The sequence below is a fragment of the Paroedura picta genome, chromosome 13 (genome assembly GCF_049243985.1).
Source record: "Paroedura picta isolate Pp20150507F chromosome 13, Ppicta_v3.0, whole genome shotgun sequence".
In the NCBI taxonomy this organism is placed as follows: domain Eukaryota; kingdom Metazoa; phylum Chordata; class Lepidosauria; order Squamata; family Gekkonidae; genus Paroedura; species Paroedura picta.
This window is the reverse complement of record NC_135381.1, coordinates 31,038,609-31,182,787: the sequence shown is the minus strand read 5'-3', so window position 1 is coordinate 31,182,787 and position 144,179 is coordinate 31,038,609. Positions and strand designations below refer to the sequence as shown.

The 144,179-nt window shown below is 42.1% G+C and overlaps 1 long non-coding RNA gene across 1 annotated transcript; it reads left to right on the top strand.

Annotated features, from left to right (window-relative positions):
• The first annotated feature begins 94,144 nt into the window (after positions 1-94,144).
• On the top strand, positions 94,145-138,462 carry LOC143823123 (uncharacterized). The gene is made up of 3 exons (XR_013226385.1): positions 94,145-94,247; positions 136,327-136,396; positions 137,482-138,462. It is a non-coding gene; the product is annotated as an uncharacterized LOC143823123 (long non-coding RNA).
• The last annotated feature ends 5,717 nt before the right edge of the window (positions 138,463-144,179 follow it).

The window sequence follows — 144,179 nt, the reverse complement described above, 5'->3', positions numbered from 1 at the left end:
TCTTCAACGAGAGCCAGAACTTTTTCTGTCCTGGCCCCCACCTGGTGGAATGAGCTCCCTGAAGAGATCAGGGCCCCGTCCAAACTCCCAGAGTTCCGCAGGGCCTGCAAAAGGGAGCTCCTCCACCAGGCATTTGCCTGAGACCGCCAACAGGTCCCCCTTCAGACATCCCTCTATGGCCTGAACCAGTCCGTCCTCTCGGGGGCCTTGGCTGGGTTCTGTTCCTGAAATTGCATTATTGGGTTGTTGTTGTTGTATTTGTTTATGTTATGTACTAATTCGTTCCATGTATCCCCCAAGTTGTATGTAAACCGCCCTGAGCCATATGGAAGGGCGGTATAGAAATCAAATAAATACATAAATAAATACATAAATAAAATAGTAAATGTACATAATCTTAGTAACAACAATATACAATGACCAGAAATTTCAATACAACATAAATTCTTATATACTTTGCAGTCATAACATACCTTGTTATATAGAAGGCTTATCACATTCGTAATTAATTTCATGATATCACTTAGGCAATAGCTCAAAATGCAATGGGGCCCATTCCTTTGAGTCCCGAATTACAAACTTACATTGAAAGTAATTAAAACTCACCCATTCACTTTTAGGTGAAACACAGGTGTGTCCACTCAGCCTCATTAAAGAGTCATATACAAGGTTGGCATATTTTATTCATTCATAAAAAAACATCTTAAATCCAGGTAGGAATTCAAACCCTTCAGTGAGATGGTATCAAAGTGAAAAATAAAATAACTTTCCTGCTGTAATGAAAGGACTTGGCTTCTGCCATCTGTAAAGAGACTCGGAGTGATTGTTACAGTTCCAAGAAAAGTAAAATCATCTACTTGGGGTGTCCGGGTCGCAGTTCTGAATGCGGGACCTATGTTCCATAATTCTAGTTTTTAAGGATATTGTAGACAAGCTAATGTATGCTAATCCACACCCACATTTTATCATATAAATGATATTTTTTGAACTACAAGTAATGAAGCGTCTAATGCGGGCTGAAAAAAGGTTAGAATGAGCGTAATCATTGATTTCCAATAAAAATTTACAAATAGTGCAATTTCCGCATCTATGATTTTCTGAAGGTAAGATTTCCTGAAGGTTTTCTTGTTTTAACTGTGGGGTCAGAAATTCCCTGATGTTCTGTTCTCAGCACCAAGCCAATAAAGGTTTTGTATGGCAGCCAGGAATATGAGCCACCAAGTGCCAATGTCTATATATAATATTTTGCATTCCATGGGAAGAAGCAGAAAACTCAAACGAACATGTCAAATGATCAGTAATGCTCCAATCCTTATAAGTCAATAATGAATCCTGTCAGAATTATCAGCGCATTCTTTAAAAGTCGAAATGGACCACCTAGTAAGTATTGACCATGTTCTGGAACCCTCGGTAACATACTTGGGGTCCAGGGCAGACATGTCCAGTTTCTTCACCTATAGTATACTCAATTTATGTATAGGCATAGTCAGACTGGTGGATCAATACTCTAATTTTCTCCTGATTGAAGGAAAAGTATAATTTCTATGAGTTTTTGTTGTGTTTTTGTTGTGTTGCAGACCCCAAACTTGTCCCTCAGGCCATTCTTGAGAATCCCCTTGGGAGTAGGACGGAGGTATAACTTACATTGCAGTGACATTTCTATGTCACTTCCAATGTGACTCAGAAGTGATATCAAGATGATGTTCTAATATTTGTGCAAATATCTGTTTTAAATTTGGCTTCTGCCATAGAATCTTTAACCAAATGCCAGAATGTAGCTTAACATCACTGACATAATGGGGTTTAGTTACAGACCCCCATGGCTTGAAAGTAATGTGCCATCTAATACAGTCACTGGCTGAAATTTTTATGTAATAGTCGGACTCAGTGTTATCTTATATGAGGGCATCTTTGGGCTCCAGTATAGACATGCACACATACTTTTTTGACTTTACACTTTGCTACAGCCTTTTCCTCCAACATCCAACACAAAGGAATGTTGGCCTGGAAGAGGGGGCCTGGATGGGTAATGTCTAATTGCCCACAGGAAACCCAACAGTGCCTAGGAAATCTCCCCTGATTCCCAGCCAGGAACACAGGTCTCCTAGCCATCAGGATGCCACCCAGGGAAGTGTCCACCTGGGAAAACCAAGGTTTAGCACACACCTCATCCGGTCCTCCCCAGACCACTGACAATACGAGCCCCTGCCTTCCCTGCCAGGTTGGCACCCACTCATGACTTGCCACCTCTTTAGATAGGCCCCTAACCTGGAGAGTCCTGTATGCAGACCTCACTACTCCAAACCAGACTCCATTCCACACAAATCAGTGGCTGTGACAGAATATAATACAAAAACCCGTAACATACTTCAACAACAAATAAGTTCCACTCAACTTAACCATAAAAAGGGAGAGTGGGCAGGTAGCTTTTCTCTGGTGGCATCCAGGAAAGAGGCTGGGCGGGCACACATGGCACCTTTTATGGCCTATGCCTCACTGCCTCCCAAATGATGTACCATGTATTCAAGTTGTGACACTGCTAAGTGCCTTCTGGCACAGACAGCCAGGCTCATCTTTGCTGTGCCTAGCTCCCCTGCCACATCAACTAGCAGCATCAGTGAATTGGCCCTGCGATTACATAAATGGTAGCTATACACATGCTTCTATCAGCCTCTAGTAGAAGGCAATTTCATGTGCTCTGATTTTTATGACAGAGATGAGATAGTGGATATGTATACTTCAGTCCTTAATAACTGATCAATTATTGTTGTTGTATTGCCTTTTCTAGTAAGTATCATTGTTTTCCGCAATTAACATCCAAGGCAGTGTTGTATGAATAGCAAACAAATGTGTTTTTTTTTCTTTTACATTGCCTCTCTTGTTGGTTTTCATCTTGCTTCATTGGCAGTTCATTCTGGTTAGGTTGATGATAGCTACGATCAGCTAGAAAACCCAAAGGAATGTGAGTGTAGCTTTTGATTGTAACAGGCAAATCCTTGTGGGAACTGTAGCTTTGTGGATGGCTTCATGTGCTTTCATTTGGCTGTACAGCCGTGGAACTCACTAAGCAAAGCAATGAAGATGGTCATGTAATGTGAGCTTTAAGTAAATGTTTATTCATGAAGCATCCATTTCTGTGCCAGTCCTCTCTGGCTGACTGATTGCTCAGCATGAAATGTAACAAACACCACATGGTATTCTAGCAGGTATGGAACACCCAGGAGTGCAGCATCTGCTCTGTGCAGTCGGAAAGAAAGGTAAAATGATAAAACTTTGCAGGAAAAATGTGCATTTTAAAACAGGAAGGGGAAAATAAGATCAACCTTTGATTATTTAACTATCCTATTCTTTGCATAGTTTTTGTTTATGTGTTTATTCTGATTATAAACTTGGTTCATCATTAGGATGGGTTATATATATATATATATATATATATATAATCAATCATATAAGGAGATTATGTCCAAATCAAACCTTTCAGTCAGTGTCCCTCCCACAGTCAAATTCCAGCCTGCTTGGGCGGTTAAAAACAAAGAACCCAAAGTAGGGAAAGTTCTTTTGTGTAGAGCAGGAAATGATGTTGTTCACAGATGCCAGCCTCTGGGGTTGGGGAGCCACTTTGGAGGGTCTGCATATGCAGAGGCAATGGTCCTACCTTGAAGCAACCTATAAACGTTCTGGAAATCAGGGCAATCCATTTGGCTGTACTTCATTTCAGAGATCATCCAATGTACAGGTATATGCTTGTCCGGATGGACAACATATCAGCCAAAGCATATCTGAACAAAGGGGGGGGGGCTCTAGGTCCTCTCTACTTCACTAAGAGGCAGTGTTGATTCTGTCCTAGGTGGAGTTCAAATTCAAGTTTATTTAAATTCAAATTCACCCTGGGTGGAGTTGAACCTCCTAACCTCCTATCTGTAAGGGTGGAACACATCAAAGGGGTTATATCATCATCATCATCATCATCATCATCATCATCATCATCATCATCATCATCATCATCATCATCATCATCATTATTATTATTATTATTATTATTATTATTATTATTATTATTATTATTATTAGATTTATTTCCTGCCTCTCCTGACAGACTCGAGGCGGGTCACAACAACTAATCCCATTAAAATTCCCATTAAAACATCAATCTACTAACATGACGGCTAAAAATCCCATCCCTCCCCCAATTATTAAAGAGGTAAAAAGGAAAGGATAGGGGAGTAGCGTATACTCCGACTCCTGGGGGGGGAGTGATGTCCCTCATTCACTGCCCCAGCCTCAACCATAGACCTGGTGGAGGAGCTCTGTTTTACAGGCCCTGCGGAATGTGACAGCCCGGCTCAGTCACCAGCTGGTGTCAGAAGCAGAATGGATAGTGAGCTACAAGTTGTTCAATCTGATATGTAGCCAATTCGGCCATTCCTTGGTAGATCTGTTTGTGACTTCTGAAAATACTCGACTGTCCATGTTCTTTTCCAGGTTCCACCATCCAAGGGTGGAACAGATTGATGTGCTGTCAGTTCAGTGGCTGAACGGCCTTCTATATGCATTTCCTCCTTTTCCCATAATTCCCAAAGAGTTGAGGGAAATTTGCCAGCAAAAAAGTATGTCATTTGATGGCCTGTCATTTGGCCCTGAAGGCCGTGGTTCACATCATACCTAAGAGTACTAGTGAGAAAAGATCTCTCCTTGCAGGCAGAAGCAGATCTGTTAAGTCATGATCCGATCTGGAACCCCGATCCAGACTGTGGTTACATTTGATTGCTTGGTGACTGAACAGGCATTGTTATAGAAGGAGGGATTGAGTGAACAGGCACACCAAGATGATGTTGGCATCAAGAAGGGCTCCATGATATGCATTTACAATTCATCATGGAAGGTCTTTGCTTCATGGTGTAGGCATAAACAAGTCAATCCCCTGAGACCAGTGATCAAATGTATTCTGTTTTTACAAGAAGGTTCAAATGTTTTTACAAGAAGGTTTAGATAAAGATTTGAAACCTCCAACATTGCACAGGCAAATGACAGCACTAGCCATGGTAATCCCCTGATTAGGTGAGGTGTCCTTAACCAGACATCATCATATAATTCGGTTTTTGAAAGAGGCTACTATTGTTTCTCCCCCTGAAGTTCGCAGGTTTCCTACTTGGAGTCTTAGTGCTGTTTTGTCTGCATCATTGAAAAGCCCCTTTGAGCCAGTCAAGATATTTCATTGTCCTTCCTGAGGATGAAAGTAATTTTCTTTGTGGCAGTTACTTCTGCATGAGGAATTTCTGAATTAGCGGCTTTATCGGTATGAAAAGATCTTTGTGTGTTTCACAAGGATAAAATGGTCCTTCATACAGTGGCCACTTTTTATCCTAAAGTGAGTTCACAGTCTCACAGTTGTCAGGAAATTAACCTTCCCTAATTTTGCCTGGCACCTAAGCATCCCAAGGAGGTGGCATAAATTAGACATGCGGAGATCGTTAAAGGCCTTTCTTATCAGGACAGAGCCATTCAGAAAAATTGATTACTTATTTGTTTGTTTCCCCTCCTAATAAGGATATAAGAATATCTTCAGTGGCAATAGGAAAGTGTTTGAGGACTTGTATAGCAGAAGCTTACAAGGCAGTTGGTAGGTCTGTGCTGGAGGGCATCATTTCACATTCTGTGCGTGGTGCAGCTACAAATACAGATATATACAAGTCTGTGTCAGTAGAACAAATGTGTAAGGCAGCCACCTGGTTGTCTATCTCAACCTTTATTAAGCATTATAAGCTGAATGATTATAGTTCAGCAGATGCTGCCTTTGGAAGATCCTTTTTATTGCATGTAGTGGATGCAGATGACTCTGTCCCACCTGGGACTGTTTGACTGCTTTTGTATGTCTCATCAGGGATGGAGTCCTGGAGCCAGGTTAGAATGACTTGAAAGGTCCTTCTCCTTGGGCTCTAGGACTCCATCCAGCCCACCCTGGGCATTGTCTGTTCTTCTTATATTCACCTTAATTTTAAGGTTCCAGTGTTTGAGTTGAATGTAATTGTGGTGAAAGGGAAAAATGCGTTTGGTTGTAGTCTTAGTGCAGGTTCCTTTTTCTGCCTTCTGATTCTCTTTCTTCCTTAAAAAAAAAGATACCTCTTAGGTCATTTTAGACATTTACTCCTGAGCTATGGAAGTTTCAAAACTGAGAAATATGGGTGGTTCTAGCAAGGAGACAGGAAAAGGAAGACGTTTTTTGTCCTGCCTCCCTCGCAATAATATCAGCAGCAGTGAGAACCACCCACCAGGGATGGAGCCCTAGAGCCCAAGGAGAAGGACCTTTCATGGTGAGTACCAATGGTCGTTTCTACTACTCCATGCTTCTTCACTTGAAAACTCATATTAATTCAGGGGAGGAGTAGTTCCTCCTATGGAAAAGCTCTAATCATCTATACGACAGGTTGCCTTGTTCCCACCTTCCTTCTGGAGCTAAAAATTTAAGTGACCTACTGCAGTGATCAAACCCATTTCTTTGGCTACCAAACTGCACAGCTGTTTCATCATTACAGCCAAGGACTCCTGGGAAGCTTACAAAATATTAATTGAGCAGACCCCTGAGTGAGAGAAAGAAAGAGTGTTGGCCCATTGTATAAAGACACATTATTTTTAGATTCACTCTTTCCAGTATGCAGAACTCTCTACGCTATTTAGATTTTGTTGTGAGAGTAATGAACATACATAAGTGCAATTCCAATTAGAAAATTCCTTAACTAAAGTTAAGACTATGTAATGTTAATGCATAATTCGTTGTTTCTAACATACAAACCATTGGAAATTATTGCAAATTTCTCATCCCTGCTATCTTGACTCCAAAAGCCCCATTTTAGTTTCATGTTGCCTTTTGCAAATCAATCCAATGGGTTGAATCCCAAGAAACTGCTTTTGGAAGGAGTAGGTAGAGTGGATCTTCCCCTGTTGTCAGATTATGAGGACGGGGAATGTTATTGCATCTTATTTTTTCTTCTCATCAACACCTATCAAAATGTATCATAAGAGGAATTTTGAGACAAGTAGGAGGCTGCAGGGGGAAGGGGAAAGATCTGCATCATTCTCCTTCTATAAGCTTTTTGATAAAATCAAATCCATGGATCTTTCTTTGTGGTGCATTTTCCTAATAACGTGAATGTTTCTCAATGTTGTTTGTGTTATATGTAGATGATATTTTAAATATCACAAGTAGCTGAAAAATGCTGAGAAGTTGGGGCCCTGACTTACCCCCCCCCCAGGTCCTGTTTGCAAGCTTGTGTGGGTGGGGAGAGCGATTGGTGCAATGGTGGCCAGGGTTGGCTAGGTCTAGGAAAGGGTGCTGGCCACATGGGCAGCTGGGAGGCCCCAAAAGCATGAAAAGCAGGTCCATCCCTTCCCAGGTCAGCCTATAAGTGACCTGAATCTTTGGGTGATGGAGAGGGAAAAGGAAGAGGGGCCATCATGGGGAAAGTATGTTGTGCTGCCTGGCCAGCTCACCTGGCTGTATAAAACTTTTTAAAAGAATGAAATGGGAGAAATTCACAAAGTCATTGAAATGACCAAGGTAATCCAACCCACAGAAACTTCAGTGTGATATAGACAATGTAAAATTTAAAGTTAAATATCTGTGGATTTGGAAGAGGGATATGGTGTACAAAAGTTAAACAGAAAACTATTAAAAACATTGGATAAGACTGCATATGATGAAAAGGTTATCAAGTACTTCAGGATGAATTTCTAAGAACTAATAATTAAAAAAATCATTTTGGAAATGTGGGACATGGGAAGGGGTGGAAGGAAAAACATTCCAAACACCTGGCAATAAAAGACCACAGGAGTGAAGACAGGAAAAAGAAGCTATAGAGCCTAGGAGATATAAAAGACAAAGAGAAGCAAGACATGCATGAACAGCAATAGACTGAAATTCTGTGGACGAAACTCGGAGCTTTGAAGGCATGAAAGCCAGGAAAAGGGGGACAGAGAAAGAATTGTGACTGAAATGGGAAGCATCACTGCTAAACTGATCTCAAGAAAAGAGTCTGAAAATTGAAAAGGGGTGGTGTGAAGGGGACTACAGTCATCAGAACTCAAAGAAATTTTCAAAGCCAGAGAGGAAAAAAAGGTAATTTACAACCTTATGGGATGGATCCTACTCCTGTCCTACTGCTCTGTGGATCAAAATTTGGAGCCTTCCTCCATCTTAAGGAGCTTTCAACTTAACTGGCTCTTCCACTGGAGGAAGCCTGAGAGCATCTTTGGAGGGAGATGCCTGTCCTTAGTATAAAATATCGTTTATCTGGAAAAAAAATTATTTTGAGTCAACATGATAGAAATATGGGTATCAGAAAGAAATATGGGTGGTGGATGATATCAAATTCTGAGAACAAATATAAAACAAACAGCATGGAACAAGACTTAGAAATTTAGCATCTAATGCATTACATCTTAGAACAGATTTAATAGGATGGTGCACATGAGAACTGAACTAAAATGGATTTTAAAAAAATGAATTCACAGAAGGAAAGACAGCAAGATAGCACCATATGCTCACAGATTTCAGAAAACAAAACCAGCATGGAAATGGAATGACAGAAGGTTCATAAAAAGTCTAGAGAAATGAGAACTAAATAAAGAAAACTTCATTTTGCAAAAGGTGGAGTAGGCAACTAGGGGGTCCACAATTTTAGACAATTCTCACCAATAGGGAGAAACTGGATGATGAGGTGAAAGCAATGAGCATACTTGGTAGTAGAGTCCATGTGATTTTGAAATTTGCAGTCTTGGGGAAGAACAAAACAGTACATAGTCAGACATATAGACCTCAGGAAAGCAAATTTTAACATACTGAAAGTTATGCTGGGTAAAATCCAATAGTCAGAAAAAAATTAAGGAGATGAGAGTTCAAGAGGGATGGAAGTTTCTTAAAAGTGCAATACTGAAGTTACAAGATTGGTCCAATCTTCTTGAAAATTGGAGAGGAATCAGGGAAGCCCTTCCCTGGGCTTCCCTGAGCTCCCCCCTCCAGCCCCTGGAAAAGTTGGGAAAGTGGGGATTTCCAATGCAAGTCAAGGGTGCCAATGACTTGCATTGGCGATTCGGCGATTCGGGTGTTTCGGCCGAACCCGAATAGATCCGAATTGATCAATTACAAAATTAAAACGGTCTGAATAGGGTTCATCCAAACCCAAAACGGTCTGAATCGGGCCCACCTTGCACAACTCTAGAGGACACATCTTCACTTCCAGAGTCTCTCTGCCATTGCTTGAACCTCTAAGAACTCCTTTTTGCCCCTTTTGCCACACAGCCTTTTAGCAAATGAGCTGGCTGCTGCAGAAAAAAATGACATCTGTTTTGCTGCTGCTTCACATCACCCTTCTATGTTTGACTGCAAATGCTGCATTTGAGACATCTCCAGTCCCAGTATTCCTTCTTAATTCTTCATTCCCTAGATAGGCCAACACAAAATCTATTTCTGGACATTTTATCCATTCTATTACTGCTCCTTGGGTCTGAAAACAATTTGGCAAAGACATCAGAATTGGACATATGGTAATTTTATCACTGTATTTATGTCCCATAGTTGTCAATTATCGAGTAATCTCTATCATTTCATTCAAATGATCTCTCAAGTGCCCATTCTCAGACAGCTTCATAGAGAAAAGTCTCTTAATCATAAAATATTGTTTCCCACAAGAATGTTCTCCATAGCATTTTTCTACTTTCACTCAGATTTCTTTAGCACTGGCACAGTTCACAAAGTTCTCAACTTCTGATTTGGGCAATTTAACAGCAGCTAGATTGTTTTTGCATCCTTTGTTTAAAAATGCCTTCAAGCTGGCTGACTAATCTGGGGCATCCTCAGTTAACACAGCCTCCATTTGAACTGCTTGGAAGATTTATATTTTACATGTATATGCAATTTTACTATATATCTATATCTATCTATATATATATATATATATTCTCTTTTTCTTTAGTGTATTATTGAATTAAATGCAACAAGTTTTCCAATAAAAAAAAAGAACTGTCCAGAAGGCAGCAAAGGTAATAGGCTTCTATTGCAAGTAATCAGCGATGTCTAATTTCTCCAGTGGATTTAGATGCTTTTCTGAGTCCCCCAAAAGGACTTTTATTACCTGGATTTGCTGTAGAGTCTGGACATGGAGACACAGCCACCAATAGTGTCTGTACATTAAATGTAATGTTTTTACAAAACTAAAATGACCTACAGGTTTCAAACAAAGACACAGCTTCAGTACGTCCGCTCAAGCAGCGGCAGGGACATAGGCCCATTATGCACGGAGTGGAAGGTCCGCATTTGGGGTGGAATGGCGGCAGCTAAAATCACCAATTAGACCGTTTATGCATTGGGAACTTCATTGCCCCAGCTCCTGTGCAGGAACACAAATCGGGGGCGGATGAGGCACACCAGGCCAAATGTTCCCCCATGTGGATGCAGGAAGAGGTGGGGCAACCTGCCATGAGTAAAACTCCAGCCTGCAGTCTGGCATGAAATCTCCAGTGCATAAACAGTCTTATGCACACTGCAGGCAGCAACCAGGCACAGAGTCAATGTATGCTGCTGAAAAAGCTGCATTAGCGAGATGCAGAAGAAAGTGGAGCTTCCCGGGTCCAGGGCGTAACCAGAAGCAGCTTTGGAGTAGCCGCGTGCATAATCGGATACTCTGGGTTTTGCCGCCGTTGCGTTCCGTCCCTTGTGTAAGCAGTTTGCTTCGCTTCTTCCTCCTCCGTGTTCTCCATGCCACCGTTTCAGCGGCCGTGCATAGGCCAAGATCCTTCTTACAGAACAACCCCGCCTTCTCCTGTAATTCCAGGCCTAGTGTAATGAATTCACTTGCCTCTGGCAAGCCTTTGTGCAGCCCCCCCCCCCCCAGCCTGGAATGCAGCTGTGACACCTTGTCAAGGCAGCCAGATCCAAGTGTGAGGTGAAGAAGACTGAATCCTCCAACAGATCCACTTTTCCTTCATGTTGGAGTAGGCAGGAGAGGGTGACAGAAAGAAAATTCAACTTACCAGGGAGGTGCTTTAATGTGAACAAGAAGCGTGAGAAAAATTCTGCCCACCGGATCTGTTTGGCAGTTAATTTTCTCAGCTTTTCTCAGCTGTTGCAGTACTTGTAGATTTTTGTGCTCAGCCCACACCTCAAAAGGGACCAAGGACCCTTCCAAACAATATTGTAAGGTGACCAGAATGTCCCACTTTTGGAGGGACATCTGGGGGCACCTGGCAAATATTACCCCAAGGCTACATCACTATAATTGACCTAGAGGGTGAAGGGCGTGTTGGGTTGGCATGCCGCAAGATGGGCTTGGACATGAACAGTCTCTTTAACTCATTAAAAGCGTGCTGGCACTCCCATGTACATTTCAGCAGAGCCCCAGATCCTTTCCCACTGGGCCCTCCCCCTTGGTTTTTAATAAGTCTGTGAGAGGGAGTATTATTTGGGCATAATTAAATTAAAAATGGGCTTCCACCACCGCCATAGATAAGGGCTGAAGTGCTATGCTGCCATAATGGCAGCACCTCCCTGATAATGTGATGCAAGAAGATATGCTTCCAGTTTGGCAGGCTTTTCCAGTTTTCATTACTCATGTTAACTAAGAAGCACAAGGGAATTGGCTCTCATATTTAAGTGGAGGATTCCCAGTCACATGTGTTTTCTGTTTAGGATGGTGATATGAGTCTACTCCCAGTGACTTTTGCACCCAAGATCTTACATAGATCAAATTGTTTTGGGGGTTCTGCTGAATGTATATAGAATTGTAGCATGGGTGTTGAGATAGGACACTTGGTTTCACTTGCATGGGTTTATCTGCAATCTTCTCCTTGTCTCATTGTCCCCATCTTTTCAGGATAGTTATAAGGCAGGAATGCTAAGCAGAAGCCTTATCAGGCAGTTTGGGAACTCCTAATTCAGCCTCTCTCAACTTTTTTACTACTGAAAACCCCCTGAAACATCCTTAATGCTTCAATAAACCCCAGAAATGGCACGATTGTGCAGGATATGGTTGGGAAGCATTGCTGTGACCTCACCCCTCTTCTTCCCATCCCCTCCAGGCCCACCACTGGTCATTAAGAGGGGAATGGGTAGATCAACATGACCATATATGGGCCTGTTGTTGTTGTTGTTATGTGCGAAGTCGTGTCCGACCCATCGCGACCCCATGGACAATGATCCTCCAGGCCTTCCTGTCCTCTACCATTCCCTGGAGTCCTTTTAAGTTTGCACCTACTGCTTCAGTGACTCCATCCATCCACCTCATTCTCTGTCGTCCCCTTCTTCTTTTGCCCTCGATCACTCCCAGCATTAGGCTCTTCTCCAGGGAGTCCTTCCTTCTCATGAGGTGGCCAAAGTATTTGAGTTTCATCTTCAGGATCTGGCCTTCTAAAGAGCAGTCAGGGCTGATCTCCTCTAGGACTGACCGGTTTGTTCGCCTTGCAGTCCAAGGGACTCGCAAGAGTCTTCTCCAGCACCAGAGTTCAAAAGCCTCAATTCTTTGACGCTCGGCCTTCCTTATGGTCCAACTTTCGCAGCCATACATTGCAACTGGGAATACCATAGCCTTGACTAAACGCACTTTTGTTGGTAGGGTGATGTCTCTGCTTTTTAGGATGCTGTCTAGATTTGCCATAGCTTTCCTCCCTAGGAGCAAGCGTCTTTTAATTTCTTTGCTGCAGTCCCCATCTGCAGTGATCTTGGAGCCGAGGAAAATAAAATCTGTCACTATCTCCATTTCTTCCCCATCTATTTGCCAGGAATTGAGAGGGCCGGCTGCCATGATCTTTGTTTTCTTGATGTTGAGTTTCAAGCCAACTTTTGCACTCTCCTCCTTCACCCGCATCAACAGGCTCTTTAGTTCCTCTTCACTTTCTGCCATTAGAGTGGTATCATCTGCATATCTGAGGTTGTTGATATTTCTCCCTGCAATCTTGATCCCAATTTGTGACTCCTCTAATCCCGCCTTTCTCATGATGTGCTCCGCATACAAGTTAAATAGGCAAGGCGACAGTATACAGCCTTGCCGAACTCCTTTCTCAATTTTGAACCAATCCGTGATTCCATGTTCAGTTCTCACTGTTGCTTCTTGACCTGCATATAAATTTCTCAAGAGACAAATAAGATGCTCTGGTATTCCCATCTCTTTAAGAACTTGCCACAATTTGTTGTGCTCCACACAATCAAAGGCTTTAGCATAGTCAATGAAGCAGAAGTAGATGTTCTTCTGGAACTCCCTAGCTTTTTCCATGATCCAGCGTATGTTGGCAATTTGATCTCTAGTTCCTCTACCTCTTCGAAATCCTGCCTGTACTTCTGGAAGTTCTCGGTCCACATATTGCTGGAGCCTAGCTTGTAGGATTTTGAGCATAACTTTGCTAGCATGAGAAATGAGTGCAATGGTGCGGTAGTTTGAACATTCTTTGGCATTGCCCTTCTTTGGGATTGGAATGTAAACTGACCTTTTCCAATCCTGTGGCCATTGCTGAGTTTTCCAAATTTGCTGGCATATTGAGTGTAGCACTTTTACTGCATCATCCTTTAAGATTTTGAATAGTTCAACTGGAATGCTGTCACCACCACTAGCTTTATTGTTGCTCAGACTTCCTAAGGCCCATTTGACTTCACATTCCAGGATGTCTGGCTCCAGGTCAGTAACTACCCCACTGTGGTCATCAGGGATGTTAAGCTCGCTCTTGTATAGTTCTTCTGTATAATTTTGCCACCTTTGCTTAATCTCTTCTGCTTCTGTGAGGTCCCTACCATTTTGGTCCCTTATCATACCCATCTTTGCATGAAACGTTCTCTTCATATCTCCAATTTTCTTGAAAAGATCTCTGGTCCTCCCCATTCTATTGTTTTCTTCTATTTGTTTGCACTGTTCATTTAAGAAGGCATTCTTATCTCTTCTAGCTTTTCTCTGGAATTCTGCATTCAATTGGGTGTATCTTTCTCTTTCTCCCTTGCCTTTCACTTCCCTTCTCTCCTTAGCTATTTGTAAAGCTTCCTCAGACAGCCATTTTGATTTCTTGCATTTCTTTTTCTTTGGGAAGGTTTTAGTTGCTACCTCTTGTACAATGTCGCGAACCTCCGTCCATAGTTCTTCAGGCACTCTGTCTATCAGATCTAATTCCTTAAATCTATTTGTCACCTCTACTGTATATTCGTCGGGGATATGATTTAGTTCGTACCTGAGTGGCCTAGTGCTATTCCCTACTTTCTTCAATTTAAGCCTAAATTTTGCAACAAGAAGCTCATGATCTGAACCACAATCAGCTCCTGGTCTTGTTTTTATTGCCTGTATAGAACTTTTCCATCTTTGGCTGCAGAGTACATAGTCAATCTGATTTCTGTGTTGACCGTCTGGTGATGTCCATGTGTAGAGTCGTCTCTTGGGTTGTTGGAAAAGAGTGTTTGCTATGACCATTGTATTCTCTTGACAAAATTCTACCAGCCTGTGCCCTGCTTCATTTTGTACTCCAAGGCCAAACTTGCCTGTTATCCCAGTTATCGTTTGGCTTCCTACTTTAGCATTCCAATCCCCCATGATGATAAGCACATCATTTTTTGGCGTTGCTTCTATAAGGTGTTGTAGGGCTTCATAGAACTGATCAACTTCATCCTCTTCAGCAGCAGTGGTTGGGGCATAGACCTGGATCACTGTGATGTTGAATGGTTTGCCTTGGATTCGAACTGAGATCATTCTGTCATTTTGGGGATTGTATCCCAAGACTGCTTTTCCTACTCTCTTATTGATTATGAAGGCTACTCCATTTCTTCTGCAAGATTCTTGTCCACAGTAGTATACCTGATGGTCATCTGAATTAAATTCACCCATTCCTGTCCATTTTAGTTCACTGATTCCTAAAATGTCGATGTTCAGTCTTCTCATTTCTTGTTTAACCACGTCCAGCTTGCCTTGATTCATGGATCTGACGTTCCAGGTTCCTATGGAATAAAAATCTTTACAGCATCGGACTGTCTTTTCGCCACCAGTTACTTCCACAACTGAGCGTCCTTTCGGCTTTGGCCCAGCCGCTTCATTCATTCTGGCGCTACTCGTACTAGCCGTCTGCTCATCCCCAGTAGCATATTGGACACCTTCCGACCTGAGGGGCTCATCTTCCGGCGTCATATCGTTATGCCTATTGGAACTGTCCATAGAGTTTTCATGGCAAAGATACTGGAGTGGTTTGCCATTGCCTTCTCCAGTGGATCACCTTTTGTCAGAGCTCTCAGCTATGACCTGTCCGTCTTGGGTGGCCCTGCACGGCATAGCTCATAGCTTCACTGAGCTACGCAAGCCCCCTTGCCACAACAAGGCAGCGATCCTTGAAGGGGGATATATGGGCCTATACCCTGGTAAAAGTTTAACAAAATTATAAAATATATACAACATTAATTAATTCCCACCCATTCAGGAAACCTTCCAAGGCTATCAGGAAACCGCAGGGTTTCATGAAATCCTGATTGAGAAAGCCTGCTCGAATGCCATTCTTACAGTACATACCTCTCTCATCACAATTGCCATGCCATTTTCAAAGCTGGGAATTCAATGCCCTTCATTAGAGCTACTTGCCCCATAGTCATGATCTATCACTGATGTAACCCCCCCCCCACCCGCCCAGATGCAGGGCCATCAGTTTTGCACATGATGGATGTATGGTTTTAGATGAGCAGTGATGCTTACCCTGTTAAAGAAGATTTCGCAGTGGGGCTATGCACCAATAAATTCTAAGATAATTAAGCTGATCACATAGCCATATTAAAATGGCTTTTCAAAGGCAGCTATATTTTTGGTTATGACATTTCAATCATGTCTACAACAAATTGTTTTGTCCCTGGCAAATTCATTTTGGGAAAGATTAAGTGTGTTTTGTCAAGAGGATGGCATTAGGTGGCTGGTATTCATGCTGCAGGAATTGTTGCTTTTTAAAAAAAGGCTTTAGGGCATGTGTTCATTCATTCACACCCTGTCACTTGCCCCATAGATGCTGTGGTGAATGAGATACTGACATGGCTGCTTCAGGATGACTGATGCCTGATGCCTGATTCTTAGCTCTTTACTCTTTGTCGATGAAGGGGTACAACCGTAGCCTCACCCTTCATTCCACTGAAAAAACATACCAATTCATTAAAGAGTAAAGCTTTTGAAAAGCTAATGTTTCATCATCATTTTTTACAATGGCAACATCTTGGAGAGCCTATCTGATATTGGAAGGATGGACGGCTTCCCTGATTTTGTTGCGTTTTATAGGAAGGCATTATTTTATTTCATGTCATCAAGTCTCCATCTCCAGTTTTCCTAACAGTTTTCTGACTGAACCTATGGGCTTTGCAATTGGGATTCAGACTTGGACGCAGTATTTTCCCCAAACATTTAGTAAGAAACCAGCCCACTTCCACTTCCATTTGTTCTTGCCTGTCTGAGCAATTACTGTTATAAATACTAAATATATTCCAGATAAGCTTTCCTCTTATCTAGGAATGAATCACAGCTCATATTCACCAGGGATACCTACAAATTCTCTCTCAAAAAATATTATCCTTAGAATATGTCATTCCAATCTAAGTGGTTGGCATATTGGATTGAAACCCATATTCAGTTCCTTTTTACCCAGCTTTTTATACACTGGATAAACATTTGGATAGACATTATCCTTGTGGAAATACAGATCGCAAACATGGAATAAACTATGTGTCTCTAAATGCACATCGTGAGCACATTCAAGAGCAACAATTAAAGAAATCGTCAAACTTTACAACGGTCATTCAAACCAAGTTATATAAAGTCAGTACATAAAGGACCAAAAGAATATGGTCATTTAATGTAACACAATTTAAAACAAATCGTAAAATAGAACTTAAAAACTGTGTTAGTTTGGAGCACTGGATTTTTATGGCAGCGGCACAGAACTTGGCCAGCTGGGTTGTGACTTGGGGGAACTCATCACTTAGCAGCTTCTTTGCTCCATCCGCATCCTGGTGTTCTAAAGACTTTTTAAGGATTGGATTGATCAATTTCCTACAAATGTCTGTGTAAGCAGGACAATGGAACAATATATGCTCTCTTGGGTCAATTTGGCCACTCCCACATTGTCTCAGTGTGAGGGGAATGTTCTAGTAATGACCATCTATTAGAGCTGAAATCTGCAGTGGATTCTTGGAAGAATACAGAATACAGCAGGATGTGGAATTGTATGCAATAGCATCTCAGAAGCGATGCAGAATCACTGCCTGATGAGGGACCTCCTCCAAGGAAGACTACACAGAGGAAGATAATGGCAAACCACCTCTGCTTCTCACTTGTCTTGAAAGCCCCTTGCTGAGGTTGCCATAAGTTGGTTGCAACTTGATGGCATATAAGTACTTATGCAAAATTCAGCACTTAATACTAAGACTTTTTAGAGCTACCATCAGCCTGTAGGCTGCCATCACGCCACACAGTGTCACATCAAATAGATAGAACAAGCAAACAAGAGATGCAAAAGGTTTCCAGTTCAGTCATTAGCATCTCCAGGTAAAGAATCAGGTAGCAGAGGACATGAAAGACACTCCTTGGAGACCTTCTGACAGTCAAAGTAAGCAGAGATGTTCTTGATAAATGAATGGTCTGACTCAATATCAGAAAACAAAAAGGAGATGTTGTAGTGGAAAAGAAATTTCTTTTACTCAGTTATACTATCCCAGGCACCTTAATTTGTTCAAACAGCATGACTTGTCCAGTTCCAAGGGCTCCCAGGGCTTTGTCTCCCTAATGCCCCCTCTCATCAGCCCTTGTTAACACAACTGTTAAAGGCAGGAATAATCTGATATTTGCCCCACCCAGGCATGAGCAAAAAGCTCAGGAAAAAGACAATTCCTCTGATCACTTCCTAGCTTTTTATGCCAGGAGAAAACACAAAACAGCTGGTAAACAATTGAGCAGCAACTGATGTGCTCTAATTATCAAACAATTTGCATAATATGCACATTAGGTTTCCTGGGAGTGGGGAACAGGAGTTCAGCAATTGCATGGGTCAAATTTACTTACTAGACTGAGAACAAGGTGGAGGGTGCTCCCATTTCTTGCCTTTCCCTATGTCAGTTGTTAGTGCTTTGTCCTACTTCACCTCCTCTCATTTTCTAACTTCTCCTGCCCCTCCAAAATGATAGGGGGTTGGTCTGAGATAGACATTTCATTAGATGTATCTAACAATTGTAGGACTGAATAGTGTTGCAGTCTCCTTCAGTTAATGCCATCTCAGGCACCTCAGGAACCTGGGCTTTCAAGAATTGCCAAATTTCTTTATGTAAAATCCAGTGCGGCGACAGGGTCAAGCTTAACACTTTTCGCCTTCAGCTCGAGATGGTCCATTAGTGCCCTTTAACATCTCCCAAGTAAATTGTTAATGCATTCAGGATGTGCCAAGCCAATGATAAAGACAAGCAATTCAAATTAAGTTAGAAGCATTATACCTCTCCGCAGAGGCTCTACATGAGAGCTCAGCAATTTCCTTGGGAGGACAGTCATAAAACCACTGCAATCATATAAGCAACGGCAGAAAAAAAAAGGTGAGAAGTTTATTTCCATTACTACAATGGCGGTCACTAATTTTGATAGCATCCTGATTCATATTTCATCGGCATGAAAATGTATAGAGAACGGCATGAATGATTACAGAAAGAATGAAAAGAAGACTACATTTCCCCCTGCAAAATGAGTTGGCTCTACAGATTTCAAAGGGACAGCCTGGGTAGTGTTGTGTGCAATGGAAGGGGGAGACACTACATGCCTGGACTGTGTCTAGGAAATCGGCTGCTCATGTGAAGTGTATGCATTCTTGTATATGGCTCTATTTGCATATTAGACCACTGTTCAGAGGCCACTTGTAGAACTCCCAAACTGGTGAACCAACTCTTTTTTTCTGCTACCTGTTTTTGCCTCTGATGATAGGGATCGGTAGAACTGTTTCAGTTTGATTGTGTTCAGGGTTACTGCACGTGTCCAGATGATAAAATCATCCCTAAACCACAAAAGATGATAAAATAAAAGCAGGTTACTCTATAAAGCAGGGATGCCCAACCAGGGGCTCATGGACCCCTGGGGGGAGGGCGCAAGAACTCTGAAGGAGGCCCGTGGGAGTTCTGAAGTGGCATGGTATATGGGAGGGTTCCAGGCTGTTTTCTTAACTCCTCCTCTTCTTTCTGGCTTACATGAGGCAGAGCCCCCATAGTAGTAGTAAAGGTTAGGGGAAGGGGAAAAAAGGAGGTCTACGGATGTGGATAGTAATGTCACTTCCTGAGGCATGACAGGAAGTGTGGCCAGCTGACATCACTTTCAGGGGTCCTCAAAGACAGATTTTTTTTTCAAGAGCTCCTCCAATGTCAAGAGGCTGAAAAAGGCTGCTATAAAGTGTCACAAGACTCCTCTTCATTTTTGTTGTGACAGACTTGCAGTATAATCCTAGGCTAAATTATACCAGTCTAAACAAATCAAAATCTAAACCCATTTCTTTAGACTTGAGTAACTGTACAAGTGGCATTGTAATATAGTTAACTCAATGTACTTTAATGAAATCAGTGAATTTAGGTGCATGTAACTTTTGTTTGAAATCAAATCCATGTTTTATGTTTGAAGTCTATATACTTTTCCAGTATTATTACTATTTATTTACTTAATGGCAGAGTTATACACAGGAAGCATATCCTTATCCATTGTTCCTCTTAATATTTGTGAAACAGCCTGGGGGGGGGGGGTGGAACGCGTCTGGGGTGTCCAAGTTGGAATAGGGCCAATCAAGGTGCCCTTACAGCTCCCGGCCTCCGTTCCTGAATGCTAGCCACTTTGCTCTCACACGCGCCTCACTGCCAGAGCCAGCAGCAGGTTAGGGGAGAGGTCACTGGGGTGGTGGTGGAGGGGGCGAGTCCTCCAGGCCCTTAACAAGCTCCCTCCCAGCCTGCTAATTACCTCCTTTCAAGCCTCCTAATGACCTTGATCCAGACCTGCTCTGTCCTGTCCCACTCTGCTAATGAGCTCTGTCCTGGGCCTGCCAATGAGCTGGCCAGCCCCTGCCCGCACCGCTTGATCTGGCTATGAGCTGCTCCAGAGTTCGAGTGGCCCAAAGACTCCTTAACTAGCAAGGGTAGGGGGGCAGGTGGGAGTTTGCAAAGCCCATTCTTAGGAACAGGCTTTGAAGCTAGTATAATAATAAAAATACATATCCAAGTACAATGGTTATCCAGAAATATTGGGCAATCTTGCTAAATACTAATATCTAAGTTTTCAACCCACTCAGTCACAGCTGGGGAGAACACAAAGAGCTCCATCACATCTCCAACACAACACGTTTCTGTGACAGGTAACAAATAGTTTGCTGGGCTGCATCACAATCACATTTGGGGCCTGGTGTTTTTGCCAGGTTTGCATAATTGCCTAAGCTTGTTCATAGTCTATTAGCTGTCTTACATACTTTTCATACTGATGCCCATACTGTTCAGATTAACAGTAGGTGATTGAGGTTGGCAAGATAATGGTTCATAAGGCTGGTAAAAAGGTAAAGGTAAAGGTATCCCCTGTGCAAGCACCGAGTCATGTCTGACCCTTGGGGTGACGCCCTCTAGCGTTTTCATGGCAGACTCAATACGGGGTGGTTTGCCAGTGCCTTCCCCAGTCATGACCGTTTACCCCCCAGCAAGCTGGGTACTCATTTTACCGACCTCGGAAGGATGGAAGGCTGAGTCGACCTTGAGCCGGCTGCTGGGATCGAACTCCCAGCCTTATGGGCAAAGCTTTCAGACGGCTGCCTTACCACTCTGCGCCACAAGAGGCTCTCAAGGCTGGTAAAGAGGTCCTTTTAAAATTTCTTTTCTTTGGATCTTCTTTCCTTTGGACTGGAACAAATTACATCGGAAGGAAATCAAAAAGTGGACATTCAAAGAAAGCTGAGACGACGAGATTACTTTAACATTTATTCTTTGGATACATTGCAGCCTCGAGGCTTGAATACAGCATTAGAATTTTCTTTTTTTCTGTGAGCGGCCCCTTTAAGATTAGGATTCGTTAGAACACCTGTGATAAACTAGAGATACTTGAGTGAAGTAATTGGGACCTCGTCTTCATGGACCAGGACCTCCATACCATTTGGAGCCATTGGCCAATCTATATGATCACTTGTATTGAGGTAAAGTATAAATTAAGTGCATGTAAGAGATATGTTATGAGCCTCTTGTGGCGCGGAGTGGTAAGGCAGCAGGCATGCAGTCTGAAAGCTCTGCCCATGAGGCTGGGAGTTCAATCCCAGCAGCCAGCTCAAGGTTGACTCAGCTTTCCATCCTTCCGAGGTTGGTAAAATGAGTACCCAGCTTGCTGGGGGGTAAACGGTAATGACTGGGGAAGGCACCGGCAAACCACCCCGTATTGAGTCTGCCATGAAAACGCTAGAGGGCATCACCCCAAGGGTCAGACATGACCCGGTGCTTGCACAGGGGATACCTTTACCTTTTAAAGAGATATGTTGAATGTTTATAAGGCAACAGTTTTGTTTGATTGAACGTGCTATTAGGTGAAAAGTATATGTAAGTGTTGAGAAAAGTTTCCTGGAGTTTTCCATGTGTAGGAGTCTCTGGAGATGGGGCATCTATAGATATGCAACCCCACAATCTCAGGCTTGCAAATAGTACTCCAGTGTCTTAATTAAGGTTCCCCAGTTGATATTCTAATATGATGTAACAAGTTTTTTTTTGATATCTGGGAATAACTCTTCTAGAAGGTGTGGATTTTTTAATACTAAGTAATATGAATACAAAGGAGACTGGGCAAAACCTAAGGAGTAAACTGATCAGAACATCCTGCATTTGCCATTTCTGGTTCAATTCCTGATAAATTTCAAGCAAGATTTTCATTGTCACTGCGTGCTGGCTGCAAAGTCCATTCAGAACTAGGCAGGGATCAATAGAAGTTAGGGGGAAATACTGCTTGACTCTACAAAAGATATTGAAAAAGCAAACAGTCATACATTGTTTTAAGATGGTATCTCACTTCACAGAAGGCTGCATTGCATCTTATTTTAAACCTTCAACTAGTTTTAATTATGTGATAAACACACACGTCAAAGACATATACAATGATGATTCAGAAACAAACATTTACAATTTTAATTTTAATGTGAGCCCAGGGAATTTACCTTTGCTAAGCAAAGACAGCTAGAACAGAAAAGTAAAAATGATTTACAACGTATTTATGGATTTCTTTTTAGTTTGTAACATTGAATGTAAATTCAGTTAACTTTTAGGTACCTGATTGGAAAAACAGTAAATATTTATGCTTTTCAATAGTGTCACGGCTTTGATTGTTTGTCTTACATGCAAGTTATCCCTTCAAGTAATTGCTGCAGATACAAAACTCTGTTGAACAGTTTTTCATATATATAAAATATATATAAAGTATTGAAGCTGTCATTTTAAGTTAGTACGTTAACCTAAGGGCCAAACCTTATATAATTGATATGATATGTAAATGAAGGACCATTTATCCTTGCATGAGGCCATGTGGCAACTTTATTTATTTATTTATTTATTTATTTATTTATTTATTTATTTATTTATTTATTTATTTATTTATTTATAAATGTATTGACTACCTCTCCCAGCCATGCTGGCTTGAGGCAGTTTACGATAAATCCCATAAAAACAGAATAAAACTTACATTAATAGCAGCATAATCCTACCTATTCCCTCCCCCGCCAACCACCAGCCTCAAGAGAAGCCATCTGCCTAGATGTACAGGCAACCTTGGGACAATAGAGGAGGGACCCAGATCTTTGTAACCTGGCCTCAACCAAATATCTGGTGAAAAAGCTCCATTGTGCAGAACTGCGATAGCTCTGACAGGGCCATTAGCTCTTCTGGGAGCTCATTCCACCAGGTCAGGGCCAGGACTGAAAAAGATCTGGCCCTGTTTGAGGACAGGTGCACTTCCTGGGGGCCGGGAATCACCAACAGATTCAAACCTGCAGAGCGAAGTGCCCTGTGAGGGGCATAAGGAGACAAGCGGTTCCTCAGATATGAAGGGCCCAGGCCACAAATGGCCCTAAAGGTAAGTACCAAAAAATTTAACCTGATCTAGTACACAACTGCCAACCAATACATCTGCCTCAGCACAGGCTGGATATGGGCCCTCCACGGTAATCTCATGAGGACCCTAGAATCCGCATTTTGTACCTTCTAGTGGTTCCAACCTCTGCAAGAGTAAAAACAATTACTGTTTTAATATTCTAGGGGTATTTTTGTTTGCTTTTTCTTTTGCTGTCAAGACATAGCTAGTTTAAGGCAAACCCACAGGAGTTTTAGGCAGGCAAAGTTTACAGGTAGTTTGCTATTGGCTGCTTCTGTGTAGCAACTCTACTTTTTTTTGGTGATCTCCCATCCAAATACTGAACAGGATTGTCCCTGCTTCCATGATCTGATGACATAATATTAGCCTGGGCTTTCTAGGTCAGGGCAAGGGTTGCCCAACTCCAGTGGCACTTGGAGATTTGCCATTACAATTAATCTCCAGATAATCAAGACCAGTTACCCTGGAGAAAATGTGTGCTTTGAAGGCATTGTATTATACTAAGCTGCCTCTTCTGCCCTATTGCATTGGCTGCCTTGATTTAGAAACCTGAATATTCAAAGCTTCAGCTAGTATTCTTCAATAAAGGTTATAACTGCCATGGCTCCAGCATAGCATGCAGAACTGTATTCCTAGCTGTGATGCCCCTCTGATTGCCCGGCCGAATGGGGGCCAAGTGCCACATCACTCTGGGAGCTCGGAGTGTCCACTCCCTTTAAATGCCTCCAAATGGACAGAGGGGAGGGGTTTTCCTCCTCTGGCCTCTCTGTCCTTGTTCTCTGGTGAGTCCATGGGGTAAGGCTATGGGTCAGTGTCCAGGTCCTGCACTTGGCCTGTCCCCTTCTTCACCCACTCTGACCTTGCCTCCACTCTTTGGTTCTTCCTGCTCTGCCCTCTTAATCTCTCCTATCACTCCAAACACACACACCCTCTCTCTATCCACTACCACTTCCTCTCTACTACTCACCATCCCACCCCTCCTTCCATGCTGCCTATTATCCTCCTCTGACTTCCCAGTCTCCTAGTCTCCTGTCTTATTGCCCCCTTTTCCCTAGCTACTACAGCTGTCCATCCACTCTGCTGCCATCCCATTGGCCTCCCCTACCCCTCCTTCCCATATCCCTCTTACATGGGAGCAGACTCTCCCTATTCCACCCTTTGCTGGTCACGTCCAGCCAGGTTGTGGTTCATGCTCAGCACTCCTGGGCTCAGCATCTGGTTCACTGAGCCTGAAACATTGCCCCAGGAGGCAGCGGCATTGCACACTCAACTGAGTTCTACTGCAGGAATGGAGCTGCTGCAGTGCCTGGTCTAAGGCTGGTGTGGCTGTGTTGTTTTGTCCACCGCCCTTGACCACCATACTTGTGGGTCCCCAGGAGCCCCTGGAGCAGGATTGGGAACAGCAGGGGCCTTCCAGTAGAAGAGTGGGACTTCAGGATGGTCCCTGGAGATGTTGTAGCTGGACACTAGGCTAACTTCAGAACTGTATTTTAGGGATTAATGGATTCTTTTCCTTTTCAGTTCCAGAATTCTACTGCACACTACATTTTACTTCTCTGTTATTCCAAGTTCACAAGATAATTTCTAAAATTAATTGATTAATTGGAGCATGACTAAGTTGCTACAACTTTCAGTTGCTTCAGTTTGCTTATCTATTTTATTCCCTCAATACAGATCAACCGTTGTAAAAGAGCACTCTTGATACGGTTACACATATGAGCTTTCTTTTTTGATGGGGTGTTTTATGCATGGGTATGTGTTTGCATTTTGGTAAAGGTAAAGGTAAAGGTATCCCCTGTGCAAGCACCGGGTCATGTCTGACCCTTGGGGTGACGCCCTCTAGTGTTTTCATGGCAGGGGTGGTTTGCCAGTGCCTTCCCTGGTAAAACAGTACAAATATGCCATCACATCAAGGCTATTTTTCTGCTGTGCATGTTGGTAATTTTGTGACAGGGCAGAAAAGCTAATGAATGAAAAGACTGGAAGGTGTACATGCTTAGCAATATGTGGAAGTTTTTAAAAATGGAGCTCTGGAAGAGTCATAATGTTCAATTTCCACTCTGGAAGTAAGACTAGGTAATTCAGAGCTATAAAATTGGTGATGTAGAATTTGGATGTGCAAAAGCATCTTTGGTGATACGAGGCAGAAAAAAGTTCATATCTCTTTCTGTTACACTACTTTGCTCTTGGCTATATAACCACAGTGCCAGGATCATAGAAAGGTATCATCTAGTTATGCCTACCAGGAACAAGAGCTATGTAGATTTATGCTACATAGTGTGCTTTAGTCGATCTGCATGAATGGCAAAAGGTAGTTTCTTAGCAGTTGGACAGTGAACTCTGAAGCAGTGTTACATGGTTATTTGCCCACTGACTCTGCTTAAGATTGCATTTTCTTTAACCTACAACATGTAGAAGTGAAATATTCAGATGCCAGTTCAGGCAGAGGCAGCCTTAGGGTGGTTGGTTTCACAGGTTTCAGTGTTTTGAAACTGCCTTTATTAGCTTTTTTTCTGGGAGATTTGTGTTTCCTTGATTATTATTGCTCTGCTACACCAGGGCACTTTGCATAATGCAAAAGAGGGTCCAGAGAAACTCACTGGAACAATATTTAACATATGTAAGGTACCATATTTCAGCAGCTGATATGATCATTTATGACTAACCTATTACACTTTGTTAGTGCAGGGCTGACCTTTCTCTTGTAAGCAAAGGGCACATTTTACAGCTTTCTGAATATGTCTTATCTATTTAGGAGGTTTTAAAGAAAAGGAAGATGTCGTGACATTTAGTTTTATTCTAGTTCACTGCCATTAACCTCCTGCTGCTGACTGGTAGATGGCTGCACACAGCACTTGATCAAGACATAGCAAATTAAAGCCCTCATCTGGGCTCGGAAGTTAAGGCGCGTTAGCACATAGCAATTTGTTTCAGAGATTGCTGAAAATTTTAATGAATTTGCTTAATGACACAGGCGATGGGTGTCTGCCAATGACACATGCAGGCAGCTTTGGCAATACCAAATGCCGTCTTGAAGAGGCTTACCAATTGACTGGAACTCAGCTTCTAAGTGCTTCTCACAGTCCTCAGAAAGTTGGGAGAACAGATTCCTCTTCTGTGCTCTTGCTCTGTGATGCATTCCCTTCCACAGAAACCAGCTTAATGAGGAGCATTTTTTGAAATAAGTTCTGAAATTGAACAGATGCTCTCAAGAATCCATATTGTTGCCCTTTCTTTTTGTGCTCCTCCAACTTTGCTTTGTTGCCAGTCACACAACTCAAAAAACAATAAAATCGGAGTCCAATAGCACCTTTAAGACCAACAAAGATTTATTCAAGGCATGAGCTTTCGAGTGCAAGCACTCTTCCTCAGACTAAGAACTGATTAAAAAAAACACTAATTTCAGGCCATCTATCTATCTGACAAGGGATAGCAACTTGTTGTGTGTGTGTAATTCTCCCATAATTGCTATTGATCTCCAGAGATCAGCTCCCTTGGAAGAAATAGCTTCTTCATGGGTCAAGGTCTATGGCATCACATCCTTAGTGATCTCCCTCCTCTTGACAAATTCCACTTTCCCCAGAGACCACCCCTGAATCCACAGGAATTTCCCAAGCTGCAACTAGCAACCTTATGTCTGGTAAGAAAGTGTGCTAATCATTGCATGGTATAAAGGAACTTAAAACAAAAACAAAAACTTTCCCCAGAGCTCTGGCTATCTAAGTCAATAAGAGTTTCTTGCAGGAAACTGTAGAAGTAAGAATTTGGAAAGGAGAACCATTGACAGAGATGGCTAGATAGTCACGATTCTTTTTTAAAAACCCACTACAGTTAGCCAATAGTGACGGTTAGCCAATTCCTTTCCCGGGAGCATAATACAAATGTTATTCCCATGGAATAAAAAGCTCATGAAGAAATCATCAGAATTTTATTTTCCTGAAGTGGCACCTGCGTGTTGTCAGTATTCTAAATTGATTCATATGTCACTTGAAAAAAGAAGGGTCGCTCCTATGTCTGCATTGACTAGATCAGGGGTAGTCAAACTGCGGCCCTCCAGATGTCCAGGGACTACAATTCCCAGGAGCCCCTGCCAGCATTCGCCAGCGAATGCTGGTAAGGGCTCCTGGGAATTGTAGTCCATGGACATCTGGAAGGCCACAGTTTGATTACCCCTGGTCTAGATTAAGCCTTATTTAATGATTAATTATAGATAAATCCTGTCAGCTATTGCAGGGCAGAAGACCAATGAGCACCTCAGTGCAATGCCTCCATTCCTTCCTTTAGTGAATTCAACAAATTAGGATTCAGACCCTGAAATAGATTATGTGTAACTGCTGAATGCAAAGATGGGTATGATAAGGGACCAAAATGGTAGGGACCTCACAGAAGCAGAAGAGATTAAACAAAGGTGGCAAAATTATACAGAAGAACTATACAAGAGCGAGCTTAACATCCCTGATGACCACAATGGGGTAGTTACTGACATGGAGCCAGACATCCTGGAATGTGAAGTCAAATGGGCCTTAGGAAGTCTGAGCAACAATAAAGCTAGTGGTAGTGACAGCATTCCAGTTGAACTATTCAAAATCTTAAAGGACGATGCAGTAAAAGTGCTACACTCAATATGCCAGCAAATTTGGAAAACTCAACAATGGCCACAGGATTGGAAAAGGTCAGTTTACATTCCAATCCCAAAGAAGGGCAATGCCAAAGAATGTTCAAACTACCGCACCATTGCACTAATTTCTCATGCTAGCAAAGTTATGCTCAAAATCCTACAAGCTAGGCTCCAGCAATATGTGGACCGAGAACTTCCAGAAGTACAGGCAGGATTTCGAAGAGGCAGAGGAACTAGAGATCAAATTGCCAACATACGCTGGATCATGGAGAAAGCTAGGGAGTACCAGAAGAACGTCTACTTCTGCTTCATTGACTATGCTAAAGCCTTTGATTGTGTGGAGCACAACAAATTGTGGCAAGTTCTTAAAGAGATGGGAATACCAGAGCATCTTATTTGTCTCTTGAGAAATTTATATGCAGGTCAAGAAGCAACAGTGAGAACTGAACATGGAATCACTGACTGGTTCAAAATTGAGAAAGGAGTTCGGCAAGGCTGTATACTGTCGCCTTGCCTATTTAACTTGTATGCAGAGCACATCATGAGAAATGCGGGATTAGAGGAGTCACAAATTGGGATCAAGATTGCAGGGAGAAATATCAACAACCTCAGATATGCAGATGATACCACTCTAATGGCAGAAAGTGAAGAGGAACTAAAGAGCCTGTTGATGCGGGTGAAGGAGGAGAGTGCAAAAGTTGGCTTGAAACTCAACATCAAGAAAACAAAGATCATGGCATCCGGCCCTCTCAATTCCTGCCAAATAGAAGGGGAAGAAATGGAGATAGTGACAGATTTTATTTTCCTGGGCTCCAAGATCACTGCAGATGGGGACTGCAGCAAAGAAATTAAAAGACGCTTGCTCCTGGGGAGGAAAGCTATGGCAAATCTAGACAGCATCCTAAAAAGCAGAGACATCACCCTGCCAACAAAAGTGCGTTTAGTCAAGGCTATGGTCTTCCCAGTTGCAATGTATGGCTGCGAAAGTTGGACCATAAGGAAGGCCGAGCGTCAAAGAATTGAGGCTTTTGAACTCTGGTGCTGGAGAAGACTCTTGCGAGTCCCTTGGACTGCAAGGCGAACAAACCGGTCAGTCCTAGAGGAGATCAGCCCTGACTGCTCTTTAGAAGGCCAGATCCTGAAGATGAAACTCAAATACTTTGGCCACCTCATGAGAAGGAAGGACTCCCTGGAGAAGAGCCTAATGCTGGGAGCGATCGAGGGCAAAAGAAGAAGGGGACGACAGAGAATGAGGTGGCTGGATGGAGTCACTGAAGCAGTAGGTGCAAACTTAAATGGACTCCGGGGAATGGTAGAGGACAGGAAGGCCTGGAGGATCATTGTCCATGGGGTCGCGATGGGTCGGACACGACTTCGCACATAACAACAACAACTGCTGAATTCTCCCTGGAATGTCAAAAGAAATTCTGTATTATGCCTAAATTAGTTAAAAAACAAACAAACAAAAACTATGTCCAGGTGACTAGGTCTCTCCAGAAATAAGGAATTCTGCATATGATAGAATACATTCCAGTGGGTGTTGCCATTTTCCTTTACCATATTCAAAGTTCTTTGGCAGTTATGAACCAAATTTTTCTTAATATGCATGTAATAGCTGCTAATCCTGTTCCGTATGCATTGCCTTTGTCAAATTGAATGAATGTGCTTTGTTGCACTTGGTTTGGCTCTTTAGATCAGGGGTAGTCAAACTGCGGCCCTCCAGATGTCCATGGACTACAATTCCCAGGAGCCCCTGCCAGCATTCGCTGGCAGGGGCTTCTGGGAATTGTAGTCCATGGACATCTGGAGGGCTGCAGTTTGACTACCCCTGCTTTAGATAGTTGAAGAATTTCCTGATGCAACACGCAACAACAGGAGATATCTGATGGCCTGGCCAGCTTGCTGCCAAGCTATTAATTGACTGAGTTACTATGAAATTTCAATATCTCTCACTCCTCAACCATTGTACGGCTCACCACAGTCAAATCAAGATTTCCCAGGCTAGTTCTGCAATCTTTTACATTGTTTGGGGTGATTATCTACACAGTAGCAATTTTCCTCCTGTGCTAAGTAAACAGTACCCAAGCAGATCCTTAAAAATGCTTTCAGAGAAATTAAAAATGGTGCCTCTAAAGAGAGCTGACATGCACTCACAGAAATTTATATATCTAAGAAAAAAGAACTGCGACTAATTCTATCCTTGTATTTCAAGCTGAGCATGAGGAGAAAAGTAATTCTATGAGGCAAATACAAAATTGGAAAATCAATAATGCAAAAGGTACATACTCGCAGCTAATGAAGGCTCAATGCATTTGTTAGGGGATAGAATCCCTCAATATTATATTAGCAAAGAAAATGTTGTGAAGGAAAAAATTACCATGTCTGGAAATGGTGATATATGGAAGAGATCCCCACAGGGTAAGGTGTGAATACCCAATATATTTGCACTAGCAAAATATTAATCATTACAATTATACAGAGTGAGGCATCAGTAGTCTGCATCCACATCCCAGCAGGGTCCAGGAGTGGCAATTAATAAAAACAAATATAAATGAAATAAATAAAAATTATGCTTATTGTTATTTTTATTATTTATTCAGTTTCTATATCACCTCTTCCAGACATCATTCCACCTGTGCAATTGTACACTGTTCAACCTAAAACCTGTCTTGTTCCAAACAGAGAGCATATGAACCCATTATTAAATTCAAGTTTTATGAATTTATTCAATTACCTCTAGGTGGCCTTTAGTACCATTGTCCATGACAGTCTTCTGGACTATCTGTCTGGATGACTTACAGTTTATTCCTAAGCAGAGTGATGCCATTCAAAGACATGATCTTAGAAGAGGATAACTCTATTTAGGATTGCATTGCCAGTATTGCACTGGATCCACTCTTTTCTGGAAGATGAGTTCCAGAAGGGCATATAAGCTAGAAGGTCAAATAAGCTAGAAAATATTGAAATGGACTTTATGACCGAATTTCCGATTGGATATGCTAGGCCTTAAGAATTACTTAAAAGTAGGGATGTACTATAACCTGCCCGATCAAACCATTGAGGCTGATTTTGAAATGGAAAAAGAAATAAGAGAGTTGATTAAAGTTGATAGTATTGTGATACTCCATGACTTCAACTACCGTAACATTAACTGTGTAAACATATAGTTCAATCTTCTGTAGAAGTGAGATTCCTAGATAACTTAAACTACTGTGCACTGGAACAGTTGGTCATAGAGGCAATCAGAAGGGTAGCAATCTTGGACTTTGTTTTGAATAGGGCTTGAGACCTGATGCAAGATGTATATGCGGTTGTACCAATTGGACACAGTGACCACAATTCTATTAAGTTCAGCATTCAAGTCAATAGAAAGTTATTCATGAATTCCAAATTGTAACATTTGACTTCAAAAGAGGGAAATTTACAAAAATGAGGGGAACAGCGAAAAGGCAGCTGAAATGAAAACACAAGAGTCAGATCCATAGAACAAGCCTGGAGGATATTTAAACTAAGGTGACCAGATTGTCCCACTTTTGGAGGGACATCTGGGGGGACCTGGCAAATTGTACTTATGTTGAAATTAAATATATATATGTATGTATGTATGTATGTATGTATGTATGTATGTATGTATGTATGTATATATATACAATACTATTATATTGTATATATACAATATATACAATACAATATTGTATTATATACAACTAGTAAAAAAGCCCATTGCACTTTGAAATGCAATGGGCGCTAGCAGTGAGAGTGGGTATGGGGGGGGGGACTACCTGGAGCGGCTTGCGAGCGGCTGGCGAGTGGCACGAATCCTGGAGTTTCGGCGGGCTGAGGTGGAGTGGCGGGTGGCGGCGGGCGGCAGCGGTGGCGGGGCATCCTCGGCTGCAAGGCGGCTCCGTCTGCGGTCTGTTGGCGGCCATTTTGGAAGCTCCGTTGTAATCAGGGACGGGAGTCCCCAGCAGCTGCACGCAGGGCGGCTGCTGGGGGCTCCCTAGCCGGCGGCCTGACGCGGCAGGAGGCGCTTTGCGCCTCCCGCCGTGTCAGGCCACCGGCCAAGGAGCAACTGCGAGCCGCGCATAGCGCGGCTCGCAGTTGCTCTGGCAAGGAATCAGAGGGACCAATCGGCAGGCGCTTTGCGCCTGCTGATTGGTCCCTCCGATAGTCTGTCCGGGGGAAGGGGCCAATCGGCACCCTTCCTCATCCCGGACACAGCCCGCCTTCCAAGGGCTTATAGCTTTATTTAGTCTGTGGCGCCCGCGGCGCCACGGGCGGTGTAAAGATAATATATATATTACAATACTATTTTTGCGTTCTATGCGTTCTATGCAACTTTTTGTTGGGACAAGAAGACAAGAACCTTTTTTTTCTCAGTCTGTAGTTGTCTCATGATCTCTTCTCGTGGAGTCTGACTGTCTGTGTGATCTCCATTGGTAGCAGCATGTAAGAACTGTTTAGGTCTGTAACTAGCTAAACCTCTGAAGCCCTGAACTGGCAAGGGTGCCAGATCAGCGAGCATGATATGTTGATGTATATATGAGCAAGTAAACTTTATTTTACTTTTGAGCCTCTGGCAAAGGTTTCAGTGTCTCATTGAAGCTGCACCTACAGGATTTAAGGTAAAGCTTTCACTGTGCTCTCTCCAAGTGTGCTGACAGTGGAACCTATGCAGTGGGGCAAAAGGGCAATTCTCTTTTTGTATAGTTTTGTTTTCGAACCACAACAAGTGGTAGCCCACAGAGAATAACAAGAAATGGAAACTTATTCCAGACAAGACTGTAGAGCTGTACTGGGAACAAGAATTAATAGAAGTATAGCAGGCAGGGACTTGACTTTTCCAGAGGGTCATTGATTAATTTGCTGAATGTGGTATAAAATTGTATATATATGACAATTTAAGATGTTATTTTTTACATTGGTTTGAGTGTATTTTACAGCATAGTAAATCACCTCCGGGATCATTTGGTTGAAAGGCAGTCCAGAGACAAGCTTAAATAAATAAATAGTTTCCACAGTTTTCTACTTGGTCATTCAAGTTTATAATTGGCAGCTTTCTAGTCACCTGGAGGTAAGGATTGCTCATGCATGACTATTCAAGTAGGCAAACTTTGTAAAAGTTTGGTTTGAGATTTAGAATGTTTCACAAATGACTGACTCGGTTTTACTTGCAATGCTGGGTGTTCTAACATAAATAATTCCAGCCCCTTCATTTATTCTTCTTGTGCCATAATGTCTACATGTCTATCATTTTGATAGCTATGAGTTTATGGGAAGGACATTAATCAAATTGTACTCAATAGCTGCTATACACAAGGATCCAATGGTAATGCCTATTAGTGAAAGAAACGTCTGTTGGCCAAACCTCCCCACTCCAAATACATATGCCCCAAGTGCTGCTCCTGGAAGACAGAGGGGGGAACTGGATATCTTCAGCAGGAGAGAGAATCTGTGAAAACTGCTTGACTTCCATTTGTGGGCTGTGCAGATCCAGGCTGTGATTTGGAACCTTGAAAAATGGAGGATTTTATTTACAGGAACCTCTGAGCATTGTGGCATTAGGGTGAAAGCTCTATGAGATTGTGGCATTCAGACATGGCTAATGGACATAAACACACATTCCCTCAATGCAGAACCTGAACTTACCTGGGTCAATGTTGTTGCTGTAGGAAGCTCCACACCCGGAGGGACCAGGTGTAGTGTGGAGGCCATGGGACTACCAGCCCCAACATCCTCGGAGGCAGCAGAAAAAACAATGGTACACTGTAGAAGTGAGGGAGATGGGCTGCCATGGGCATGTTCCTGGGACCTCCCTCATGGAGGGATTTAACATGGCTGGGGGGAATTGTGAGGTTTTGGGGCCAAAGTATTTGACTAGCAATGTGGGGGTGGTATTACCACAATGTGGAGGTCCCCTTCCCCTGATTTGAAGGGTTGTGTTGTTGTGGATGGCCTCTGGATACTTTCTAGCACCTGTCACCGCTATATTGTCATGAGACGGCTTATAAAAATGTGTTTATGGATGGAGCTGATTGGGAAGCAGAATTCAAAAAAGATTTGATCAGAACTATGGAATATTTATGGCTGAATGGTCAAAAAGCACATTCACTGTCCCCCACTCCTTTTTCTACTTAATTAAAATGAAGCTGGCTGCAACATTAGATCTCTAAGCCAATAGCAATTTAAGTCAGAATTAAAGCCCACATTACAGATGGGCAACTTGAAAGAAAACAAATAATTAGTTCTCTCTAGTTAATTGTGGTAATTGCCAATCGTAGAGAAACCAATATCACTCCTTTCATGTTGACAGGATTATGTTACAGCTACCCAAAGGCGGGTGGGGTTGGGATAATGTATATACAGTTTGAGAACTACAAGATTACCGTGGAAACTGTTTTAATAAAATAAAATCTAGAGTAAGCTGAGCATGGAAAACCCTTTAGGGAATAAAGCCTGTGGAAAGAGAAGTCCTGAATGTCCAGAAAAGGTTAAGTTGCAGGAAGGTATTTGTCTCTAAAGCCACATGGCTGATTTATCTACATGTAGTATGTCTGGGGGAAGGAGTAGTTCATGTTATCTGTCAGTGTGAAGACACTAAATGTTGGCATTCATGACTTGCATTTGCTGAGCAAGACACTTTCTCACAGCTGCAGAAGCCTTTTTCCCAACAGATGAAGGCTTGCTTTACAGGAAGACTTTGACACTTAGCAAAACAAACTAGAATTGCTTTCTCACTGGAAATAATTAGGAACAAATGATGATTCCCAAAAACCCAGAGGGAGAGAGATTTCCATCATGCCATGTTGATCTCTAGTTACTTCTTCTGCTCCTTTCTGGCTACCTTTTATGTGTTTTTTGTTTATTTAAAGCCTACCTCTATCACCCTTGCCATCTTAGGGTGGCTTACAACATGTAGCAATTATTGTTCAGAGTTAAAACAATTTAAACAGTTTAAAATATCAATAAACTGGTACATTCTTTGGTGTTCCTGTATCAGGAACTCTTCTTATTCTACTACTAGAATCACAGAATCATAGAGTTGGAAGGGGCCATGCAGGCCATCTAGTCCAACCCCCTGCTCAATGCAGTATCAGCCCAAAGTTCCTCCTCCTCCTCCTACTACTACTACTACTACTACTACTACTACTACAATTATTATTATTATTATTATTATACACATAAAGAAATGTATCTGACAAATGGACCATCAAGTCACTGTGCAAAAAATAATGCATCACAAAGTAAAACAATCCAGTTTGGCCTTCAACTGACATTAAATCTCATGTAACATTTTCAGTTTTTCTCCACAGTTAAAAGTTAATGTTGAGTCCAGTGGCAACTTTAACACCAACAACCCTCCCCACACTAACTTGGCAGCAAGCACCACTGAACTTACTAGCAGACATACTCAGGATCATAACAAACACTGCATCCTTCAACATTTTTCTTTTAAATTATTGTGACTATTTAAAATCCCTTCCTTCAATAAGTGCTCCTGAATTCCTCACCGCTCAAAATACCCCTCCCCCCCCCAGGCAAAAACTTGTGGCTACTGAGTAGGTGTTATACACACTGAGACTTGAGTCTCAGTCTTCCTGAGTTTCCCACAACTCAGATATTTTAAATCCGTTTATACCACTGATTGTACTTTGACATATTATACAGCATGATGAATACTTCTTTGAATATATTTATTATGTTGTCGCTGTATAAACATCTTTATGAAGGCAGATGTAAAGAAATACTGTTCTAAAATATAGTTTAAATGCAACTTTTGCCATCTGGGCCACAGCCTAACTGCTCCAGCTGTGATGCTTCATACGATGTGAAATATACCATAGCAGTGGTTACTAGCACATGTATAGGCTGGAATTCATAGTCTTTTATTACTGAAGTCCTTTTTTCCTGAATGTGCAGATGACAGGCAGGTGGGCATTACTCGCTTCAATAAGGATGCACATACCAGCTCGCTGGGTAATTCAACACACCCACAAGTTTTGGCATGGCATAAGGAGAATGCCTGCTGCTGGTCAGCCAAACATGAACTCCCCCCCTCCCTTGATCCTAGTAGCCCATCAGGAATTCCACCTGTCTCCCAGCTGGTAACATGGGCCCCTTTTGCCACTAGGATCCCACACAAGGGAGGTGTGTAACAGTTACCACTGAGGGTGCACATCTCCATTGGTCCACCTCAGGCCACCTGGCTGTGGGAGCCCTGTGCCTTCCCCACAGGGGACAACTTTGCTCAGACCCAGCCACCACTTATGGAGGCCTGTAGTACTGGGGGAAACATGTTTTGTCTCTGTGTAGGAACAACACCCTGACATCTGAGGCCGATCAGCCAAATATTTCTTCAGGCTCCACACTGGGCAAAGCATCCCAAGAGAGGTCCTATGTAATGTCATCATGGCATCTTGCCCCTTCTGGTCTGATTTAGACCACCTGTCCAAAGAAGGGCTACATCAGTTTTTTCTGGCCTGGAAGGCACTAGGAGTTCACTGCTCCTACAGGCCCCATGGAAAGCCAATGTATAGGCTACCTTGGCCGAAGCCTCTGCATAATGTTTATTACAGACCATCCCCAGCCTACCCACGGTGCATTGCAACAAACACATTATGATGGGCTTCCTTGTATCCCACCTCAGAGGGTCAGCACCCTGCCAACCTTCCACAGTTCACTGTGCTACAAATGAAGTCTCACCTACGTCACAGGGTGTCTTGTAGGGAGTGGAAGGTAATTGTAAGCTGCTTTGAGACTCCTGATAGAGCTGTTCTGACCGAGCAGTGATATCAGGGCTCTCTCAGCCTCCTCTACCTCACAGGGTGTCTGTTGTGGAGAGAGGAAAGGGAAGGTGATTTTAAGCTGCTTTGAAACTCCTTCAAGTAGAGAAAATGGCATATAAGAACCAACTCTTCTAGGTAAGGACGAGTCACATCACAAAGGCCCCATTGACCAACCATGAAGGTAATGGCTGGGTACATGGTACAGCCACTTCCTGACCACCTGTGGCTGTAGCCCTGAAGAGATCTCATATTTTCCCCCTGCAAGTTATATTTTATTTATTATTATACTTACAGAACTTTTGAGGAACTTGTGAAAGTCCCTTCAGTTTTTTTTACAATGGCCACATTTTTCCTTAACTGTACATGATCCGATTGTGCAGATGTTTTAATTGCCACAAATTATATATGTAATTCTTGATTAACCAATAGTTCCCAATATAAATTGCAAGCAACATGCTTGAACTTCAAGAATGTTGTTGTTTTTTTTTTAAAGGATTTTATTTTTGCAATGGCATTTTTACAATGATTTCACATTTCTTATCGAAATACTTCATCCTGCTGATGCGTGTGTTGGCTGGAAACGGCATGGTTTCTTTATTCAAGCCCTGCTCATTTTTCACAGCCAATGCATTTTTCATTCTCCCTTTGTTTGTTTCCCATAGGAGTGCTGCAAACAAATCACAAATATTTTATGCATGGGTATTATTGTTTTACTTTTCAATAGCTGTCCCCCCTTCTTCCCCTTCATCTTTCTGCCTTTTGTCAGTGCAGGTTCATGACTGTCATCATGGCACTTTTTGGGGATCAAAAGAACTCCCTTCACTGTTTGACAACTGTTGTTCTTTTTTTGTACTAGCCGTGGTTGGATCCAACCCATTAAGCTTCAGGAAAGGGCTTTATTTGGTTGTCTTGATTCTGCTGGCATACAGGCAAAGTTCCTGACTTGCTTCTTTCATATTGTTTTACTTGTTTATTCTGCTAGACATTTGGCAACCTATAGTTCAGTCCAGGAAGGCACAAACAGGATAAAAGGTTACCCACTGTCAAATGTTGCCAATTATGCAGGTGCAAAGGCAATATATGCTCACTAATATAGCTGACTGCAAATGATGCACAAGCTCTCACAATTTGTAGCTTGGAATAATCCTAGGCTGCCATTGACATGGCAGGTAGAGCAGGCAGGGAGGGGAGGAGTGGAGCCCAAGGTGCACGTGGCTGCTAGGGCAGCATGGCACCCTGGGATTGGCTGAGGGAGGCAGGCTCGGGGACAGTTATGCACCTTATGCTCTGCCTGTCTTCTTTGGCTGAGATGCAGATGAGTTTCCCATCCTTTCTCCCCCAAAAATATATGGTGGGTAGTTGGGCAAAGAGGCACATGTATTATGGTTGCTTGTTTAACTGCTATTTCATCACAATTTGTGAGATGGAGCCGGTTTGGTGGGGAGTAGGCCCTGCGTGGCCTTCTTCCTATGAAAGGGGCCTCTTTAAAGAGGTGGCAGGCTGTGAGTGGGTGCCAAGCTTGGCTGGGCAAGGGACGGATTTCACAGAGCCTTGGATGTGTCCAGAATAGGCTTGTGCCTCCTCTGGTGTCCAAGGTTGGACACTTCCCTGGGGACCCGTATCCCAAGTGGGAATTGGGGCAGGAGGAGATCAAGCCCTTGCCAGGGAAAATTAGGGCAGTCGGCTGACAGCTCTGGCTCCTAACCCTCTGCCATGCCAACCCTCTCAGGATTGTTGTTAATAATGTTGTGGCCTCTTTTCACACCAACACATTGTGAGTGTATTTATTAGCCCAGGACTCCCATCCTGCATGTCAGTGACCCTGTGCAATAAGCCAAGGAATGGTGAACATGCATGAACACTGGTGCCTTGGACCTCTCACAATGCTGAATGCAGCTGCTATGCTATGAAAGAACTGTTACTGTCCCCAGGTCCCCCAGCTGGTTGCATGTGAAGGAGTGGGGAATCAAACCTGGTTCTCTTGATTGGAGGCTGCTGCTCTTAACCACTACATCAAGCTCTGCTGAACAATATGCATATAATTGGAGGAAGTCAGGGTAAGAAAACATAAAATGGTACAAAAACAAAGAACCATGAGCTTGATTCCCATGAGAAAAGTAAAATCAAAAATTGAGTTTTTGAGTGGAAAAAACTGGAATGAGACCTGTAAATTGATTGCTTGTGCAATAAAATAAAATAAAATAAAAACTGCATGGTGATGTTTCTGTGATATCAAAGAGTGATACGTCACTTGGATTGTATTATGCATTTGAAATTTCCATAGAGGTTTGAAGAGACTGTGCTTACATTGTTCAGTACCAAAAATATTTCCGCTGAATTTAACAGCCTTTCTTTAGGTCTATTGGTTTGCCATATCCAAGGGTTCCACGAAGACAAATGGATCCTTAGCAATTTTCTTCCTTCACTGGCGATCTTTTGAGGTAGGAATGGATATTAATAACCCAATCAAATTATTTTAGGAATGAACTTCCTACCATTGAATTGTCCCTCTACTCCAGAAGGAAAAGACAAGATGCCAAAGTACGGGTTAAACTAATGCTGTTTCAGGTTCCCACTAGCGGGCATCCCTATGCTGTCAATCAGTATCTGAATAGCTCTAACCTTGCTGAAATCACAGCCAGCACTGATGCCAGCTTGGTTGATTCCAGCTTGGATCAAAAACTTGGCTGAGATGGTCCATATATATCCCCTCCAAACTATCAGAGTTTGGCTGACATGACATGGGACATTCCACTCTCCACCCAGCCACCTGGCTAGCTTGGAGAACTTCCCGTCATCCTTAGATGTCTCAACATGCTTGCCAAATGATTCTATATATTTACAGTCTACGTTTTTCCCTGCCATTCCTGGACCCTAACTAATCCTTAGATAGGACAGGAAGAAGGAGAAAGAGCCAGCTCGTGAGCTATTGGTGAGTGTTGCTTTCTTTCTTACAGCGTGAGTGTGCGACGACAGTGTTTGAGGGTATATAGGTTGCAGGAGATTGGAGGCTTCTTTAGTGTTTTGTCTGTTCTTTGTCTGAATGGTGGGGGCTACAGCTAATTGCATTAGCTGATTTATATTAGGTCACAGTTTTGCCTGGGGCTGACTGCTAGCACAAGCCTTTGGCACATGCAGAAGGGTGAGAGCTAAAGGGATCTTGGCTTGTGGGTCAAGCTGGACAGCTCTAAGTGTTCCAGAGTTTGCAGAAGGGGTCTGGTTCTTTTCAAATTGAATTGAAGCAGTTTAGTTGGTGATGGAACTGAAGCTGTGATATAAACTGTTAGGCATGTTTGTATTTTTACCTTAAATGCATAACTGCAAATTAGTAGGGATCCTGGAGAAGGTACAGAAGCTAGAGGAACACCTCTCTACACTTTATTCTATAAAGTAGGGTAAAGAGTTCTTGGAAAGTACTCATGGAACACTTTTTGGAGGGCAATTGGTAGAGGTGGGAAAGGTGTCCCACTAATTAGAGGAGAACCCAAAGAATATTACCCAGAGGTGTTAAAAAATACGGAGATGTTCTGACCCTCTGATTGTCAGAAATAGTTTCCAGGATCTGCCTGTAGATAGTGACTCTGGACCACAGGAACAAGAGTGATTCCCCCAGCTCCACCAAAGCTCAGAAGATGTTTCACAGGCCCCTGTAGATGAGAGCACTAGCTCTTCTGCTCCTCAATGTATTAGGACTAGGAGACACATGCTGGGCATTGCGGATTCCCTATAGAGAGAAGTAAAAGCCAAAGTGTGTCAACCTGACTGCTTGTCTCGAGAGGTATGCTGTCTACCTGGCACAAGAATCAAGGATGTCACAGAAAGGGTGGAAAGACTTGTAAAGCTCAAGGACAAATATCCCTTCCTGCTCATTCATGTGAGAGCAAATGACACTGCCCAGTACACTGTGGAGCATATGAAACAAGCCTACATAGCCTTGGGGGGAAAGTGAAGGACTTCAGAGGGCAGGTTATGTTTTCATCAGTTCTTCCTACTAATGGTTGCGGTTTAGGAAGGGAAGGAAAAACAATGCAGATAAATGAGTGGCCATGTTATTGATGTCATCAGGAAAAGTTTGGGTTTTAGACCATGGATCACATTACTGTGATGAGGCTCCTCTACCAGGAAATGGTTTGTACCTCATCAAGGTGAGAAAAAACATCTTTGCAAAGAGTCTTGTGAACCTGGTGAGGTGGGCTTTAAACTAAGTCCAATGGGAGAGTAAGATTCAAAGCCTAGCTTGACAAATTGTAGAGGGAAACACTGCCGATTTAAGGGGAATAACACATATGCAAGGATCTATTAACTTACAGGAAAGTTCAAAAATTTAAAACCTTGGGTTACTCGTATAAAGGATTACGTTGTCTCTACACTAATGTGCAGAGTATTGGAAACAAGCAGGAATAATTAAAAGTCCTCATAAAGGAAGGGGAATATGATCTAATAGGCATTACAGAAACCTGGTGGGATAACAGTCACAATTGTGTCAGTACCAATACGGTTCTGTCAGATGGCTGTGGTTCCAATATGAGGTCCTTTGTATTGCTAATCTTACATGTGTATCAATGATGTTCCTGTATCTCCCCACCTCCTGCATTGATGTTCCTGTGTTGTGTTCCTGTGTTGCTTCCACCATTGACCTTTGAAGGGTAACCATTTGTTGCATTGATTTCCCTCCTGTAGGAAACTGCCTTTATTTTGTACATTTTGTTGAGAGAGCCCATTTGTTTGTTTGCCATGAATGGAGGGGGCTTGTTGCAGCATTGGACTGTTACAGCTTAGTCTCCAGTTCTCACCCGGAGATCTTCGGGTCTGGACGGAACCTCAAAATATTTTAAAACATCCGGAAGAAGTTCCTCACAGATCAGTTCCTCAAATGAAAAGACTTTCTTGCAAGGTGGTGGGTTCTCCTTCTTTGGAAGTTTTAAAGCTGAGGTTAGATAGTTAACTGACAGAAATGGTGATATTATTATTATTATTATTATTATTATTATTATTATTATTATTATTATTACGATTTATTTCCCGCCACTCCCAAATGGCTCGTGGCAGGTTACAGTGTCTTAAAACCCCATTAAAACTTCCTAAAAAAAGGGGGGGTGGAGGAGAAGGAGGTCAACGATGTTCAAGAAAAAGCCTGGGGGAGAGCAGTCGATGTACCACAGCAGCCCCAGACTCAGCCATAGACCTGGCGGAAGAGCTCCATCTTGCAGGCCCTGCGGAACGTTGAAAGGTCCCGCAGGGACTGCAGTTCTCCTGAGAGCTCATTCCACCAGGTGGGGGCCAGGACCGAAAAGGCCCTGGCCCTGGTCGAGGCTAGGCATGCTTCCCTAGGGCCGGGAACGAACTTAGGGAGATTGTGAACTTATGAATTTAGGGAGATTGTGATTGGGTGGGCAGGAAGTGATGTGTTAGTGTTTGTTGCTTGTGGCCCTTCCATGCATACACAGTGAATAGTTGTGGGATTGTAGGTGAATTTCCTCCAGATCAGGCTGGATACTGGAGATTTTGGTGGGGGATCACTTGGGCATTTAATTGGGGTCACTCTGCTTGGGAGTTTCTACATTTTTCATGGGGCTGGATTAAATGACCCTAGAGGGCCCTTCCAACTCTATGATTCGATGATTCTATGAACAGGCCTAATGATTAACTCTTACTTCCTAAACAACGTGAAGCAGACAACCACAACAACGACAACAAAAAAAAGACTGCCAAATCAGCCAGTCTGAAAGTAGCACAGATGCAGTCCCAAAAAGACTAGCTAATCTCACATTATTTAGATACTACGGTGAAAAGCTTCAGGAGGTGCAGGTTTATTGAGCCACTTTGTGCATGCCTCTTATTGATCAGGTTGCAGAAGACATCCTTTGCCTCAAATGAGCCTCTCTAGAGATAAGTATTGTCGCTATTTGCAATCTATATATGGCAGACTCAGAGGGAGTACACTATTTAAGTAAATGTCAAGGCTAGGGAGGAATCAATGTTCCTTATTTTGTTTCTTTTTATATTTGCCAACAATTTCAGTGCATAGCTTTTCACCATTGGTTCTGATAAATATGCATTGTGTTCAAGAGCTGCATGCATCATTCTTCTATGAAAGTGAGCCTACCACCTATCTGAAAGGGCAGGGACCACAGGTCTCGATTACTGCTTTAATCCAATCCGGTCTCAGGCATTATCACACAATCTCAGCTATTAGCTCCTATGCATCTTCACTCTAGCCAGCCCTTCCTGGCAATTAAACTCCCACCCCCTCTCTACCTATACGGCCTTGCTGGCCTTGTGGTTCTTTTAGTGTTGATATTAATGTAGTTGGCATTTTTATCATTTTAACTGCTTTATTGACTGATAGCCAGTGTGGAATAGTCTTTTCTATGTCAAACAAATAGCAGTGAATCAAAAGTTGTATCACATCTCCAAAGGATGGTGCAAGATGTCTTAAGTTTTTAGAAATTCTGCTACTTTAAGACCTGCCAGAACTTTGTTTTGGATTGTTATGAGATATTATAATGGCATTAAGGGGATCCTGAATTGAATCTACATAACAAAAATTAAGCACATAAGGATATTTTTATTACAGTAGAAGAATAATCTCATTACCTTATTGACAATTTGTCCAAGGAAATGCAAAACTGCCTATTTGGAGTGTGAATTGACAGGAAATGATAGCTCATATTACCCAAAAAGTGGTTGTCAGTGTAAATTGCTTAGCAGTAATTTTGAAGGCAAACTAATGGCACGAGAGATCCAATTCTGTGTCTTGTTAAAGCAGATGAATGTGACAGAACAACAAGCATTCATGAACTAAGTCCAAGTAGAAAAAAACTTCTAATATTGGAGGTATGAATAACTTTGTGAACCTAACATTCGGCTGTTCATATAATTGTTTACCCTAATAGCTCAGTGTTTGGAATTAAATGACAGTATTCACTGATCTACTTTTATAATAAATCCAAGAAGGAGAGGATTCTAAATCTTGCTGAGAATTTGTAATTTTTCTCTGATTTTGATAGTCTGGCACTGATATAAGGTTTCCAATATCTTTAATGGTTCTTTAGTCTCCCAAGGCCTTTAATTTTGGACTTGAATTGTTTATGAATGGAGGCTAAATATATTTAGTTTATTAATTTAGAAGAAAGAGGGCTTAAGTGAAACCAAAGTTTCAATCAAAATTATTCAAATTCTCCAGGTTGAGATTAAATTCTTAATTTTAAACCAGGAAGAATCTCTTGCTTTTTAATAGGATTTAAATATCTCCATTATTTTAAGCTAAAGTCCTTCAAGCTTTCCTGTTGACAAAAATATTTAACACAAATAATATCAATAATATCCTGAGTATTACAAAAGTTATGGAAAGTTGGCATAATGTTCCTAAAGATTACCTTGATGACATAAACAACTATACTTTAAGCCATGAAAAATGGGCTGGTGTATCTTCCAAAGCAGTAGCCACAGCTAACTTAATAACTGAAATATCAATCAATTACTTACATTTGTGTTCAGAAAGAAAACACAATTAAAGATAGAGTAATAATATAAATCCTTTAGTACTCGTATAAAGCAGATCTATTTACTCCTGTACAACTTGTTATGTTTAAAATAATAAATAATCTGAATGGTACAGATTTGTAATCAGGTCAACTAGCATTTCTCTTGATGTGCAGTAAATCACTTCAATGGTTCCAGCCTTTGTATGTTTCTCAGTATATGATAATTCTGTTCCATATGTTTCTGTATGATTTCTCATTTGGACAAATATACATTTTCTGTTGTCTTTGTACAACAGTATGGGTAGTGGTACATCTGTGCCCAAGTCCTTTAGAAGTTGACAGATCCATTGTAGCTGTGGGCAACAGACACATATTTGACATCTGATGTAGATGTTGCCATAGCGGCAAGATGGCCACCGGGGCGGATGGAAGGCATTAGCTCCTCCGTCCTGGGGAATTTTTAGGGTTCTTTTTTTTTTTTTCATTGTTCAGCCCCGAACTTGTCAACCGGGTAGGGCAGAGACCACCCCAACTGTTTAACTAGAAGAGCAGTTTCTAAAGACTGAAAGCTGGGAAGAAAGCTGGGAAGCTTGGAAGAAAGCTGCAGGGAGTGCCGAGGAGAGCGGAGCGGCCGAGAGACAGCAGACGAGCTGGCTGGAGACAAAGAGGGCAAGTGGAGGGGGATTGAGAGGAGAAAGTGAGAGACTGGGAGAGTTGAAGAACAAGGAACTGGGAAGGAGTCGGAGAGCTTTTGAGCAGAAAAGCCGGAGCGGTTAATGCTGAGCTAATAGTTAATATCTGAGCTACGTGGAACTTACTGTGTGCGGAGGACCAGCACAATTCAGTAGCTGGCCTGAGAGCAGCAGGAGCTGCGTTGCTCTGTGTTTAGCTGGCGTCGCCTAGAGAGTTTTCCCACATCATTGGAACGGAAGAATGCTCTGCGGTCACTTTAACGCTGCATGGCTCGCTCTTCTACTACTCCCCCTCTCCCCCACCCCCTCTCACTGCCCTCTTCTTGGAGGACGAGTGGGAGCTCTTGCTGCAAGGACTGCACACCTTTGATCCATCCAGCAGGTGTTGGCACAGAAAACAGCTTCCCCCAACTCGAAGCTTGGGAGGATTCAGCCTGGAAGGTTGGTTGCAGTGTGGGACCTTGTCTGTCTCACTCAGCTGTGGCAGAGCTGTTGAGAGCAGAACGGACCCCTGCATTCCACGCATTCCATGCTGGAGCAATCAAGATCAGAGGCCCTGCTGCTATAAAGTGCAACGGCAACATCCGAAGAGTAGGAGAAGAAGGAGACTGTCTCAAGCTACCCCCTGCGCCACCTCCTGGATGTTGACAGAACTGCTCTGACTAAGTTCTATTCAGTTGGGGGACAGGATTTTATTTTTCCAGAGTGTTAGGTAGGGGTGGACGACCAGAGGAGAGCAGCTGGGTACTCAGCTGGATCCTCGGTATAACACCCTGGATAGCTAGTGGGTGGGACCAGTATAGCTGTAGTTAGTCGAGGGTGGGTTTGAGGGAGGGTTTTTTGAGGGGGGATTGGGACGGGAGGGATTGGGTTGGGAGGTTTTTAGACAGCTATTAGAACTGCTAGATGAAGGACTGCCCTACATGGTGGCCTAGGGAAGAGAGTGTGGCCATTGAGATGGGGATCCGGCCCGGGGCTATAATTCCAGTTCTTCTGGGCCAAGGCAAACATAGAGGTGGGAGGAGATTCAATAATAGGGGGGCAACGACATACGTAGGTCCAAGAAGGCCCCGGCCGTGGAATTTCCACGGACGGTGGCCTGGTCGATATGGACGTTGCCCTTCAAATCTTCGTCCCATCCCCAGGTTCATGGGGGAGAGGGCTAGGGTGGAACCGGTGTTGATCCTATGCAATGCCAGGTCAATAAACAACAAGTCCTCAACCCTGCGGGATTACTTCGTAAGGCATGAGGCTGACCTGGCTTGCGTGACGGAAAGCTGGGTGCGCGAAGGCGAGACCGTCGCCTTGAAAGATCTGGCACCGCCTGGGTTTTCCGTCCTGCATCAACCCCGGCTCCATGGGAGGGGAGGGGGGGTGGCAATTCTGGTCAGAGAGACCTTCTCCTTCAGGGCTCTCCCTGCGCCAACGATTCCGGGGATTGAGTGTGTCGGTCTTGGGTGGGAATCGGTCGAGAACGTGGCGATCTGGTTGGTGTACCGAGCACCCACTGCTCCGCCCGATTCCCTGCCAGGCCTGCTGGAGGCGGTGGCTGCCTGGACATTGCAGTACCCAAAACTTTTAGTTTTGGGGGACTTCAACGTTCATGCGGATGCGCCGTCTTCAGGACTTGGCCTGGATCTAGTGTCAGCCATGGAGACACTAGGGTTCTCGCAGATTGTTGCTGGTCCCACCCATCAGGCTGGTCACACCCTCGATTTGATCTTTGGTGCAGGTGTAGCGGTAGATCTGGTGGCGAATAACATCGTTCCATGGTCAGACCACCATGCCCTGAAGGCTCGATTGAGGATACCACCCCCTCTCCGTTTGGGTGACGGACGTATTCTAGTCCGCCCGCGGAGACTCATGGAATCTGAGAGATTCCTGAATGCCCTGCGGGACCCGATGCCCTCCGGCACCTCGTTGACGGCCTTGGTGGAGGACTGGCAGTCCCGCCTTACGGCCGCCATTGACGAGATTGCTCCTAGGCGCCCTCTCCGCCTTCGCCTCAAACAGGCTCCATGGTATTCCCAGGAGCTTCGGGAGAGGAAGAAGGAAGTGAGACGGCTTGAGCGAGTGTGGAGGAAGACTCGTGACGAAGCTACAAGGACATCTCATCGCACGCTTATGAAGGCGTATGAGAATGCGGTGAAAGCGGCGAAACGAGACTTCTACGCCGCAGAAATCGCGTCCGCAAGCTCTCGCCCAGCACAATTATTTAAGGTAATTAGATCACTTACCGCCCTGGAAGAAGGGCGACAAACGATAAGGGAATTGGAATTGAGCTGTGTGGCATTATCAAGCTATTTTGCGGACAAAGTCCTGTCGCTCCGCCGTGACCTACCTGCCACGATTGATACAGTTAGTGAACTGGAAGCTCCGTGGCCGTCAAGGGGGTTAGTGTTTGATGGCTTCAGGCGGCTCTCTGTAACCGAAGTGGACAAGTTACTGGGTTCAGTGAGGGCAACCACTTGCCCCTTGGATCCCTGTCCGTCCTGGTTGCTCAAATCGGGCGACCAGCGGATAGGAGGCCCCTTGAGGGAGATTGTCAACCTCTCCTTAACATCTGGAGAGTTTCCCAAGGGGCTTAAGGAAGCAGTGGTACGCCCCTTACTGAAAAAGCCATCATTGGACTCGCAGAACCCCGCCAGTTACCGCCCAGTTTCGCATTTGGCGTTTCTGGGTAAGGTGATAGAGCGGGCCGCAGCGGACCAACTCCTAGGTTTCTTGGATGAAACTTCGGCCCTCGACCCATACCAGTCTGGCTTCCGCCCTGGCCACGGGGTGGAGACCGTGCTGGTCGCCCTCATGGATGATATCCGGCGCCAGCTGGATCGGGGCGGCTCCGCCATTCTCGTGCTTCTAGACCTGTCAGCCGCATTTGATGTGGTCGACCACGAGTTATTGGTACACCGCCTCGCCGGAGCTGGAATAAGGGGGACTGCGCTTCAATGGCTGGTCTCTTTCCTCCAGAACCGGACGCAGAGGGTTGCGATGGGGGAGAGTTTGTCGAGCCCTTGTGAGCTCCCTTGTGGGGTTCCGCAGGGGGCGATACTCTCTCCCACACTTTTTAACATCTATATGCGCCCTCTAGCCCAGCTGGTCCGGGGCTATGGGCTGGGTTGCCACCAATATGCGGATGACACCCAGCTCTACTTCCTAATGGACGGCCGGCCGGACTCCACCCCGGATACATTTGCCAGCTGTTTGGAAGCGGTAGCTGGATGGCTCAGGCAGAGTCGCCTGAAACTCAACCCCTCCAAGACGGAGGTCCTGTGGCTGGGCAGAAGAGGGCAGGACCAGGAAGCGCGCCTCCCATGCCTGAACGGGGTGCAATTAACACCTGCACCAGTTGCCAGGAATTTGGGAGTGACATTTGATGCCTCCCTCTCTATGGAGGCTCAGGTCACCAATGTAGCTCGGACAGCATTTTTCCATCTTCGCCAAGCCCGGCTACTAGCGCCCTACCTGTCCTCGGAACACCTGGCCACAGTGATCCATGCAACGGTCACTTCCAGATTAGACTTCTGTAACTCGCTCTACGCGGGCCTTCCCTTATCTTTGACTCGGAAGTTACAGCTGGTCCAAAATGCGGCTGCCAGGGTCCTCACTAGAACACCTTTGAGGGCCCACATTCAGCCGGTGCTTCGTCATCTGCACTGGTTACCAGTCTGTTTCCGAATCAGATTCAAGGTATTGGTATTGACCTTTAAGGCTATACGCGGTCTGGGTCCCATCTACCTGCGGGACCGCTTGGTTGCTTATGCCCCCCGCAGGGCACTCCGCTCTGCGGGTATGAATTTACTGGTTGTCCCGGGCCCACGGGATGTGCGCCTGGCCTCGACCCGGGCCAGGGCCTTTTCAGTCCTGGCCCCAACCTGGTGGAACGAGCTCCCAGAAGAGCTAAGGGCCCTGCAGGATCTACCAGCTTTCCGCAGGGCCTGTAAGACGGAGCTCTTCCGCCAGGCATATGGTTGAGGCCAGGGCAGCTCTCCCACTAACCCATCAGAGGATCCCCTCCAATATTGAGATCTCTAACACCGAGATCATGGTTAGATCTATTGTATTGGTGCCACCCTCTTCTGAACATTATTCTCTCCACCAGGCTGAACTAAGATCAGAATTGTGACCACCGCCGCTATATGTTATGTTATATGTAACTTTTAATTGGGGTTTTTATGGGGATTTTATTGTGTTTTAACTATTTATGTTGTAAACCGCCCTGAGACCTATTGGGAGAAGGGCGGTCTAGAAATTAAATAATAATAATAATAATAATAATAATAATAATAATAATAATAATAGTCTCTTGCTTAGTGCTGGCCAAGGAAGTAGTTCACTCACATCTCTTTGGCTACTGGTGCAGGTGTTAATTGCACCCCATCCAGGCAGGAGAGCCATGTTTCCTGATCTTGCCATCTTCTACCCAGCTACAGGACCTCCATCTTGCAGGCACTGAGTTTCATTGACTCTGCCTGAGCCACCCAGCCACTGCTTCCAAACAACTTGCAAATATTTCCAGGGGAGAGTCCAGCCGGCCATCCATCAGGAGGTAGAAATGGGTATCATCTTCATACTGGTGATAAGCTAGCTCAAAGCCCCAGACCAGCTAGGCTAGTGGGTACATATAGAAGTTAAAAAGTGTGGGGGAGATTATTGCCCCCTGTGGTACCCCACATGGGAGCACAAAGGGGTCAGACAACTCTTCCCCAACCACAACCCTCTGTGACTGGTTCTGGAGAAAGGAGACAAGCCATTTCAATGTTGTTCTCCTAATCCTAGTCCTAGTTCTCCTAATCCTAGTTCTCCTAATCCTAGAGAGGCAGTGGGCCAACAACTCATGATAAATCAAATGGAGCCAACAGATCTAATAGTATGTGGATAGCTGAACCGCCCTAGTCCAGCTGGCACCGGATATCAACTGGATATCAGGTGCTGGATTTCCACCTTTTCATTTCTAAAATTTGCTCTCAAGTATCTGTAACAAATCCCAGTGTTTTGTTTTGTTTTTTACAATCCTCTTGTTCATTGCCTGTTCTTGCCTGCTCCATGGAATTCCGGAGGCTTTTGTGTCCTCTAAGCATTAATAAAGGTGTGGGGTTTCTGTCTTTCCATTTCATCAAGCCTTAGGTAAACATTTCTAAAACTGTTCCCATATGACTATAATGCATCCAAGTGTTTTTGGGGTACTTCTATTTGTTTTATGCCCATTCCGGCCCGTTCTGGCTTATTCCAGCTTTTCCCCTGTCCCCATAAAAAATATGATATGGGACTGGAGCCCACAACTTGAAGCATATTAAATTCTGGTAGACTTGTGGTAAAGTCTTAATATCTTGAAAGTTAACAGAGAACTTTGTATGGCTTTGTATAGCACAGTGTACAAAGTGCATGTGGTCAGAAAACAACAAAGAAAAGCACATTCTCCAAGTTTGCATTTAACTAATATAAGGACTATTTATTAGTGAACTTAATTCTACACACGTAGAGGTATTCTAATCTAAATAGCTGGATGGTGATTGATGCTGGAGGCATCTCTGCTCCATCATGTTGTAGGCTTGAGGAATGGAGAGGAGAAAGAGAACTCAAGAAACAGGAAATTACCCTTTAGGGACAGGTCAGTGTTCCTGTCTATCTCACTAATTCTATGGTAAAAGCAGTTTCTTTTAAGTGTTTCAAGTCAGGAGACATCACACAAAGAGTTATTTCCAACATTAACAAAACACCCCAAGCTTCCCTAATGTAAACTGATGGCCTTAAATAAAATTAACTATCTCCAAACTTCTACAGCTACTGTATAATATTTTCGTATTAGAATGCCTTGCCTAAATATACACTTAAGATTAAAAAAAACAAACAAACATTTGTTATCATGCAGGCACAATACTTCGGTTTGGTAAACCTAGCTGAGCTGATGGAGTAGATATGTAATATACATAAAACATAAAATATTGCCTGTGAAAAGCCTGCTCTGGTTTGTTTTTAATGAAATTCTAAATGCTTCTTATAAGTGTGAAATCTTAAATATATATGGAGTGTTTCAGCAACCATATTAATGTTTTAGTATGTTCAAACTTGTATATTAAAAATAATGGCTCCTAAATAATTCGATATGGCTTTCACTCAGTGATATATGTTGTTTGTTTTGGATAACCTTCATATACTGCGTCTTTCTTTGTTGTCTGGCCATTGTAGCAAACATGATACTGGACTAGATGCACTTTTAGTCTCATCCAGCCTCCCCCCCCCCTAATGCCCCTGGGACTTCCCTTCATGTGGACCCCCCTTTTTGATCCCTATATGCATGGACAGTACAAGCCCTGCAATTAAATACAGAACCTGCATCAAAATGAGAATGAGAAAAGAATGTGAAGAAAGAATTTTCTGCAAATTATGCAAAAAAAAAAAAAAAGTTATCTGGAAGTTATCAACAAGAGGTTTGTTTTCCCCAAGAACCCTTGAGCCACCTCATAATTTGGTCAATGAATGATCTAGATCTCTAAGACAATAAGTAAATAGGTCAATCCCAGTTATTTTTCCCATTAATTAAAGACTGAGCTGGATGTTGTCTGCCCTGACCTGGTAGTCAGTTCAGGATTCCCTGTGGTTACCCCCAACCATTTACTGCTCCCCCCCCCCTGCTTCTCAATTCCACTCTGCTATGCTTCTCCCATCTGGCCAATTTTGCTGTCAGAGCTGCATTCTAGACTTCAATAGCTGGTATATATGGATTTTTAAAATTTTCCCCCTTTTCCTCTTAGCCTCTCCCCATAGGCAGATAGCATGGGAGAAAGAGATTTCACTGTTTTATTAACAACTTTTTTCCCCTTTCTGTAAAACTGTCAGTTTCTTTGCAAAACATCCTTCGCTATTAAAAATGTTTTTCCTGTTAGTTAAATAAAAGCATACATTATTTTTGAAAAAAAAACTTATTTCTCATTTTTCTAGTCACAATTTTAGTATCAGAATACACAGAGTTACAGATTTCTTTGTTAATATTGTGCAATACACATATTTTTTCCTTAATAGCAGAAGGATACATTTGCTAGTCCCAGTGGCTGCATGCCTGTAACATACCTGCCATATTTAAACCAAAGACCTGCCTTGTCCAAAACAATATTATTGTACCTTTTGGGTCTCCAGTAGGAAAAATAGGGTAAATATGAATATATGGTCTATGCTTTGATATAAATTTACCCCAATATCAGTTATAGTATAATAATGCATTTCAACTACTGAAAGCTTATGTGGATTTGTATTACATGTTTGCTGGTCTAAAATGTTTATGACTTACTTCTCTACAATATTCTTGATGTGGCTTAAATCATTAATAAAAACCACAATCATCAGTGCAGTATAGTCAATGTAGAACCAATCAGAATACTTTGTTACATCCTTGACCAAACTGGTGCCATTTAGCTACTACTTGAAGTAGACCAGCAAGGGGCACACACAGACTCCCAGTGGGAGACCACTCCATTTGGGGGAAACATGGAAGAACAGTCAAGTCCTGACTGCTGGCCTACAGAGGCAGTTACTAGGCATTAGATTTTGTAAAACACTTCCAGGGTTAGGAATCAAAACACAGTTCCAAGACTCAGGCACAAGGTAGGCAGCACTCACAGCTTCAAATTTCAAGGGAAGACAGAGGACTGGAAGGACTATGGACTGGACTGGAAAGGACCAGATGTGGAAGCATGTGTCCCCTGTCTTGATCGGGTATAGCTTCAAGCTGCACAGACCATCAGGAATCTGGGAGTGATCCTAGATGCCTCCCTTAATATAGAGACACAGCTCACTAGAGTAGCTCACCAGGCATTTTTCCACCTATGCCATACAAAGCTACTAGCTCCAGAGCACATAGCCACTGTGGTCCACACAATGGTCATCTCTAGACTAGATTACTGTAACTCACTCTACATGGGCCTTCTTTTGTCTTTGACCCAGAAATTACAATTAGTATAAAATTCAGCTGCCCAGGTCCATACAAGACCCCATGGAGAACCCATATTTGACTAGTTCAGCAGATGCACTGGTTGCTGATTGAGTTCTGGATCAGGTTTAACATGTTGGTTTTAATCATTATAGCCTTACATGGTCTGGGTCCTGTGTACCTGAGGGACTGCCTCACTGTATACACTCCCCAAAGTGCACTTTTTTCAGTCCTTGCTTCAGCCAGGTGGAATGAGCTGGCAGTGGACATCCAGATCCTTACGGACCTCTCTGAAGGTGCTTATCCACGGGGCAGTTGGTTGAGGCAATTAAGACAAAACCAGAATTTTGAATTAGGCCTGGAAACAAAATCAAAGCCAATGTAGATATTTTAAAAGACAGGAGACAAAAGTTCGAAGAAGCTAACTTCAGCCTATGAACTTTGAAGCTTTTGAAATGTTTTCAAATACATTGTCTTTTTCTGGCAAGAAAAGTTGCCAGACTGTCATCCCAATAGCCAAGAAAGTTGGCAGGTCCTCAGGACAGGGAACTAAATTATAGGAAATATTTGAAACATGAGCATCAAAAATGTGAATTTTCTTCTTTGTGAAATTATTCCCTGACTGATAAGGGGGAGAACTGAAGGGAGGCTGTAGTCTCATTATGTCTATGTATATCGAAGATGGAAGAAATAAAAAAGGCATCCCATTTCCCCTTCCTCTGCTGTTAACTTCACATTCTTACCTCAGTAGCAACATTTCTACATGTAAGGTAACTAAGCTTCTGTCAAGGGAATATACTTTGAAATGGACTAGGCTATTGCTTTCAGAACGTGGAGTATATTTTGAAAGGAAGGATATTCAAGAAGGACATCTCCTGGGAAGCCAGTGAAAAACTTGAACAGATACTAATGAGTTTGACTTAATAGAAATAGTAATTGCTACATCATTGGAATGCTGTCAGGTAATTTACAAGTCTATGAGAATTGCAGTTCCTGGCTTGGGTTTATATTCCCTAGGAATAGCTGTATTTGGTAATGGTTTGCATATGTATCTGAAGAACAGACATGGATCTATGGCATATCTCATGGCTTTTAAGGGCCTAAGTAGATAAGAGTATCAGATGCATGAAGGTGCTGCAGTCATTTTAGGAAATCTAAAGTTGTCTCATTTAGAGATGTTTTTCTTCTATCTGAATGGCCTGGTTTTTATTTCAACTTTCAGTGGATGTATTGAGAATCCTGGGTTTGTATTTCCAAGTTTTACAAATCCATAGGATTACAGCAGCAGCATGGTCATCCATAAGATAGGACTCAACAAGGTTGTTCTGGGTAGAGAAAAAGTGAGTCTAAAAGAATCAGGAAAATGAACTGAATTTACACACTGTGGAGAAGTAGCTAGTACCTGAAGGGCCAATCTGGAAGCAGATTTCTTCATTAAGGCTTAAGATTGCCAGGTCCTTCCTGCTAACTGAAGAACTTACACAGGATGCAGGAGGGAAGCTCTGCTGGTGTGCTACAACATATCCATATCACTGCCCAAACAATCTGGTGTTTGAGAAAAAAACTCTATGGCAGAAACCAAATTCACTGTAGAATTCTTGCCTTAATATCAGTCCCCCCACGTCCCCAAAGTCATGATGTTACTGCAAGGCTATATAGGCAGTGACATAAGGCAAACTGCTACAACTCAACAGAACTTCCCTCTTTTGGGGGGTAAGTTCCTTTTGCCATCCACTGGGTGATGAGGTCTGTCAGTGAGGGACCCCTGCCTCTATTGGGAGGTCAAGTATAATGGAGCATTCTTGAATATTTACCAAATCTGAATTCTATACCAGTATTGTGATTTGGGAATACTGAGAGATTCTGATGTTTTGAAGATTTGATATACTCGAACCTGAAAAAATACTTTTTTTTCTTTTGGCTGACCAGTGACATATTCTTACATTTCAGGATCTTTTTTAGCTCCTTCAATTCTGCCCTCCCCAGTTTCAATCTCCTTCTGATTTCTTGGATACAGTTTCCCTTTTTCCAACAGTTTTTCAATATTGCCATTTTAAATATAAGTTTTGTGTCTATCGATTCTGTTGCAAAGGGACTGACCTGTTTGTCCTATGTTAATTTTAATGAGAAAAATTCAGTGTGAGGAAAAAGAAATAGCCACGGGGCTGGTTTCCTACAAGAGAAAAATGAAATTGGAATAAAGGCCTTTGAATCAATCACAAGAGTTTACAAAAACGTGTCTCACTCCTTGTCTGAGCTTTGTATATGGGTTAATTAGAAATCCTCTTCCCACAGTATGTTTGTACATTAAAATCATTGGGGTATGAGGCACATTAGGCAGCATCTACCCTGCACCTATAAATCTATGGCTTCTGATTGCTATATAATGTAACCTTATTAAAAAAGATAGGGAGAGAAAACACACTGCCACTCCTGCGTTTGTTAAATTAGCACAGTTTGTCTCAGGCAGCAGGAGAATAAAATTTCATTTACATAAATGTGTTGTTACTGGGCTTGGTTAATGTTGTTGTTGGGAATACTAATCAAATTAATGTTAATAAGCAGCATGTAATGAAAATGATTCCATAAAGCAGGGGCAAAATAAAACCCCTTCTCTTAAACGTGCTAAGATTCTTTCTACTTTTCCTCTCTGCTCATAATTAATAAGTAGCAGCAGGAACAATAACTGATCTGCAAAGACTCTATATTGTCTCCAGACAGAATACACTTTAGCAATTAGGGGCTGCAGAGTGGCATCCATTACTACGGCCACCTTTTCAGTAACCAGGAGAGATCAGTGCTCTGTGCCATGAGGTATCTGTGAGGGCACACAGATAGGACTCTGAATTAACTTCTACCATTTTAATACATGCTTCACTTCCTGTAAGAACAACTAGCCGTTTAGCCGCTCTGTGCTCCTGTAAATAAACTCATTTCCTGTGAGACAAAGAGGCCAATGGCTAAAACTATTCACTCTAGTCTTTTTCTCCTTAGACTTGAAGAGATGCTGGGGTATTTGGAGATGAATCTTGTGAATGATTTTTATTAGCAATATAAGTAGCATGGAGGGGGTCGTATTATATTAGGACCATAAAATATGACCATACAATAAGGCCATATTGAATGTGGGAAGAGAGGCAATAATCCTTCATTATTTGGAGGAGACTGATGTCCAGATGAGAGAGAGAGAGAGAGATGGCTTTTTTGCATCCCACTTTTTACTACCCAAAGGAGCCTCAAAGGCCTATTATGCACGGAGGGAAAGGTCCACATTCGAGGTGGAATGGCGGCAGCTAAAATCATCAATAATGCACGCCGCAGGCGGTAGCCGGGTGCAGAGTCGACGTATGCCGCCAAAAAAGCTGCGTTAGTGAAATGCGGAAGAAAGTGGAGCTTCCTGGGCGACCAGGGTGCAACCAGAAGCGGCTCCAGAGTGGCTGCGTGCATAATCGGGGAGGTCCGTGGTGTACAGGGCTTCTGGGTGTGCGTGCTCTCTCCCCTTCTGTGCCCTTCAGTTCTGCCGGCAGTACCTGTACCTGCACATGCCGCGGCCACCCTGTTTGGTGGCCCAGCCTTGGTCAGGACCATGCTCGCCTCCCTTCCTGTTTGCTCCACATTGCCGCCTCATCGGACACAGCCAGAAGCTGCTCTGGGTCTTGCTGCCATTGCGTTCTCTCCCGTGCATTTGTGGTTTGCTTCACTTCTTCCTCCTCCGTGTTTTCCATGCAACCGCCAACCATCGTATCAGCAGCCATGCATAATAGGCCAAAGTGGCTTACAATCACCTACCTTTTCTCTTCCCACAATAGACACTCTGTGGGGCTGAGGGAGCTCTGAGAAAACTGTGATTGACATGATGTCACCCAATTGGCTTCATGTGGAGGAGTGTGGAATCAAATTCAGTTCCCCAAATTAGAGGCTACCACTCTTAACCACTACACCATGCTGGACCTGGACCGTTTATGCACTAGGAACTTCACTGCCCCAGCTCTCATGCAGGAGCAAAAATCGGGGGCAGATGAGGTGCACCAGGCCAAATGCTCCCCCGTGTGGGTACAGGAAGAGGTGGGTCAACCTGCCACGACTAAAACTCCAGCCTGCAGTCCAGCATGAAACCTCCAGTGCATAAACGGTCCAAGAGATACCAATTCCCCTAGAAAAATGGCTTCTTTGGAGGGTGTACTCATTGGCACTAGATACAGTTGAGCTTTACCCCCTTGCCAAACTCACCCTTCACAAATTATCCAGAAATTTTCCGGCCAATTGTTGACAAGCCCTATCCCCATGCCATTTTCCCAACCTTAGCTGTTGCCCTCAGCTGCTGACATGCATCCAACATAGGATGTCTGTATGGCCTAAGGATCCATCTTCCAAATAAAGTATATGAGCATAACATCTGAGGAAGTGATGCTTGAACTGGAGGGAGGGTCCTTAAACTGAAGGATGATTGCAGAGCTTGGTCAGCGGTGTGGGTAGAATATATGATATTAGACTCTGTATTATGGCTTCATACACTAAATTATGGATAAGGGTCTACTTAAAACCTACTAGTTTAATTCCTTTTTTTGCTGGTGTCTATTTCATGCCCGTAATGGTCCCTCAGAGTCCTGGACAAACAAAGATTGATTGGGCTAGACTGTGAATAGCTTTTAGAGAGTGGGTACATCAATGAAAAAAGTTCAATAAGGCAGCGTTTACTGGATATTTAAGCACAAAATGAGTTGACTGTTTTACCCTTTCTATAAGAATGTATAAGATTATAAGAATTCTATAAGATTAGAGCCTCTTGTGGTGCAGAGTGATAAGGCAGCAGACATGCAATCTGAAAGCTCTGCCCATGAGGCTGGGAGTTCAATCCCAGTAGCTGGCTCATCAGCCTTCCATCCTTCCGAGGTCGGTAAAATGAGTACCAGCTTGCTGGGGGGTAAACAGTAATGACTGGGGAAGGCACTGGCAAACCACCCCACATTGAGTCTGCCATGAAAACACTAGAGGGCATCACCCCAAGGATCAGACATGACCCAGTGTTTGCACAGGGGATACCTTTACCTTTACCTATAAGAATTTGAAATAGTTTTTGAGCATGACTCCAGCATCATATCTTGATAAAATCACAAGTCCAAAATTAAGATAGGTGCTTTCCTAAGGCTAGATTTAATGCTCTCCCATCAGCTGTTTTACAGGGTAGATTTTCCTGCATCCTCGTGCTCTTAAAGCATTGTCTTTGTTCAGATCTAGTTGAGACAATCACCCATATTCTATTATTTTGCCTGTTATTTCAAAGAGAGGAAATTGTTACTCAAGCCCCTCCTTATGTATTTCATCCCTCTAGAAAATTCTTTTAAACATGCAGAATGTCTAATACTAAGGCATCTTTTGGATGATAATCACAAAATAATTTCATATATGGTTGCAGAATTTAGCCATGTTGTGATCTGAAATAATAAATCTCTTTTAATAATGATGTAATTTTCTAATTATTGCTATGTATTAATTTTATAGACGTTTTAATTATTGTTATTAATAATCTATGCCACATTGTTATAATTTCTATAAGCATTGTGGTGTTTTATTTTTTTTTGTTATAATTCACTAGTCAATGGACCATAAATAATCGGTGATGATGATGAAATTAGAGAAGTTGTTTTGTAAACTGAACCAGTTCAAGAGACATTTAAAGTTTAAACTCCTGCTTTCTGCTTTCCACAAAAAGCTGTGGGAAGCAAAAAAGCAGAAAGGAGGAGGCAATTTAAACCCCTGTTTTCTGTTACCTGTGAAAAGCTGCAGGGAGAAGAAAGCAGATGTTTAAATGGCTCCTAGCCATTTCACTTCCTGCTTTCTGGTTCTCATAGCTTTTCATGTGGAGTCAACCATTTAAATTCCTGATTTATGGTAAATAAATCCATAAAACACAAATTAACACTGCTCTTTCTTTTGTTGCTGTCCAATTTACTTATTCAAAATATTTATTATCTGCCTTTTAACCATGCAGAACTCAAAATGTCTTACAGTGTAAACAAAACTACTATTTTTGAATTTATAATTAGGACTACCAATAACATCACAATTGGGACTTGAAACAGACAAAGTTCACTGAAGATTACTGTAGTATGAACTAGGTCTAATGTAAGTAATTCTCAGGTTACTTAACACAAGCCAGTAATTATATCCCGAATGGTATTAATATTGATAAAACACAGACAGAATACAGCATCAAGAAAGTAAAGTTGTTGGGCAGCAATTCACTCAATATCTCTACTAGGGATGAGCCTGTATGACAATTTTCATTCCCCCCTTTCCAATGGGGACTTGCTGCTTTTTTTCTCCCAACTGAGTCCCCAAAAGAGCTAACAAGATTCTCCCCTCCTCCATTTTAACTTCACAGATAAGGTAACTTAGGACGAGACAGTGGTTGGCTAAACAACTTCCATGGAACAACAGCTGGGATACAAATCTGGTTCTTCCAGATCCTAGGTTGACGCTCATCCCTACCCACAATGATTTTCTTCTGTTAATATCAACATGACTTTCAATTTGTCTTATTTTTGTTACTCCAGTTGATTATATTTTTCTCTTTTATCACCTTTATACATCATTGATATGTTATGCATCATTAATACTCGTTGAACAAAAATGAGGGTGAAAAATATGTTTATTTTATTTGGGAAATTCAGCAGGAAGAAAAAGGAAAGAATGATTCTCCTCACATGGAAGAAAGAAGAAGAAGAAGAAGAGTTGGTTCTTATATGCCGCTTTTCCCTACCCGAAGGAGGCTCAAAGCGGCTTACAGTCCCCTTCCCATTCCTCTCCCCACAACAGGCACCCTGTGGGGTGGGTGAGGCTGAGAGAGCGCTGATATCACTGCTCGGTCAGAACAGTTTTATCAGTGCCATGGCAAGCCCAAGGTCACCCAGCTGGCTGCATGTGGGGGAGTGCAGAATCAAACCTGGCATGCCAGATTAGAAGTCTGCACTCCTAACCACTACACCAAACTGCCTCACTGGACAGCCCTCAAGCAGAAATTGGCTGGTCCAGCATTTACTGCTAGGCAAGGCCTAGACCATTTATCCAGCATGCTGGTTAGTGTACTCCAGCTCTCCACCATTGGCCAAAAATATGGCCCTCAGTTAATTGGGGCTATTTTCTCTTGCCTGATTGGAGTCAGAGTTGTGAAGAAAAACTGTCATGGATGTTCCATCAAAAAGAGAGGATTTTACTGGTAGGAGTTTGTATTAAGGAAAGAATCTATTTGATTATATGGGACTGTATTTCTTGATCTACCAACTGTATCAGGGCCAACACAACAGAGTACAAACAATGCCCAGCTAGAGCAGATAATAAAACTGAGAGTGAATGTTGAAAGATGGTGGGATCCAAACACCCCATTTTAATTGAATGAAGGGAACCACTCCATGGTCAACACAAAGGAAAAGGTGTTTTTGATGGCAACCCCACATTCATGGACTAACCTCCCCATAGAAGTAAGTCTGTTCTCCTTACTTTTAACCTTAAGGTGGCATCTGAAGACAATTTTACTTAATACTGCATTTGATTAGTTTAGTTTTCATTTAATGGTAGTCTTAAGTGATATTATAAACTATCATCTATTCTGTCTTTTATAATATTTTCTTATATCACAAGGTGTTTTAACTGCCACAATATAGAAAGGCAGATATAAATAAATAAATACCTTAGATTAACAAGATTTCTTAAAACCAGACTACTTTGAGCAGCTCAATGGCTAGTTTTCACTAATCAGTATAGTTCTACTATGCAGAAATAAATGCAGAAAGAATAACTGTAACCAGTACCTACCTTATTTACTTCAGAGGAAGGTGAATCTGAATATTAGAAAATTATTATTATTATTATTATTATTATTATTATTATTATTATTATTATTATTTTGATTTATTTCCCGCCACTCCCAAATGGCTCGTGGCGGATTACAGTGTCTTAAAAACCCCATTAAAACTCCCATTAAAAGACTTTAAAATGTCACAACATGGCGGCACAATAATAAGATCCCCTTCCTACCCCCATTCTTAAAAAATGGGGGGGTGGAGGAGAAGGAGGTCAACGATGTTCAAGAAGCCCAGGGGAGAGCAGTCAATGTACCCCAGCAGCCCCAGCCTCAACTATAAAATACATTTAAAATGTTTATATGTGATTCTCTCTCTTTCTCTCTCTCTCTTTTTGTGTATGTATGAATTTAAGATGACCCTCTCTTTTCCTTGGCAACACATGTTGGAAAAATCCTTGCCCTCCTTTTAGGCAAATCAGGTACATTTATAATATTGTTAATACCATGATGACATGTTCATGTCAATGTTTTATTTTGTCATTACATCAATGAAATTAGCAAAAGACCATCTTCATTTGCAAGAAATGAATCCAAAAGAAATACTTGGAATGTGAGGGTGGAGAAACCAGCGTTCAGTGTCAAATCAACTGGACTTCCTCCCTTGAGCCCTCTATGAAGCCGGACCAAGTCATTAGCTTGCTGCTATAACACCAGCCAGACAATTTATTGTTAAGTGCTTGTCAGCAGAGAAAAATATGCTTTCCTATCAGCTCTCAATGGCACTGACATTTACCCAGAGTAAATCTAGCATGGATGGGCTCAGAATTGTACAGCTTGACAGATGTGACATTTACGACTGCCATACTTTAACCAATATTGTGATGATAAGGTCTTGGACGTCCAAGGAATTGGTGAAATATAATTTCAAACCTAATGGATAGTCTATTTACCTTTTCACTAAGGCACAAGAAGAAATAAATTAAGAGTCCTACCCTGGCTTCATGGCGAGTGCAAGAAATAGGCAAAGCAAATCTTCCAAAATTTTCCCTGTAGTTTATCAAGGGAACCGTCCTTTGCTATTTGCAGTTTAGGAATACATGGGTTAAGAACCTGTAGGTTATTGTATGCTAAGCATTCCATGGGGAGAAATAATTGATTTACTGTTTTTTGGTGAAGATAATGGCATGTAATACATATAAAACACCACAAAGTTATACTAAGAATGCTGTGAAGTAATCATAAATGCTATTCATACAAGGTGAAAAGTGGAAAGATGGCATTTAAAAAGGAAGTATATTCTAGTCAATGCTGTTTTCATTTTGTTAAAGGAGTTTATTAGTATTGTGGACTTCTCATAATTAAGTGGGTAAAAATGAAACTTCTATTGCCTTGGCTTTCAAGAACATAGTCTAGGTAATCTCACAATTTCAAACCAGAAGAGTTTCTGTTGGAAATGAGGAGTACCATGACTATGATTGCTCTGGAAAATACATACACATGATTGTCCATGTTCTGATGTCCAAGCTACAAGCAACCTTCAAATTAGCTATAAACCATTTCCAGAATTTTCCTGAAGCCTCCCTTTTTCTGCCTTGGTCACTACCATCTCAGAGTGATAAAACCCTGGTAGAACTTCCAGTTCCATGCAGGACAGGTGAAATTACCTTCCTTGCTCTCTGTAGCTCAAGGCTGCTACAGGGATTTTTTTCTTTTTCCAGAGGCATTGCGTCCAGTCATTTGTTCCTGGAGAAAGGGGAACAAAACTAGGTACCTGCTGTAAACTTGGCTGTTCAGAAGAAGTGGAGAAGAAGGGGAATACCTCCTCTGCAACAGAAGAGTGTCACAGCTTTGAAAGTTTGACTGTTCCCTTTACAAAATATAATCATCTCCTCTGAATCCTGCAGCTTCATTTTAAATGGATAATTAAGAGAAAGATGAAAGTGTGAAGGACTTCTGAATACAACAAGCAGATAAGAACAGTGTGAGTAAAAGAACCACGAAAGGGGGTGAGTTTTGCCTTCCAGCTGAGTTTGTTTAATACTGTGGGAGGAGAAGAAAGGAATTCAAGGATACTGAAATAGCCTGATTGTTAAGAAAATATCCTCCATGTGCAGGAATGTGTGGCAGGTAATGTAAATATTTTTGGCTTTCTCTCTTGATTTGGAATGCCTTTGGACAAATTAAATGTGTGGTCTCTTTTAAGAGGAAATACAGTATTGGTTTCACCTAATAAAACTTATTGATGGAGAAGTGTGGCTAGAAGGAATATATATATATATATATATCAAGGTTATTTGAAGATTATCCAGAAGGGGAGATTATCCAAAAGGGGATATCCTAAAGTTAGAGGTGGAAAGTATAAGTTTACAGAACAGATCAAGACACAAGCTTTTTGGTGAAAATATAAGAAAGAACTTCATAGAATCATAGAATCATAGAGTTGGAAGGGACCTCATGGGTCATCTAGTCCAACTCCCTGCACTATGCAGGACACTCACAACCCTAATGCTCATCCACTATAACCTGCCACCCCCTTTAACTTTCACAGAATCAGCCTCTCTGTCAGATGGCTATCTAGCCTCTGTTTAAAAATTTCCAAAGGTGGAGAACCCACCACCTCCCAAGGAAGCCTGTTCCACTGAGAAACCACTCTAACTGTCAGAAACACCTTCCGGATGTTTAGATGGAATTTCTTTTGAATTAATTTCATCCCATTTGTTCTGGTCTGTCCCTCTGGAGCAAGAGAGAACAATTCTGCTTCATCTTACATATAGCAACCTTTTAAATACTTGCCCCAGTTCTAGATTTAGCCAACTAGGTGGTTTAGTCACTTTAGTAATTTTTTAAAATTTTTATTAGTACAAGTGGGTCTTAGTTTTTTTTTCATGGAATGTTAATGGGTGGAATAGGAAAAGCAAATGTGGAAGGGTCTTGCCATTTTTGTATAAACAAAAAGTTGATTTAATTTGCTTACAGGAGACACATGTATGTAAGAATGATAGAAGGAGAAATTTAGGACTTGAATTTGTTTCATGTTATGGGAAGCAAAAAAGAAGGGCAATTTTTTATATTAAAGAGAAACTAAACCCAAAATTGATTTATAGTGACAATGAAGACAGGATCTTAACAATTGAAATATTGGTAGATGGAGTTAAGGTGACTTGTGTTGGTTTATATGCACCAAATGATAAGAAAGCTTGCATCTATAACAAATTAGAAAAGAAGTTACTAGAATTACCTAATGAGGATATAAAATCAGTGTCCAATAGTACCTTTAAGACCAATAAAGATTTATTCAAGGCATGACCTTTCAAGTGCAAGCACTCTTTGTCAGACTATGAACTCACCATCATGACAGTAGGAATATATAAGCAAAAGTTAATCCTATTACATTAGTAAACTGTGTCACAGCATCAACACACAGCCACATGATAACTCTGTGCCAAACCAGCCAATCAGACCCCTCAAACCATTTGTAGTTCACAAAGACATATCAGATAAAGGTGCTACTGGACTCTTATTTTATTGTGCTACTTCAGACCAACATGGCTACTCATTTGAACCTAATGACGATATGATCTTGATGGGTGATTTTAATGGAGTAATAGATAAAGGATTAGATGGAGATAGTTCCAAAAAAGTGCATGATAAAGACAAAAGAGATGGATCACTCCCCCAAATCTTTTACAATATGGTGAGTTAATTAGGTTTGAGGGATATGTGGAGAGAGCAATATCCAGGACAGAGAGAGTATACATACTACTCAAATATACTTAACTCCAATTGCAGAATTGATATGATTTGGGTAAGAAAGAGAATTATGAATTCCATCAATATATGGAATTTTATTCTACGTTACTTTCTGAACATAAAGTTATAGTAATGGTCTATAAAGATGGTAGAAGGAAAACAAGGGGATGGAGACTGAAAGATAGATTATTAAAACATGGAGGTGATAGGAAGAAGAATAGAAAGAAAGAGAATATCTGGAAAGTAACTGGAATAGCGATACAAGTATAGGTGTGTGGGATGCTGGGAAAGCATTTATGAGGTTTTTTTCATCAATCAAAGTTCAATTATTAGAAAGAAGAAGGAAAAAGAACAAATTATTAGACCTAATTCAGCATAAGGAAAAACAACTTCAAATACAGAAATCTAAATCTATTGTTAAAGAGATTAATATAATAAAAAAGGTATTGGAAGCAATTATGGATAAAGAATTAGAATGGAATCTGGTGTGTCTCAAACAAAGATTGTTTGAGACTTCAAATCAACCTGGGAAATTTTTATCCTGGAAACTGAAAAAATGTAAAGAAAACACAATAATTAACAAAATTATGTTTGAAAATGAATTAATATTTGATCCAAATAAAATTAAGAGTGAATTTATTAAATTTTTTCCAATTTTTATAAGCATGAAGAACCCAAAATAGTCCAAATTAGAAAATACATTGATCAACAAAAAATAAGAGATTTAACTGAAGAACAGAGGGAAATATTAAATAATCAAATTAGTTTAGAAGAGTTGGAGATAGCCATTAGTAAGCAAAAATTAAACAAATTTCCAGGATCTGATGGTTTGTCAGCCATTTATTATAAGATGTATAAACAAGAATTGGCAAGACCTCTACATTTTAGAATTGGCAAGACCTCTACATTTTAGAATTGGCAAGACCTCTACATTTTAGAGGTACTAAAATTTGGTGAAATACCAAACTCATGGAAGGAGGTAAATATAACAATCATACCCAAAGAGAATGTGGATCAAGCAAATCTTAGGTCTATATCCCTTTTAAATAATGACCACAAAATTTTCTTGAGTATACTAGCAAAAAGATTGAAAGGGGATATGGGTGAGTATATCCACAAAAATCAGGCAAGCTTCTTACCAAAGAGAAGTGTTAAACCTCTGTGATCCCACTGTAAACCGCACACAACAATATGACCATCTTGTAATATTTATCTGTTATTGAAAGATTGTATGTATCACTTAATTGTACTATTTTGGCTATACCATTTAATCTTCTTTTTAAAATCATTATTATGCCAATAAAGTGTTAAAGATAATATGAGAGTGACATTAGATATCATTGAATATTATGAGAAACATTGTGAAAAGATGGTGGCTTTAATTTTGTTGATGACATCTTGTCGTCTTAATGTCCTTTAATTTTGGCTGGATAATAAAGCTCTCTAAATACCTGTTTTTTTGGCTCTAACAACCAGCAAAGTGTTTGCTTATCTCCCTCAATTCTCCTTCTTCTACATAAATTATAAACTTTGTATCAAAAGAAAAGCCTTATTCAGCTGTTTGCTCCCAAGCAGACGCTATTAGCAAAACAGGCTGAGCTCCTGGATCCTGTTGGGTGTTTCCTTGATTAGTCACAAAATGGGAGTTACTTTTGTTGATCATTTGTTTTGTACATTATCTTTGAGTCTATGTAAAGAATGTATATTGTTAATTAAAATGTTTGTATACCTTTTTAAATTGTAGGATAAAGGATGCAAGCAAAAAAAGGGAGGAGACCAAAAACATGCTGACATTTATGCCTCACAAAAGCACTGTGACATGGGAAAAGTCAGTGAAAAGCAAGTTTCAGAAACCCAGTGATAACACACTGAAGGCACCCTGGGCAGTATTTGCAATGCATAACCAAAAATGACACAATGGGTTTCACATGGCAAAACCACTTACCGATGCATAGTTGAGAAATGACATTATTTTAGCAATCTTTTTGAGACTTTTTTGTAATGCAAAATACCCCCTAGACAGAGTTAGCTCTTCCAAGTCTACTGAAGTCTGAAAGTTTAGAAGTTTGTAACTATGCTTAGGATTGCATCTAAAGGTTCTTATGGAGAATCAGAATAGGAGGATCAGCTTTGTTGCTTGAGATATTCTGTAGCCTACATATTCAAGGGTATATCATCTTCTTCTGGCCCCTCCATACAGCAAAATCAACCTCCTGCCTGTATCTCTCTACAAACTCTACTGCCTCTGTTGCTCTGTCAGCTTTCCAGTCTACTTATTACTGTATCATTTCTAAGTATCAGGCATTCAAAACCAAGATTTTGTGAAACCCTGGTATTCCTTAATGGCCATGGAAGTGTTTCCTGAATGGGCAGGAATTAATTAATTTTAATATGTTTTTTTAGTTTGTTAAACATGGTCATGTTGACCTGCCCCCCTCCCAAAATTGCAAATATTGTCCGGGGGGGGGGGAGGGGCCCTGGATGGGCATATACACATCTATGCTTCCCAAACATATTCTGTTTGATCATGCCAATTCTGTGGTTTCTTGAATCCTGAAAAATGTTTCAGAAGTCTCTTAATGGGAAAAATGTTGAGCAAGTTTGTTCTGTATCATTGTTTCCCCTACCTTTTGGTTAGGCTCTTGCCTGCTATTACCTTGGTCTTTAAAAGTGATTTCCTCTTCTACTTTGATGTTACCCCCCCAGGCCCTCTGATTTCACTTGACACATCCTGTTATGCTTCCAATCCCATTGGAATACTCACCTTCTGCTCTTCACTTGTCTATAGCCAAGAGCTGTCACTTCCTCCTAAACTCACAGGTTGTGTTTCTATGTTCATTACAGTTGGGGTATTAGAAAGAGACATAGACAGAACACCTGTTTCCATCAGAAGATAACACCAACTTGTGGCTTGAAGCAACAGCACTTTTTGTGGGTGTCAGGAGCTGCCATCTGTACCTGCTCTCAGTGTTCAAAACTTGAAATACAAATTTTATATGGCAGTCTTTGAATTGCTTTTTTTTTACAACACTTGTTTTGATACACACAGTTGGATAAAATAAAATTCAACATCTGACTGACTTAACATGATTGGTAAGGCAGACACCTTCTGTCTTTGGGGAAATTAAATCCGTGTACATCAGTGTGCTTGTAGACTAGACTTAATGCTCAGGCTGCAAGACAGTACATAATACTTGATAATACCCACTTCTGGATGCAATGAAGAGAGCCCCAGACTGAATGAATTCCCAGTTCCCAGACCCCATTTTATCATCCTTTACATGAAATCTGAAGCCTCTTCTCTGTTTGCATTGAATAACAACTCTTATATTTGACACAGTGTTTTCTTTCTTTCTTTTTAAAATTTAAATTTGGATTTATATAACCCCTCTCTCAAATACTAGCTCGGGGCAGTTTACAACACAATAAAATATTAATCATTAAAAATATAAATTAAAAGATACCTAGAATTCCAATTATTATAGAGCAAGTTACAGTATTTAAGTCTGGAAGTGACATTCACATGGGTCAACATGGTTAGCCTCACCCACCTCACAGGGGGTCTGTTGTGGGGAGAGGAAAGGGAAGGTGACTGTAAGCCACTTCGAGCCTCCTTCGGGTAGAGAAAAGCAGCATATAAGAACCAACTCTTCTTCTCCTTCTTCTCCTTCTTCTCCTTCTTCTCCTTCTTCTCCTTCTCCTTCTCCTTCTCCTTCTCCTTCTCCTTCTCCTTCTCCTTCTCCTTCTCCTTCTCCTTCTCCTTCTCCTTCTCCTTCTTCTAGGTGCTCCAATGACAGTGAGGGTGCTAATAGCCTTAAGTCTGTCTAAGCCATCCAGCTTAGGATTCCAAGAGGTTTTGAGGGGGGGGGGGAGTCTGGATGGCTGTCCATCAGGATATAGAGTTGGGTGTCATCTGCATATTGGTGACAACCCATCCCAAAGCTCTGGACCAGCTGATCCAAAGGTCACATATAGATCTTGAGTTTTAGGGGGGAGAGAACTCCACAGGGGAGTTGAAAAGGTCTCAACAATGCCTCCCCCACAGCAACCCATTGTGCTTGATTCTGGAGAAAAGAGATCAGTCACCAGAGGGCTGTCCCATGTATCCCAGCCCTGAGGCTAACAACTCATGTTTAACCACACCAAACACAGCAGACAGATCTAAGAACATGAGACCAAACCTCCCCGTCCATCTTATGCTGGAGATCATCTGTAAGGGTGACCAACATTGTTTCCACCACATGGCCAGAATGAAAGCCAAAGAGATATGGGTCAAATGCTTAAGTTTCCTCCAGGAATCAAGGAGCTGATCCATGGTGGCACTTTCAACTACCTTACACAGACATGCAAGATACAACACTGGGCAGTAATTGGCCAGGTCCCGCAGATCATGCGTCATTCATTCATTCATTCATTCATTCATTCATTCATTCATTCATTCATTCATTCATTCATCCATAAATGCCACATGCCTCCTTGGGGGACTCAAGGCAGATTACATAAAATCCCATAAAATCCCCAAACTTTATAACTCAAGGAGAGTTATCCACCCCTCCGTAACATGCACTGTTATTGATTGATTGATCACCACTCTCAGCCTGGCTGGCTCATACCAGTTTACATGAAATATTTTTTTAAAACCAATAAAACCTCAGTACAAAACTGATAATGGTGGCTGAAAAGCAAACCAGAAAAAGCTTTCTGTGGCTTATTACAACTGAAGTCTTACCTGGGGTGAAGAAGTGTCAGTGAAAAAAAAAAAATTGGTGCCTCACTAGTAGATGGACTTTGATCAGACAGACCTGGCCATAGATCTTGGTTCCTAGGTTAAAAGCAGCAGAGTCTAAACTGGAGAACCAGATTTGATCCCTCACTCCTCCACAGGAGCCTACTGGATGACCTTGGGCCAGTACCAGTTCTCTTAGAACTCTCTCAGCATCACCTACCTCACAAAGTGACTTGTGGGAGAGGAAGGGGAAAAGATTGTAAGCCATTTTGCCACTCCTTAAGCTGGGGCCAAGGGACCAAGCCCTATGAAGATAGGTTGAGGGACTTGGGAATGTTCAGCCTGGAGAAAATGAGGTTGAGAGGGGACATGATTTAAGTATTTGAAAGGTTGTCACTTGGAGGAGGGCAGGATGCTGTTCCCAGTTGGCTGCAGAGGAGAGGACACGCAGTAATGGGTTTAAACTTCAAGTACAACGATATAGGCTAGATATCAGGAAAAAGTTTTTCACAGTCAGAGTAGTTCAGCAGTGGAATAGGCTGCCTAAGGAGGTGGTGAGCTCCCCCTCACTGGAAGTCTTCAAGCAAAGGTTGGATACACACTTTTCTTGGATGCTTTAGGATGCTTAGGGCTAATCCTGCGTTGAGCAGGGGGTTGGACTAGATGGCCTGTATGGCCCCTTCCAACTCTATGATTCTATGATTCTATGAGAAAACTGGGGTATAAAAACCTACCTCAAGACTTTCCCTGTAACATTTTCTCAACTTGAAATGGCCATGTGCTGTGATGGCCTCTGGTTCACTGGTCCTAATCAGGGAGTTAGGTCTTGTTGTTTCTGTTGCTGTTGGTGTTAGATAGACGTGTTAGTGGCTGTTGTTTCCACTTTTTGGATCCAAAGAGTATAGGGCAATGCGATTGACATCTTGCACATGAGCATTCTCATCCAGCCTACTCTCCATGTCTTTTCTGTGCCACAGTTCCACTTGGCAGGCAGTTGTTTAACCAGAGCTCTCTATCAGTCACATGTCTTATATAAATCATAAACAAACATGGTGTTAAAACAAGCAAATAAACCTACAATCCAGGGTCCACCTGAGTAGACTTTAGCATCATGAAAGGCCACAGTTCTGTTTGGATGGGCAGTAGATTAGCACATGTCCAGTTTTGCTAAACAAGCCTGAACCACTGACTTCAAAGACATTCAGTATTGGTTCATGTATTTTTGCCACAGTTTTATACGATTTGATCAGCATTAAGAAAAAGAGATTTTTTTTTAATACCCTGCTTTTTACTACCCAAATAATTCTCAAAGACCGTTTATGCACTGGGAACTTCACTGCCTCAGCTCCCATGCAGGAGCACAAATCGGGGGCAAATGAGGCACACCAGGCCAAATGCTCCCCTATGTGGGTGCAGGAAGAGGTGGGGCAACTGCCACAACTAAAACTCCAGCCTACAGCCTGGCATGAAACCTCCAGTGCATAAATGGTCAAAGTGACTTACAATTGCCTACCCTTCCTCTCCACACAACAGATACCTGTTGATAAGGCTAAGAGAGCTCAGAGAGAATTGTGTCTGGCCCAGGGTCACCCGGCTGTGGAGGAGTGGGGAATCAAAACTGTTTCTCCAGGCCACTGTTGTTAACCGCTGCTCCAAGTTGGCTCTTAAATCATCATGTTCTTTGAAAATAACTATGATAATAATACCAGCCATTTGCATAAATAGTATATACAACCATATTTTGTGGTATTTTATAACTTTACTAGGAAGAATGCTGATAACTTTGATTCTGGTTTGAAACTCCTAGGGCTTTTCCGCACACGAGGAAGGTAGCCATACAGCGTCTGAAGGCAGGTGGCATATTCCGGTGCCTCCACTTGGTGTTGACTACCTCCAGAGACTGGCTCCTGAATCTGGAATCACAGAAAGTGGATTCACCACTCTAAAATGTGCCTTCCACTGGCAAACAACCATCCTGCTACCAATTGAAAAGACGTTTGGAGGGTGAAATGTGCTATAGACTGCCCAGCTTTGTCCCATCCTCCCACCTGCCTCCCTTTCCCATGCTCCCGGGCATGGAAAGTCATGTCTTTTCATAAATGGTGATGCACATGGAGCAATACATAGGCGGCTGCACATGTAGACATTTAAATGTAGGCATTTTAATAAATGCTATATGTCTATGCTTCTATGCATATGCATTACAATGAATAAGTAGTACCTTTTTAAAAACAAAAACATTTACAGCCATCGTGGGACCTTTAAACACCAACCAGATATGCTGGGTGGAGATTGGTTGCCTACAGTGAGTGACGGGCCACTGCGGGTCCTGTCTATGGTGCATTGCTCCCCCTTCTGCCTTTTCCAACCGCTACTGAGGAAGGTAAAACATGCAAAAAGGCAGCTGGAAACGGTGAGATGGCTTGAAGAGGAGGCGGGCTGGTGAGGCACGATATACTATCACACATATGCATGCAGAATATGTGCCACTATTTTGACCGATGTGTGGAAAAGCCCCTAATGGTGGAGAGAAATTCAACTGAAGAGAATCTTAAAACATCTCTGAAACTGGCTTTTGTCTAGGATACCAGTAAACATGTGGATATGGAAGAGGAAAGAGATTTTTTTAATGTGTTGTCCTATGCAAAAGAGTCCTTTAAACTTACATCTATTGTACATTCTATGTCAAATCATTTATGTTTTAGCAGCTTAACTCCTCACTGGCATTATGCCCCCTTTTGATTTTCTAATATCTGTTTGCCTAATGTAGAATAGGAAGGCAAGATATGCAACTTAATGGCAGTAGCCTCTGACCCTCCCCTCCCTTCCCCTCGATACCTTGGAATAATGACATGCAAAGTAGGTAAACAACATATGCTGGCTCCCTTTGCCAGATTTAAAATGGGCACCAGGGGAGAAGCAACTCCAAGGCAGAGTTGCTGCTGTGTTGATTATCCATTCTAATCAATTGCCCACCAGAGCCAGATAACATCCGTGTCTAAATCCTTAACAAGTTTCTCGTCTCCTTTTTTCAAGACAGGATACAATCAATCCAGGGGATTCTTTGTTTTGTATTTAAAGCCATCCATAGGATACGGGCAAACCAATCAACAAAGGGAGATTGAGTAAACTACTTCACTTACTTTCTCAACTGGATGGGGTGAGGGGCAACATGTCCCTAAAACCTTTGTTCAGCTAGTAGTTATTGGACATTACTTTGCATCCCAAACTGTTTGCTGATTCAGCAGGCCTGCTGTATGGTAGAAAGTACAATTTGCTGCCCTTTGGAGTGTACTTGTTTGATAAGCACTTACACAGAAGTAATGTTTATGGATTTGAACTGACCTAATCTCAAGACTGGGAGGAAGAATTGAGAGACGTTTGCCAATACTGCCTGTGTAAATACTTGGAGATGTGTGTGTGTGTGTGTGGGGGGGAGCATGAAAGCAAGCTGTTTTTGGACCTTGTCAGCAGCTTATGGGGGACTGGCACAATAGCTGCAGTATGGCCCCGTGAGATGGCATAAGGTGGTGTAGACCCCAGACTATTGGTCATTCCTGCAAGGGCATCATCACTCCCACCAAATATTCTTACACTGGGAAACCCCGGAAACATTCTTCAGGCTTCAAAAAACCTGAGGTCTAGCATGATCATGTAGAATATGGTTGGGAAGCATAGCTGTGTACATGCTCACCCTCGCTCCAGGCCCATCACTGGCCATTTTGGGTGGGGGAGCAGGCTACAAGACCATAATATGGTCATAACACCCGATACATGTTGAACAAATGTTTAAACATATATTAAAAATTACCTTCCACCCATTCTGAAAATCCTTCTAGTCGGTCAAGAAATCCCAGGTTTTCATGAAAACCTGGTTGAGAAAACCTGATTTAGGGGGTTTACTCATCTGTTTGTTCACAATTTCATGCTATCTCCAAGGAAAGCAGAATAATATTTTAACCTTCTACTGTCTACATGAAGCAGTTAAGTACTGGGCTGTACATCACTTGTGCATCACTTCATTTTTTATTGGCTTGTGACTCATCTCATGATGACTGCATACATATGTAAACCAGTCATATCCTCATGTGTATTGTTGAATGACTGCAATGTCAAAAAAGCATTTTGCACATCCTGCTGATCAAATGCTGATGGCAGACCACGTTCCACGATTTCCACAGGATGCTTTACACAAGAAGTGCATTCACATATTCAGGAATGAATCATCAAAAGGCTAGTTCAAACACACAGGTACATCATGGACCAGCCTTTAGTGACTCATCAAAGACTCTGGAAGATTTCATTGCCAAGCAGGGAGTGTGATTATTATATTTTGAAGCACAAAGTTCTTTCCATTTGTCTCATACTGAATCACCAATGCTCTCAGGGCTGACTGTTTTTGATAATTCTTGAATCATCCCCCAGCAAAAAGTAACAGAGCTATTTTGGGAGGAATCTTTGAGTGTTGTTAATTTTGCAATCAGAGGAAGAGAGTGGGCATGGGCCGTTCAGCTTGGATAAACGGAAAAGTACCGAATCAACCTAAGCTGAACTGCTCATTCCCTGCATTCAGCTGGCCGGAATCAGTGTGACTGAATTGTGATTGAGTCACAATTCAGCCATCCAAATGCATCCTTCTCACTTCTAAGGCAGCACCAGAGAAGGTGTGTGTGTGGGGGGGCATGTGCAGAAGATAAGCAGAAGATGACTGGGGAGGTTTTGAAATAGAGCAGATAGGGCACCTTTCATCAACAGCTGATGGACACGCTGGGTGCAGAACCATCAGTTCACCTATCAGCTCCATTTCAATGTTCCTTCCTTGTTATATTTCCAACAGAGGAGGCATTGAAATGGAGTGGGTGGGGCACCTGCCATCACCGGCTGATCTGCACACTGGCTAGTGCATCCATCAGCTAATAAAGAAGAAGAAGAAGAAGAAGAAGAAGAAGAAGAAGAAGAAGAAGAAGAAGAAGAAGAAGAAGAAGAAGAAGAAGAGTTGGTTCTTATATGCCACTTCTCTCTACCCGAAGGAGGCTCAATCGCCTTCCCTTTCCTCTCCCCACAACAGACACCCTGTGAGGAAGGTGAAGTTTAGAGAGCCCTGATATTACTGCTCGGTCAGAACAGCTTTATCAGTGCTGTAGTGAGCCCAAGGTCACCCAGCTGGCTGCATGTGGGGGAGGAATGGGGAATCAAGCTCAGCTTGCCAGATTACAAGTCAGTTCTCCTAACCACTACATCAAGCTGGCTCTCTTGATGAAACCCTGAAACTTTTCAGATTCAGCTAAATCAATTCAGCTGAATCCAAAAAAAACTAAAGGAGAATTTGTGCCTTTCAGATAAGGCCAAATCATGTCTGGCTGATTCCAAAATCGTATGATTTTTTTTTACACGTGACTAGAAGAGAGACATCGGCATTATTGTAATGGTAAGCAAAAATAAAATTTAATTAGCTTTGTATGTACTGATGCAAACCAAAGCCCAGCCAAGTAAGTGCCTGTGTCTCCACATGTCAAACAGCAGGAAAGGTTTTTGTATTAAATTGGGAAAAAGACTGATAATTAATGGAGACCAACCAACTATTCTGCTTAATGGCTCAGATACTCATTTGGTCATGCTACTACACTGAATAAGGTAATATCGTATTATATATTGAGAGACATAAAATGGTTGTTTTAAGGGCTATTATAAAGAATTAAAGTGGGCTATGAATTATGACAACAGTTTAAGCAGACTCTTTTTAAAATGGAGCCACAAGAGCATTAGAAATTAATGAAATGATAGTCTATTTCCAAAATTTAACAAAACTATAGACAAGATTGGTTTCTGTCCTCCATTAATCTGTCACTGTGAATTGGTAAAAGATTGAAATGAGATGATGATGAGCCTTTACATTATCCTTATTCCAAGGGGTTTATGGCAGCATATATGGTTCATCTCCCTTCCATGTGGTTGGCTAAGGCTGACAACCCTAAGGTCACCCTGTAAGCTTCTGAGCTGATTAAGGATTTAATGGGAGACTACCAAAGAAATCAAGGGTTGCTACACAGAGGCAAGCAATGGCAAAAAAAAAAAATCTCTGTATGTGTCTTGTCTTGTAAGATCTATGGGGCCACATTAAGTTATCTACAAATTGACAGCACTTTTCACCATCCTGTGGATGTTGATTTAGGGTTGTTCAGTCTGACCCAAAACAGCTGCCTTGGTGCAAGATCACAGCCGGTCTGGTGACATACCAGTTCAGGGTGGTCCAAGCTGCCCCCACCCACAAAAAAAGCCAGAGCCGAAGTACCCTGCCATAACGCCAAGGTGGCCACTTTGGAGCAGTGGTCACAGTGAATGGGACTTAGCTCAGGCTCAGCCTGGGAAGAGGTCCATTGCACTGCTGCTGTGCTGCCACCATGCCATGTGCTGTCACAGCTGTCTCAGTCTGTCCCCCCCCCCGACAGTGCACTGATGCACTGCGCCACTGATGCACCACACTGGTGCAGCTGTCTCCCCCTGCCCTGCCTCCCCCATGGTGTGTCATGCCATGGTTCTCCCTTGGTGCCTCAGACTGCTTTGCTTCAGACACTTTGACCGAGGTGAAGAAGTCCAAGGCGGCTTCAGCTGAGGCTAACTCAGTCTGAGGCAGTGTTGGCTGAATCCGGAGCTGTCCGGATTGGAACTGCTGCGCACAACCCTCGTCGGTATAGTACAATAACCCCCCTCTTTCCATAAAAATTTAGGGTGACTATAAAGAAGAAAGGCCTGTACTTTAGACAGAGAGAATTTAATTTACCTAAATATCTCCTGGTTGCTTTCATGGTGATTTCTGCTATAAAATTTGAGATAGGTGTCTCACCAGTTCAGTAATCCAGATGGCTCTGCCAAGACATTTTCCTGAAATCTGATATGGTATTGTAGATACAATGTTATGCAGAATGTCTGTAGAGTTTTTTGTGACAAGATACAAACAGAGCAGGACTTCTTTGGTGGTCTTCCATCCAAATTCTAACCAGGGCTGGCCCTGCTTAGCCTTAGATACCTGATGAAATCATGCTAGCAAGGGCAATCCAGGTATGGGTCAAGGCTCACATTTTATCTATCTTTGTGTCTGTCTGTCTGTCTGTCTGCCTGCCTACCATCTATTTGTTTAATTTATATACTGCCCTCCCTAGCGGCTCAGGGTGGTATACAACAGCAACAGGAACAAACAAAAGTACATTAATTTTAAATAAATATGAATTACACCATAAAAACACTGGGCCATTCCGCACAGATTCTTTGTAGCAGGAGTGTGGCAAATTGAAATCGCTACAAAAATGCGGTTATGCACAACGTCGTTGACAATCTGTGACACTCCTGAAACCGATCCGCAAAAAGCGCTTCGTTGTAGTGCTTTCAGGGAAATCCCAAAAAGTGGATTCACCCTCCGGAAAGTGCTACACTCTTGCAACCAATCTGCAACACTAGCAGGAAAGTTCTGTGCGTTACCATTGTTGCGGTTTCTGCAAAGTCCCTCCCCCTGGCTCTCTCCTCTGATCTTCCGGCGAAGCGATCGCCATTTTTTTTCTCAGACCGAGCAGAGATCAACGCACCAGTGAGCCTTTGTTTACCCAGTGAGGCTTTCCTGGCTGCAGTCCCTCCCCAGAGCTGTTTTAAGTCACCAACCACCACACAGCCCCGTTTGCTGGTTTATTTTCCCTTTATTTTTCCCTTTATTTTCGGCCGAAAATCGCACCTGTGCGGGGGGGGGGTTATTTTTTTTCACTTGGGGGGAGCGTGGCAATGATGAAACGGCAGCTCAAACACCACCTGCTAGCTAGATTGGTCTCTCCGTTGCAACAAATCAACACAGATTCATTGCAACGTGTTTTTTTTTTTAAACCTGCCTTAAAGGGAAAGGGGCTTTTCAGGAGCATGATAACGGCCGCCCATTGGCTGCTCATTGGATTGACGGCCAAGGGCGGGACAAAGCTCGGCAATATCACTTCCTGGCTAGCGATTTTTGCCAAGACCGGAAACCTATGGGAAATGATAGAAACAAATGTGAGAAGTAAAATCTCTGGGTTTCTCCTCAGAACTCTTGCTGAGTCTGGGATATCATCAGGCCGAAGAAGTCATTAAGTAAAGGTTAATGGATATAGAACATCAACAAGACCTAGCCTGTAACCCAACTCTTATTGTCAGTGAATTCAACAGATATTTGTCCTCTTCTATGACATATTTAACTAAACCTGCAGTACCTAGTCACAGGAAGGCCTTTCCATTAGCACACTGTAACACCCTTCCCTCAGGTGTAATAGAAGGAAGATATAGGAAAATACCTTATTCTGAGAGGAAATGCTCTGTGGACATATACAAACAATTGAAATCATACTTTTTAAATGTCATTATTATAATGACATAGTACCAGTTTCATCCCTCCATAGGTATGCAGTTTTCCAGGGCATTCAAGTCAATATTAGAGTTCCTTGTGATTCACAGATAAAAAATGTGCTTTAACATATAGTGTTACCAGGTTCTGTGCATCGACATTGAAAATTTGTAGTAGAATTATTTCTGCTAAATTATTCTGTGAGCTCTAATCTTGTAGAGTTCATCATTTGTTTGGACTATATGTTTATATACTTATTATGTGTTATATCTACTACGTTAAGCATAAAAAAAAACTTTGGTGTTAATTTACTGTATTCCATTTACCTATGCTAGTCTATGGCCATATTAAAGATCTACTACAACTATGATATTTGTTGTTGTTAGTCGTGAAGTCCTTAGTAAAAGGCGAAAGACTTATGCAATCTGAAGAGAAACAACATTACATTCTCACTTGCCCATTGTATACAGAACCTAGGGCTAAATTTCTTGCTGGCCTACTAGATGGGCTAAATGATAAATCCGACCAGGAAAAACTTGTCTTTTTGTTAGCAGATACTAATTCATTTGTTTCTAACAAAATATCATTATTTGCCCTCGGAGCAAAGAAAATAAGGGCCAAATTGGTCCTGCAGAGAGCAAATACCTAGAATAGCTATAGGATAGGTGGACGTATCTGGAAATGTTCTTATGATGTTAAGTAATTATTTTCTGAGATGGCACATTCTCTTATTTACTTTTTTATTACTGGTTTGAAATGTTTTAAATCCTTTTATATTTACCTTTTGTATTGTAAAGGCCTATGGCTATATGCAATAAAATCTGAATTGACTAGTTGCAAAGTCGTGTCCGACCCATTGCGACCCCATGGACAATGATCCTCCAGGCCTTCTTGTCCTCTATCATTCCCTGGGGTCCATTTAAGCTTGCACCAATTGCTTCAGTGACTCCATCCAGCCACCTCATTCTCTGTCGTCCCCTTCTTCTTTTGCCCTCAATCGCTCCCAGGATTGGGCTCGTCTCCAGGGAGTCCTTCCTTCTCATGAGGTGGCCAAATAAAATCAAATGGATCTTATCAGTTGCCATTCAGCACAGTTGCCTGTGTGTCTTGTGCCTTTTTGTGTCCATGTGCTTTCCAGCCTATTTCTCCATCTGCACTTATTTAATGGGTATGTTGAGAGGATTAAAAACTCTCTCTTGCCTAAGCTGGCATAACCATAACTCTCACAATGAAAATAGCTAGGGAAACCAAATTAAAATGAGGATCATTAAGGGCTAAACATGTGCATCTACTTAACATAAATCATATTGATTATCATAATCATACACAGCTAAGGACCTGTTTATCTTACTTTAAGTATTTGATGTGTCAAAGAATTAGTGGCACAACAAAAGAATGTTTTAAAAGCACCACATGTTAGTAACATTTTAATAATACTTTTCTACCCCCAAGCCCACACCAGTGTTCCATTCACAACTGGCAAAAAGCAGTCAGGCTTGGATTTGAGTTTATTATTTCTTTTAATTATTGTTTTATTTTGAAAGGATCAGGTGATTTCCTAAAGCTAGATGGAATGAAAATAGAGCATGGTGGTGGAAAATGCTGTAACCTTGCAGCTGACATATTACAATCGCATACAATTTTCAAGTAGGGTTGCCAGACACCAATGGATGGCTGGAGATTTTCTGGAATTACATCTGATCTTCAGGCAACAGAGATCAACCCGGAGTAACCAGCTGCTTGGAAAGTGGACTCTGGCATTACACCCCATTGAAGTCCCTCCCCTCCCTAAATTCCGCCCTCCTCAGCTTCACCCTCAAAAATCTATAGATATTTTCTAACAGGATCTGACAAACAGAAGTGGTTTGCCATTGTTTGCGTTTGTGTGGTGACCCGGGGTATCCTTGGTTGTCTCCCATCTAGATACTTACCATGGTTGACTCTGTTTAACCTCCAAGGTTAAATGAGATCAGGCTAGTCTGGGCCATCCAAGCCAGCAAATAGATAATTGATTGCCTCACTGATTGGAAACATTCCCCCTGAAAGATTGATGCAACCTTTTAATTTGGATAATTGAGTGGAAATTGTCTGGATGCAAGCCCCCATGCTTCAGAAGTTCCCCTATATCCAGGGCAATGAACAGGAGGGTTGGGAATGGTCAAGCTGAGTAAAGTCCTCCTGTAAGGATAAGCTCTCCTGTCAGAATCCCCCGTGTATGTCTGCCATGATTTTATCTCTGTAGTCATTGAATGGGTCCACCTAGCCTGACCGGTATGCCCTGAGATAACCCAGATGCTTTCCTGCTGTTGTATTTTATGAATGTTTAAGGCAGTGGTCCCCAACCTTTTTATCACTGGGGACCGGTCAACGCTTGACAATTTTACTGAGGCCCAGGGGGGTAGTCTTTTGCTGAGGGATGTCGTCACCTGAGCCCCTGCTCCACTTGCTTTCCCGCCAGTGCCCCTAACTTCCTGCCGCCCACTGGGGGGCACTGCCAGCAGCAGCTGCACAGTTCCATGCCGAGGGGGGGCACCAGCCATGGCAGCCACTGGAGAGCACCAAAGGTGAGCTGGCGGCAGAGTGGCAGGGCAGCCCCCGAGGCAGCAGCCGGGGAGGAGGATGAGGAGGAGCCACGGCTCGGTACCGACTGATCCACGGACCGGTCCCGGTCTCCAGACTGGGGGTTGGGGACAGGGAATGTCTAGTTGAAATCAGAATCATGTTTCTTGCTTGTCTCCTCTGTGTTGGAATTAATCCTTTTTTTTCCAATTCAGGATGAACAGAACAGGGAAACAGGCTTTCTAAGCATTCTACTCGACAACTTCTCAGTAGGACAACTGAAGATAATTCACTAGTTCCCCTGAAGGTGGATGGTCACTTCCCCTGAGGCCTCAAGGAAAAGTGGCATAGAAATTTAATAAATAAATAAAATAAATAAATAAATAAATAAAAGCTAAATATTCCAGATACAGAAAGCAATACTGTGTAAATTGCTTTACAGTAAATCGTTCTCATTTGTTCTGTTTCCGAATGCTGTTTGCTTCCTTCCTCCCCTTCTTCCTTGTCTGCTTCTTTTCCCTTTTGACATATGCAATGAAAAGTGAGATGACAAAGCAAAAATGAGCAAGATCTATATTATTTTGAGGCTGTTCCATCTGCACGCAGTGGGGAATTTGCTATGAATATGTTAGACATGGCAGGGTAGAGAAAAATAAGTGCCCAGTTGCAGCCTGGTATTTGTACTTAATTCTTGGTCACATGCTGGGGCCTAACTTCACCCGTCTTTCTACTCCACAGGGTGCCGGATTGTGACTTTGATGATTAGTTTCTTGAACTGTACCCATAGACTAATGGATTAATTACAACAGTATTTTTTTTAATACCATAATATATCTGTTCCCTTAAACCTCAGCTGTTATTCAGCTATTATTTGCAAGACCAAAGCAGGGTTCTTAAAAATAACACAGTCAAGTAAGACATTATGGAAGAACATTATTAAAAAATGCCCCCCCCCCCAAAAAAAGCAGGTTTTCAGTCCTCCAGCAGCCCCAAACTTTGGGCCCGGCATAGGTCCAAGAGGTTTATTCTTTCAGGACACTGTCAGCACCAAAGATCATAGGTATTGAGTGTGTAGGACTTGGATGGGACTCAGTTGAGAGCTTTGCCATCTGGTTTGTATACTGCCCACAAAACTAACCACCAGATGTCCAGTTGGATCTATTGGAGGTGGCAGCTGCCTGGGCCTTGCAGTTCCCCAGACTTCTAATTCTGGGTCATTTCAATGTTCATGCAGACTTGCCAGCCTTGAGTCATATCCAAAATCTTCATCATTGGACTTTCCACTTATTACTATGATAGTTTCTTGGAAAGGGGGCTTTGCTTTCAGTTTGAAAGATCGTGAGGGAATACTACAGGAGCTACCACCCCTGGGTTTAGGGAATGGCATGGTGATTGGGGACTGGGGCCAATTCCTCTATTGTAATAAATGTAAAGAGAGCCAGTTTGGTGTAGTGGTTAGGAGTGCGGACTTCTAATCTGGCATGCTGGGTTCAATTCTGCGCTCCCCCACATGCAACCAGCTGGGTGACCTTGGGCTCGCCACGGCGCTGATAAAATTGTTCTGACCGGGCAGTGATATCAGCGCTCTCTCAGCCTCACCCACCCCACAGGGTGTCTGTTGTGGGGAGAGGAACGGGAAGGCGACTGTAAGCCGCTTTGAGCCTCCTTCGGGTAGGGAAAAGCGGCATATAAGAACCAACTCTTCTTCTTCTTCTTCTAAATTCAGGATACAGTATCATGCAGATTATCTTAATGAATATATAAAGAACAATAGAATCCCTAGAGGTTTGAGGATCCAGAATTTTCTAACCCATTTCATGGATAATGAGAGATTCAAGGAAAAGTGAGCAGAAATGCTTACTAAATGTTCCATATATTTATTTAATACTGTCTTGAGAGCCCGTTGCATCCAGGAAAACAAAGGGCACTAGCGGGGGCCCCCAGAGGGGGCTTTTGTTCTAGTTCATGGCTGGACCGATGGCCTCACAGCCAGCAAGGCTTGGGCATGGCGGTCAACGTTACCAGTGTAGGCAGTCATTCTGGCACATGATAGCTGAGATGGGTGAGCACAGCCGGCGGTGGCTGGCTTGATGTGGAGGCAGGATACCAAGAAAGTGAGCCTCTAAGCGGCTGGGTCAACGGCGCTGCAGGTGGTTGGGCCAGCGCAGGCACCGGCATCTGGCTCGATCTGGAGCAGAGGCATGAGACCATGGGAGCGGCCTTCTCCACGGCTGGGCATGCTGTGTGTTACAGTTTTGAAAAAAAAATTATTTCTGTCATCGCCTGCACATGTGTCCACCTATTCGTTGCTCCAGGAAATTAGCCATTTTTACAAAGAAATTCCTGTTCCCAGGAACAAGGAAGTGGGAGGCAGGTGCAAGGGTGGGATGAAGCAGGTGACTTTAGTGCATTTGAACATCCATACCTTCCTTCTGCTGGTTGCTTTTTAGGGTAGTAATCCATTTTATGCGATTCCTGAACACACGCTTTAGAATGGAGTATGTAGTGAGCAGTTTGCTGCCCAGATGCTGGATGTGGGTTGACATCATACAGCCGGACTATAATGACTACAATAGGTAAGCATTTCACTATATTTATTGGTGTGGAAAAGCTTGTATATTCCAAGAGGTCATTGCCACTTGGGCATGGAAATTAGGCTGTATCCTGTGGAATGTTATTCCATACTTTCATGGGATCCCATCGAGCAGTGATATCAGAGCTCTTTCAGCCTCACCCACCTCACAGGGAGAGGAAAGATAAGGTGACTGTAAGCCGCTTTGAGACTCTTCCGGGTAGAGAAAAGCGGCATATAAGAACCAACTCTTCTTCTTCTTCTTCTTCTTCTTCTTCTTCTTCTTCTTCTTCTTCTTCTTCTTCTTCTTCTTCTTCTTCTTCTTCTTCTTCTTCTTCTTCAAGTTACAGTTGGAAGGTATACAATGCACAAACCTAACAGAAGTAAAGCAAGGTCAGTGGCTAGAGGAAAGACCTTTTAAGAACTTATGTATTTTATTTTATTTATTTAGATATTTATACCCCACTTTTCTCCCCAGTTTGGATCTAAAGCAAGTTAGCACATTGTTCTCCCTCCTCTGTTTTATGCTTACAGAATCACCCTGTGAGGCAGGTTAGACTGTGAATGGCTGGCTTAAGGTCTATGGCAGAGTGAGGGTTCTGTAGGACTCCTCGATTTAAGCTGCTCTAACCACTATTTACACTTCTGTCTCTACTGTTTCAACAAGAGTTTGAAACTTGCAGAGGATGGAGCTTGCTCATCATTCATCCCCAACACTGACAAATCCATTTAAAATAAAGACAATATCAGACATTTAACTGGAAAGAGCAGATAAAGGTAAAGGTAAAGGTATCCCCTGTACAATTACTGGGTCATGTCTGACCCTTGGGGTGATGCCTTCTAGCGTTTTCATGGCAGACTCAATATGGGGTGGTTTGCCAGTGCCTTCCCCAGTCATTACTGTTTACCCCCCAGCAAGCTGGGTACTCATTTTACCGACCTCGGAAGGATGGAAGGCTGAGTCAACCTTGAGCCGGCTGCTGGGATTGAACTCCCAGCCTTATGGGCAAAGCTTTCAGCCGGCTGCCTTACCACTCTGTGCCACAAGAGGCTCTTTGGAAAGAGCAGATACTGAAGGCTAAAAGTGAACCGAGCGCCACAAAAGGAAGGCATGATGTTAGTGTTATGACCATGCTTGTTGCAGGATGGTAGCCTTACCAATGAAATCCATTAGAGAAATCCATTACAGAAAACTTTTATTTTGATTGAAGCTTTTAAAGCAGCCTTTTTCAACCCTTTGACCATGGAGAAATCCCTGAAATAATTTTTTAGGCTTCGAGGAGCCCTGGAAGTGATGCCAACTCCCTTCCATACCTGCTGTAAGTGAGATGTCATCGGAAATCACTATCTGCCCTAACAGGCAGGCTTGAGAAGGACTGAGAGGGGAGAGACAGGAAGGCAGGAGTAGATGTGCAAGCTGCACCTTCTCCCAGGTTCAGAAACCATGAGAGAACTCACTCATGTTCAGGAGGGGAGCTAGGGAAGTGGCCAGTTCTGTAACTTGTGGCTGAGTCCATTAAGGAAAGAGGGGAAAGGCTGTGGACCCCAATTGAGCTCCCATGGACACCCACATGTTTGGGAATCCCTGTTTTAAAGAAATAACAGTGTTCTCCTTGCCATAAGTGCAATTTTTCTGCAAAAGGAAGGGAGGAGCCATCCCTTTCAGAAACATCAAGTGTCTGCAATGAACTGAATATTAGTTTATAATTTCCCCAAAAAAACTTTTTGAAATTTGAATGCTATACACCCCACTGTTTCTAAAGCTACTAAGTTTAATTAAGAGCAATGTGATTTATGCACCTGCAGATAAAAGCCATAAAATAATCTCATTATCAAGCCACTATATCTTGTAATTAATTGCAATTTTAGTTCCATAATTAATTAACTCCTGTAAATAATGCTGAGGTGGAAATCAGGGTCCCACCATGGGAGTGGAGTTTTTGTGTGAGGGAGATAATGGGACACAAATCCATGAGTGATTATTGAAAGATCTCCCTGTGCTGGAATTCGTATATGGCAAAGATGTATGTTTTAATACTCCATTGAAAATGTCATCATGGTATGGCATTTATTCAAACTGAAAAATTAGACGTTTGAGATGAAAAGCTGGGTGGGGGTTGTATGTTACATCCTGGAGTGTTCTTGTCTTCTTGCTATTTATAATGTTTGCATATGTGGGCATTTGTAAAACATGCTGTTATATGCTGTCAATTGAATCAGATGGTTCTGAACTCATACCAAGAATTCTGATACGATTGGGTGGCTTGAAGGTAGATGGTGCCAGCTCTCCTACTGGGTGATGGATGGGGGGGGGGGGATAAAGGAGGTACTTTGTTCAACATTGGGCTGAAAAACCAAAAGTGACAACATTGTTCTGTGGGGATAATGAGGATAGGCTGGGTCCCACCTCTCCCTAACAGTGACCCATGAAAAATCCCAACATCTAAGAGAGGGATGGCATAAAATGTTTTACAGGTGGTATATGACTCCAAAAAACATAAGTAAAATCTCTCAAGAAACTAATGGTAAATGCTGGAGGTGCAAAAAAACATCGGATCCTTCTATCACATGTGGTGGACATCTGAACTAATTCAAAAATACTGGGTCAAAGTCCATGCAGAGATGCAGAATATCATGGAATTTAAATTCCCAATGAAAGCCAAATCTCTACTACTGAGTTTCATGCAGGGAAACTTGTCAAAGCAGCCAAGAGAAATTTTCTTCTATGCCACAGCAACAGCATGGTTAGTGGTTGCACAGAGATGGAAGCAACTGTCAGCACCAGAAGCAGAGTTATGGATGAGCAAATTAGAAAATCTAGTCTCAACAGCCAAGTTAACAAGTCTACTCCAAAAGGAGCCTACCAAATATATATAAATATAACTAGATAATAATACTTAATAGGTTAATTTGGGAATATAAATAATATTAGCAAGAAGAACAATTTATTATTATTATTATTATTATTATTATTATTATTATTATTATTATTATCTAGTTATATGTATATAATTTTGTATTTTACTTGATGAATATTTCAATGTTTTATATGCCGTTAAAGGATGATATGATATATGATATGACATTCAGATTTTGTACTCGTCTTATGCACCTTTCCTTTTCCTCTGGTGTATTTATTTTGCAACTACAATCTTTTTAAAATGTGCTTTTCTAAATTGAGGTAGAATAATTTGGGAATAGAAATGATATTAACAAGAAGAACAACTCATGCCATGACCACATTTTTGATGGTACATGGACTGCAATAATATACAAGGAATGAAATCTTAAAAACGTCAAAAATGTTTTAAACAAATATATTTGTATTAAAAGGACAATAGTAAAAGATATGCAATATAGTTTTGGCACACTTCGCTTCACAAGGACAGTGCCTGTCTGAATAAGGCATTTTTTGGAATCTCTGACAGAATTGCTGATAGCAACACACTAAATCTAGCAAGAAAAAAAAAACCTCTGTGTTTTTATTATTATTATTATTATTATTATTATTATTATTATTATTATTATTGAATTTATATCCCACCTCCCCCTGGAGGCTCGAGGTGGGTCACATAAAAACCAATCCCCTAATACAATAAAAGCACAATAAAACATAATACAACTAATACAAAAGTTACAACAAGAACGGCGGCAAAATTCAATATAGCTAACCCAATTCCACACCCCCTAAGAAGGGATGTGGTATACTTAAATATGTGGTATCCTTAAATATAATGCCACCCCAGCCTCAATCATATGCCTGGTGGAAGAGCTCCATTTCAAGCAGTTGGCAGTTGAAATTGATGACTGGCAATAGACAAACTAGGGGGCAGGTTACCTAGTGGATCCAGTCCTGAGCTAGGAGTGGCGGAGACCCATTGTTATAACCCCAGGGCTTTACCCTAGCCTCAACCAAACACCTGCTGGAAGAGCCCTATCTTATAGGATTTGCGGAACCCCAAGAGGTCTATCAGGGCCTGCAGCTCTTTTGGGAGCGCATTCTACTAGGACAAAGAAAGCCCTGGCATTTCTCAAGGCCAGGCACGCTCCCAGGGGCTTTGGGACCATCAGCAGATTCATACACACAGAGCAAAGTGCCCTGCAGGGGCATAAAGAGGTAAGCGGTCCCACAGGACCCAAACCACGTATAGCCTTAAAGGTCAAAACAAATACCTTGATCTTGATCCAGATCCAGATTGGCAACCAATCCAGCTGTCTCAGCAACAGCTGGACATGGACCCTCCAAGATGACTTAGTAAGGATCCATGCAGCTGCATTTTGTACCAACTGTAATTTTTGGGTCAGAAATTACAGGTAGACCCACATAGAGTGAGTTACAGAAGTCCAATCTGGAAGTGATCGTTGCATGGATCACTGTGGCCAGGCATTCTGAGGACAGGTAGGGCGCTAGTTGCCATGCCTGGCATAGATTAAAAAATGCTGCCTGGGCTACCTTCATGACCTGAGCCTCCATGGATAGTGAATACAAAGAGAGAAAGAAAAAAACCTATGCCAAGGCTACTTTAAATTTTACTAAAATTATTACAAAATAAATGAAGTAAAGGGTTCTTCGTTCTTGTTTGTTTATTCTCGTATAGGATCCAACCAGAACAGTTTCTAGATATGTCCTGTTTTCAAATGGAAATTTTCCTCAATGGTTGTCTTTTGCATGTAAATATCATGAATATCCAAATAGTGAAATTGAACCTCTATTGAATAATATAGCATATATATCGGCCTTTGGCTCTTCAAAATGGGGGTGCTAGTAATACCATATTAGTTGGTATTACTCGTCATGAGTCTTTTGCCACATTCGCTGTAGCCACCTCTTCCTCTCCCATAGCTCTGAGGAGAACCATGGAGTCTGTTTGAGGTGAGGGCAGAGAAGTGACTGAGGAGCAATCTTGTCAATGGCGGCCAGCAGGTAGGAATGCGAGTCCTCCACCAAGGCCTCCAATGGTACACCAGAGCACATTGAGTGCCACAAAGCATTCAGGAATCCTTTGGATTCCATAAGTCTCTGCAGGTGGACTAAAATATGCCCATCACCCAAACAGGGAGGGGTTGGTATTCTTAGCTGAACCTTCAGGGCATGGTGGTCCAACCATGGAACGATGTTATTTGCTAATAATTTCTTTTTAATGTCAGGGAAGCATGCATACACCATAAAGTCATTGCTGGGGAAAACCTGGAAGTGATGGTGGGCAGCTCTGGGAATTGCTGGAAACGTTCCCCATTAATTCCCCATTAATTTCTAGAGCTATCTGCTCTAGTTTTTCTCAGAAATAATATCAAAGGGCACTTTAATGTCATGTGGCCTCCAAGTCCCTCTCCCCCTAAATTCCACACCCAAAAAAACAAGCAAGTCCCTCTCCCCCTAAATTCCACACCCAAAAAACAAGCAAGAGCTAGTCTTCAAGCAAAGGTTGGATACACACTTTTCTTGGATGCTTTAGGATGCTTAGGGCTAATCCTGCGTTGAGCAGGGGGTTGGACTAGATGGCCTGTATGGCCCCTTCCAACTCTATGATTCTATGATTCTATGATTCTATGACAGTGGGGAAAGATTCAAGAAGCTCTGGACATGCATTACAGTTTCCCCAAGAATTCATGCTTTGTATTAACATGGATCAGACTTCTCACATGCTATCACTTCTTCCCAAGTTTCAAGGGCAATATAGAAGTTTCTCCTTTCTCCATTTATTTTCTGCAAAACAACCTTGTAAGTTAGAGTAGGCTCACAGTGAGTAATGCCATCAACCAGTGGAGATTTGAACTTGGGTCTCAGTAATACTGCATGCCGTTCAACAACATTGTAGTTATAAATGAACGTCTAGCATGTTATCACAGTGTGATATCAATACATAGCATTATTAGGATGCACTAAGGACATGAAATTTTAAAGTCTGGTTCAAAGCCCCCCTCCTTTTGTTTGTTTGTTTTCAGTGACTGCTTCCAGATTTTAGGGAAGGTTATCTCTGAGCCATTTAGGCAGGATCTGTGAGTCGTGACTTCATCTGAAAGTTAAGTCCATGCTGAGTTACTTTCAGACTCCCCAGGGGGAGAGAGCTTTGCTAGACGAATACCAAATAAACCTGGAGGTTATGCTATAAAAGAGCCTACATAATGCTCTGAGTTTCAGCAGGGAAATTACATAAGGATCACTTAAAGGATTTCTAAGAGTGTTTTTACAAAAAATTCTGGTAGTTACAAAGTCTAAGACTAGTCCTTTGAAACAGGAAAGGTGAAATAACATCCATTTAAAAAACTACACCTGTTACTCTAATTGCACAGGGCAAACTGGGTCACTTCTACCTGCCAAAAAGAACTGCCAGTTGCCTAAAAAGCTTGTTAACTTTTTTTTTGTAAGCACACCAAGGCTTTTTCTTCAGCCAATATTAAGTCATTCCGTTAATAACTATTATTTTCTTTTATCAGTTCATCAGTAGGACTGTAGCTTCCAGCGGTAGTTAATTTGGAACATCTCTTTTGGAATACCGACTGCCATTTTGGTCTGCTTGCCATTTCAAGATGACCTTTTTATGTGTGCTCAGTCTCTGGACCTCTCCCTCCACGTACATACCCACATACATATACACACAGCTCTTAAATGTTCAGCACATTTTTTTCTATTAGCATTTTCTGTGCAAGCTAGATATTGTAGATCAAAACGGAAGCCTGTGAAGCAATCTGATTCCTCCCAAGGGTCAATGTGCATCAGTGGCAGGTTCATTCCATCTTGCAGGTGTTACTAATTGGGCTTCTCTGCCTATATAGCCCTTATCATCGTCAAGGCCAGCCTTAGGAATGGGATAATTGGCTCATCATGAGAATCTGTGGATCATAGGATGGGGCAGGGAGAAGTAGAAGTGATGAGGTCATTTTCTAGAGGATTCCAGTAAGAACACATTCTGGTTGGATTGTCATCATCACCTGAAGCCAATTAGTGGAGGTTGGTGGGGGAGAATTATAATTAGGCTAAGAGCCAGAAAAGAAAGCTAGCTTGAGTTCTGATAGACCAAAGACCTGGACTATGTTATGCTTCTATTCTGCCATCTGGTTTTAGCGTGGTGTGTTGCCCAGAGAGAAATCCATTTCTAAATAGTATTCAAATAAACTATATTTTACAAGAATTGTTTTATTGTGTACACTCTGGGAGCTTAACAGGGTTCAGCCAAGGAATGCTAAAAGCTTATGAGGATCAGGGACTTGAAGGGATCGGTAAATTGAAGGGCAACAAACACTCTAGGTCTGCAGAGTGTTTGCTGTTTTGGTGAATCAAGATGGATAAGTTAGGCTAGATGGCAGCGGCAGAGTTACTGTGTACCTTGAAAAGTGTTGCAGACAGGGAGATTACCCTGGGTCAAGAATCAACCATACAGGTGAATTTCAGGAAGCATGGAAGTAGTTGGAGAGTCTTTAGCCCATGAACATTTGTGGCATGACAGAGAAGAAAAGCTATATATGGGAGCATCTGCAAGAGAACACAAGACAGAATGATTTATTGATACCTGCAGCAGATCAGAAGATAAAAAGCAAGAAAAGTACTTGGAAGATTTATTGACCTTTGAGGATGGTTGAAACACTTCAGCCAACAGACATCCCGGAGGCCAGTATTCGGTCCACAGAGAGCAGAGGGCAGAAGCAAGTATATGTTAGCCTGGGGCTCTGCTGAGGAACTGTAGCCAGGAGACTGAGAGAGGCCCAGCACAGCAGCTTGAAGAAGGCAAGAACTCTGCACAGCAAACTAGTGCAAGAGGTTGTGACACAGCAGCAGAAAATCTGCCTTGAGACCTGAAGGCCTAGTCAGGCTTTTATGGATTTAAAAAACACGACAGATCAATTTCCTGTTTAGTGACCATGGCCACAATTGAGAGAGGTTCCTTGAGTTTCAGGATGGAATGGATCCCCTACTATATTCCTCATCGATTGTGTCTGCACACCGCAAGGATATCTAAGGTGCCCGCATGCCTATGTGCATGGAGAGCTGAGTAACATGATAGGTGAGTTTTTGCAGAGCCTGGGACTATTAGCTGTTTAAAAGACTGATCAGGCAACAGGTTAACTTGTCTGAGGATAAGCAGAGACAAAGTTAAGTCCTTAGCCCAAAGCAACTTATTGTACTGGCTCTCAGACTCAGCCACAGGTTTCAGGAGAGAGAATTCAAAGATTAATTGGTCACATCAGAGATCCAGAGGTGCAGCCAAGCCAGCAAATGACATCTGAAGTGGATGGTCAAGGTTCCAGTTCAAGAACAGAATGTCCAAGAAGTCTGGCACAATTTCTGGCACGGATCAGGCAAGGTGGGTGTTGACATGAGCATTGCATACATTTGCATCCATGTAAGCCCAAGGTCTTAGCTCCCCATATAAGACTGATACCAGTGAGCTGTGAACACTCTCCTTGTTCTGCAAATTGCCAACATGTGGGCACTCCTTCTACATGATCCTAGTTTTCTTCTTCATGGCTGGCAGCAAGGACCCACAGCTGTTTTGGATGGGTTATCAGGCTTATAACTAGCAGCTGGCTATGAGTGGGGATGACCACTAGATTAATAGACTTGTGCTGGTACATCTGGCTCAGCAGCCAGCTTTTCAAACTCTCCAAGCTGAGCCTTTGCTTTGTGCTCCTTGGTTACCTTCTAGTTCTTTCCCCAAGGAATCTGAAGACTGCGGCTGACTTATGACACTTATGCTGCCTTTATGTCATACCTAGGCCAACTCCTAGAATCATTAGTAGAAGCCTCCCAGACCTACACACATGCCAGGTTACAAAGTATCTTGATCAGGGATCAATTATTCCAGGCTCAGCTGACATCACCACTTTAATTCAAGTCCACAATTAGGGTTATGCAAGGGGGTACCGTTCTGGTTCGATTCGAATCGGATGAACCCGATTCAGACTGATTCAGATCCGAATCGGGCCAATTTGGATCGATATGAATGGATTTGCATCGATTCGGAGCTATCCGAATCGATTCAGAGCCAATGCAAGTCAATGGAGCCATTGACTTGCATTGGAAATCCACTAATGAAACTCCAAACTCCTCAAAACACACGTCAAAATAACGACAAAAATCTTTGGAAGTCCTTATTGATTTCTAGTCACACACACTGTATCTTCTATTTTGAAGAATTTGTTTCGGATCACTTAATGGCAAAGTAAGAATAGCAGGAGAGATTGATATCAGATATCAGAAACCTTTATTTAACAAAACACAATCCAGAGAGAACAAAAACCAAATACTAAAGGAAACTTATACAAAGCCATATTTCTGCCTCAAAAAACGTTGGATATTTATTTTCAACATATTCCCAAGAGTAACTACAATTCTGGCAAGTTTGGAAGGATCTTGTTCAGAAAACGATTTTATAATGCGGGATTTGGGACTGCATTTGGAGTTTACATCTGCCAAATAGCAATGAATAGCAGCTCATTGGGCCAAAAGAGCTGGGCAATCCAATCCAATATGTATTAGAGTGTCTGGGACTTCACCACCATGTAAGCAGTATTTTTTCAGATACAGATATTTGGTGAAACCTTCCCCAAGTCACATTAGATGCGAAGGAATTTACTCTTGCTAGTAAGAGAGCCCTCCTAGATAAGTGGGAGTCCAGCGAAAATACATATGATGGCAAGGTTTTGGATTTTGGAAAAAGCCAAATAAGGTCTAGCCCAATACTTTTCAGTTTGAGTAGGATTCTGTTGTATCAACTCAAGACATAAGAATCACTTAATAGATCACTTAACAAGCTGCCCAAATTGGCAGAGAAATGAATTATCAGCCAATACTTAAATGTTAGTAGCTACACTTTTAAGGCCAAATGTTGCTGACCAAGTTCAGTGAGAATGGCTTAGTTGGCAATGCTTTTGGGTACCTCTAATAGAGATCTTAGAAACATGGAGTGAAGAGACTCCAGTTCATGGTTAAAATCAGTGATTCAGAATGGGGTGCCATATAACAATAGTGGGATGAATTTCATAGAATAAATATTATTGTTTCCCTTTGGATGGTAAAATTTGGTTTGTAAGACTAGGGATCCTTTCAGGGTCTTAACTATTTGCTTTCTATGAAAGGCCCATTTATTGTTACGGGATAGGTTGAGGCCAAGTTATTTGAGATGGTTTACTTGTTCAGTGCACTGATTTCCGACTTTCCAAGAGTATTTGTACCGGGTTTTCACAAATGCTATAATTTTTGTTTTTTCAAAATTTACCTTGAAGTCAATGTCTACTATCAAGGAGGGATTAACAAATATGAGATAATCAATATATGAATATGGGGGTTCTAAAAATTACTTTTAAATTTTTTGCATGCGCAAGAAGACTATTTTCACCAAGCCTATATTCTGACTTTTAAAAAAAGATGGCTTTGAAATGAGCAGTTGCCGATTATCCAAGTGTGAACCATGCACAGATTCATGTCAGCATACTAAAACAATTCCAAGGGGTGCTCCTGTGCACAATATATTTATGACTCAGTTGTGCCATTTCATCATAAAGGCCTCACAAAGGCCTCCGGCATTTATATTGCTAAAATTTTACAGAATAGTAATCCACTTTTTAATTACCAGTAATATTAATTTATTTAGCTATCTATCTGTTTGCTTGTTTATTGGGCTTGTAGACTTCTCTCTGACACAGTCTTAGGGTGCTTCACAACAATAAAAATTCATATGTACAAGGGGTTGAAATACAATCAACGGTTTAAACATTAATTTCATAAAATGTTTCAATAGCACTAAGTTGTTCTAATTCGAGCTTCACACTTCAGGTCCAGGCTTCAGACTATGGTGGTGAGTAGGCAGTCACAGGACAGGAGTCAGGCCTAGCTCAATGTTACTTTATGCTTACATTGGCCTCAACCATAGGCCTGATGGAAGAACACCTGTCATGCCCCCGCTGCCACCTCCTGTCTCCGAGGAGTTGCCACAACAACCGGGGCCTGCTGCCGAGCCTGCTGATATAGATCAACCAGCTCTGTCAGAGCAGAGAGGGGAAGACAGCAGAAGTCAGCCAGACTCTGTCCAGGATGCATCTTCGGGACAGCCGCAAATGCACTCCAGCCCGGATGTCATGAACCCCGATTCATGCCCCCTCCCTTGCTGTATTCTTCCCGAAGCCAAGCATCATAAAACTATAAATCCTTTCCTAGTTCCTAGCCTCCTCTGCATTCCACTGAAGTTCCCACTGGGGCCCTGCTATCTATCTGATTCCAATGACCTCGTGGGGCTGGCAGAGACAAAACAGAAATGTAACTGTTTGGATCAAAGTGGAGCCATCTGGCTTGGCTGGGAAACTTTACACCTCTTGGTATCATTTGATTTCCCACCTAAACCTTAGCCCCCCTCCCCTATGGGGTCACCTCTATAAAAAAAACACTTAATCTGTTGTGCCTTTGTATCTGCCAAGACCTTTGCTCAATGGGTCTTGGCACACATCTGTATTTCGTACTGTCTGTTTAATAAAGCTACTCTTTGGATTTTCACCTGCCTTGGAATCCTGTTCCTTTATCATGGACTTTACTAGCAGGGTTTGGCCTGATCCCTGACACCAGACAGCTCACCTGAAAGACACAGAGGGTGCAGAAGAGTGGTTTTCACTGAACACCATAGGAGCCAAAGACTGCAGGCATGCTCTCAGAGTAGATGGGGCCCAGCTGGGATAGCTCCTGGGGAGGATGAGTGAGTCCTCCCCCAGGTGCAGCCAATTAGCTGGGCTGCTTTTAGGCAGGAGAGCAGCAGCTCCTCAGCATGGATGCAATCTATACAGAAACCCTCCTGTCAGATTCCCTTTGGCTCTGCGAACTCCTGACTCATATCAGCTTCCCTGACTTCTGGCAAACGGCTTTTGACTACGCACCTGGTAATTGGACTGGCTTTGTTGACTATATGTTTATTTGAACTCTGACCTTGGCTTTCCCTTGACTACTCCTCACCTCGCCCCTAATTCTGCTTGCTTTGATACCTAATGACCCAGACTGGACATTTACCTTGCTCTGGTGTGGACTCCAGCTAGGCTCTGCAGCCCAGGCAACTCCACCCAGCTGCCACTTGGTGTGGCCAGATAGGGCAGCATAACACCATTTTGCAGGCCCTTTAGGATTTTGGTAGCTCTGATAGGGCCCAGATCTGTCCTGGCAACTCAATCCACCGGGCTCTGAAGCCACACATCTTTATGGTCAATTAAGCAAATGGATTTACTTCTGCTGACTCTGTTCTCTCACTGTGAACTGTGATGTTGCTTAGCTCTTTAATTCTAAAAGGTTGCTGACTTCTGGGCTAATCAGTCCAAACGGAAAGAAAAAAAATGATTGAGGTACACATCTGCTGCCATCAGTAAACCAAAAAAGGAAACAAATGGATTATCATAACACAGAAAGCACACTGAAACACCCAAGTAGTAAGTCTCACTTCAAATAAATTTCCCTCCCATTTTTACTATGTGCCTTTTAAAACTGGAGATGGTGGTTGGTGAGGGGTGATGAGTGGACTATGAAAAAAAAAAACAATAGTTGCATGACAAAGCAATGTAATAATACGAAACAATCGTAACTGAACTCCTTCAGATGCAACAGACATTTTTGCTGAACTATCAATTCTTTGCCTGCAAGCACTTAGCAGAAGGTTAACCTAATTGCTGCTCAAGAATGCTGAACAGTAATTAGTGTTGGCAAAGCTCATAAATAGCAGGCTTGTAATAATTTTCTGTGTTCATAATACTTATTCTGATTACAAGTTAAGCACTCTTACCTTCCAATTCTTTATCTGAATATGATTAATCATGATGTGTTTTCAGCTGTTATCATTCTTTTCTGCTGTACATCACTTTTCATCACACCAGGTAGCTAAAGCTAGTAAAGACTATGTGAAAATTTGATTGCATTAGCCCCATTCTTGGTCCTGATTGGATATATTACCAAATTATCTGAAAATGCATTAAAATTAATATTTCTTTGATTATTTCTCTGCTCTAAGAGACAAAAATATGATTATTATTTTTTCTGTCCAAATTACTGTAATTTTATTCTAAAAAAAATATTGAAATTGATAGCTATTTCTGCATCAGGTCACATTAAGGTGATTGCTCACCTAACTTCGGAAAGAAGGACCCAAGGTTGCTAATAAAATGTATTGTAAATGGCATATAATTGAAAAACATAATATGAAAAAAATTGGAAAGGTTCTGAAGAAAATAGACTTGGTGAAAATAGTCTTCTTGCACATGCAGAAAATTTAAAAGTAATTTTTAGAACCCCCATATTCATATATTCATTATCTCATATTTGTTAAACCCTTCTTGATAGTAGACATTGAGTTTAAGGTAAATTTTGAAAAAAACAAATTATAGCATTTGTGAAAACTCGGTACAAATACTCTTGGAAGGTTGGAAGTCACTGCATTGAACAAGTAAACCATCTCAAATAACTTGGCCTCAACCTATCCCGTAACAATAAATAGGCCTTTCACAGAAAGCAGATAGTTAAAACCCTGAAAGGATCCCTAGTCTTACAAACCAAATTTTTCCATCCAAAGGGAAACAATAATATTTCAGCTGCATTAAAAATCTATTCTATGAAATTCATCCCACTATTGTTATATGGCACCCCACTCTGAATCACTGATTTTAACCATGAACTGGAGTCTCTTCACTCCATGTTTCTAAGATCTCTATAAGACCGTTTATGCACTGGGAATTCATTGCCCCAGCTCCCATGCAGGAACACTAATTAAGGGCGGACTAGGCACACCAGGACAAATGCTCCCCCACGCGGGTGCAGGAAGAGGTGGGGCAACCTGCCACAACTAAAACTCCAACCTGCAGCTTGGCATGAAACCTCCAGTGTATAAACGGTCTTAGAGGTACCCAAAAGCATTGCCACCTAAGCCATTCTCACTGAACTTGGTCAGCAACATTTGGCCTTAAAAGTGTAGCTACTAACAAATGTTAGCTGAGAATTCATTTCTCTGCCAATTTGGGCAGCTTGTTAAGTGATCTATTAAGTGATTCTTATGTCTTGAGTTGATACAACAGAATTCTACTCAAACTGAAAAGTATTGGGCTAGACCTTGTTTGGCTTTTTCCAAAATCCAAAACCTTCCCATCATATGTATTTTCGCTGGACTCCCACTTATCTAGGAGGGCTCTCTTACTAGCAAGAGTAAATTCCTTCACATCTAATGTGACTTGGGGAAGGTTTCACCAAATATCTGCATCTGAAAAATACTGCTTACATGGCTGTGAAGTTCCAGACACTCTAATACATATTGGATTGGATTGCCCATCTATTTTGGCCCAATAAGCCGCGATTCATTGCTATTTGGCAGATGTAAACTCCAAATGCAGTCCCTAATCCCGCATTATAAAATCGTTTTCTGAACAAGATCCTTCCAAACTTGCCAGAATTGCAGTTACTCTTGGGAATATGCGGAAAATAAATATCCAACGTTTTTTGAGGCAGAAACATGGCTTTGTATAAGTTTTCTTTGGTATTTGGTTTTTGTTCTCTCTGGATTGTGGTTTGTTTAATAAAGGTTTCTGATATCTGATATCAGTCTCTCCTGCTATTTTTACTTTGCCATTAAGTGATCCGAAACAAATTCTTCAAAATAGAAGATACAGTGTGTGTGGCCAGAAATCAATAAGGACTTCCAAAGATTTTTTGTCGTTATTTTGACGTTTGTTTTGAGGAGTTCAGAGTTTCATTAGTGGAGCCAATAGAAATGCTAATCAGTTAGATATCTTGCTTGAGAAATGGAATTGTTCGATAACATTGCCATTACTTGCACATGGAAAATAATTGCTTTATGGAGCTCCTACACAGTTTGGAGAAGACTAATAAATGGCAGGCCTTCTGTTAATAGAAAAGACATACGCTTCCTGACTTTTTAAAGAAAAAAAATTAAAAAAAAACTTTTTCTTACAACCAAGCCTTTTTATTTCATGTTTTTGTGAAGTTATGAATCCTGAAGAATTGCAAAAATGTCAATTAAAAAAAAACCCTTACTCGAATGTAAGCTATAGTTGCGTGAGTGAATAGAAAACTTAACAAAGAAATAAAGGATGACAGAATATGCTGGTGAGCCTAGTTTGGCTTTCTGTGTTCTGCACACAGCTTTGATGCTAAGGACTGAAACCAGAGGATTGTTTAGATCAATGGTCCCCAACCCTCCTCCTTGTCCTCCTCCCTGGCTCCTGCCTCAGGGGCTGCCATGCCACTCTGCCGCCAGCTCACCTTTGGTGCTCTCCGGTGGCCGCCGTGGCTGGGGCTCCCCCTCGGTGTGGCACTGCACAGCTGCTGATGGCAGCACCCATAGCGGGTGGTGGGAAATCAGGTGGAGCAGGGGCTCAGGCGGCCCTCAGAAAAAGACTACCCCCCCCCCCCGAGCCTCAGTGAAATTGTCAAGCATTGACCGGTCCCCAGTGATAAAAAGGTTGGGGACCACTGGTTTAGATCACTGGTCTGTCTTCTGGCATCTCCTGGAATGAGCCACTCAAGTTTACCAAAAGAAGGAATCCAAGGGAGAACTCCAGCATGACTCCACCAGATTCTAACATGGTTCTTTCTCTTTTGGACTACAGCACATAGACCTACCCATATGTCTCCAGCATGGCTTTATGGCCAAGATGATTAACTGATTCTCACTAACCTTGTTTAGAGACTAAGTGTGGTGCAGCAGTGGCAGTGTCAGACTAGGATCTAAGACCAGCCTAGGACACTGGGTAGAAAATCTCCTATGGAAGCTTTCTGGGTCTATCACAGCTTTACAAGTATGTTATCTCTAACCATAATAAAGTTAAATTTGTGTGAGGACAACCCAAATCCTACCTGATCATTCCTCAGGAGTGTCCACTCTCTCATGAAGAACCAATAGTGGGCCGGTCCCATCCCAGCTTCCTCCTCCTCCTCCTCTTCCTCCTCCTTGCTGGAAGAAGAGCCAGCCTACCTTTGCTGTCCCACTTGCCAGATGAAAGCTAATTCTGAGAGTGGGGTGGATGGAAGGGAGGAAGAAGCTCAGCCTGCCATCCAGCCTTAGGACATGGAGCACAACCTCTATGTACACCTTAGATGATGGGGGTGAGGAAAAGTCCCATCCTCCTTGCAGGTCCCATGGGACCAAGCACACCCTTTGTGCTCTCTCAAGTCAGGGAGGCAGGATACATGGGAAAGATCACCCTCTAGCCCCACAGGGTCCAGCAAGGCCTTTCAGTGCACCACCATGCACCCCCTGAGAGGGGGGCCATGGAAGGTGGAGAAAATGCTGCATGTCAGTTCCTTCCTTCCTTCCTTCCTTCCTTCCTTCCTTCCTTCCTTCCTTCCTTCCTTCCTTCCTTCCTTCAATTTTCCTTTGTCTCCTTTCCTTCCTTCAAGTATGCTCAGTATGCTTCTCATCTAGAGGGAGGAGAAGCATTGACTCTAATTCAACTCTTCAGGCATACAATATTTCTGAAAAAAAGAATAATTTCATGAAAATAGCTCTAGTAGATGGCTATTCAAGAACTATTTCAAAAGGATTCATTAATATAAACATGAAGTTTTTCTGACTTTTGGGTCAGAATAAACTATATTATTTACATTCTTTTTCATTGTTTGTCTCATGGGATTTTCTTCAAGGCCTACCTGGAGGTTGATAATCCTGCTCCCTGCTCATGGTAGAGGAGTGCAGCATCAAACACAGCCCTTGAAAAGGAGTCTGCTACTCTTTAAGCATTTCACTATGCTGGATCTCAAGTTCAAGGATGGCAAGACAGATCTGGAAAGCTGCTGTACAATAAGGAGTCAAATCCTGAAATGATCCCATTTTGTTAGCAGTTGGCACCAGGGATCCTTGACGACTGACGTGCAAGGAGCCAACCTGATATAAATAGAACATTGAGGACTATTTGATCATCTGAAGGTGTTTTGGAATTTACAATGATATTAAGGAGATTATTTGAAGAAGTTTTTGATGAAAAACTTGAAAATGAGCGTTTAATTCCCAGAACCTCACTTTGACATTCCTAGAATGATCCACTGTTAGACAAGAATAATAATAAAAAGAAACAAAGAATCATTTCAAGATTGGACTCTTTATTGTAAAGCGGCTTTCTGGATCATATCTCCCTTGCTTCTGTTGATCTGGTTGGATTTCATTGGGATCTCAAGATCAAGCAAGGAACAGGTGGAGGAGGACCAGCATCCAGGAAGGACACAGTGTGGGCTTGCAGCATAGCGCCTGTTGTATTCCTGGGTATTCCTGAATTGATAAAATGGAAAAGGGTGAACAATGTTGCAAGCCAGGGTAGGTCCGTATCTGGTAGAAAAGCAAGTTATAAATGAATAAATCTTTCTCCATGTCCAGCACAGTTGCCTCACTTTGTCCTTAACTGTCTGGCTTTACACTCTCAGCCTGCCTATTCACTCCTTTCTCATCTGATAATGATTCTGCTTTGGGCAACCTCTTTCTAACCAGTGTTCTAGGCTGTCTACTGAGAAGGTTGCGATCAACTGTGGCTTCTAATCTTGCAGCTTCTCAAGCTTAGCTCTGTCTTGGCTGTCTCATTCATTCATTCATTCATTCATACTGCCCTTCCATATGGCTCTGGGTGGTTTACATATAACATCATGGGGGTAATTACATAGAACATTGCAACATAACATAACATGTTAACCAGAAAAATATTTAAACAGGAACAGGAACATTGATGCAGCTTTGGATTGGTCAGGTTCATGGGAGGGGGTGTCTGGGGGTACAGTGGGTGTTTTGGGGCTGGTTGGTCTCAAGCAAATGCCTGGAGGAGGTGGCGGAACATAAAGCTCTTTGGGGGTATAGTCAGGGAAGCGGTCTCTCAGATACACTGGGCCCAGATCACATATGTCCTTAAAGGTGATTACCAAAACCTTAAGCTTAATCTGGAATTCAACTGGGAGCTAGCTGAGTTGTTGGAGTATAGGGCAGATGTGGGATCTCCATTGTGTATTAGTGAGAATCCTGGCCGCAGCGTTCTGCACCAGCTGTAGTTTCTGGATCAAGGATAAGGTGAGTTACAGAAGTCCAGTCTTCAGTCCAGATTTCAATAGGCTTTAAGAGATTTCAGCAGATTTCAACAGTTAGTTCTTGTCTGGTATGTCCCCCCACAGCAGTCTGAAATGTCATTTCGTATTGATGAACTATGGTGCCATCTTCTTTATGGCCCCCACTTGAGAACCTCGAGAAATGGTGACAAACAAACAATGCTGACTTTAATATACCAAGTAACTGATTCAATATAAGGCCATTTAATGTATTCAATTTGTTGGGCAACCTTGGGCTAGCCATTTTTTCTGTTTTTGCCATGTGTAGTCTTGGCCCAGGACAAAACTGAGAACCCAACTTCCCCCTTATCACACCTAAAAGACACAGGTAAAAACATGCATCACAGGTTGCTTCAGAACTAAATATAGACTTCTGAGGGTACCTGTAGTGTATTTTATGTACCGTTATCTATGAGTTGTGAACCAAGGCAAGTAGGTTTTGTACTTGAGCTTCCTTATGAAAGTCCTATAAAAGCTGACTTACACCCATGGCCAGACCATTGGTTCATCTAGTTGTGTTTTATCTACTTCTGACTGGCAGTAGCTCTCTGGGGCTTCAACTAGATAAAGGCCTTTCTGAATTCCTTCTTTCCAAAGATCTTTAAATGACAATGCCAGGGACTGGATCTCAGACAACCTGTATATAAAAAAGCATACAGACCAAACTATGGCCTCACTTTAAAGGTTCAACCCCCCCCCCATTCACTATTGAATAGAACTTGTAGCAGAACGAAGCAGCTGCCCCATTATTAGAGATAAGGATACAGAAGAAAATTCCCAAATGACATTATGCCTGCTGTATTGTGGGATGCTGTTTTCTAGGTCACTACTTTTTAAAGGGCACAGGTCAAATTTTATATGTCTAGATCCTTCAGAACTTATGAGTATCATACCTGAATACAAATTATAAAGTGAAAGTTGGCTTTTAGGCAGCTTAGGGAGACTGTACTGATACTGATAGAAGCATGGAAGTTTTTGTTTCTTTCTTCCAGGAGGGGTCATGATCAGTTATGTCCCATGTGTATGTTGTTCAAATTCTGTGTTGCATTAATGGGCGGGCAAACTGTCCAAGCTGCATTGATAACAGACAACTGTCATTTGTCATCTCAAGCACTAGATGGCAATGTTCCATTATAAAAAAAACAACAACCATGGGGCTGTTAAGCCTTAATGGAGTGTTTTAGTTTAGGAAAATTATAGAATTTGGAGCAGCTGAGTATGTTGTTAAATTAACAGAAACAAATTTGATCAGAGTGGTTAATGGAATCAGCTGACAGCTTTAGATTTTGCAGTCCATCTTGATGAAACTGTCTTTCAACTTTAGCCTGAACTCTTGCACTAGAATGCTTTTAAAATAGAAGCTGATCATCAGAGTCCATACAAAACTTCAAAGAGGTACTGCACCCTGTGTTTAAGAGCAGATAATTGTTCTTTCCTTTGTTAGAGTAATGGCTCTTGTTGCAATGCCCCGTATGAGTTCAGCTAATGCCAACAAACTTGCTGGAATGGAGTAATAAATATGGGAACTTTGCAGAAATTAGGCATGTGCGCTTCGGATCGATTTGGTCAAAAAATCTCTGAAACAGGGTTGATTCGGAGATAGATTGGTCCAAAATGATCTGAAACAAAATCCCACTGAGAGACAGATCCAAAGTGGCTGTATGAAATGTGCTTCAGAGTGCTTTGAAACACTTTGGATGAGTCCATTTAAAATTTAAAGGGAAAGGCAGACAGGGAGGGAAACACAGAAAGCCTTACCTTGGCAGTCCTTCCCGCTCTGTCTTTCCCACTGTTTGCCCGAGCTCCTCCAGGTCTTGGAGTAAAGAGGAGAGGGGAGTGAAGGAGGGAGACCAATGGCTGCGCTCCCTGTAGAGGGCCAGCCAATTATTGCAATGTATTTTGTATTTATAAATGCATTGTTATGCTGAGGTCCTGCAGCTTGCTAAGCTTGCTTGCTGCAAAGGAAGATGGGGGGGGCTGGGGGGCTGGGGGGCTGGGGGGCTGGGGGGCTGGGGGGCTGGGGGGCTGGGGGGCTGGGGAAGTTAGCCTATAGGGAGGCATGTTTTTTGGGGAAAAAACATTTATTGGCCAATCATAGGTTTTTCCTTTTGGAAAATCTTCTGTGCTTGGCCAAGAGAGTAGGTGGTCTTCTTACTTGATTCTATTGCTGGCTGCTGCCTCCTGACCTGTACTGCTCTAGTAAAGGAGATTCTTTGAGTCTGACTCCCAGAGAGTGTGTTGGGCCCGGCTGGCTGGCTGGCTTGCTGCTGCTGCTGCACTGAACATTAGAGGATCTTCATTGCTGGAGAAGACATTAAATGGTTTGCCTGAGGGACTCCTCTTGATTCCTCCCTTTTCTTCCTCCTCTTCTTAATCACACTTGACTTGACCCCACTTCTTATTTTCAAACCTAATCTTCCTTTTGGTTTCGGTGGGTAGGGTCTGGGGGAGCTTTGGGGTTCACTATTCCTTTCTCCTTGTGTTTCTTTCATCTTTTTTATCTGACTGAGGAGCAGCACTGTTGTTTGGCTTTTCTTCTTGGGATGCTGTTGTGTTGCTTTTTACAGTTTTTCTTTCAGTTGCCTTTTACAGTACTTTCAGTGCTGTCTTTGCAGTGTGGGTAGCCCACCTTGGGGTGGGTGTCCCGCTGCCCTGCTGTTGTTGTTGTCAGCCACTGTCTTCTTCACCCCTGGCTCCTATGAACTTCTGGGCAGCCCAAGAAGAACCAAACAGTGCCCCTCAGGCCACAACAATAGCAGTAAACCAGAGCAGAATAGCAGGCCACCCACTCAGGGAACCATAGTACCCAAGGTGGGCAACCCACAACAAGAGCAACAACAACAACTACTACAACAGCAATCAAACCAAGCAGCAGCCCCCCAGAACCATCCACAATAAGCAGTGCCCCCCACCCAGACCACAAAAGCAGCAACTACAACTTTCAGGGTAGCTCTGGGAGCCTTTTCCAAGTGTCAAGAAGATTGGACCAGGGGGTCCAATTCTAGGGGTTCCCCATCCTCTCTCCATTATATCTAGTGATGGGAAAAAACACCATTGAAAGTAATAGGCCCGTTATGTCCTATGGTGTTTTCTCATCCGAGGATATAATGGAGAGAATGGGGAGCCCCTTTGAGAGCCCCTAGAATTGGACCCCCTGGTCCATTCTTTTTTAAACTTGGAGGGGTGTCAGAGAAGAGCCTCTTGAAGCTACTATGAAAGTTTGGAGCCTGTAAGTCCTCTCTGCCATGCAATGGAGACTTCATAAAACTTAAATCGCCTAAGTCAATAGCACCATTGACTTGAGTGGCCACCGGAGCACTTCTTAGGAGATATCCAAAGCTTCAGTTGAAGTTTTGACAATCTGAAGTGGCTTCATCCGAAGCTAGAGCAGTCTCGATATTTTGCTTAGCGCACATGCCTAGGAGAAATCATTGAAACAAAATAACATTTCAGGATAACAGACAATCAGTCAATGTCTTCAGAACTAAGGAGAGCCCCTAAAGTAAAGGAGGTCCAACAACAAATGATGTATCCTAGAGACTCGAGAAAGCCCAAAAACGAATCAAATCTGAGATACATATGCTAATTCCACTTGTCCAGTTGGTAAGGGATGATCATTATCATTTTCAGACTGGTATCTGCAGGGAGGGAGTGCTGTGGAGAAATATCAAAGTACTTTGGAAACCTTCTATTATGCATATTCCAGTTAAGTTCATGATCTTGCCTTCTCTATCGCATTAGTTATACAGGGAGTCATTTCATAAGCTGAAGTATGGGCTGGGCCTTGATTTAACATTATCCTTTCAGTGACTTGGGGAGGGTCCTTATGTTATTAACCAAAAGCAAGTCCTCCCAAACTTCACGAACTTCAAAAAAAAATAGCAGATAAGAGATTTGTGTGCAATTATAATGCAAATGTCTTGAGTAATAGAAACAACAAGTGAGAGATCTTCAAGGATGTAGGTGGTATCTCATTTATCCTTCCCCACTATTTCCTCTTTCTCTTCCTTGAAAGTATCTATAGCTTCTCACCTTTTCTTGCTTCATTCTTTCAGTCTTTCATTCCCACTACCAGCCAACCTACCTTCAACTATCTCTCCTTCTCACTCCCAGCAGCCTCTATTTTGGAAAAATTTGGCCAAGTCATCCAGAGCTGGCTGTTAGCAAACTCACAAGTCTTGCAGGGGACACCTCACTATCCTTTGCAACACCCTCCCCACATTATTTTCTCTTTTTTCTCCCCCAGTAGCTTCCAAAATTTCATTTTTTCTTTTCCTCCTCCTCTCCTTTCCCCACACTAACCAATGAACTTTTGCCATCCAATCGCCATCTCTATTTAATATTTGCCAATTATACTAATGAGTTTTATGGAAAAAGAGAAAGGGCTTTCGATCATTTTCTCCTCATACACTTTCCTTGGGACACCAAAGTCTAGGGAAATGTCCAGTTAAAAACTGATTAGAACTTTGTACAAAACCTTGTTGATGAACATGGAAAATCAATTCGCTCCTTCCTTAGCTGTTTTCCCCTTTGCCACGATAACAAGAACACAAAACAAAAAAGACTTAATTCATTAACTCGCATCAGCAGCTGTTCCTGTGAATATACTAAAAGCAATCAATTGGAACAATTGATAGAGGCAAGAATAAACAGAGACATGAGACAAGAGAGGTGTCCATTTAAGGTAGCTGTTTTGCTTAGCTATGTGCCTCCGAGATGCTTTTGCACATGTTACCATCATGCTTTTGCAATTGTGTATGTTCTGACATATAAAGAAATGTAAAGCACAGATGCATTACCTACATCTAATCAGTAGAAGAAAAAGTCTAATTTTCATTAAGGCACTGAAAATATTTATCCATGGCCACAGTATTTAGTTAATTTCTTTTATCTGTGTATGAAATAAAATGGTGTATTATTGTTAGGAATGACAACTCTGGACTACAAATCTTCATTCCAAGACAGATGAGGATGGTGGACTTTGAAAAATAGCTATTATTATTGTTGTTGTTGTTGTTGAATTTAATCCCTGTCACTCCCGGAACCGGCTCATGGCGGGTAACAATAGTCCTTTGTTAAAAATCTGAAATAAAATCCCACTAAAAACAGGAAATAACAACAGTAACAATATAGAACAATACTACTGCACCTACTGGCAGTTATTGCAAATAAGTACATAATGTTTTAATGTTGATCTTTGTGGTTTTCCTCCACTTCCTTTGCCCTTATAGTCTTGACCTCATCTGCCCACATTGCCTTGTGATGGTCATAGTAACATGTGATTTTTGCCATTGACACCATGACACTTCAACATGATGCAATTAAGGACACGTCAACAAGTAATGTGAGAAGCCATAGCTGATCAGATTAAAAAGCAATGGCAGAAAATCAAACCAGAGGCAAAGAAGTAAACAGAAGTAAGCAGCACAAAAACCAATAACAACAACAGAAACTCTGAAAAGAATCCAAATAATCCATCGGTTGACTACAGTTCATGAAGAGCTAGATGCAGTGGCCCTCATGTACTAAAGAAAAGGGTTGCAATCATATAAATCCAAACTTTAGGAGATGAACATGCATGAAGCTTCTTCTAGTTGTGCTGCATGTGTATTTACTGAACTTCCTTTAGCAGGAGGCTGTTCTGGTCTTTTATGCCCAACTGGGACACATGTAGTAAGAGTAAGGGGCAAAGAGTGATCCCTCCATCCTCACAGCCTGGATGAGCATTAGTATCCACAGCAGTTAAAGAGAGAACTGGGGGGGGGGGGGGGCTACAATTAAAGATGGTCACAGACCTCATCATGAGTCTGGAAATTGTACAAAAAAGGAGAGCCAGTTTGGTGTAGTGGTTAGGAGTGCGGACTTCTAATCTGGCATGCTGGGTTCGATTCTGCACTCCCCCACAGGCAGCCAGCTGGGTGACCTTGGGCTCGTCATGGCACTGATAAAACTGTTCTGACCAGGCAGTGATATCAGGGCTCTCTCAGCCTCACACATCCTACAGGGTGTCTGTTGTGGGGAGAGGAACGGGAAGGCGACTGTAAGCCGCTTTGAGCCTCCTTCGGGTAGGGAAAAGCGGCATATAAGAACCAACTCTTCTTCTAGTTTGGTATTCACAATCCAGAGTTTTTGCAGCCATGCTCCCACAAGTGCACAACGACATATTGATCCCTTCTCCTTTTGTCGGCTCAGCGGTTTGCGTGGGGGGTGGAGTTAGCATTTTTGTGCAAATCTCTTGTACAGCAGAAATGCTTTTGTTCCAGGAAGTGGGACTGGGAGTGTTCTCCTGTGGCTATGGAAACTTCAATCATACACTCCTTTACTTTAGAGGCATCCACAGCAACTAATATCCTTTCTGTTCTTGTGTATGGGAGCAGCAAGCTATATATACTATCAGTATTCATGTGTAATCACATTTTGTTCTTTGTTCTTGCATGGAGCAGAGGGTGTGTTTGAGGGGCTGGCTCTAGTTTCACCCTCTGGGTTGTGAGGTTTCAGGCTTTCTTCTGCTGGACATCCTCAACAATCAATAGCCTTTCTGATTTTTTCCCCCCTGGGGCATCCCTGAGAGACCCTCCTGGGTCTGGCCCCCATTCTTATTGAAAAGTCACATGCCAACACCAGACACATTTCTTGGAGATAGTTTTGTAGGTGATCACACATCTCTGTGGGTGTACTTTCTGGCTCCAGTGTCAGACTCTCATGCCTAATAGGAATCAATTCTGTATTGAGCAGAAGTAATCTGCCAGCCTGAAATCTGAAGGCAGGAAAATATTCAACCCCAAGAGATACTGGGACCCCAAGAGATACTGGGTCCTTCCCTCGTCAAAGCCAGAAAAGCTGTGCCATTCCATTGAGGAAGCAGCCTTTTATGGACAGAAACAAGGCCGGTCCCCATTCATACCAAACTGACAGTGTCCTTTTCACAGTTACATGCCCCAAGTCAACAAGGAAGGGAGGGCTATGGAAAGAAAGTTATTATTTTTGTTATTCTTGCCGTCATCTTGCCACAGTATACTTTTCTCTTGGATAAAATCCCTATTGCCCCCACCACACCTATCCATCTCTGAGCATACCCACCTCAAAATTATATCTCCCAGCATCCATACCCAGGAGTCTACCAAGTCCATCTTTCTCCCAGTGCACCTGCCCAGAGGTCTGCCACACTCATTTATCACCCAGCACACCTATCCTGGACTCAACTGTGCTTGTCTATCTCCCAGCATGCCAATCCATAAGCCTACTAAATTCATCTCTCCCCTGGCACACCTACATGAAGACCCATGAAGCCCATCTGCCTCCCAGTACACCTATCTGGAAGTGCACTTAGACTGCCTATTTCCCAGCATCCCCATGCAGAAGTCTATTAAACCTATCCATCGTCCAGTTTATCTACCCAGAAGCCTACTTAGGCTGTCTATTACCCAACATACCTACTAACAAGTCTACTAATCCCATCTGTCTCCCATTTTACTCATCCAGAAGTCCACTAAACCACTCTATCTTCCAGTGTTTCCTCCAGATGTTTACTAAGACCCTCTCTCTGCCAGTAGACCTACTCAGAAGTCTACTTCACCCAACTATCTCCCAACATACCTACCCTGAACTCTGCTACAGCCATCTATCTTCCAGCATATCCACCCAGAAGCCTCCAAAGATTTGATGTGGAGAGATGGAAAGGTGACAAAGGGGAGAAGGGTGGACCACATCCACAATTAGGTGATGAACTCAGTGGGTTCAACAGTAAAATTTGCATCTCTAGCACACCAGTAGACAGCCTACACATAATAAAACAAACAAACCCTCGAACTCCATGAGGTTTGTTTAAGTTCAACCCACAAGCCCCCCACAAACCTCCATTTTTCAGGTTTGTGTCCACCTCTAGATACGATCCCAGCTTCATAATGGCAAAGTAATAAAGTGTGCTAACATGCTAACCTGTTAAGGAATACTCTTTTAAAGAAAGATGCAGAGATAAGAGAAACAAAGGGAGCAGGGCTAGATGGATTTTCAACTAGGCTGAAATTCTCCCATGGGCTCAGAAATGGATCTTGAATGAGATGTTATTCCACAAAGCCTATGAGTGCCTCAGAGCAGGGATGGAGAACAGAGGCATATGTGAAGCCACCTTACAATGAGTCAGGCTACTGATGTCTCAAGTCAATACTGCCTAATTTGACTGGCGGTTCACATCTGATCTTTTTAACTGGCAATTCCAGAGATTCAATTTAGATCCTTCTGCATGCAGAAAGATGTTCTACCAATGCCCCCATGGTTTCAGAAGGCTCCCTGGGTGACCTCTCATCTTATCCTACTTGAAGAGGCTATTGTGAGGATAACAGGGAGAAGGGAGATCTATGCATACCATGTTGGCTGCTTGAAAGAGGGATCAGATAAAAATATATCAGGTAGGCAATGTGCTGGATTTCTATTGCTTGTTGACAGCAGCTGTGATCAATGAACATCTTTCGTATGGCACTGACAGCAAAATGCTTTTTTTATAATAACTCTTTCCTCTTTGGACCATGGAGGATGCTGTTTCCACACATACATGCACGCAAATACACACACATTTTTGATTTAAGATTCTACATTTTCTGCTTTCTTCTCATGTGAGACCAGGAACAGGTGGGAAGGATCACTTTTAAAGCTCCTCTTATTGTCTGCCTTTTTTGGCAGACTCTATCATCAAATGTCACTGGTTTTGAGAAAGAAATGCGGCAGGGTACAGAAAAGCCACAGCCAGGCCATGCAAAGAATTTTTTTCTGATGAAAAACAAATACAAGAACCCAAATGGAATTACTTTGTATTTTCATATTACAATCCATTACAGAACCTTCATAAGCCCTGCATGACTTCTGGTCAGCTGTCAATTCAAGGCATCTCATAATTTTCTGATGCTGATTTCAAATGCACGTGGCCTGGTTTCAGTATTTTAATTTGTTGGTTATATTTATATCCTGCTTTTTTTTCCTCATGGCTGGCTTTAGGTTACCCTCATGGGTTGCTTGTCAGAATTCGGCAGTGGCAAATACATGAAAATTCAGCCCTCTTTCTGCCTTCTAAACAGCTTTATTGTTGGTCTCAGGGCTAAACTAGACATGATGGTCTCCTCATGGTCATTGTAGTCCACCACTTGAAAAGGCATGGGAATTGTAGTCCATGAACATCTGGAGGACCACAGGTTGACTACCCCTGGAGTACAGGATAAGTTTGGAAACTGTGGCAAGAATCTTAACATAATCAACAATCATAACGTAACAGTATGTTCAGTTCAGTTAAATATAAATATTGAGCTGATGATTTGAAATTTTCCACTGCTACATGTTTGTTAGAATCTTTAAAAGATAAATAATATATCAAGGTGCACAAGAAGGTCTACTGTAAACCTCATAACAAGAAAATAGCAGATATCAGTGGTCAGAATCCACTTCAAAAAGATGTCTTCATACAACCATTTGTATTCGAAATATTAAATTTACAACAGATTTTAATTCCACTTCAATTTCAGTATCATACGCTTGTATATAATAATTAAATCTGCTTCTCATTTTAAATTTATCTCCTGCTAACATATAGTACACGATACAGACTCCAAATCTCATCAAATTTCATAACTGACATGTTTCTCAAATTAGTTGTTAATTTTGTTCAGTAAGTTTATTTCCCCATCCTTCTAAGTGTAGACAGATGTCTACTTTCCATTTTGCTGTATACATGGTTTTACCTGCTGTCACCATATATTTTAGTATCTCTTCTGAACTTTCCATTGTAGTTTATAACTGGCCTTTCTTTTTTCTTTTCATTTTTAAACTTCAGCTGGGTTTATAGATCCAGCCTTTATTGATTTCTAAAGAATACATAAAATGCATAAGATACAGGAAATAAACACTATTCAACATTTTACAGAATAATCATGATTAACAAGATAACTATTAAACCTTCCACTCCTTGCCAAAACCCCAAAGGCTACCCCTGGGTTAGAATTATTCCTGGACATTTCTAGGAGGGCCTTAAAATGGTATAATGCCACCCTCCAAAGTAGCCATTTTTGCCTGCAGAGCTGATCATTATAATCTAGATATGAGCAATGATCTAGAGATGAGGGTAGAGTCTTGCAGACTTGGGTTGGGGAGGAGTGGTATGGGTGTGTTCCTCCTGGGCTATGGGCTTTGTCCAGCCCTTAGCAGAAACTGCATATTTTGGAGCATAGACAGACAGACCAGCATCAGTCCTGTGAGACTGGAAAGTGCAGGAAGATCTAAATAAGGAATATTTACAGCCTGGAACTGTAAATGGTGATCAAGTAAATGGCTGGAGAGACATGGGAACTGAAGTAACTTTTCTCAAACTTGGCCTGGTAAATAAACATCAGTATTTGCCAGAAAGGTCCTACGAAATCAAAGGCATAAGTGGTCCAGAATTTCAAGTGGAGTTAGCTTTACAGGAAAGTAAACAGTGAGACTTTGGAGGGAACTAGGTGATCTATTTTTATCAGGCAACAACTTGGCCTTGTGGACAACAACAGGGACTGCAGTTGCCAGCAGTAGGACTCAAGGGCAGATATCACCAGCCAAGCAACAGACTGTGCTAGCTAAGGGGTGTCTGTAGTCATGTGCATTTCTTTGAAGGGAAACATGTGAGGGGGCAAGGTTCCCTTCAAGGGATTCTCAGACCCCACCTGAAGGCTGGCATCCCTAAACCTCAGTGGTATACAATGCTACAGGGTCACCCCTCCAAAACAGCCATTTTTGCCTGGGGAACTGAACATTATAGTCTGGAGATGAGTAGCAATTCCAGGAGATCATCTTCATTTTGTCCATCATCTTCAGTACCTCTTTAAGGACTGGAGGTGTCCTGGAGGACTGGAAGAGAGCAAACATTATTCCGATCTTCAAAAAAGGCAGGAAGGATGACCTGGGAAACTACAGACCAGTGAGTCTGACCTCTGTTGTGGGGAAGATAATAGAGCAGATATTAAAGGGAGTGATCTGAAAACATCTGGAGGACAATTTGGTGATCCAGGGAAGTCAGCGTGGATTTGTCAAAAACAGGTCCTGTCAGACCAAACTGGTTACCCTTTTTTAACCAAGTAACAGGTTTGCTGGATCGTGGAAATTTGGTTGATGTTGTTTACTTGGATTTTAGTAAAGCTTTTGATAAGGTTCCTCATGATGTTCTGATGGATAAATTGAAGAACTGCAATTTGGATTTTCAGATAATTAGGTGGATAGGGAATTGGTTAGAGAACCGGACTCAAAGAGTTGTTGTCAATGGTGTTTCATCAGACTGGAGGGAGGTGAGTAGCGGGGTACCTCAGGGCTTGGTCCGGTACTTTTTAACATATTTATTAATTATCTAGATGAGGGGGTGGAGGGACTACTCATCAAGTTTGCAGATGACACCAAATTGGGAGGACTGGCAAATACTCCAGAAGATAGAGACAGAGTTCAACGAGATCTGAACACAATGGAAAAATGGGCAAATGAGAACAAGATGAAATTTAATAAAAAGAAGCATAAAGTTCTACATCTGGGTCATAAAAATGAAAAGCATGCCTACTGGATGGGGGGTATGTTTCTAGGTAACACTGTGTGTGAACAAGACCTTGCAGTACTTGTGGATTGTAAGCTAAACATGAGCAGGCAGTGTGATGCAGCAGTAAAAAAGGTGAATGCCATTTTGGGCTGTATCAACAGGGGCATCACATCAAAATCACAAGGTGTTATAGTCCCATTGTATATGGCACTGGTCAGACCATACCTGGAGAACTGTGTACAGTTCTGGAAGCCTCACTTCAAGAAGGACGTGGATAAAATTGAAAGGGTACAGAGGAGAGCGACAAGGATGATCTGGGGACAAGGGACTAAGCCCTATGAAGATAGGTTGAGGGACTTGGGAATGTTCAGCCTGGAGAAAAGGAGGTTGAGAGGGGACATGATAGCCCTCTTTAAGTATTTGAAAGGTTGTTACTTAGAGGAGGGCAGGATGCTGTTTCCGTTGGCTGCAGAGGAAAGGACGCGCAGTAATGGGTTTAAACTACAAGTACAATGATATAGGTTAGATATCAGGGAAAAAAATTTCACAGTCAGAGTAGTTCAGCAGTGGAATAGGCTGCCTAAGGAGGTGGTGAGCTCCCCCTCACTGGCAGGCTTCAAGCAAAGGTTGGATACACACTTTTCTTGGATGCTTTAAGATGCTTTGGGCTGATCCTGCATCGAGCAGGGGGTTGGACTAGATGGCCTGTATGGCCCCTTCCAACTCTATGATTCTATGAGATGTGGATTTTTTGATATCAAGTAATATGAATACAAAGGAGACTGGTGAAAACCTAAAGAGTAAACTGATCAGAACATATCCAGCATTTGTTCAATTCCTGATAAATTTCAAGCAAGATTTTCATTGTCACTGCATGCTGGCTGCAAAGTCCAGTCAGAACTAGGCAGGGATCAATAGAAGTTAGGGGGAAATACTGCTTGGCTCTACAAAAGATATTGAAAAAGCAAACAGTCATACATTGTTTTAAGATGGTATCTCACTTCACAGAAGGCAGCCTTGCATCTTATTTTAAACCTTCAACTAGTTTTAATTATGTGATAAACACACATGTCAAAGACATATACAATGATGATTCAGAAACAAACATTTACAACTTTAATTTCAATGTGAGGCCAATTAATTTGCCTGCGTTGAGCAGGAGGTAGGACTAGATGGCCTTTGTGGCCCCTTCCAACTCTATGATTCTCTATGAAAGGTGCCCCGACTCCCAGGTTGAGAACCACTGGTCTAAGCCCATCAATAACCATCTTTGGACCAATGGCCAACACCCTGGAAAATTCCATCATGTGCTCACCTAGGCCACATCACAAAAACCTATAATAACTGTGGCTGTAGGCAGCCACTCTGGGTGCTTTCTAACTCAGGATCCATTGGAACCTCCCACTGTGCTGGCTTGTGTTGCTGATCTCTGACTCTCTACTCTACAGGAACAGTCAATATTCTGAACCTTCTTTTCCCACCCTGATTTTTCTCTATACGACTGCTTGATATGTGTGTTACATATCAATTATGCTATTATTATTTTCTTTTTAATAAAGACTGTTACTATATTTACAATTTACCAATGTTGTCTGCCTTGAATTCTTCAGGGTTCAATTACCTCTTAAACACTGGCATTCGATCCTTTAATGCTACGTTACCTCCTTCTCGCTCTGCTAGTTCCCCATGGCTTAATACACATATCACAGGACACATATACGTGAGATTCTGGTAATATAACTGAGCTGGTTTCCCAAGCTCTACACAGGGTAGGTGTGAGTGGTTTTTGCTGTAACTGGGTGGGCCAAACCCCATGGGGCTCTACTTTACTTCTTTCCCATCCTCTGCTTGGTGGCACTGGCATTACCACTCTAAAATATGGGGCCTGTGGCAACTGCCTTTGTTATCTGTATTGATCAGACCACCCTTGTTTGAAGGAGTAGTCATTGGATCCCTTTGTCTCCATCTTGGCCCAGGCAGGAGAATGGGTCTCAAGAATGTATCACTCTTTGGGACTGGGACTGTTTTCAAGTGATCACTCAGTTGTCTATGCTGGATATTCTCCCAGAGAATTGAGCTTCCACATTGGGGAATGATCTGTCTTCCCCAGTCCAATAAATGACATTGTGGGTATATTCTTTGTTGGTCTTAAAGGTGCTACTAGGCAGAGTCTGCACTTACTTTCTTTATTCCATTGTCAATCCTGTTGAATTTAGATCGCTTTGAACTCAGGTCTTCCTCTTCTCCCCTCTCCCTATTGAAACAGGAAAGTTTTCTGCACGTGGTTAGGGTTGTTCAGAAGGGGGGGGAGCCAAGCCTCTTTCTTAGTTTTCTTGAAGGGGGGGGGAGAGGAGCCAAGCAGGGAGCCTCTTTCTTTTCTTGGAGCGGGGGGGGGGGAGAAGATCGAAAAAGTCAGAGGAGGGAAGAAAAATCCAGGACAGACAGAAGTTGAGAGAAATTAGGGGCTTCTCTTTTAAGGCAAGCATGTCACATGACCAGGTGTGGCCTATCAGAGGTTCTCTACCACGGAGCTTGGTTTCCCAATCCAGATTTTAAACTATATTGAGTATTAAAAGCACTCCAAGGTATTGCACAATAAAGGTAGGGCCACTCCGGATCAATCCTTCTTGCTGCAGAAGGAAAATTTAAATCGCCCCAAATCCAAATGGAAATTGCATTCTGTGTAGAGGGCAGGGACTGAATCGATCTGGGGTTGGAATAAAAGTTCTGTGCAGCTTACACCCTGGACTCTGATTTTATTGTGCTACTTCAGACCAACACAGCTACCCATTTGAATCCATCATTGTGGGTATATGTTTTTCATCCCTAAAAAGATAAAACTTGTAGAATTATACACTGATTTGTGGTTCCCAGACCATATTCAGGTTTGCTGCCTGCTCCCATGCTGCCCACTGCTTGGTTCTGCAGCACTCATCTTGCACTTGACTTTCAAAGAAAGGTCTTTTCAGATGACAGAGTACTACTGACAAGCTGTATGAAGAGAAATTGCATTGTCTACTTAGCAGGGGCTTCTTCTGACAGCAGAAAATAAATATCTACTGCATTTAGAAGGCAAAGCACTGTTAACTTCAAATATAAAACCTCTCATGCAATTTATTTTTCTGGTTTCCATTTGTGATTGTGGAGAAAATTTGGGAGAGGGAAATAGGGAAGGGGATTTTTGCCCTTAAATCTGCTGACCTAAACAGCATCCCTTTCCCTGTGACTGGGACACCTCAACACACATTGGATATCAATTCCATATTATCGGAGACAACACCAAGAGTGATTCAGAAGCTTATGAATGACATATATCCTGTTTAGTCTGCTAAGTTTCCATGCGGTTGTATAGCTTTGTGTCGTACTTTGTGGGGGAACATGGGCTGCATCCCTGTCCTATTTCCCATATATTGCCAGCTTGAAACCTACTGAGGCTTTAAACCCAGCTACATGATAGTATTTGTGAATAAACTTTTGTAGAACAATTAGAAGTAGCAAACAAGTTTCACAATTGGAATGTTTCACAACTGGAACATATTTTAATCTTTTTTTTAAAAAGTCACCCATTAGAGATTTCATCTTCACAGTCTGTACCCTCTTGAATATGATCCTCCATGCAACGTTCAGGCAGCTAGGAGAAAATATCTCTTTATTTGCAGCTAAGATATTCGTTTGGAAGAGTGAGTTAATTGACTGTGGTCCTGGTTTCGACCAGGCCGGGAGGCTGGCAAACCACCTCCCCTTAATGGCCGAATCTAGGATTGCTCTCCAAGTTAATTAGGTTTTGGCTTTATGCCATATAAGGTCATGGAATGTCCGCTAATCTCTTGCTAGGGGTTTCGTATGACCTGACCAATTGGGTTCACACACGCTCCTCAGGAATGTTCTTTGTCTACCTCTGTATAAATAAACCTGAGCCATGTGCTCGGGGGGGGGGGGCTTTTACTGCAACTGCCTGCTTCGTGTGTTCTCTCTCTCTGGCCATCAGCCTGCGGGCGGTCCATTAAGGGCCATAATTGACTAGCAGGCGGGCATTATCAGCCAAGCAAGACACAACTCTGGTGTTGGTGTTAACATGGCCGCAGCCTTTAATTTAATACAGTTCCTCCCATGGGAGGGCTTGCCAGGCACAAGAGGAGCCACCCCTGCAGGTGAGTATGGCAAAGAGGCTGGGCCCTGACTGCGTAGCTCCTTAAATAGGTGCTACCACAGCCCCTCCCCTTGTGCCTTTCATGCATCGGCCGCTGTAATGCCACTAGGCCACGTTGCTGGTGCATCTTACCAGCCTGCCCACTGCAAATATAGACACGTGGGGTGGTTTGTAGTGAACTGAATAAGAGAAAGAAGAAACCTATCCCAAGGCTACTACCCCAAGGCTACCAACTCGTATTACTAGCATCCCCATACTGAAGAGCCAAAGGCTGATATATATGCTTTATTATTCAATAGAGGTTGAATTTCCCAATTTGGATTTTAATGATATTTACATCTAAAGGACAACCATTGAAGAAAATGTCCATTTGAGAACAAGACATATCTAGAAACCGTTCTGGTTGGATCCTACATGATATTTAACAAACAAGAACAAAGAACCCTGTCCTTTATTTTATTCTTTAATAATTTTAGTGACATCATTAGTAGCCTTGGGATAGGTTTAGCCTGCTCACTGCAACATCAGTGGGCAGCCCTGTTTTTAGAGTGGCCTCCATCACAGTACAGGAAGTTGAATCACTCTTTCCTGGGAACCAGAACCAGGTGTGAAGGGATATTTTAAAAGAAAACTAAATGACACAGACAGACTAAATCTTCCCATATTATTTCACTTTACCCCGTTGACGTCAATATTTTGTTCCTAGCCCCACTGATTTCTAGTGTGATTGCTACACTGCTAAAAGCAGGGATATAATGCACCAGCTAAAGAATTGGTAGAAGTCAGGCCTTGGCTTACCATATCTGCACATTATTAATGTATCTAATAAAAGATCCTTCCCATCAGAACTTTCTTTACTTGTGAATGGAAGACTGCTTGTCTATTTTCCCCAAAAAGCCCTAACAGCACGGAGGATACTGGGGCAGGGGAGGGAGAGAGAGCACAGCTGCTCTTCCATGAAATTAAAGATGTCAAGAGATCTCAGAAATCTGATTCTTATTGATCTGTCATGTAGAGATAGTCCCCAAAATACTTATGCTGGAATAAAGTTTTATTTAGTACTTAAAATGTCAACGTGTCATGGATAAATGCCAATCTAGCAACCTTTACTGACCTTTTTTAGAGATTTCAGATCACTCCCTCATTCCAGAACTTCACCCCTGTTTGGTCCTGCATTTTGTGGTAGGGAAATATTTGACTGTTCCATACCCAGCAGCATGCCTGCCTACAAGCAAGACATGTCCCCTTGCCCCCCTACTGAATAGCTCTCTATAACTGTACATGGCCAGGCAATGTGAAATTGAGAGCAATGTAACCTCTGCCTTTGTTCTGTAGCACCTATTTTTAAACTGTACTGGGCAAAACCTTAGGTCAGTAGGTATAGTCCTGGAACAGTTAAAAGAACCCCCACTTCCAAAATAAAGAAAACAGTATTGATGCTAATGGACATAGTACAATGAGTGGCACGAAGTGAATGGAAATGCCTCTGATGGAAACATCTGCTAACTTTTCTGGTGGGAATATTTCCTTGTCAGTTAATGTATTGGCTAATTTTCTGTCTTCCTGTTGGTGTAGATAAGAAAAGTGGACAGGGAAGTATGCAGATTATCAGTCATTTTTGGAGATTCACAACAATTACCAAATGTCATTAGTTATATTTATTAACAATATTAAGCAATGGAGCACACTCAGATTTGGGTTAATTTCTGCATGCATATCTCTGGATTACAGTCATGAATGCATGCATAGAAATTGGGAAGGACCCTATTGGTATGCTTCTGAATACCTAACTTCAGGTTCTCTGCAAGTGTTGTTCAAAAAACACTGATATAAAAATATTCAGATACAAAAGCTCCTTAATTTAATAGTCACTACACACTGCTTAAAGAAAAAAGCCCACATGAACAAGAGCTGATTCAATGTATGATTTAATCCAAACAGGCAAACAATTAAGCCTTGTACTGCATTGCATATTGATCAGCAAAGAAGCTTAATTTCCCTTATCTGCCAATCCTAATTTTAATCACTTTCTAGCACAATCACTCATCTTTGCATACAAGGGAACAAATTGCTGGGTTCCTTATCCCCTCTCCCTCAAATTCCACTGAAATGCTTTCCCCCATGCCAGCATTGTAAAGCCTGTCAATATGTTAAAAGAATGTATACCTTTAAGAGTGGTAATAATAACAAAACATTTTCTATGTGTTACATGTGCTACATTTGGGATTATATATTTGGTTGAGAGTAAATACAAACAGTACATTGACTTCAAATCTAGGCCTTTAAGGGTACGTATTCTGGAATACCTTAGTTGTTTCAGAAATAACAGGGTTTCAGCACCATTAGTTCAGCATTTCATGGCAACTAAACAACCCATTAAAGACCTGTGGCGCTTTGGCACTGAGAAGATAACAGCACTAAGTGAACAACTTTTATCAATCCTGAAAAGAAGAGAGACAGACTGGATTTTGACTCTTGGCACTCTGGAAACATCTGGGTTAAACCAGGACATTGATAGAATGAGCAATTAAATTCTAAAGTTGGTATTTCATAAAAATATTTTTTCCTTTCCTCCTTGATTGAACATAGAATGATGTCCATTTACAGGTGCCACTCTCTTTCCCCTGTAGTTGGAACCAGTGCAAACAGGCCATATCTCTGTTCCCCATCCCACTTCTGGTCTTATACACCTTCCATATGCCATCAAATCTGGATCTGTTCAGTTTCCTTCCCATCTAGGGATGTGTGGTTTGATTCAATCTGACCATAAATCAACCGAATCTGTGTTGATTCATGCCAGAATCTCCATCTTAAGTGCACATCTAGAATATAGTCTGTGGGTTATGGTAGATCATATTTTGGAATGTAGAATCATAGAATCATAGAGTTGGAAGGGGCCATACAGGCCATCTAGTCCAACCCCCTGCTCAACGCAGGATTAGCCCTAAGCATCCTAAAGCATCCAAGAAAAGTGTGTATCCAACCTTTGCTTGAAGACTGCCAGTGAGGGGGAGCTCACCACCTCCTTAGGCAGCCTATTCCACTGCTGAACTACTCTGACTGTGAAAAACTTTTTCCTGATATCTAGCCTATATCGTTGTACTTGAAGTTTAAACCCATTACTGCGTGTCCTCTCCTCTGCAGCCAACAGAAACAGCATCCTGCCCTCCTCCAAGTGACAACCTTTCAAATACTTAAAGAGGGCTATCATGTCCCCTCTCAACCTCCTTTTCTCCAGGCTGAACATTCCCAAGTCCCTCAACCTATCTTCATAGGGCTTGGTCCCTTGGCCCCAGATCATCTTCGTCGCTCTCCTCTGTACCCTCTGATGTTTATCCATGTTAAGTGAATCACTGATCAGTTTTCATGGGATAAACTAGCTTCTGCTGGTGTTGGCTTCTACCAAAGAATATGGATCAGGAGGACCTCTGTGACTTTGCTAAGGACTTTTTAAGCTCTTAAGGGGAGAAAAAAACAAACTTACTCTGGAGCACTTAATATGGATTACTTAGGTGTTGTGTTCCACAGGAAAGAAGGAACATATGCATCTGTAACCTGTCCTCCTTCAAGAGGAGTACTTAATTTTGTCATAGCTGCAGCATGCTCAGAATTGTGGCATAGATGCCAAAATGGGAAAATCCATTCAGAAATATCAATAGGCCTCAGTAATTAATTCTGGCTTGAGATGTATTCACTTACGATGCTGGAAAACAAGTTATAAAAATGGATTGTTCATGCTATGGTGTGGCATCCAAGATACCGTTACAATGATTAGGACAGAATTGTTTATGCCAGAATTACAGCCATACTTACAGGAGTTCCTATATTAAGATACTTCTTTTTCTGAGAAATGCTCCTATGAGTTGTTCACTGGGAAAGCAAAAATTAGATGAGATTAATTAAGCATGAACTATTTACTAGCCACAGACCGACTATAGAGTTTTGGAAGAGTTACAACAACATTGTGCTCCTGGAATGTTGATGAAAAGGGGTCTGGAATACTGCTAACAATAATTTCAGTGTTCCTTGCTAGGTAAAATGTCATTTTCTTTACACAAAAAATACTCTCCCTGAATCTGCAGGCTTCTTTTTTTTACAACACAGCTTCTTTTCCTTAAAATAAATTATTTAGCCATTTTTAAAATGTATTATTTTAAAGTATCTTTTTTTCCAAGCCAATTGCAAAAGAAGCAATAAACACAGATGTAATTCATAATTAATGTCTTGTGTTTAGATTAGCATTTAAAAGCCTTCCGCATTATGGACAAATTAAAGCTCCATACAGTTTGGCTTGGAAATGCAGAAAATAGGCAAAGCATGTTCTGTCTAGCTTCAGATTCCTACCATTTCATGGGAGTGGGTGGGATGCAAATCTTACCTACTTAAAAATGAGGCAAATCTTGATGGTGAATTGCAACCCCTCATTGGGTTGGGGGTGGAGCCTGGGGAGAGTGGATTTGGAGTGGCCTCCAAAGAAGCCATTTTCTCCAGGAAATGTATTCTGGAGATAAATTATTATTCTAGAAGGTCTTTATACCTCATCTGGAGGTTGACAGTCCTAAATTGTGAGATATTCATGAGTTAAACTTTGGAAACTTCAGCCACCAATTGAAAATGTGCATGACTAAGACCGTTTATGCACTGGAGGTTTCATGCCGGGCTGCAGGCTGGAATTTTAGTTGTGGCAGGTTGTCCCACCTCTTCCTGCACTCACATGGGGGGGCATTTGGCCTGGTGCACCTCACCCATCCCCGATTTGTGTTCCTGTACAGGAGCTGGGGCAGTGAAGTTCCCAGTGCGTAAACGGTCAAAGACAGGGAAACCATGCACTACTCATGTAACATATACATGACCATAGGAAACCATAATGGCTAAGTATGTTATGCATTCTTGGCTCAGTAGGATATACCCTAAATGTCTTATTTCATACAACTATTAGCTAGATAAGAGAAGTGCAAACTTTTCAAGGCAGGAGGATACGGTATCAATCAGTAGAATCCTCCTTATAATTGGGTGATACAGGGGAGCAATTCAAGGGGCATTTCTTGTTATATGGCTTCCAAATCTGCTGTTTGTTTTGGCAATGTATTGGTAAGGGCATCCACTGGGCTTATCTCTACATGCTGCTAAACTGTTTCCCTGCTTGCATTTGGTATCTTGAATTACTGACTGTCAGCATAAACATATGGATTTGCCTTCAAGCATTTGGCTTCTTTTGCTTCCCAATTTCCCCATGGGTTTCTTAAAAATTATTTTTTAGGTATATAGTATCTGTTGAGGAAGGGCCTAAATGACTTCCACTTTGTAGTTTCAGAACTCTTCTGAAATGTTCCACTATAGCAGGCACTACCATAGCCATATATATATCCCAATGTTAAGACACTATGAACAGAATTTTGTGCTGATTTAAATTTTACAGGTCTGCAGGAAAAAAAACTATAGGCCATATTAAGTTGTTTGTAGAGTGCACCAACATTTCCTTAGCAATGTCTGGATCATTTATATATGACAGTTGCGATATCATAGAATCATAGAGTTGAATGATTCCTCCAGGGTCATCTAGTCCAACCCCCTGTAGAATGCAGGAAATTCACAACTACCTGCCCACCCACAGTGACCTCAATTCCAGATGATGCCTCCCTCAAAACCCAGAATCTATGGTTAGTCTGGCCTGGAGGAAATTTGCCTTCTGACCCCAAAGTGGTAATCAGCATTTTCCTGGGCATAAAAGAAAAGGCCACGAGAGCCAAGCATGGAAATAATTCCTTCTGACTAGCCACTTACAATCTGCCTAAATTCACAGAATCAGTATTTCTGTGAGGTGGCTATCTAGCATCTGCTTAAAATCTTCCAAGGAAGTAGAAGCTTCAACCTCCCAAAGACGTCTGCTCCACTAAGGAACCGCTCGAACTGTCAGGAATTTCTTCCTGAGGTTTAGCCAAAAAATATTTTAGAATTAATTATCCTTTGGGGCAACAGAAAACAACTCCTCTCCATCCTCTATGTGACAGCCCTTTAAGTACTTGAAGATGGCTATCATATCACCTCTTAGTCTTCTTCTCTCAAGGATAAACAGACCAAGCTCTGTTTATACATCTTGGTCTCCAAAACACTTACCATTTCATTGTCCTCCTCTGGATGCACTCCAGTTTGTCTACATCCTTCTTCAATTGTGGTGCCCAAAACTTAACAGAGTATTCTAAGTGAGGTCTAACCAGAGCAGAGTAAAGTAGTACCATTACCCCCTGCAATCTGGACACTATACTTCTTTTGATACAGGCCAAAATCCTATTTGCCTTTTTAGCCACTGAGCCACACCACTGACTCATGTTCCATGTATGGTCTAGAGATGTGCATGAACCTGTAAAATGGAGGTTTGTGGGGGGTTGGGGAAGGCATCACAAACCTCAAACCTGCATGGACCTCCCTGTGTTCATGGACTTTGGGGTTCTCTCAGGTTCGTTTAGCTGTTTCCTGGGATGCTATAGGTGAAATCCCCCTAGATCCTTTTCACACATACTACTGACAAGCCAAGTCTCCCACATCCTATAAGGATGCTTTGGATTTTTCCAGGATAAATGCAGAACTTTACATTTATCGCTATTGAAGTCAATTTTAGCCCAGTTTTTCAGCCTGTCATGATCATCCTGTATTCTGATTCTATCTTCTGCTGTATTTGCTATGCCTTCCAGTTTAATACCATCTGTAAATTTAATAAGCAACCATTCTATTCCTTCATCCAAATCATTTATGAATATGTTGAACAACACACTGCCCAGGAGAGGTTCCTGAAGCACTCCACTTCTTCTACAAGAGGATGAAGAAACCTACGGGAGTGACCTGTCAACCAGTTATTGACCTACCTAACAGTAGTAGGATCCATACTGTATTTTGATGATGATATCTTTTCAGTCGTGTCCGACCCTCAGCGATTCTATAGGAAAGTTTTCTTCATTTGTCTCTGTCAATGACCGCTTCTTTCAGATGGTTCATGGTCATCCCTGTATTGGCTTTGTTTGTGTATTATACCAACTTGTCAACAAGAATATCACATGGAACCTTATCAAAAGCTTACTGAATTCAAGATAAACTATATCCACAGCATTCCCCTGATCTAGCAATGAAATAACTTTCTTATAAAAGCAATTAGTAATAACTTACATTGCTGCAATCTCCCTTTCTAGTCTGTTCTTGAAGTTCCTTTGTAATAGAACAGCTACTTTGAGGTCCCTTACTGAATGTCCTGGAAGGTTGAAGTGTTTCCCTACAGGACTGAAAAATTAGTAATAACTCGCATTTCTGTAGTGTCCCTTTGATGTTAGTAATATGTAATGTAATTTTGAATTTAACTCTCTGGTCTCAGGACAAGATACTTGCAGGCACAGCCTGTCACTTGCAGAGATGTTTCCACACCTGGGTGGAGATGGATGGGGCCAGTAACAACTGGGAAAGTGCCTGCCATTAATTATTAACATAGACAGTTTTATTTCTCCAATGTTTTATTTCTCCAATGTTTTTTGAATTGCAGCTGAAGTCAAAAGGACTGAATGGCTGTTTTGGCAAAGAATTATCATATGGCATCGCACGGCTGAATTTGGATATTGTGACACAGTTTACTAATTTGCCATAATTTGCTTTTGCCTCATATCTCCACAATTATGATGGTTCTTCATTTAGTCTGCACTCAAAAGCTCATGCCTTGAATAAATCTTTGTTGGTCTTAAAGGTGCTATCGGACTCTATTTTTCTTGTGCTACTTCAGACCAACATGGTTACACCCTTTAAAAAAGAGTTAAGGTTAGTCTGACACAAGACATTATCAGCAGAATATGTTCTTAAATCTCATATCTCTAGCCCAAGACATATCTCTAGTGCAAGACATTATCACCCAAATATGTTCTTAAATCTTATATGTGAAACACTGACATATTTTAAGATTACTGCTGTCTCCCTCTGGAAAGAAAATCTAAATATTTATATTGAAATGCTAACTTAAACTGGCATTTGTTATTTTTCAAACCTCAATGCTGTCACTGAAATTTTGTTTAAATGTTGCTGTTTTATCCTTAGGTATTTTTATTGAAGTTTTCATTGTCCTGTAATTTTAATAATTTCATTTTGTTGTTTTATCCTGTGACCCACCTTGAGAGAAGGCACATAAATGCTTTAAATACATACACATGAACCTGAAAGTGAATTGGCACAGTTTCCCCTTTGGAATTCAAAGCCAGAGAGTCCCACCTCCCAAATATTCATTTTCTCCCAGGGGACTGATCTCTGCAGACTGGAAATGACTAGCAATTCCAGTAAATCCCATTGTCCCAACTGGAGATGCACATCCTACAACCTCTCTGGGGTACAGTGCTACAGAGTTCCCCCCTCCCAAGCAGCCCTTCTCCAGGAACCTGGAGATGAGTTGTCATTGCAGATCCCCCCCTTCATAACAGCCATTTTTCCCTGGGGAGTTGATCTCTGCTGATGACCTCCAATTCCGGGAGATTTCCAGGCCACACCTTGAGATTGGTAACCCAAATTATTTATTTACTAGGGGCAAAGCCCATTGTACCAAGAATACAATGGGCGCTAGAGCTTGGCAGTGGGAAGAGGAAGGGGAGGAGTTGTCCAGTCAGTAAAGGCATGGGGTTGAATGTGTGTTGTGTGGGAGGTTGCGGTGGCATGGTGGCAAATGAGGCCATGGGTGTGGAGATATGGGTGTCAAGAACCTGTGGTTTGGAATGTTAGTTGAGTGTGGGAGAGGGCTGACGTTTGGGAATTTTGGCATAGTGGTTACAGATGAGCTTTCCAGAGCCATGTCTTCAGATATGTGAAGGGAAAATCAGACTGGAGACTCTTCTTAGGGGAAGATTACATGGCAACCAATTCCCCCCAGTTCTGTGTCATTTCCCTTATTGAGTAAATTAGGCCACAGACACCGAAATGCCCCTCTGCCCTAATACACATGGGGTAGTCACAGTACACAGGTGTCCAACCTGTTCCTTCTTTTCCATTTTTTCACTGTTGATAAAATGTTATGTGCCCACATGCTTCTTTTTCATGGTTGCTCCTTAGAAGAACGGATTTTTGTACCCTATTGCTTACTACCCAAAGGAGTCTCAAAGCGGTTCACAAACACCTTTTCCATTTGTCTCTCCACAATAGTCAACCTGTGAGGTATGTGGGGTTGTGAGTGGTCAGAGAACTGGGAATGGGCCACAGTGACCCAGCAGGCCTCAGGTGTCTCAAAGCATTTTCCAATCATCTTCCCTTCCTCTCCCTCTCACTATTTACAGTTTCAGGACGTAAGTATTTATTTAGATCTTCCTGCACTTTCCAGACTCACAGGACTGATGCTGGTCTGCCTGTCTGCGCCCCAGAATACAAACAGTTGCTGGTAAGGGTTGGCCATAGCCCATATGCCAGGAGGGACACTCCTGCACCACTCCCTCCCAACTGCAGGCAAAAATGGCTCATTTGAAGGCTGGACTCTGAGGCATTGTACGATTTTGAAGTCCCAACTCCAAACCTCCAGGAATATTTCTAACCCTGGGGTAGCTAACCTCCAGGTGGGGCCTGGAGAGCTCCTGAAATTACAGCTCACCTGCAGAGTATAAAGATCAGCTCCCCAGGCAGAAAGGGCTACTTTCGAGAGGGTTGTGGTAGAGAAGAAACATTTAAGGCCTCCAACACAGGTTGTTGTTGAATTGAAAGACTTGAGGGCTACTGCACAGGGTTGTTGTGCAGATGAAACAGGAGGCAAAAAACCCAGTTTCATCAGCAGAATAACGCTGTGCAGTGGCCTCAAACCTGCAGAGAGTTGCAAAGAAGAAAGAAACATGGCTTGGCTGTGTCTAACCCCCGGCCAGAGCAGTATTTTAAGTGAGAAGGGGCTTTTCTGTGGCTTCCCGGTCAAGCAACTGTTTGGCAGAAGGGGAAAGTCTCCCCCCCCCTCAAAAGGAATGCCCTCAGGCTCCCCTGCATTGCTCTTGGTAATGCCTCCCTCCCCTCAGTCAGGGCCTGACAGAGGCTCCTTTGCAGCAGGCCTGAAGGGAGGGGGAGGGAGCACACACACCAGCCTCCTGCCAGCTCTGTCAGGGTTCTGAGGCAATTTACAGTTGGACATGACAGTTAGGACAGCCCTGGGGCGAAAAGGGCTGGTGCAGCCTGTCCAAGCCTCTGTTCTCATCCCCCTTTGCAGCCCTACTGACCTCCTCTCCCTTTGGTGGTCAGGGGCAGACTGGCAGCCATTTATCCAGATTGCCCCTGGCTGGATGGAATTTTGGTCTGTCCTGGTGAGGGGCCAATCGGAAGGCACTTTGCACCTTCCGAATGGCCCCTCCACTTGTCAGTCTAGGGCCATGGGACCAATTGTTGCCCTTCCTCATCACAGACTGAGCCCACCCCAACACCCCTTACTGTTTTATTAAGAGGGAAAAGATTTATTAGATTTTTATACCGCCCTCCCTTACAGCTCAGGGCAGTTTACATATAACATCACGGGGTGATACATCGAAAGGCCTAAACATATAACATAGTCAAAAGTAACATGAACAATAATCCAACAGTGGTTCTGAATCAACACAGTTTCAATGGACATGATCAACCTCAACATAACAGAAACAGCAATTTAGATAAGGCCCCCCAAAGAGGTCAGTCTGGATCAGGCCATGGAGGGGATGTCTGAGGGGAGATTTGGTTGGTAGAGGAACTCCCTTTTGCAGGCCCTGCGAAATGGTGGGAGTTCAGGCAAGGCCCTGGTCTCTTCAGGGGGCTTGTTCCACCAGGTGGGGGGCAGGAGAGAAAAAGCTCTGGCCCTTGTTGAAGACTGATGTGCTTCTTTGGGGCCAGGGATGACTAGTCAGTTGGTGGTGGCAGAGCGTAGTGCTCTTTTGGGGGTATAGGCAGAGAGACAGTCTTTTCCTTCTCGAGAAAATGTTGCTAGAAGAAGAATCCCAGTATCAGGAGAGCAATTGGGCAGATGAGAACTTATATACAGGTGTAATGTTAGCTACAAGTGTCATCCCAAGATTCAAATAGTAGAATCGGGGAGGCTCAAATATCAATTCTACCATGAATCTTGCCAGTGTGGTGTAGTAAGAGTGTAGACTCTAACCTGGAGAATTGGGTTTAATTCCCCACTCCTCCACATGAAATCTTCATGGATGACCTTAGGCCTGTCATAGTTCACTTAGAGCTCTCTCAGCCCCACCTATTTCAGAGGGTTAGTGTGGGAAGAGGTAGACTAGGCAATTATAAGCCACACTGAGCCTTCTTCAGATAGTAAAATGTGGGGATATAAAAACTCTTTTTCTATTACTTAACCTACCTGCAAGGTTTTTTTTTTCTGAAGACAAATTAAGGAAGACCCATGTATATTAAGTTCTATGGAAGAAGACTGAGATAAAAAAAATGTATTAGATGCACAGAATGCCAATATGATTTAACTGGATCAGCTGCTGAGTTGATTTCATCCTGCAGTATTTCATCCTGCAGAGGAGCAGTACATTTCAGCTACAATGCTCAGGTAGCCAAGATACAGCAATGTTACAGAGTGATTCAGGGTAACTCTAAATATAGTCGTCATTGCTGCTATTAGGAATTTTGAAAAGTGACCGTGTGACACTCAGAGAATCAGTCATGATGAAACATCCCATCACAAATCAACGTTTGACCTTCTAAAGCTATTTTTATGTTATTACACTGTTTTTTTGTAGGGTTTTATGTAGTATCATGGCCTTTAAATCATAAGAGGCTATGAAACCTTGTAACCAAGATTACCATCTCATGGAGGTTGTTAATTTTACAAATGCTTGTAGAAGGTAATGACATTCTAAAACTATGCAGCTGAGGAGGAGTGGATGTATGCAGACTTTATTATTATGCATCTGTGAACTTTTCTGGCAATTTAAAACCCAGGTTCCACAATCAGATTTCAGACATGGAATTTCTCAATATGGCTACATGGCTTCTCAACAGCATATTAAAATATATACAGTTTCTCCTATATGGTATGAAGAAGAAGAATGTACCATCAGGTTGCAATTAACTCTTGAGGAGCACAACCAAGAGGTATTCAAGGCAAGAGATGAGCAGAGGTGCTTTGCCATTGCCTTTGTCCATGTAGCGACACCAGGAATTAGAAATCCCTGAATGGTAAGACTTGTGCATTTTGTTAAACAGTAGGAAATGCAAGATGTTCCCACTGGGGATTGATAAGGAATAAACTAATTGAAAAGAGGTAAGTGACCCTGCTTGCAAATTTTCTTCTTTGCACAGATGGGTATGTCATCTCATTTCAGGGTAAGTTACGTTTCTCCCACTTTTTACATCATTGTCTGAGGAAGTGTGCATGCACATGAAAGCTAACACCTTGAATCAATTTTGTTGGTCTTGAAGGTGCCATCGGACTCAAATTTAGTTTTCACACCATTGTCACCCAACTCCAATTTTGACATGGATTGTTCCCCTTCTTCACCCCTTTTCCACCTTTGACTGTCTCCTGGGCCTTTAACTATTGGGTTGGATCCAGCTAGCTTACTAGCTTAATCTCTCTCTATTCTCATCTTTACTACAACCTCAGATAGTGATGCTATAGCCACATGGCTTGTAATTGGTGCCAGTCCTGTGATTGCCAGCATAACATTGTGGATGTCCAAAGGAGACTCCTGCCTGTCTTTCTTACCATTCCAAATGCTGGTTGGAGCCAACCAATTAGATATTTTTACTGAGAGTCATAGAACTGAAAGCGGCCATACAGACCATGTAGTCCAACCCCCTGTTCAATGCAGGATCAGCCTATAGAATCCAGGGTAAATATCTGGCTTGCTGTGTTACCTGAAATGCATGCCAGGAGAACATGTGAAGGGGGAGTGCCTTGTGAGAGGTCAGGTAACCTTTAGCAAAGGATCAAATTGCCTGGGAATTCACCTGGTAATTTGCAGTCGGTGCAAACTTAAATGGACTTCGAGGAACGGTAGAGGACAGGAAGGCCTGGAGGATCATTGTCCATGGGGTCGCGATGGGTTGGACATGACTTTGCACCTAACAACAACAACCTGGTAATTGAACCCTTAGGAACTCGAGGCAGACAACAGATATAGTAAAATAAAATAAGTAGTCTTTAAATAAAGTAAAATAAAAACAGACGTAGACATACATCAGACACCCTAACAGGCTATCTGAGATGGGAAAATAAGGGGAAATGAACAGAATTTGGGGAGAAGGTCAATGGAAGGAGCTATTTACTGAACTTGAGGAAGGCAGAGAGGCAGAGCGAGGTGACAGGGCATTTTGGAGTGGGTCCCAAAATCCAGAGTGCGAATTTGGCTTGCCAAGACAAGGAGTTTTATACCATTTGGGAGGGTTGTGTGTGCTACATACACAAGGTGGACTGTGTCAGGTTTGCGACAATAGAGAGACTAGTGTTGAGAGATTGGTCCATTACAACATAAAAACAGAAAGATTAAAAAAAAAACTAAAGCACTTGGTGTAATGATTAAGAGTGGTGTTTTGTCTTCTGGTGAGCTAAGTTTGATTCCCTGCTACTCCACATGCAGCCAATGTGGACCTCAGGCTTGTCACAGTCCTGATAGTTCTGTTCTCACAAAACAGTCCTGCCAGAACTCTCTTAGCCCCAACTACCTCAGATTGCCTGTTGTGGGGCGAGTGAGGGAAGGGAATTGTAAGTCACTTTGAGACTCCTTCAGTTAGTGAAAAGTAGGATATTAAAAAAAAAAACCTCTCTTAAATCAACCAGAACTGTTCATCATCTAGTAAAAGCTGTCAGAAAGAAAACACTGGGCCATTTCGCACGGCTTCAAAGTAGCACAATGGTTGCTATTTGGAAACGCTACTAATTTGCCATAACCCACGACGTCGTAGACAATCTGCAACAATCCTGAAACCAATCAGCAAAAAGCGCTTCGTTGTGGCGCTTTCAGGGGAATCCAGAAAAGTGGATTCACCCTCCGGATAGCGATACACTCCTGCAACCAATCTGCAACAGTAGCGCTAAAGACCTGTGCGTTACCATTGTTGCTGGTTCTTCAAAGTCCCTCCCCCTGGCTCTCTCCTCCAAACTTCCGGCGAAGCCATCGCCATTTTTTTTTCTCCGAGCGAGCGGGGATAAACGCACCGGCGAGCCTCTTTCTGTTTAAAGCCTTCCCTGGCTTCAGTCCTTCACCTTTAGTCACTAAGCACAAACCACTGAAAAGCCCGTTTGCTGAAATAAAGTCCCTTTTATTTTTTACAAATAAATTCAGCCGAAAATCGGGCCCGTGAGGGGGGGGGGATTTTTTTTTTATCACTCGAGGCAGCGTGCAAACGATCATACAATCAAACGACAGCTCACATTAGGCAGCTGGATGGGTCTCTCCGTAGCAACGAATCTACCTAGATTCGTTGCTATGGGTCGTTTTTTTTTAAAAAAACCTTTCTTAAAGGGAAAGGGGCTGTTTGGGAGCATGCTAACGACTGCCCATTGGCTGCTTGACGGCCAGGGGCGGGACGAGCTTGGCAATAGCGCTTCCTTTCTAGCGATTTCTGCCGAGACCGGAAGCCTGTGGGAAACGCTAAAAAACGCAACTGATTCCACTACAAAGGCAGGTATGCATAACGACGAATTCCACTATTTTAAATGGTGATTTTTCATTCTGCAAACAATTTGCAACAAAGATCCCTGTGCGAAAAGGCCCACTATTTTACCCCTCCCTAATTGTGGCCATTAAAGAAATACCCACTCTGATACACCATTTCAAAGGACTGCTATTACAACAGAGAAAGCCCATGATCTCTGTGATTCCAAGAGAGTGCATCTCAAGGACCATTTACGTGCTAGGAACTTTACTGCCTCAGCTCCCATGCAGGAGCACAAATCAGGGGAGGATGAGGTGCACTGGGCCAAATGCTCCTCCGTGTGGGTGCAGGAAGAGGTGGGGCAACCTGCCACAACTAAAACTCCAGCCTGCGCCCGGCATGAAACCTCCAGTGCGTAAACAGTCAAGGAGAAGGATCTCTGAGGTATATGGGACCATCCGGGAAATATGGTACAATAAAAATAAACATGAGAGCCGAAGGCCATGAAGGGCTTTCAAGGTATCAATTGGAGTACCAGGCTTCTAGCTATGGTGAAAGGCCTCCCAAAAGCACATCTAACTGCCCACCATTGTGCCTCATGGTGACAGGAGAATTTTTTAAATGGTGATATCAGTTATTCTGCTACATCACTTATGAAAAAATCTAGAAGCAATATAGGTAACTGTAAGAACTGCTAGAAATTCTAGATTTTTACCAAAGAGGTTTTTTGATAATTCCTAGAACTGTCCTATGTCACTTTCAGCTTTTCTTAGAAATTGATGTAGTGCCGCTGCTGATGTCATGCCTTCCCTGGCATTAGCCCTCCTAGGGATTGCCCAGGCCATGTCTGGCAATGAAACTTGGACTGAATTGGACCTTTTGAGTTGGACATACAGGGATTAGCTAAGCACTACAATTGATATAGGACTAGAGTGTTATGTTTTAAGAGGCTGACCCCTAAAAGTGATCTGGCTATCACATTTTGTAGCAATTGAAACTTCTGTGATGACTACAAAGGCAGCCTTACACACAAGATCATTGATGGCATGCCCTTCAGCTTATGTATCTGAGAGCAATTATTAGTACAGAATTTAAATAACCCCATTACATAGATAACTTCGTAGTATGGACTCCATTTTCTCCAGCATATTGTTTTGTAGGTTTTGTCTTACATGACTCCAGTATTTTTATACCCAATTCTTATTTAAAGTATATTGAGAAGATGGTGTACATGTGTGTTTGTGTGTGTAGTTTATTTTCTGGGGGTGGTTATCTCATTTAAAAATGATTCTTGTACGGAAGAGATGAATATTGATGCCTATATTATATAGCTGCACAGCTGTGCCGACTGCCTCCAACATTTTATGTTTGCGCATACAGATGTTTTGAATTTTACCAGGCTCAGCACTACTCCAAACTCTCTTGGGGAAACTGCTAAACTGCTTGTTCCATATTCAGATGTCCCTTTGGCAGATTATAATAGAGAGCCTTGGAAAACATATTGTTTTACTGGCAATAAAGAGGCAATAACAACTTAATACAATCAGAAAGAATAACTTAACAGTCTAAATGTCTGAAGTAATGGGATAATAGAAATTACTTTTGGATATCAGCTTCAGCAGTTTTCTGGGTGGTGATATTTCAGGTGATCATTTATACTTAATGAAATGCAATGAAACAATAGAAAGTTATTGATTTAGGATGGGGAAAAAGTTTTGTTTGAGTCGACAATAGACCTCCTGTTGGTGGAAGAAACAAATCACCTACGTTACATCTCATTGTAGTCACTCAAAATCAATAACTTGCCTGCATAGGGATATATATTTCTTCTAGCCATACAAACCATTTTGATGTATGCTGGATTATCAAAAAAAAAAGCCCATTTGATACCTGCAGCTAACTCGGTAGATCAGTCTATTCATCCATCTATGGCCTTTTTACTTACTGGGAATGTTTCAATGGGTTGCTACCTTGGAGGACTACTGTCTAAACCCATTCACTAGTTCAGACATTTTACCCCTATCCCCAAATAGCGACATGAGGAAACAAGTGAATGTTTTTCACTTCTTTTCTATCCTTGAATGAGCTATATCAGTAAAGCACCAATACTTGTAACAACATAATGTGACTAGCAGGTAGCCACTACTGAGCCTCGGGTTGTGGGTATATTCCCTCCCTTGTTCCCAATTCTAGCAGCATTGCCTTCAACTCTACCTATCCTGGTCTGTCTATCTGAACAGTTTTGGAGGAATTGCCTGCCTCACATCCTGCTCGAGCAGCTAAGGCAGGCTTTCTCTACAAGGGTTTTGTGAAACCCTGGGGTTTATTGATGGATCTGGAGGGGTTTCCCAAATGGGTGACATGCCCTGAAGGTTCATTGGTGAACAATGGAATCACACTTGAACTCTGTTCAGTGAAATATGCATCACTGGATCATGCAGTACCCCTAGTTGGCCACAAGGAGCCTGAATCCTGATACCCCATGCTGTGTAGCTCTCTGTCATCAATAAAGTTGTGGCCACTTTTATGCAAAAGAATGTTGGGGGTCATCATTGTCCTCCTGCAAAGCAAGGGTAAATGGGACTCACCCTAGATGTATTTGCTGTCACAGGGGAACCCCATGCCATTGAAGGACCCCCAATGGGAGTGGCATTGAACAACATTGGGGGGCTGGCCAGGGTCAGGCTGCCTCTTTCCCTCTCCTCCCCCTGCTCCCGCAACAAGGCTACCCACCTAGGCTGATTCTGAACTTACTTTGTTTATTCCATTATGGGTCCTCCTGAATTCAGATTGATTTGAACTCAAGTCTTCCTCTATTTCCTCCCCCCCCATTCAAACAGAAAGTGTTCTGCACATGATTAAGGAAGCTCAGAAGGGGGGGCAGTCAAGCACAGCAGGAGTCTCTTTACTTGAAGGGGGGGAGAGGATTGGAGACAGCAGAGGAGGGGGAATAAATCCAAGAGGAAAATCTCTGCTGAGAGAAGTTAGGGCTTCCTTTTTAAGGGCTTTTCTATGACATTTGAGGCTCAAGACAGTTGCACCTTTACTTATACCAATTTTTCAAATATCGAGGGTTATATCCGCTCCAGGATATCATGGGGGAAAGGTAGGGTCACTCCAGATCAATCATGCTTGTTGCAGAGGGAAAATTTAAATCACCAAAAAAAAAATCGAAATCGCATTCAGTGTAGATGGCAGGGATTGAATTGACCTGGGATTCAAATAAAAGCTCCGTGCAGATTCAGCCCTAGCCCTCTCTGGTTGTGGTTTTTTTTTTTTTTTAAAGCTAAATGTTGTAGAATGTGTTATCAGTGGGATTTTATGCATGGGGTGGATCCATTTTCAGAGCACACAATGCATGCATGCTGGCCTGTTCCATAGAAGGGGCTTCTCTAAAAGGCTGTGGGCAAGCCTAGTCAGGCGGCCCAACCACTCATAGAGTAGGGGGCATGATGGCAGAGCCACACTTCCAAGTATCAAGGGAACCTGACAGAGGCTCATGCACCAATGGGTCCCAACTATTGCCCCCTCCCTATGAAGACCAGCAGGCTATTGGGGGCCCAGGTATCCTGGCAGTTGCCCAATGGACCTGGGCATTTCTGCGAATCTCCAGGGGCTACCTTGAGGCAGGCTGGCCACAAGATGGATGGATCCTGATACCCCATGCTGTGCAACTCTCTGTTATCTATAAAGTTGTCACCAGTTTTATGTCAAAATTGATGTTGGTTTCAGTGTCCTGACTGAGGCATGGTTGGTGTTCCCCTGCAAAGCTGTGGTATCAAAGGGCTTTTTCTATCGGTATTTTTATTCAATTCAATATCCTTTGAACTTTACACATTACATATTATCTTCGGTGCATATTTGCTGTTGAGAACCATTGCTGTATATTTTGATTTTCCCTCCCTTTTTCCATCTTATATAGTTAAGGAAATATAATTTGTATCTGTAGGGGATTTTGTAATCTTCTGTGTCAACATCAGAATCAAATGTCAATTGTCCTTGTACAAACTAAGCTCTTTTTAAAACCGATTTTCTATTTCCTTACCTATTATTTTACAATTAAAATATGTGTTTTCTATGTTATTTGTGATCAATTAAAGAACTATTTGATACTATACATGCACTTATATGATATGATACGAAAACGTTTATTAAAGGCTATTACAAAGCATAATTAAAACAATATGGTACAAAAATGTATAAAACAAAATTTCTCCAATATTGTGTACATAAAATTGTAAACATGGGCTGCTAAGTTGTAATAAGGAAAAAATCGTGCATCAAGGTGGAGACTCCTGTAAATATGCTTTGGCTCGGATCTTCCTGGCAGAGCGAAAAGTGCCACCCTATATGAAATATAGCGGTCGACATCTGATAACAGATAGGTGATTTTGTCAGAATCAGAAATGGGGTATGAGTTCGGTAATAACTTGGTAAGGAATTTGTCCCTGGGTTCCGAGTATATATATAAATGCAGATTTTCCATACATTATGTCTAGCAACCATGCAATAAGTGGATTGAATCCATTGGAAAAATTAATGGACAACATTGGTGGAGACCATCTTTTCCTGCCATCCCCTACTTGACAGCAGTTCATGGACAACCATATCAAAAGTGACCAACAGATCCAACAGAACAAGCAAGAGTCCTTCTTTCTAGCAATTGTAATCTTGATTGCGACATGCCTCATCCCGTTCTTCATATTCTCACCTTTGATCATTGTGATACAAGCTGTATTATCTTCAGGGGATCACTGTGCTTTGAGACAAATTTCACAGCAATTCCTGGACATATCACATTCTATAATCTGATAACCACATACAAAAACTTCTTAATAAATTCAAAGTTTATATGGCCCATTTTTCTATGAAATCCATAAACAGTCTCTATGTTTGCTTGTTTACATGAAGCAGAATTGGCTGATCACAGCCTTTCCTCTCTGCATTAAGGAAATAAAGATCCCCTTTCCCCAGCTTTAAATGTGACAAACAATATATTTATTATTTAGTTGCAAAAAAGATGTGTTTTCAGATGCTTGAGTTTCATCATCATTAATTTTTGTTATTCCTTTTCAGCAGATATTCAAAACTATATTCAATTGTTAGCTTTTCTCTGCACATTAAGTTGTGCACATGCCCTTCCTAATTAGAGAGGCAAATGCAACATTTATTATTAATTAATGTTTAATATCATGTCCATTTTTCTCAAGTCAGTCTGCATATTCCAAAAGCACGTTTAAATGTTTATGTCATGTCCTTCTCCAATGCTCATGGTCAAAAACTTTACATGGAGAAGTCTTTGGGACGTTAAAGAATTACTTTGATATATTTCTTCTAGCTCTTTCCTCAGCTATTTGGCTGTTTTAACAATTTACAACCTTGTCTCAGAATCTTGAAGAGTCCCAGCTATTATGTGGAGAGCTGCATAATTATCTATTTTAAACTGTTTACATTCTGGGAATTCCTTATCTGGGAAAGCAACTCTTACGGTGTGACCATTGCATTCCCATTTCATTTAGGACTTTACATGTCCAGCTAATATAATTAGAATTGCTTAGATTGGGAAGAGGTTGCATTGCAGCAGGGGCTAATTTAGGAATTGAACCATTCATTTCCCTGTTTCTTACAGAAGTCAACACATCTCCTTCGTTTTCTCCCATCTTGCCTGGCTGCTGGCTTTGTTCCAAAGCTCCTGGAGGGTATGCCTCACTTTTGCAAAATTCAGCTTAGCTATCAGAGGGCTTTTCTGTAACTCTCTGCTCTGACTCAGAATCATAATCTGTCTTCTTTGCAAAAAAGACTCACAACACTTTCCAAAAAGAAAAAAAAATGTTTTGTTTTGTTTTAGTTTAGACTTTGTTCTAGTCTTTACTGCCAGGTCTCAGTAAAAACAATCTTGCACAGAGAAAAATTCTGGGCTTCCATAACTATATTGTGTATATAAGTTAATTGTGTAATTTAAAGTAGTCGAGTTCATATATAAATGATGAGACCAGACAAGGTAGTATTATAGTATTAAAAAGTATTTTACTAGACTACCAGGGTAGGGGAATTTGGAAGTAAAAAAAAAAAAGTGCATAGCTTTCTATAGCTCATGGCAGAGCTCTAAATCCAAGTTGTTATGTGCTTGAACTCCAAAATGGATCTCTCTTCACTGCCCAAAGCAGTCTCAGAGAACAAAGGGTGGAAGTAGAAATCCGTCTTTTCCATTTTCAGTTGCAGGAATGAGAAACGAGCACGTAAGCAATGGTTGTAAACTCATTTCTGTTTCTGGGTGGAGGTAAAGAGACAGAATTTGAAAGCCAGTGTTCTAGCCCTGGCATGACATTACCATTACATTTTAGGAAGTCATTCTGCAGGTTTCTATCTTTTGATGAGTGCATTACAAATTTAGAGTCCAGTGGCACCTTTAAGACTAGCACATTTTTATTTAAGGTATGAGCTTTCATGTGCATGCACACTTCCTCAGATACAATGTCATGGAATGAAAATAATCAGTTCAAATGTAGAGGTAGAGTGTGAGAGTAAATTAACATACAGCATAATGAAAATGGTTAGCAGATTTCAGAGATAAATAGGAAAAAAACTGATTTTAGAGTGTGCATTCTTAGGAAAGCTCATACCTTGGATAAAACTTTGTTGATCTTAAGGATGCCACTGGACTCTAAATTTGTTTTGCTGCTTCAGACCAACATGGCTACTCACTTGAATCTAACTTATCTTTGCATTTTTCATATTTGTTTCAGGCTCGGATCTCAATGTGACTCTTTCTTGTTTTGAACAGGAAATCAATATTCCTCAACAGGGATTAGAAAGTGCACAACGTTCTAGGCCAGCAAAATATTTACTCAAGCATCAGTCACTACCATCGTCCTTCGGAGCATTCTAAAAAGCCAGGATGTGCACAGAATTTCTGGAAGACAAAATACATACCGGGACTTGCTGTGCAAATAGATTTGGCACTATATGAAGGTGTATGCATAGCTGATTAATCATAACGGCTTTGAAGGATGGGATGAATATTTCAACACCCAGTTTCCTCGTGGTTTTAAATTACTAGCTCAAAGGTGTTTAGTAGTATTTTATGAAATTAGACAATCCTGACACAGATATGCATAAACAATTAGAAAAAGTAAGTCACAGCCAAACACCAGAATCTAGAGTTTGGGGCCTGTTTACAGGTCTCTGTTCATGAATTCCTTGCTGCATCTCCTCCTATGGTCCAAGTAGAAACAGGGATAATCAGTATGTCCAGAGGCTGGCAGTGACCTGATTACTAGGGCTCGTGTAACTCCTCTTCCTGTCAGTGTCGCTTACCTGTGCTATGAAACCTTGAGGCACAACACAGACATACCGGTAGCAAGCGGGATCCAAGAGGGCAGGGTCTGAGCCAGTGGCTGTAGCCATAATGGTGCTGGCAGAGATTATGGTGAATGGGCCACCCCTCCCCAGCCGCAATTGTAGCTGGCAGGTGTCAGATCCTTTAGCTTCTGCCATTATTTAGGATGTTTCTGTAATTAGGTTATGTGTAGGAAATGGGGGCAGCTTCTCCTTTGCTTTGTTTTATGACCCTGATGTTTCTTCCTGCATTTCCGCTCCCCCTCCCACTTGCTCGCCTCTAAGCATCCAATTTGCTCTGTTCCTTTCCATTTTTCCCTTGAAACCAAATTTCTCATTGGAGTGCTAAGGCTGTTTGATGTTCCCCCATTTTTGCTGGATTCCCACAGAACAGGGAGGGAAAGGGTTTGGGATATATGTGGAAACCATGGCCTCAGTTTTGACAATGCCTTGATGAAAGTACTTTCTTACTTAAGAAATAAATCTTTGACTACCTGCCAATAGTTTGCTTTTCTGAGTAATCGAAGATCCTCACAGGAGGGCCAATTGAGACTGATACAGACTTGGGACTGAGGGTGGCACTGGAGAATAAGAAGAAGAACTGAGTTTCTATACCTAAAGGAGTCCCAAAGGTTTACGAATACTTTTCCTTTCCTCTCCCCACAGCAGACACTCTGTGAGGCAGCTGGGACTGAGATAGCTCTGAGAGAGATGCTCTGTGAGAACAGCTCTAAGAAAACTGTTCCTAGCCCAAAGTCACTGAGCTGGCTGCACGTGGAGGACTGGGGAATCAAACTCAGTTCTCCAGATTACAGTCAATCACTCTTAACTATCACACCACACTGGCTCCCACTCTCCACCCAAGTTATGCAAGAGAATCTTACAATGCAAGAAACCAACCATGGAAAGCAACCAGGACTATGATGTTTGAAAGGGGCTACCTGGGATATTTAGAACAAGCCAATTCTTGGCCAAAGAGGAAAAGCCGGGGACCTCTTTCAGAGTGCAAGATTTCCCAAAGAGAAGGGAAGGAAGTCTGGAGTAGGTCCTAGAGTTAGGGAGAACTGGAGTGACTTGAACATTCTTCCTTGTTCGATATTTTGTGTAAAAGTAATATTAGTTAGCAGACTTATATAAATGATGATGAGGCCAGACAAGGCAGTGTTATAGTATAAAAAACTATGTTACTAGGCTAACAGGGTATGAGAATCTTGGTAACAAAACAAGAAAAAGCAATGCTTCCTAGAGCTCATAATGGAGCTCTACAGTCCTCCTAACTGTTACATGCTTGGAGTCTAAGATCGATCTCTCTCACTGTGCAAAGCTGTTTCAGAAAAAAACAAAGGGAGGAAGTAGAAATCCTCCTCTTTCATTATTAGTTGCAGACATGGGTACCAAGCACTTAAGCAATAGCTGGTTATACACTTATCACAAATCACAATGACCCACACTTGCCTGTTCCCACTAGCAACTAGTGTCAATAAACATTAACCCTTTCTCTGACAGATAGCAGCTGAGGCTTGCTAAGCAGAAAAAGGCTAATATTCCTCTTCCGTTCTTAAGCTCAAGGAAGCAGTCCAGGGTTTGAACCCAACCAACCACAAACCCCAAGAGGAGAACTGAGGACACTTGTTTCCAAGTAAGTGAAGCGGGTCTCTTTCATCCCCAACAGTTAGCCCTTTAGCAAGTTTGAGCTGTTGAACTCAGTGAAGGTTGGATTTACCTACGGGCCTTCCCTATTACTGTATTTCAGATAGCAAAACTGAAGTACAGTAACAAGGTCTTGACGGTCCACCAGGAACTTCCTGCCACCTTTAATACAGAGACAGAACTAGGGGGCCCTTGGCTGTCTCATGGGGATGTGTTTGATGGCTTCAGGCAGCCCTCAGGAACTGAAGGGGATGAGTTGCTGGGATCAGTGAGGGCAAGCACCTGCCCCATTGATCCCTGTCCATTTTGGTTTCTCAAAATGAGGGACCAGCAGAAAGGAGATGATCAACCTCTCCCTGTCTACAGAGGTGCTGAAGGGTTTGTCCTTTACTGAAAAACCCATCACTGGACACACAGGACCCAGCCAACTACTGCCCAGTTTTGCATCTTACATTTCTGAGCAAGGAGGTTGAAATGTGGTGCATCAGTTGTTGGCATGCCTGGAGGAAGTTTCTGGGCTTGCTCCATACAAGTTGGGGTTTCATCCTGACCATGGTAGACAGTGTTGGTTGCCTTGGTAGATGATCTCCGGTACCAGCTGGATTGGGGTGGCTCTATGCAGGCCTACCCTAGTCCTTGACCTGGAAACTCCAGCTGGTGCAGAAAGCAACTGCAAGAGTCCTCATTGGTATAACATGGAGGGCCATATCCAGCCTGTGCTGAGGTAGCTGCATTGGTTGCTGATTCTGGCCTGGATTAGGTTCAAGGTGTTGGTGTTGACCTTTAAGACTATTTGTGGCTTGGGCCCTACATATCTGAGGAATCTCTAAATCTTAAATTCTTGGCCCTTAATTTCATTTTGTGGATTTCAATTTTCAATTTTTCTTCTTATAGCCTTTTTCTTTTGTTGCAAAAAATTGTACCATAGTACAAGGAGATTTTCTAGAAATAGATGAAACTTACAGAATAAATACAAAATCTTATAGAAAATATGCATAGGGATAAATATATCTTCCTTATTATTGTAGTATTATTGTTAGTAAGCAATAGTCAATAAAGAGGAAAGATAAAGATAGCAGCAGGTTGACAATAAAGTGCTTATGTACAGCCATACTTCTATGAAGTTCTGTGATTATATTTTTCAGCAAATCAGGAATGAGAGATTGTAAATAAACTCCCTCTCCTTAATCACATGTAATTCACCAAAAAGGTGGGCTAGGGGTAGACAACTGTCTGATTACAGTCCATATATAGTCCAAAGCCTGAAGAGCTGATAGGATGAGCACCTATATCTTACCACCATTGCTGAAGTCACCACAGAGTAACCATTTCCTGCAAAGTAAGTGTCAGGAAGGGACAGTCCTTGAGGACCCCAGAGTTCCATACATGTGTGGAATCTCCATATTGAAGTACTTGGTGTAGTGGTTAAGAGGAGTGACCTCTAATTCAGAGAACCAGATTTGATTCCCCAGTCCTCCTCCACATATAGCCAGTTAGATGACCATGGGCGAATCAGAGTTCTCTCAGAGCCTTCTCAGCCTCACCTACTTCACAAGTTGTCTGATGGGGGGAGAGGAAGGTAGGTAATTGTAGGCTGCTTTGAGACTCCTCCAGGTAGTAAAAAGCGGGATACAAATAAAAGCTCTTCTTGTTCTTCAAAAGACCAAAATAAACTGTAAAAAAGATCTATAATGCTAAGCACAGAAGAATTCAGTGTTGCCCAGTTTGGTACTAAATGCAAGTATTTGAAAAGTTCAGTGTTGTAAATTCAGAAACTGGTTTTGTGCAAAGAAATTAATGGAGGATGAGGAATCACCTTTTTTCTCCACAAAACTGTAAAATTGTGTTTGCTGCTACACACAGCATGAGCAGATACAATACATTAAAAATGTTTCAGAATGTTCATCATATCACACTTGTTGTGACACCCTTTCCTGTCAATCAGTCCTACTGAATGGCAGAGTCATTTCACCGAATGGCCATGAGTCTGAATTGCCCAAGATTACCACTGGAAAATTCATTTGCCTCGTACCCAGCAATAACGACAGACACAATCAATAAGTCATTGCAGATTTCCTGTAGCACTTGAAGGATATTAATTGATAGACTTGTGGTAAAGTCTTAATATCCCAAAAGTTAGTAGAGTGCCTGGTTTGGCTGATAAGCACAATGTGCAGCTGAGTGCATGTGGATAGAAAAAGAACAAAGAAAAATGCATACTCCAAGGTCCTACTTAACTAATGCAAGAACTGTTTATTAGCAAGCTTAATTCTACACACACAAATGTAAAAAGAAGATTTCTAGTCTAATCTGAATAATTGGATGGGGAGAGATGCAGGAGGCATCACTATACCCACCATGTTGCAGACTTGAGGAGGGAAAAAAAAGGAGGGAAGAAAGAGGAAATAGGAAACAAGAAATTAACCTGAAGAGATAAGCCAGTAAGATCAAGTAGTGAATGGTCCTATCTATCTCATTAATTCTCTGGGGAAGAGAATTCCTGTTAGAGTCAGGAGGCACCATACAGGAAATAATCTCCAAGAGAATTTATAGGTGTAGGGATTAAAATGCAAGAAGGAAACACCCAAAGTTAAAGAGATTCTCAGTTGTTGTCCAATTATCCTGATTTTCAGCCCTTCCCCACCTCACATTTAGTGATGTGCGTTGAAAATAAACTTGAATAATTTCATGAGCACACCAGTATAACTTTGAAGTAATACAGTCAAACAAAGCAAAGAAATGAAATGTTAATTTTCTATCTAAAATATATTCCCTTCATTTCCCACAAGTGGCCTCAGTGCAGTCTGAATCATCTATTTCAATAATTACATGCAACATGAAAATTAACGCTAAAGTGCTTGGTATGTTTCGTTTTTCCTTAAATAACACTACTGATTTTTAAAATTGCCAGACATATGAAGATATTTGCTAATGGAAATTTCCATAGAAATCCTTTTATGTCTAAATCCTTTTTTTTTTTTTTTTTTTTGGTAAAAGGCGACTACATGAAATGAGACTGTGGCCTTGGGGGAAAAAGTGAAGGACTTGGGAAGGCAGATTGTATTTTCATCAGTTCTTCCTGTTAATGGCTCAGGGTTAGGAAGGGAAAGTAATATAATGCAGATAACTGACTGGCTACATCATTGGTACAATATGGAAAGGTTTGGGTGTTTGACCCATGGATCACACCCATGGATCTTTCATCAGGAGATAGTTTGAACCTCATGAGGGGGGGGGGCAAAGAGTCTTTCAGACCTGGTGAGGAGGGCTTTAAACTAAGTCCAATGGGGGAGCAAGATTCAGCGCCTAGTTCAATGCCAATGACTGTAGATGGGAAGACTGCAGATTTAAAAGGAATGGCGCATATGCAGGGAGCTATTAACTTACAGGAAATTTCAAAAAACTAAAACCCTGGGGTACTCGTATAAAGGATTATGATGTCTCTACACTAATGAGCAGAGTATCAGAAACAAGTGAGAACTAGAAGTCCTAATAAAGGAAGGGGACTATGATCTAATAGGCATTACAGAAACCTGGTGGGATAACACTCACAGTTGAAATAATATGATTGAGAGGTACAATTTATTTGAAAGGGACAGACAAAAAGAAGGGGGAGAAGTAGCACTATATGTTAAGAAAATATATACTTGTGGTGAAATACATGTGTCTGAGCATGAGAGTTTTGCTGACAGTCTTTGGGTAAAAATAAAACAAGCAGGAAATCAAGGTGATATTATGGAGGGGGTCTGCTATAGCCCACCAAGCCAGGCAAAGGACTTGGATGAGATTCTTCTAGTCCAGATTACAAAATTCTCAGAGAGACAGCATCTAGTGGTCATGGGAATTACCCAGATATCTGTTGGAAGACCAGCTCTGCTAATCATGAAAAGTCCAATACATTCTTGACTTGTCTTACTAACAACTTGATTTCCCGGAAAGTGGAAGGGGGAAACCATGGGATTCGCTATTTTAGACTTGATTCTCACAGATAGGGAAGAACTGGTTAATGAGGTAAAAGTTGTGGCCCATGATTACTGTAGGGTTAGTGCATAGATACTGAGTTTCTTTAAAGGAAACCAAATACTCTGGGCCAATGAATTGCATCCAAGGGTACTAAAAGAACTTGTAAATGTAATTTTAGATTGGATTGGAGGCTGGCAAATGTTGTCCCCATCTTCAAGATGGGAGAAAAAAGGGATCTGTCAGCTTGAAGTCTATAGCTGGCAAAAATTAAGAACAGATAACCAAACAGTTGGCCCTTGAGCAGCAAGAATGGATGGCTGCGATTACTAAGAATCAGCATGGCTTTCTCAAGAAATTCACTACCTTGATGGATCAGAGGATGGCTGTGGGCATAGTTTACCTTCATTTCAGTAAGGCTTTTGATAAGGTTCCACAATATTCTTATTGACAAGTTGTTATAATGCAGTGTGGATCCTATTACTGTTAGGTGGATTGAGAAGTGGTTGACGGATCGCACCCAAAGGGTTCCTG